At 44.7% G+C, this 143,887-nt stretch overlaps 3 protein-coding genes across 12 annotated transcripts; 1 reads left to right on the plus strand and 2 right to left on the minus strand.

The window, feature by feature from the left end:
• Positions 1-5,127: 5,127 nt before the first annotated feature.
• Positions 5,128-23,999, plus strand: RBCK1 (RANBP2-type and C3HC4-type zinc finger containing 1). 3 transcript variants are annotated; one of them, XM_082645424.1, is made up of 12 exons: positions 5,128-5,919; positions 6,981-7,125; positions 13,573-13,666; positions 13,777-13,975; positions 15,159-15,280; positions 15,377-15,550; positions 16,746-16,906; positions 17,977-18,088; positions 20,794-20,973; positions 21,702-21,800; positions 22,182-22,286; positions 23,292-23,999. In XM_082645424.1, exons 1-12 carry the CDS (start codon positions 5,898-5,900, stop codon positions 23,370-23,372), a joined length of 1,494 nt encoding a protein of 497 aa, XP_082501550.1. In that variant the 5' UTR covers positions 5,128-5,897; the 3' UTR covers positions 23,373-23,999. The 3 variants fall into 3 exon arrangements, with proteins under 3 accessions (XP_082501550.1, XP_082501549.1, XP_082501548.1); XM_082645423.1 differs by having other exon boundaries at positions 16,782-16,906; positions 22,143-22,286; XM_082645422.1 differs by having other exon boundaries at positions 5,132-5,919; positions 22,143-22,286.
• A 3,903-nt stretch (positions 24,000-27,902) lies between these two features.
• Positions 27,903-45,948, minus strand: TBC1D20 (TBC1 domain family member 20). Of its 2 annotated transcripts, XM_082645426.1 has the most exons (9): positions 45,756-45,948; positions 39,022-39,207; positions 35,577-35,657; positions 33,058-33,244; positions 32,776-32,877; positions 31,472-31,613; positions 30,455-30,642; positions 29,902-30,194; positions 27,903-28,869 (listed from the first exon to the last, which is right to left on the minus strand). In XM_082645426.1, the coding sequence occupies exons 1-8, from the start codon at positions 45,823-45,825 to the stop codon at positions 29,939-29,941; spliced, it is 1,212 nt and encodes a 403-aa protein (XP_082501552.1). In that variant the 5' UTR covers positions 45,826-45,948; the 3' UTR covers positions 27,903-28,869; positions 29,902-29,938. The 2 variants fall into 2 exon arrangements, with proteins under 2 accessions (XP_082501552.1, XP_082501551.1); XM_082645425.1 differs by having other exon boundaries at positions 27,903-30,194.
• Positions 45,949-54,786: 8,838 nt separating this feature from the next.
• CSNK2A1 (casein kinase 2 alpha 1) lies at positions 54,787-110,521 on the minus strand. 7 transcript variants are annotated; one of them, XM_082645075.1, is made up of 14 exons: positions 110,369-110,521; positions 107,872-108,127; positions 80,515-80,724; positions 78,380-78,491; positions 73,918-74,019; positions 73,353-73,403; positions 71,259-71,318; positions 69,700-69,783; positions 64,831-64,941; positions 63,834-63,935; positions 62,227-62,327; positions 61,247-61,395; positions 60,138-60,224; positions 54,787-57,712 (listed from the first exon to the last, which is right to left on the minus strand). In XM_082645075.1, the coding sequence occupies exons 3-14, from the start codon at positions 80,613-80,615 to the stop codon at positions 57,597-57,599; spliced, it is 1,176 nt and encodes a 391-aa protein (XP_082501201.1). In that variant the 5' UTR covers positions 80,616-80,724; positions 107,872-108,127; positions 110,369-110,521; the 3' UTR covers positions 54,787-57,596. The 7 variants fall into 7 exon arrangements, with proteins under 7 accessions (XP_082501201.1, XP_082501198.1, XP_082501199.1 ...); XM_082645072.1 differs by lacking the exon at positions 107,872-108,127 and adding an exon at positions 92,866-92,982 and having other exon boundaries at positions 110,369-110,512; XM_082645073.1 differs by lacking the exon at positions 107,872-108,127 and adding an exon at positions 92,850-92,982 and having other exon boundaries at positions 110,369-110,512.
• Positions 110,522-143,887: the final 33,366 nt, after the last annotated feature.

Raw genomic sequence — 143,887 nt, forward strand, 5'->3', positions numbered from 1 at the left:
CATGCGTTCCCTTAGCTACAAGATAGAGGAGGACCACCAGATCCACACTGGATTTTACTGAGCAAGAAATGAAGCTTCCTATGTTAAGTCTTTGCAATTTGGAGTTTGTCTGTTGGGGAGTTAGTGTTAATTACCATGACTAAGAAAAACTTGCCACAAGGGAAGGAAGGGAAATTCTCTTCCCCAGTAACTAGGCTGTATCAGTCTTTGCTGCATTACAAACCCCCAAACATAGTGGTTCGTGATTGTCTGTGTCAGCAGTTTGGGCTGGGCTCAGCTGGTCATTCATGCAGCTGCAGGCAAAGGGCGGCTCACCAGGACAGCTCAGCTTCACTCACTTGTCTGCCGATTGGCAGGCTCCAGGGAGCCTTGGCTAGGATGACTCATCTCCGCTCTACGTGGTCTCAGCCTCCAACAGACTCTGCACTGGCTCCTTCATGTGGTAGTCTTGGGGTTTCAAAAAGCAACAAGGGGCTTCCCTGGTGGTGCAGTGGCTGGGAGTCCGCCTGCCGAGGCAGGGGACACGGGTTCGTGCCCCGGTCTGGGAAGATCCCACATGCCGCGGAGCGGCTGGGCCCGTGAGCCATGGCAGCTGAGCCTGCGCGTCCGGAGCCTGTGCTCCGCAACGGGAGGGGCCCCAACAGTGAGAGGCCCGCGTACAGCAAAAAAAAAAAAAAAAAAAAAAAGGCAACAAGGAAGAACAAATCCCAGTGCCCAAGCTGTGCTTCTGTCACATCAGCATGTCCCACAGACAGATCCAGGAGGTGGGGAATTAATTCTCCCTCTCAGTGGGGGGACCTGAATATAATATGTGGCCTTTTTTTTTTTCTTCAATATACAACATGAGGTGTACTTGATCAAGTAAGTTGACTACAGTGTACCTAAAACTGAACCTGCAGGTAGTAGATCCCTGGGCCAATTGCTTGGTGTCTCTGGGCCTCAGACTGTTCCCCTCCTTTTGTGTGGTTAAGCCCTGCCCTTCTCTCGAGGCTGGACCTGGAGACTCTTCAGAGCGGGCATGCCCTCCCCTACACGCTGAAGCCCGAAGAACAGGGTTCTCAGAGGTGGTCAGTCAGTCCCCTAGGGTGCTTGTTTAAAATGCAGATCCCTGGACACTGCCCAGACCTAGCGAGTTAGAACACTTGGGGTTCTGCATCTTAACAATCACCCTGGGTGATGCTGCTGAGCATCCGAGTTGGAGAACCTCTGTGTTTGGAGAAATCCTGCCTCCTTGGGGACTCAGAGAGCTCATGTTAGCTCCTCTCTGGGTTGTTTGCAAATGGGTGTAAAGTGGGCATAAATTCTACCTGCCTGTGATGCTAGGATGGGCTCACAGATGTGGGGGGCTTTATCAGGTCAAAATCTCAGCCACCACCTTAGTTGTACCAGCATCCTGGGGAGAGACATGTAGCCCTCTTTCCCTCCTTGTTCTCTCTCCCCTCACCTGGCTTTGTGGCTCTGCACAGCACTTAGCACCACCTGGCAGGACCTTCTCTATCATTTGTTTGCGTGAGTTTCATAAGTCCAAGGATATGCTTTGTTTACAGCTGTCTCCCTGGCTCCAAGAACAGTGCCTGGCACACAGAGCTGCTCAATAAATGTTTGTAAATGAAAGTGGTTGCTGTGTAGATCCTACATGCCTAGAGCAGAGCCAGGACACTTATTAGGGATGGTTAATGTTTACGGGCACATACTACATGCCAGGCATGGTTCTAAGTGCTTTATATGCACTATCTCATTTGATACGTGATAGCCAGATGGCCCTCGATGATCTGCAACACCTGGTATCCATGCCCTTGTATAGTTCCCTCCTACCCTGAGCTGGGCTGACAGTGTAACTAATAGGAAACTGTGAAAATAAACGAGTATGACTTTAAGTATAGGCCATAAAATATATTATGGCTTCTGCCTTGTTCTTCTGGATCATCTGTTCTGGGAAAAGCCAGCTGCCATGTTGCTAGGACACTCAGGTACCCTATGGAGAGATATATGTGGTAAGGAACTTACATATTCTGCAAATAACCAGCACCAACCAGGCCTATGAGTGGGCTTTCTTGAACGTCAATCCTCCAGCCTCAGTCAGGCCTTCAGATAACTGAAGCCCCAGCCAACATCTCAACTATAACCTCTGAGAGACCTTGAGCCAAAAACTACCTAAGAAACTGTTCCTGAATTCCTAACCCATAGAAACTCTGTGAGATCTACATGTTTATTATTGTTTTAAGATGCTAAGTTTGGGGGTAATTTGCTATGTATCAATAACCACTAACTGATACAGATCCTAAAAACAGCCCTATGAGGGAGGGACAATGATGATCACCGTTGTACAGAGGGAGAAACTGAGGCCCAGAGAGGGGAAATCTTTTGTCCAGGGCCACACAGATAGTGTAACTATGGGACTGAACCCAGGTTTGAATGACTACAGAGTCTACCCACTGGGATGAAAAATGTCCGAAGTGAATGCCAGCTCTGCCCTTGAAGGACGAAGGCTAAGACCAGAACGCCTGAAAGAACGTATCTGCCTTCAGTACAAATTTGTGCTGGTGACTTCAGGGCTCAGGCGAACGTGATCATTATAAACCGGCAGGCTCAGAAGAAGAAAACAAGGCAATAGGAGTGAAAACCAGCAGAAACAGACACTCAGAGTTCAGACAGCAATACTATCAGATAGACATTATAAAACAGAAACGTTTAATGTGCCTAAATAAATATATAGCAAGTCTGAAACTATGGCCAAAGTATAGGAAACTATATCAAGTAACAAAGTGGATTTGAAAACCTAAAAGAACTTCTAAAATGAAAAATACAATAACCAAAATAAAAAATTCAACAGATGGGTTAAACCACAGATTAGATGCGGCTAAAGAGGGAACTAGTGAGATAGAAAGCTGACATTAATCACAGAGGCAAGAGACTCCATAAATTTTTACACACAGACACATCATAGTGAAAATGTGAAAACACCAAAGACAAGAAAAAAATCTTAAAAGCAGTCAGAGGGAAAAAAACCAGAGAGATTACTTTCAAGAGAACAACAGTACAACATGGATGAACCTCAAAAACATTATGCTAAATGGAAGAAATCAATCACAAAGAACCACATATTGTAAGACTAAATTTATATAAAGTGTCCAGAATAGGAAAATCTATAGAGACCAAAAGTAGACTAGTGCAGAGGGGGTTAGAGAGTAGGAGATAGAAAGTATCTGCTATGGGTACAGGGTTTCTTTGGGGGTGGTAAAAATGTTCTAAAATTAGGGACTTCCCTGGTGGTCCTATGGTTAAGAATCTGCTTTCCAATGCAGGCGATGTGGGTTCAATCCCTATTTGGGGAATTAAGATCCCACATGCCACAGGGCAGCTAAGCCCACACCCTCTAGAGCCCGTGCGCCACAACTAGAGAGCCCATGTGCCGAAACTACTGAGCCTGCATGCCACAACTAGAGAGCCCATGTGCCGCAACAAAGAGCCCGCGCGCCACAACGAAAGATCCCGCATGCTGCAACAAAGATCCTGCATGCCACAACTAAGACTCGACGCAGCCAAATAAATAAAAATAAATATTTTTTAAAAATGTTCTAAAATTAGATCATGGTGATAGTTGCACAACTCTGTACTAAAAACTATTAAATTGTACACTTTAAATGGGTAGATCTTATAGTATATAAATTATTTCTCAATAAAGCTATTTAAAGAAAGAACAGCAGTTAGATTGACAGGTGAAGATGTTTTAACAGCAACAATGGAAGCTGGAAGACAATGGAATGTTGTCTTCAAGGTGCTGAAATGCCAGCTAGAATTCTATACCCAGCAAAAACGTCTCTCAAGAGTGACGTCTAAATAAAGATTTTTCAAACAAAAACCAAGAAAGTTTGTCACGAGAAGACTCACCCTACAGGGACTTCTAAAACAACAGTTCTCAAACTTGGCTTCTCATTACACTCATCAAAGAGCTTAAAAACTCCTGATGCCTGGACCCACCCCCAGATATTCTGAATCAATTGATCTGAGATGTGACCTGGGCATAGGATTTTTAAAAGTTCCCCAGGTGATTCAAACATACAGCTCAGGCTGAGAACCTCTGTCTTATGGGATATATTTCAGGCAAAAAGAAATTGATCCCAGATGAAAGTTTGAGATTCCTTCATTCATTTAACGTAATCCATGGGCAACTATTATGTGTTGGAAACTGTTCTAGACACCAGGAACACAGCAATGAGCAAAACACACAAAAGTCCTCACCTCTAGAAGAGGGAAACAGTCAAAAGATAATGAAGATAAAGAAGTAAAATATGTTGTTAGATAGTAATACATGCTTTGGGAAAAAATGAAGCCAGGAAGGAGAATATAAAATGCTAGATTTAGGGGGGTGTGTGTGTGTGTGTGTGAAATTTCAGATAGAGTGGACAGGGAAGACTTTTGGGAAAGCCCAAAATAAAGGGCAAGAGCAATGCATGAAGATATTTGGGCTATGGCAAGTGCAAAGGCCCTGAGGTGGGAGTGTGTCTGCCTTGTTCCAGGATCTGGAGGCCAATGGGTCTTGAGTGGAGTGAGCCAAGAGGATAGTAGTCAGAGAAGGAGCGGCGGCAGTTGCAGGCCTTGGGGGGACCTCGGCTTTTACTTTGAGTGAGATGGGAGCTATTGGGAGTGTTTTGAGGAGTGGCACGGCTTGATTCTAACAGGGCCCTCTGGCAGCTGGGTGGAAAATGGATTGTAGTGACCAAAAGAGGAAGCAAGGAGCCCAATGAGGAGGCTGGTGCAGTACACCGGAGGAGAAAGGATGGAGGTGGATTGGGATGGGGGGTGGAGGAGGTGAGAGGTGACAGATTCTGGAACTATCGTGCAGGCCAAGCCCATAGGATCTGTTGATCTATGGGATGAGGGGTGGGAGAAAAGTTCAGGGGTGGGAAGACTGGAGGATGCAAAGAGCTTCCAGCCTGTGCCCGGTGAAAACAAACTTCATTAGTGGCCCAATCAAAAGGTGGAGAGTGACCGCCGAGAGGCAGCGTCCGGCTGGCTAAGGGTGGGTTTCTGAGGCCGTCCGGCCTGGATTTAAAACCGGCTGCGTGGCCTCAGGCAGATCAGAAACAAACAGAGCCTCTATTTCTTCTGCAAAAGGAGCAAGGACCGCCCGCCGCAGTGCTGGCAGCTGGACTGAGCAGGGGCGGTCTCCTCGTCGCTCCCCGCCCCTCCCGGCCCCGCCCACTCCCCCACCCCTCCCGCGGCGCTGCCGGTTAGGCTGCTCCGGTGAGTGAGGGTCTAAGAGTCCGGGTCCGGCCCGGGGCGGGGTGGGAACGCCTCGGGCTGCCGGACAGAGCGCCCCGGACCGCCGAGATCCGGAGCAGAGGCCGCCGCCGGAACGGCGGGGACACCCGGATCCCGCGAGACTCTTCCGCCCCACTTCCGGGGCCGCCACTTTCACTTTCTTTTCCGTGGAGGCTGCTCCCCTCCCTCTCCTGACTGACAGGGGCCGCTCCGCGGGGGAGAGAGTTGGGCTGAAATCCAGCGCCCCGGAGGGCGCTTTTCCCCAGCAGGGAAAAGGGGAGGCCCTCCTCGGGGACTCGCAGCGCCCCGGCTGTGCGTCGTCCCTCCCCGCAGCCAGGCCTGTCCCGTTTCCTCTGTTGCCCTTTGCGGGCTTGGCTTGGTGCCCCCTTTCACCTCCCACGCGGGGTCCCGGCCCGTTCCCTATCCCAGGCCCCATCCCCGGTCCTCGGGTAGTGTGATGCTACCCGACTGCCACCGGGGACACCGAGGCACAAAGAAGGCTTGGGCTGCGCCAGAGGTCACCGGCCTGGACTGAGTTGCTCGTGGTCGCCCGTCCTCTAGCAAGTGACCGGGAGGTGGCATTTCCCTGGAGCTGCAGCCCCCGCCTGGGGGGATGGGCACAACCACGCCAGATGGACGAGAAGATCAAGAAAGGTGGGCACAGCCTGGAGGCGACTGAGAAACTTCGGGGGGGGGAGGGGGAGGGGCATTAACCCTGTCGTCCCTCTACCCACCTGCCCCTCAGTTTCCTCCCTTGGGGCCTGGTTCCTTGCAGGGGCCTCTTGTCATTCATTTATTTGATGCCCCTGAGGCCTCAGTGGGCCAGCTCTGTTAGGAAGGGTGTAGGGAGCTCCCAGAGGACACAGGAGACCGCCCAGGCTGGTGAGGGAGCAGACCTCAGGGGTCGTTGCCTTCCCCCTGGCCCCTTCCACCCAGCGTGGGAGAACTTAAGTTAGGTCATGTCACCAACCTGCTCACATACCCTCCTGTGCTCCTTGTTCTTAGAACAAAGCCCAGAGCAGTTGGGTGGCCCACAGGCCTGCTGGCTTCGCTGACCTCTGCCTTCCCCCATTGGGCCCCTTGGTCATAATGCTTGGAGCCCCACCGGTTTCTGTTCTAATCCAGCCATTTCTTGCCCAAAGCCTTTCCCTTTCTCTGTACCTGGAACACTTTTGCCCAACCGGGTCTTGACATACCCAACTTCTCCTCCTTCAGGTCTCAGCTTCAATGTCACCTCCTCCTAGAGGCTTTCCCTGATTTCCTTACCCTGTTCATTTCCTTGCCAGCATGGATCACAATCTGAATCTTTTTCTTTTGTTAACTTTGTTAATTGTCTTCTTACTGGGCTGGGAGGTCCATGAGAAGAGGGACCCTGTTTATCTTATTCACTGTTGAAGACCAGTTTCTGAGACAGTGATTGGCACACAGTAAGAATTCAGTAAATGTTTGTTGTATAAATGAGTGGAAGTATGGGGGGACCTGGGAGTATGAAGGGAAAACAGAACCAAATGAGCAGGGAGGGGGAGTGGGGAGTGACAGAGAAGGCCTCCCAGAGAAAAGGGACTTTTAAGCTGGGTGCTGAAGGATATGTAGGAGTTCACCAGGAAGACAGAGAGGAAGCAGCATGTACAAAGGATCACCTCCTTCCTCACCCCCTTAACCCCAGCTCCTGAAAAATAAACCCTGTGCTAACCTGCTTCCACTGTGGATTTCAGCTGAGGAGGTGGCCCAGAGCCTCACCCGAGCAGTGGCTGGCGGGGATGAACAGGTGGCTATGCAGTGTGCCATATGGCTGGCAGAGCAACGGGTGCCCCTGAAGGTGCAACTGAAGCCTGAGGTCTCCCCGACACAGGATATCAGGTGAGGAGTATGTAGCTGACCAGGGACTTAGGGCTTCCTGAACCCCAGTGGGCCGCGATATAGTCTTGCCTATAGAACAGTTAAGTTATTCTTAATGGCAGGTTCTGGTGTCAGGAGACCTAGCTTCAAACCCCAGCTCTGTTACAAATCAACTCTGAGATCTAGGGCAGGTCACTTCACCTCTCAGAGTTTGTTTCTTTCATTTAAAAAATGAGGCAATATTAGTAGCTGTTCTTAGAATTGTTAGGAGGTGTATTAGGGTGTTAGGTCTCATACAACAGAAAGAAACATATTAACAGTGGTATCAACAGGTTTGATGGTACAGAGTCCAGATGTGGAGGCTCTGCTCCCTGCAGTCCTCAGAGACTCATGCTTTTGTCTTGTTATTATGCCATTCATGGCCTCCATTCTGAGGTTCACCTTATGGTCCAAAATGGCTGTTCCAGTTCTAGCCATTGCACCAGCATTCTTGTCAGCAGGAAGGAAGAAGGGAATAAGGGCACCCCCTCCCACTCTCATCTTAAGAACAGAGCTCAGAAAGTTGCACGCACTTCTTCCACTTAACTCCCAAGGCCAGAACCTATTCTCACAGCCACACTCAGCTTGAAGGGAGGCTGTGAAATACAGCCAGGTATTCCACTAGAATTCAAGGCAAGGGTTAATGGATACTGTTAGTCTGCGCCAGGAGGCTTAAACTTGATGCTGAAATGCTTAGCACAGTGCCTGGCACATGTTAATCACTCAATAAATGTTGTTTTTGCCTGCTTTTTTCCTGCTGTGTAGTAAGACAATAGTTTTACAGTTATTAATTTTCAATGGTGGATCCCATTTGATTTTGTTTTATTGAGCTATAATTGACAGACCATATTCAACAATTTAAACAATTCACCAATTTAAAGTTTATAGTTCAAGTTTTAGTATATTTAGTATATTTTAGTATATTCACAGTTGTGCAACCATCACTGTACCCAATTCTAGAACATTTTTTAAGAAACCCTGTATCCATACCTTTTTTTTTTTTTTAATTTTTTTTTTTGCTGCTCTGTGCCCCTTGAACCCATGCCCCTTGCAGTGGAAGCTTGGAGTCTTAACCACTGGACCACCAGGGAAGTCCCAAAACCCCATACCTGCTAATAGTCACTCCTTATCTCCCTACCTTTTTTCCCCAATCCCCCCAACCTTAGGCAACCACTAATTTACTTTCTATCTCTAGCAATTTGCCTATTCTGGAAATTTCATATAAGTGGAGTCATACACTATATAACCTTTTGTGTCTGGCTTCTTTCACTTAGCATCATGTTTTCTAGATTCATCCATGTTGTAGCACGTATCAAAACTTCATTCCTCTTTATGACTGAATAATAATCCATTGTATGGATATACCATATTTTCTTTATTAATCAGTTGATGGACATCTGGGTTGTTTCTACTTTTTCGGCTAACATGTACAATGCTGCTATGAACATTTGTGTCCAGGTTTTTATATGGACATATTTTTTCCCCAGTTTTTTATGGCTGTGTTGGGTCTTCGTTGCTGTACGCGGGCTTCTCATTGCGGTGGCTTCTTGTGTTGCGGAGCATGGGCTCTAGGTGCACGGACTTCAGTAGTTGTGGCTCGAAGGCTCTAGAGCTCAGGCTCAGTAGTTGTGGCGCACGGGCTTAGTTGCTCCGTGGCATGTGGGATCTTCCCGGACCAGGGCTCGAACCTGTGTCCCTTGCATTGGCAGGCGGATTCTTAACCACTGCGTCACCAGGGAAGCCCTCCCCAGTTTTATTGAGATATAATTGACATATATAGTTAGTTTAAGGTATTGTGACTTATAATAAGAAATATATATTTGTCTTCTTCCAGTTCTTGGCACAGAACTCCTAAAACACTTGGAATTTCTTAAGTGATGAGAATGATAAAGGTGCCTTTTGTTATGTTAGTGAGGTGACTCTTGGACTGCCCCTAGATCACCTACGGATGGGGGCTGGTCATCAGAGGAACCAATCCTGTGATTAGAGGATTGGAAACTTCAGTCCCATCACCCTGATCTCCGGGGAGAGGAAAAGGGCTGGAGGTTGAATCGATCATCAGTGGCCAGTGGATTAATCAATCATGCCCATGTAATGAAGCCTCCATAAACACTCAAAAAGACAGGGTTTGGGGAGCTTCCAGGTTGGAGATTTGGAGAGAATTGCACCCCTTCTCACATACCTTGCCTATGCATCTCTTCTATCTGGCTGTTATAGCCTTTTATAATAAACCAGTAATATAGAAAGTAAATATTTCTCTGAGTTCTGTGAGCTGCTCTAGCAAAATAATCAAACCCAAGGAGGAGGTCGTTGGAATCCCTAACCTGTAGCCAGTCAGTCAGAGAACAGGTGACAACTTGGGCTTTCAACTGGTGTGTGAAGTGGTGGGGCAGTCTTGTAGGACTGAGCCCTCAACCTGTGGAAGCTGACGTTGTCTCTGGGTAGAGAGTGCCAGAATCGAGCCCTGCTGGTGTCTGAAAATTTCTTGGTGGTGTGTGGGAAGCCTTCCCCCTCCTCCCCCTTCCACAGGTTGGAAATTGAGCCTCAGAATCATTTTAGGTGTATGACATAATGATTTAATATATGTATGTATTGTGGAATGATTACCACAGTAAGTTTAGTTAACATCCATTGCCTCACATAGTGATAAATTATTTTTTCTTGTGACGACAACTTTTAAGATTTACTCTCTTAGCAATTTTCAAATATATGATAAAATATATGTTAACTATGTTAACATGCTTTACATCACTTCCCCAGAACTTATTTATCTTAAAACAGGAAGTTGTACCTTTTGACCACCTTCACCCCCCACCCTGCCAACCAGTCTATCCTTTTCCTCTGACATCGGTTTTTTTTAATTCCACATATAAGTGAGATCATACAGTATTTGTCTTTCTCTGTCTGACTTATTTCACTTAGCATAATGACCTCAATGCCCATGTTGTTGCAAAGGGAAGGATTTCCTTCTTTTTATGGCTGAATAATATTCCATTGTGTATATATACTGTACATGGAAACAACCTAAGTGACCATGAATGAATAAAGAAAATGTGGTGTATATGTATACAATGGACACATATTTTCATTTCCCATTCTGTGGGTTGTCTTTTCACTGTATTGATAGTGTCCTTTGAAGCACAAGTTTTTAATTTTGACGAAGGACTGTTTATCTGTTTTCTTTTGTTGTTTGCGCTTTTGACGTCATCTAAGAAACCACTGCCTCATACATGGTCATAAAGGTGTATCCCTCTTTATTTTTTTAAGAGGTTATAGTTATAGCTGTTACATTTAAGTCTTTGATCCCTTTTGAGTTAATTTTAGTATATGGTGTGAGGTCCAACTTCATTCTTTTGCTTGTGAATATCTAGTTATCACAACATTATTTTTTTTAATTAATTAATTTATTTATTTATTTTTGGTTGCATTGGGTCTTTGTTGCTGCACACAGGCTTTCTCTAGTTGCGGTGAGTGGGGGCTGCTCTTCGTTGCGGTGCATGGGCTTAATTGCGGTGCGCGGGCTTCTCTTTGTGGTACGCAGGCTTCTCATTGCAGTGGCTTCTCTTGTTGGTGGAGCACGGGCTCTAGGCACTTGGGCTTCAGTAGTTTCGGCGGGAGGGCTCAGTAGTTGTGGCTTGTGGGCTCTAGAGCGCAGGCTTAGTAGCTGTGGCGCATGGGCTTAGCTGCTCAGCAGCATGTGGGATCTTCCCGGACCAGGGATTGAACCCGTGTCCCCTGCATTAGCAGGCGGATTCTTAACCACTGTGCCACCAGGGAAGTACCTGCATTATTTGTTAAAAAAACTATTTTGTCCCTGTTTAATATCTTGGCACCTTTGTTGAAAATTAATTGACCATAAATCTGAGGTTTATTTCTGGAATCTAATTTCTATTCCATTGCTCTATATGTCTGTCCTTATGCCACTAACACACAGTTTTGATTATTATAGCTTTGTAGTAAATTTTTAAAATAGAAGCATGAGTCCTCCAACTTTGTTTTTCTCTTTCAAGATTTTTTTGGCTATTCTGGGTCCTTTGAATCTCCATATGAATTTTAGGATCAGCATGTCAATTTCTGCAAAAAATGTCAGCTGGAGGATTTTGACAGGGATTGCATTGCATCTGTCGATCAATTGGCCATTTGATTTAAATAAAATACTTGAATATTAAATGTCACTGTAGTTTCTGCTATAAAACATACCACTACACACAGCTTGTTTATATCAGTTGTACTTGTTACTGCCACAGCATAATTTAATTAGCTGTTACATCAATCAATAAAACATGAGTGCTAAAAGAGAATTGTGTCTATGAAAACTGAGTTGATTGCTTTAGAAAGACAAGATAGAGATGAGGCACCAAAAATACCTGTTATCATTTTAGGGTGGGACAGTTGTAAAAAATGGTAAAAATCCAGAAGGGCTCTGTACTCAGATGCTTTGAGAGTGTAAGTTTTTGCTCCACTTTAAAGAAGCTGATACTGGAAGTCATAGACCATGTATAATGCGTGTGGTTCATACAAAAAGAAAAAATCATGGGGAACTCCAGTAGCAGATTTGTACTCAAAAAAAGCCATTGGCCTTTTACCTAGAGATTGGCCACTGAATGTGCATTTGTATCCTGTAAGGTAAAATTAAGTGTTAAAGTCTGCAGCTGTTTTTGCAGTTCTCTGCTTTAACGATTTTTCTGACTAACTGATCACGACTGATCCTGATGACATTAGATATAAGGGTTCCAACTGTATATTTCTGTTATTTGTGTTAAGGTTATAGCTTTTAGATTTTGTTTCCTAAGTAAAATTCAGACTTCTATGCTTTGCCTCTAGGTTGATTCTAAAAATGTAAACCCACTAAAATAGCATTTATAGTATTTTGATTATGGAAATATTACTCAGTGTAGAATAAGTAGTGCAGTTGAAACTTTATGCACTTTCATGTTTCAAAACCCCTGTTGCTTGAAGAAGAACGTCTTGAAGGTTAAGATCTCGTCCTTCTTTAAATTTCCTTTACTTTTCTTCCATTCTCCTGCATCAGACTCAGCTATTCTTTTTTTTTTTTTTCTTGTATTTCAAAAACTTTTCATGTGGAGAGGTGGATGGTAAACTTTTGGCATCTATACATGTCTAAAAATTTCTTATTTCCCTTATAGTTGGCTAGGTGTTGAAAATCATTATCCTGAGGAATTTTGAGGTATTTTCTGGAGTATTTTTAAAGCAAGTCTCAGATTTTAGTTCATTCATAAGTAATTTGATATGTCTTTAAAAAATGACTTAAAAAATAACCTCAATACCATTATTACACCTAAAAAATTAACAGTAATTACTTAAAATTCCCTAATACGGTATTTATATTCAACTTTCCTTGATTATCTCGTTAGTGTTTTTTTTTTTTTTTTCTTTTGGCCACACCACATGGCTTGCAGGATCTTAGTTCCCCAACCAGGGATTAAACCTGGGTCCCCAGAGTCCTGACCACTTGTAACTCCCTCGTTAGTGTTTGTTATAGTTGGTTTGTTCCAGTCAGGAGCCAAAGGAGATCAAATAGCATTTCTTAATGTTGTCTGAGTCTCTTTTATTCACTTTCTCTATTTTTAGTGCCATTAATTTTTTTTAAGAAACCTGGTCTTTGACCTCCAGAATTCTCCCACATTCTGAGTTTATGAATTGCCTCCTCATGGTGTAATTTAATATCTCTCATTTTCCTTGTGAACTTGTAGTTTGACCTGAAGGTTAGGTTAGTAAGGAGTCACTGTTACCTTCACAGGAATTCTTCCTCATTTTCTGATTGTTTCTTGCTGTTCTTGCTTTAAGGATGCGGCATTTTCCCAAATCACTCTGGAGGTTCTAAGTGGGCTTTCCTGTTATTGTTCTACACCCTAATTTTTCTGTGTCCTGGGATCAGTTCTGTTTTTTTGTCTTAGCCCTCCCTTTTCATGCTTTTGGTCTTCCAAAAACGTTTGAGCATCTTTGAGAAGGTTGGTGTTTAAAACCGCTTTCTGTGGAATAATACTGTTTGGGTTGAAATCCTGCCTCTAACAGTTATTAATTGTTTACTTGGCAGAGCCACTGTAACCTATCTGTGCCTCCTGTTTTTATCTCTAAAATAGGGGTGACAACAGTACCTGAGAGGATTACATGAGTTAATACATGTTAAGTGCTTTGAAGAGTCTTGGCCTACAGTTAATAACTTGTGGTTTGGCTAAGGAGCCAATAATAGCCAATAATAGAAGAGGTTGGAGAGCTTGGGAGGGGCCAGAGCACGGAGGCCCTTGCCATGCCACAGTGAGTTTGGATTTTATTCTGAGAGCCATGTGGAGCCATTGCAGGGGCCTAAGCAGCGAGTTCTGATCCAGGAGGAAGCACAGGGGAGTGGGAATCCAGGAGCTGGCTGGTGGCTGAGTTTGGACCTGCGGCCCCTTGCCCTCCCCGCAGGCTGTGGGTGAGCGTGGAGGATGCGCAGATGCACACGGTCACTATCTGGCTCACGGTGCGGCCTGACATGACGGTGGCCTCCCTCAAGGACATGGTGAGTGAGGGGCAAAAGGAAGACGCGTCAGGGCGGAGGTCCCCCTTTCGCCCTGCCTCTCTCTACTCCGCTCCTCCCTCCCCACACTCCCTCTGCCTCGTCCCTGCCAGGTGTTCCTGGACTATGGCTTTCCGCCAACCCTGCAGCAGTGGGTGATTGGGCAGCGCTTGGCCCGGGACCAGGAGACCCTGCACTCCCACGGGGTGCGGCGGAACGGGGCCGGCGCCTACCTCTATCTGCTGTCAGCCTGCAACACCTCACTCAACCCTCAGGAGCTGCAGCGGGAGCGGCAGCTGCGGATGCTGGAGGGTGAGGCTCTGCGCCGGAGCGGTGTGCACTCCTGAGGTTGTAGGGGAGAGGGAGCAGGCAGCAGAGCCCAGGGGCTTTCGTCAGGAACGTGCCTGGAGGACCTTATCCATAGTGGGGAAGAGAGGACAAAGGACACCCCAGGAAGGAGCCATTTGGGGAACCATTTAGAGAACAGCTGGTCTAGGGGAGAGGGGCTGAGTTCAGTCCCCGCCCTGGCATTTATCAGCTGTGTGACCTCAGGCAAGTCTCTTCTCATCTCTGCTCTTCAGTTTTCTAAATCTGTAAATTGGACATGATAATAGCTAGTTTTTATTCTAAATTTTTTACTTCTTATTCTGAGATATTTCAGACCTACAGAAAAGTTGCAAAATTGTATAAAGAATTGTATAACGAATTCCCATGTGCTTTTCATGTGGATTCCCCAAATATTAACATTTGACTACATTTGTTTTGCTTTATCATTCTCGCAGTATTTATTTATGCATAAGTAATTTTTTGGAACTGTTATGAGAGTAAGTTGCAGACACGTTGTCCCTTTCCCCTAAATACTTGTGTGTATTTCCTTTAAAAAAAAAAGGGTCATTTTCGTACTACATATACCTATCAAATTTAGGAAATTAACATTGATACCGTCCATTGATCTAATGGACAGATCTTGCTCAAATTTTACCAGTTGTCTCACTAATGTCCTTTATAGTAAAAGACCTGGCCCTTGGCCTCGGTGTCTCTCAGTCTTTTTCAATCTTGGTCTCCTGTCTTCCCTTGGCTCTCCTGTTGTTTGAAGAGTCCAGGCCAGTTTTGTTTTTTGTTTTTCTGTCCCATGTGCCCTCATGAATGGATTCAGATTCAGTATTTTGGCAGGACTACCTCAGAAGTGTTGTCCGTCCCTCTAGGTGCTACACTTAGGAGCACAGGAGATCAGTTTTCAAGCAGGGTTTTTAAGCTGGGAGGCCCCAGGAGCAGTCGTGGGTGGAGGAGGGACTCTGACCCCTGGGAGCCAGGGCACTCGGCCAGGTCTGGACCCACCCGGCAGGACCACCGAGCTGGAGACTCTTCCGGAAGGAGGGAGATAGAAGGGGGTGGGGTGGGGGGGCGGTCAGTGCAGGGCCCGGGGTTCCTGGCTGGCCCAGGGTGTGGACGAAATGGGCTGCAGGGATCCGCACCCCTGAACCCTCCTCCCCAGATCTGGGCTTCAAGGACCTCACGCTGCAGCCACGGGGCCCCCTGGAGCCAGTCCCCCCGAAGCCCGGGGGCCCCCAGGAGCCGGGGCGGGGGCGGAACGACGCGGCGCCAGAGCCCCCGCCGGTAAGCTACCCAGCGCGCGCCCCGGCGCCCCGACCCGCCCCTGCGCCCCGACCCGCCCGTCTCGTCTTCCTGCGCTCACCGCCCCTCTGCCCCCAGGTGGGCTGGCAGTGCCCTGGCTGCACCTTCATCAACAAGCCCACGCGGCCCGGCTGCGAGATGTGTTGCCGGGCACGGCCCGAGGCCTACCAGGTCCCCGCCTCGTACCAGCCGGACGAGGAGGAGCGAGCGCGTCTGGCCGGCGAGGAGGAGGCGCTGCGCCAGTACCAGCAGGTGGGCGTGAACCCTGGACAGACACCTGCAGACTGGACGGGGGAGGCGTAGGCCAGGAAGGGAGGCACCTCCACATTGCCGCTCCTCCCCCTGTTGCTGCCCCCTCCTGATCACACCACTGGTGGTGACCCTGCACTTGACTGTGACCGGCCTCTCCCTGTGCTCATCCTGTCGCTAGGACCCTGCTCCCCGGCTGTGATGCACATCCAGGCTTATCTGCCCCGCTCCCCCCACCAGTGGGCTGTGGCGCTGCCCCTGGCTTTGACTTACACTCTCACTGTGCACACGAGAGTACTGGGCTCTGACCCCAACATCCTAGCTGAGACCCTGACCACTGCCCCGTCCACCGCCCCTTTGTCCGCCTGTGACCTCGCTCTTGCTCCACTCAGCCCTGACCTCATCCTGAATCCTACTCTTCCTGACCTCCCCTTCCTCCCTGGCTGTGGCCCACCCAGACTTCGTAGGATCTTGGACCGAGCCCTTCACCGCTCCCTGGGAGGTTGACCCAGCCCTCTGTCCTGCTCCTCCCACAGTCCCACCCCCATCATATTACGCACGCATTGAGTACACAGATACCTAACCCTGAGCGTTCCCCCATTCTGATCGGATGCTCCCATCCCCCACTTGGACCCAGTCTGCCCTCGTCCCACCCCGGCCATGACCTCACTGCTGGCCCCATCTACAGCCTTGGCCCGGACCCTGTCCTCTCTCCGCCTTGCTCTGCTCCCTCGCGTTATCACCACCTCCCATACCCCTGACCTATTCTGTGACCTTGACCCGGCTCTGCCTTCACCTCCCTGGCCCTAGCCCTGCCCTGCTTCTTGGCAGAGATGGGAGCCCTGCTACTCCTGGTTCCCCGCTCAGACCCTGGCCCCTTCCTTTCCAAACGCCATCGCTCCCTGGCTTGACACTAGGTTGCAGCCTTAACCTGCCAGTGCCTGGCCCGCCTCCTGCCCCACCCCCACCCCACCTGCCTGTTTCCTCGCCTCCCGCCCCGCCCCGCTCCCGGCCCCTCCCTTCCCAGCATCTCCTGCACCTAACCTCAGCCTGCCCAGTCGTACCCCCACCGCAGGATCCTGCTCCCCCCCCCCAACCCTCCCCAGCCGGCAGTTTTGACCCATCCCCTGGTCCTGCGCCTTTCTGGCCCGCCCCTGAGACCCTGACCCGCCCCGCGGCCCCACCCCCGTGTGCCCAGCGGAAGCAGCAGCAGCAGGAGGGGAACTACCTACAGCTCGTGCAACTGGATCAGCGGAGCCTGGTGCTGAACAGCGAGCCTACCGAGTGCCCCGTATGCTACTCGGTGCTGGCGCCCGGCGAGGCCGTGGTGCTGCGTGAGTGTCTGCACACCTTCTGCAGGTGCGGCCCTGACCCCACCCCCAGCGATGTAGTTCCTCACGGCTGCGCAGTACCCATGGCTGAAAGGGGGTGGGGCGCAGTGCTCTTAACATCTCCTTGGACGCCCACAGAAACCTGCGAGGTAGGCACTCTCTCCCCTTTTTGCAGAGGAGGAATGTGAGGTACAGAGAGGCCAGCAACTTGCTCGAGGCCGCACAGCTCAGGCATTCTGTCGCCAGAGCATGCGACCTTCCACACAACCGCCAGGCCCATGTAAGGCCTGGGTTCTGGCCTGGCAGCCCGTGCCAGCCCCACCCTGACCCTCGCTGGTGGACAGTCTGCCGTCTGAGACTCCACACCTGGCCCTGGGCTGTGGAGAACGTGTCGTCCTTCACAGCACACATTTGATGAGCTGCCCTGGGTGCCAGGGACTGGGCTAGGCCTGGGGATCCAGGAGTGAACAAAAAGCTCATTTTCCGCCTCCTGAAGCTTACATTCCTGTGCACAGGCCGGTGTTAATCAAATAATCACTGATATAATTGTAAATTGTACCAAATGCTAAGTACCGGTGGATTATGATAAAAGTAACAGAGGCCCTGCCCTACAAGAGGTCTGGGAAGCCCCTAGGGAGGCTGCACTTGAGCAGACCAGGGGGTCCAAAGTGGGTATGTGCCTGGCCTGCCTGTGGCAGCAAGGGGTCAGTGTAGCTGGAGCAGAGGGATGGAGGGAGTTAGGGGATGGGGACAGAGAGGTATTAGGGAGGGTGAGTTACCGGGGCTCTCAGGTTTGCTCTGGGCGGGATGGGATGGGAGGCTTCGGGGAGGGACATGGTAGACCCAGGGAGCCCAGGGAGGAGGCTCCTGCAGTCCTGCAGGTGAGGTGATGGGACCTGGGCCGGAGTGATAAGGGTGGCAGTGGGAGGGACAGAAGTGATGGGTTGGTGGGAGGGATCGGGAGGAAGGGAGGTATTGAGGAGAAGCCCGCCTGGGGTCAGGCCTCACCATGTGAGGGCTGTAGTCCTGGGGGATGGAGTCCTGGGGGATGGGGTTCAGATGACCCCTAACCTCCCTGCCCCTTCATACCTCCCCCAGGGAGTGTCTACAGGGCACGATCCTCAACAGCCAGGAGGCCGAGGTTGCCTGCCCCTTCATTGACGACACCTACTCCTGCTCGGGCAAGCTGCTGGAGAGGGAGATCCGGGCGGTAAGGCCTGTGGGAGGAAGGGGCGCACCCCCTGTCCCAGGGAACTGGGCCCTGAGCTGGCAGGTGGGAACCAGTTTGAGAGTCCCAGTCTCAGGCACCGGTCATTTATCAAGAGCCTTTTCTGTGTGGGATGCTGGAGGCCCAAGGGGTGGGCAGGACAGGAACTAGGGGAAATACCTAGTAAAGAAAACACCCTTATGAAGAAAAGACAGCAGAGCAGTTAGTAGGGGGGAATTCTGTGGCCAGATGGCCTGATGACCTCAGGTCAGATACGCAGCCTCTCTGTGCCTCGGTTTTCTCATCTTGGTTGGGGTCAGAGAGTTTCTGTTTCAAGGGTTGTGAAGATTATAGTGGAAGACGTGTAAAGAATTTGGAGTAGTGCTTGATACATGGTATCAGTTAGCCCTTGTATCAGTTAGCTTCTGCTGTGTAACATTACTCCAGACTCAAAACAACCACCATTTATTTAGCTTATGAATCTGCAAGTTAGCAATTGGGGTTGGGCTTAGCTGGATGATTCATCTGGTCCAGGTTGGGCCTGGCAGAGCTCAACTGGGCTTAGCTGGCAGGTCCACTGTCATGGACTGGTGTGATGGTCTTGTCTGTGACGGCTGGGATGACAGGGCCTCTTTCCACTTTGGTCTCATCCACCCCAGGCTGGCCATGTGCTGATGTCTCAAGGATCCAAGAGCAGCCAGTGCAGGAGCGCTTTCCAAGGCTGCTCACTTGCTCCTGTCCCTTTGGCCAAAGCAGGTCACATGCTTAAGCCCAGAGTTTGTGTGGGAGGGAACCACCCAAGGGTGTGGAGTTGGGGAGACATGAACAAATAGGGGCCACTCCTCCAGCAACATTTCACAGGGCTGTATGTGTCTGCATGTGTGTGTTTTCTATTATTATTAATGTTATTATTATCGAGTTATGCCCCTGACTGCTGGTCATCTTGAGCAAGTGCTCTCCCTTCTCTGCGCCTCCATTTACCCATCTGTAAAGTGGACTGTTGGACTTGATCATTGCTTTTTAAACTGCTGGGGAATGGCCTTCCCAGAATTGGGCATCTTGGAATTCCCAGGCCAACATGGAGGCAGGGCCAAAGGTGGCTGAGGTCCAAATGAGAGACCCCCACCACCGCATATACAAGACCCCGTCTCCACATCACTTCTGCCTATTTCCTACGATGCTGCTTCTCAGAACCCCCTAAACTTTACCAAGTATTTCCTGGCGCCTAAGGGGTTCTGCCTCAGGGGAAAAAGGGCAGACAGAAGGGGTGGGCCTTTGGGAACTCCCAGCCGTTACACTAAGAGAAGCCCCATTTTTAACTGTTGTTTGTGGGGCACCTGAGCAGGGCAGCTCTGGCTTCCTTGCTCTTGCCTGCAGAGGCCCCAAGACATAGATCATTCCATATGTCCTGGCACCCACAGTCGCTGCCCAGAGGCTTTCCCTGTAAAATCCACCTCTGCCAAGGGGCATTGTGATGGGGCCAGAGTTCCTGCCAAGGAGCTGCAGGGCTCATGCTTCCCTGGAGCCCCTGGAGGTTGACCGAAGCCTCAGAGAATAGTCAAGTGTGGCAGAGAAAGAGGACGGGGCAGGGATCAGCATAGTAATGCAGTGGAGGTTGTTTTACAAAAAACATGCCTAAACCACAAGAACCAGAACCGAAATCAAAGAGAAAAATCACCCACCAACTCTGCCATCCCAGAAAATCTCTGATTGCATTTTCTTTTCTTTCCTTTGGTGTCTCTGGGTAGACATGTTTTTTTTTTCTTTTTAAATTAACTATTAAGGTATACCTTGCACACAATAAAATTCGTCCATTGTAAGCATGCAGTTAGATGAGTTTTGACAGATGTACTCTTAAGACTACCACTCAGTCAAGATATAGAACATAGGCATGATTTTTACCTCATTGTAACCAATGTAGGGACAACAGCTTTTGCTATTTTGCTACAAAACCTTTCTAAAGATTATTGTAAACCTCTGTGGCATACATCCTGTTTAGTTCTCCTCTCTGAATAATTCCAGTTTCTGGAATTATTATTAATAATTAATATCAATAATGATTAATATTAATAATTATTAATAATTCCTTCCAGTTTGTAAGGAATGCTTCAGGGAACATTTTGCATGGTGTCTCTTCCTTCTTGTATATTATTTTCTTAGGATAAACTTGTAGAAGTAGAATAAGTCTCAAAGGGTCAGAAAAGTTTGGGATGGTTGAAACATTATTGCCACATGGCTTTCTCAGAGTGCTATGTACCAGGATGCTAGTTTAACCACATCTTCCTGGCATTGCTTGTTATTGTCCACTTTTTCTCCTTTTTAAAAGATTGTGGTAAAATATATATAACATTTACCATTTAACCATTTTTAAAGTATACAGTTCTGTGGCATTAGGTGTAGCCACATTGCTGTGCAATCATCCATCTCCAGAACTTTTAACCTACTTTTTTTTTCCTTTTTTTTTTTTTTTTTTTTTTGGCTGAGCCATTCAGCTTGTAGGATCGAACCCACGCCCCTGCAGTGGAAGCACAGAGTCCTAACCACTGGACTGCCAGGGAATTCCCTTAACCCACTTTTTGAATGGAGTTTTTAACACTGCTATGTTGGACTTTATGGGTTGGGGGCTTCCTGAGGGATATTTGGTGGCCAGGAGGGCACATTGTCAGGTGTTCTGAATGCAGAGCACCAAGGTTGTGGTCTGCTGGCAGCTCCTGAGCCCCGAGGATTACCAGCGATTTCTGGACCTGGGCATCTCCATTGCGGAAAACCGCAGTGCCTTCAGCTACCACTGCAAGACCCTGGACTGCAAAGGATGGTGCTTCTTTGAGGATGATGTCAACGAGTTCACCTGCCCTGTGTGTTTCCACGTCAACTGCCTGCTTTGCAAGGTGGGGACAGGGACCCACACTGCCCAGTCGCTCTGGTCCTGCCAGGAGCCCACTGCCATTCCGAGTTTGTTCTCCTGGGAAGGGAGCTGGGATACTGACCTGGTTGCCATGACTTAGAGCTGTGTGTCAGTGGCCAGGCTTGGCTTGGGCCCTGATCTGAGCCTAAGCCTTAGACTGAGCCCTGAGCCCGGACTGAGCCTCTGAATAATCCTGGCCCCAGACTGAGCCCTGATCCTGGCCTCTGGTGAACCCCGATCCGTCACAGACCAACCCCAGCCCTAGCCCCAGACGGAGTGTCAACTCCTGTCCTGAACTGAGCCCTGCCTGACCCTCACCTCAGGCCATCCCTGCCCTCATCCTCTCAACAGGTGACCACAACAGAGACTGGTCTTGGGCGAGTAGGCAGGGCTGAGCCTGCTCGCAGCCCTGCAAGCTCACTCTTAGAGCATTAGGCCTACAACCAGGGCAGAACACAGCTGGCGACGAGGGGCTGCGGTTTAGGGATTTCTGTGCCTGTCAGGAATTAAAATAAATAGGTATATATGATTATTACCATATGTGATGACCCTGGCTTCACCTCCCTGGCCTCAGGGTGTACGTGGTTTACAAAGGAAGGCTCTGTCACACCATGTAGAAGCATTAGGCGCTTATGTGGATGCCTGCTCTGGTCCTCAGCTCTCTAACTCCCTGGGGAACTTTCTCACCTCGAGCCCTTCATCCTGCTGCAGGCCATCCACGAGCAGATGAACTGCAAGGAGTACCAAGACGACCTGGCCCTGCGGGCTCAGAACGACGTGGCTGCCCGGCAGACGACGGAGATGCTGAGGGTGAGGCTGGGTCAAGGCTGAGGGCTCGGGATTTGAGTTTTGGGGAGGGATGGGGACTTCTCTGGAAGGGCTGTGGTTCATCCAGCCCTGGAGGCTTGAGCACCTGCTGGCATCACTCCCATCCAGAGATGGGACTCAGGACAAGTGGCGAGCAGCAGGAGTGTCCGGGTGGAGAGAGGAGACTGCAGACGCATGGGAGAGGAGGCTGCATGCAGCCGGGCCTGGGTGGAGCAGCATGGGAGAGTGATTCTGCGACTCAGGGGGGTGGCCGGTTTCTCTCTGCAGTGGGGCAGGGGCCAGGGAGTGGGGCTGGGCCTAAGGTCAGCACCTGCTCTGCTGCAGACCATGCTGCAGCAGGGCGAGGCCATGCATTGCCCACAGTGCCAGATCGTGGTGCAGAAGAAGGATGGCTGTGACTGGATCCGTTGCACTGTCTGCCACACCGAGATCTGCTGGGTCACCAAGGGTCCTCGCTGGGGCCCCGGGGTGAGTCCCCAGGGAGCAGAGGGTTCAGGGGTGCTGTGGGAGGGTGCCTGAGAGTAGAGATTGGACAGGTCAGCCCACGGGCCAGTTCTAACCCCACTGCCTGCATTTGTGTAGCTGGTGAACTAAGAACGTTTTTTACATCTTTTAAAATGGTTGAACATATCAAAAGAATATTTCATGACATGTAAAAATTATATGAAAGCCGAATTCTAGTGTCCATAAGTAAAGTTTTATGGGAGCCCCGCTCATTCGTTTGCATACTGTCTGTGGCTGCTTTTGCGCTACAAAGGCAGAGACCAACTGGCCGGCAAAGACTCAGGGAACTGGCCCTTTACAGAAATGTTTGCCCAGCCCTGCCCTATAGGACAGCGGCCAAGGGTGCGGGTGGGAGTCAGAGGTAGAGGGGTGGGTCCCTGGCTCTGGCACACATTGACCATGTGGTTAGGCTGTTACTCCCTTCTCTGAGTCACAGTTTCTTCATCTGTGAAGTGGAGATGATAGCTGGGCCTCAGGCTTGTTGTCAGAATCAAATGAAAAAATGCAAGAGCAGCGCTTAGCGCGGTGCATCTGTCACCTGGTGAGCACGCGCATGGTGGCTCATGGTGGCTGTCGTTGGGAGGAGTGTTCCTGGAATTGGGGCTCGGCGTTATCCGTACAGGCAGACAGTGAGACAGGTGGAGGCGGAAGGAACACACTCTCATGCCGCCAGTGTGCTGACCCACCCCGAATATGCAAAAATCCATCAAGTCCTCTCTGGCTCCAGGTCTAGGGGTGGGTAGCCAGACCACATAATTGAGGCTGCTATGGGAGCCCCGAAAGGCCTTAACGGCTGCCTCCATCTGGTAGCTGGGGCTGAGAGGGTCATCTTAGCAGGAGGATGTGCCCGAGCCAAGGCCCAGGGTGGGAGTCTGTGCTTTGGGGGTGTGATGGAGTGCATGGCGGAGGGGAAGGAGCCCGCTGTCTTCACTGTCCTGACCTTTTCTCCTCTCCCCGCTCATCCTCTAGGGCCCGGGAGACACCAGCGGGGGCTGCCGCTGCCGGGTGAAGGGGACTCCTTGCCACCCCAGCTGTCAGAACTGCCACTGAGCTGAGGATGGCCTGGTCCCCATGCTGACCCAGCCCCACATCTGCAAGCTGCTGTGGGACAGGGCTGGTGCTTTGGCTCTGATTTCTGGCCTGGGAGATGCCTTTGTGCTTGGCTGAGACAGGGGCCCTGAAGAGGCCAAGGCCCCTGAGCTGTGTGGATGGACTTGTTTGCTGTGGGCATTGCAGAGGCCCTGCCTGAGCTGGCCATTGTCCGTGGCTGCATCTGCCCCAGTGCCTTTGCCCTTCCCCTGGGGCTTGCCAGCCAGACCTTTCATCTCCTCTCTGTGGCTCCCATCTCTGCCTAACCCAGCCTTAAACACAGCCCTGGCCGGAGGCCTTGCTGAATGGAGCCTCTGAGAGCCCCGTGTGAGTCCACACTTCCCTCATCCACCTCCCTTGTCTGCAGGACGCTGAACACTCACAGCCTACCACCTCCCCCGTCGGCTTTCTGGGGGTGACTTTTCTCTGGCTTTGCTGTTGGAGGCCTGGGGCCTCTTAGAATTGCTGCTAATTCTGCTCAGAGCCAAGAGGGAGACCTGGCAGTTTGTAAAGACAGCCCAGCCAGCCCAGCTTCCGTATCTCCCTCTTTGCCGCATGTGTAAACTAATTAAAATGGTTTTCCAGGAAGGGATGAGCGTGATGTCGTGAGAGGGAGCAAAAGGGTCATAGGCCGCGACTCGACACGGAGACAGGCAGGATCCCAAGCTCTCTGGGAATTGCAGCCAAAAGTTGATGGATTGGCCCCTGTCAGTGTAGAACAAAGGTGCGGCTGAGCACTGGGATACTTGCACTGGACTGAGCACCTCTGCGCCCACTCGAGGGGCAGGATGCTGTGGGTCAACGTTGGCCTGGACAGGCAGCTTGCAGTGTGTTGAGAGTCCACAAGGTGGGGTCTGCAGGTCAGCGTGGGCTTCAGGGGGAGGCAGGGAGGGGCCGAGGCAGCAGCTACAGGCTGGCAGGAAATTCTTGCTGCAAACTTCTGACCTCTCAGTGGGCATCCAGTGTTGGAGAACAGAGATACTTCAGGAAGAGGTGAACCTGCTGCAGTTGCGGGTGAAATTGTGATCCTACTTTTTAACATCTCAGACAAGATGTCACAGTATTGGTCCAGTGCTGTTTACTATGCCCACTCTGTGCTGGTCAGAGATTAATAAAACACGGTTCTGGGCATCCATTCTGTTTTTACCTCATTCTCTGACCCCTGCAACACCCCTCCCGCCCCCCACTTTGAAGGCCAGCACACTGTCTGAGCCGGGATGTGGATCATCATTACAACAGGCGGAGGGCGTCTCTGTGACTCAAGGTGTGGACTCCAGGTTCCAGGAGTTGGGGCATGTCATTGGGGCGGGGCGGAAGGGCTTATTCTAGACCCTGGAAAGGCACTGCCACCCTGTCGTTGGGTGCCAAGGCTCAAGAGTTGACCCCAGGCTCTGTGAGCAGAGAGGTGAGAGAACGTGAGTGCCTTCCTGCTCTGCATTGGCTGATGAGGGGCACTCCCGCCCCGGGAGCAAGAAAGTCAGGCAGAGCCATTGACTGGAGGAAACGGCAAGCTGAGCAGAGCTGCCAGAGCTGCGCTGCAGGAGAGCGCGGGGCCCAGGTCAGGGCTAACCACTTGCTCTCACCGGCTCCTCCCTCCTCCCTCTCCTGCCAGGGCCTGTCTTGGCGAACCTTAGGGGCCTGTAGGGGAGGAAAGCAGACCATTCTTTTGGTGCACAGGTACAAACCAGCAAGCCACAGGCGGTAAACAGTCTACCCAGTATTGTTTTAGAAATTTGAATTGGTTGCCGGTATTTTTTAATTGGAGATGCTACATTAAAATCTAGATGCCCAAGTTCTCTTGCAAAAGTCGAAGCTTGGTAATCCTGGCTTCTCATTTCCACATGGCAGGCCAGAGTCACGTGATGTTCCTGATCCAGTTCACCACAGTTCTCGTCACCCCCAGCTCTCCTCACACAGCCCTTCCTGTGCCCTTGCACCATTCTTTCTCCAATGAGTACTAGGAAGTGTTAATGAAACATTTCTTTACCCGTGGCTGTATCAACAGGCTGGCAGAGGGGGGGACCACATGGGCTGTGTGCGTCTTTCACTTGGCCCACTCCATCTACACCAAGGCAGGCATCGAGTTTATGTCTGCTGCAGCCAAATGGGGGGTCAGGAGGGCAAATGGAGGGGCGCAGGGCTGTCCCGGGGTTCTAACCTTCAGCGCCATACTTCACATGCCAGTGGGTGAAGGATCTAAGACGGGCAGGCTCACAGGTGCTCCCTACTGCAGGGTCAAGTGGAGGTGCCTCCCCCCTCCCAAGGGGTCACCCCAAACTGGGCCCCAGCACCAACTCTCCAGGGCAGACTTGAAACCAAACCCCACAGGCTCTGGACTCAGACCATCTACCTGAGGAAGCAGCTGGAGGTCCCAAATGTTCTTGTGTGACACGATCTTTCTCTCCAGGGATGGGGAAGGCAAGGGGAAGCACATTGCTCAGATAAAGAGCAGCTGTTAATGTGGGCAGGAAGTGGTGGATGGGCCCCACAGCCCGTGCCAGAGTAACATGTGTCTTCTAGTGTCTGGGGCTGCCGTGAAAGCCACTCACTTAAAAAGCAGGAAGCTGGAGGCAAGCCCACAGCCTTGCCAGCTCACAAAAGCTGCTTGGCAAATTCCAACCAAATGTAAGTCTGCAGAAAAGACAACTAGCAAGTAAAGGGCCTTTGTGAGGACAGGAGAAAAGGCAGCAGGGAGTCGCCAGCAGCACAAGGAAGAAAGCAAGCCAGGCTGAGCCTCAGGCCCCATCATCTTTTAGGTGGATTTGGCAAAAGCCTCTGGCCTATTCTTCCTTTCAGTCACCACTTCATCCAGGGGTGAGCTCCCCGGGCCCAAGTGCAAGGCTGGCTTAAGGCATTTATTGATCCATTAATGTTCACTGAAATGGAATCACAACACTTGCGCAACTTCAGTTTGTTAAAGCATTTTCACAAACACCAGTTCATTAAACCGTCCATGTGGGATGGGACTATCCCTATTTTACTGTCATTGACAGTGAGTTCTAGAGATGCAGTGACTTGAAGAAGCTCACATAGCCAGGAAGGAACACACTTGCCATCATGTCACCAGGAACTCTCTCCAAACCCAGTTTTGGTCATGGCCCATTCTCATCCCCCAAATTGCCTACAGAGAGTCCCAACTCCCTTCCACAGAGCTCAAAGCTCTCCCTGGCCTGAGCCCCAAGTACCCTTCCATTGCCATTGCCCATTCCATCTTTCTACAAAACACCCATACTTGTTATTCAGCTATTATTTTTACACTAATTTCCCCTCAGCCTTGCGTGTTGTGCAGTATTTTCTGACACCACTTCTCTGATTTCCAACACCAACTGAGTGTCCAACAATTCAATTCAGTTCTGACACTAACTACCTGGAATTAGCATCTGATGCCACAAGTTAAAGGGCTCAGTCCCACAGGACTGTCCCACTTCAGATCCAGCTGCAAATGGGGTGCCCAGACTACTCACACTTCTGCCTGGCCAACTACAAGTTCAGTGGTTTCTACAAAACCCTCTCAGTTTCAATAATTTGCTAGAAGTACCACAGAACTCAAGAAAACACTTTACTTACATGTACTGATTTATTATGAAGGACACAACTCAGGAGCAGCCAGATGAAAGAGATGAATAGGGCAAGGAACAGGGGGAAGAGGGTGCAGTGTTCCCAAGCCCTCTCAGGCCATGCCACCTTCCCAGCACTTTGATGTGTGCATCAACACAGCAGCTCTCCCAATCTCTGAATCAAGAGTTTTTGCAGTGCTCAATGTCCAGCCTCCCCTCCCCTCCCAGGAGGTCAGTGGTGGGGCTCAAAGTTCTCACTCTCTAATCACTTGGTCCTTCCGGTGACCTGTGCCATCCTGAGGCTATCCAGGGGTCCCACCTTAACTCACTTCATTAGCATAAACTCAGGTGGGATCCAAAGGAAATCATTATGAACACCAAAAGACACTCCGATCACTCAGAAAATTCCAAGGGTTTCAGGGGAAGTGGGGACAAAACCCAAATATTTATTTCACCACACATACCCTTCCTTCAGTTTTCCATTTATCAAAATTCTCTTTACATTCAATCAACTATGAAACTGCCACTGAAAACAAATTGCTCCTTCAGTGCAGTTCTCTGGTGAGTTCCCAGAGGCAGGGCGGTGTCCTGGCCAGCCCTGTGTCCTCCACAAGTCAAATCAAAGGACAGCATGGGCAGCTGGCCTATGGTGGTCGGACACGGTCGGGGAGCCGAGTGATGCCTGCTCAGCCTTCAGCCCCCTTACGTCTCCCCTTTGGGCCAAGGAAACAGTGAACCGAGGCAACGTGGGTTCTTGCCTCAGGAAAAACAGAAACAGGACTGCAGGTACTGTCCAAACTCTCCGGGCAAGTCAAGGCCAACCAGGAGTCCACAGATACAGCATATCTCCAGGTCAGGGGTGGAAGGGAGGGAGCATCAAGGCCAGATGTCTAAAGCTAAAGCCACTCCAACAAGGAAAGAATGACAGAAGAGATTAGTAACCACATATGGCTGTTTATTTCATACAGGGCTCTGTACAAAATATTTACACATATTCCTTACAGAATAGTAAACCACTTGAAGGTAAAAAGATAACGCTTTCTTCTCATTGGCAGGGGATAATCCTGATGTCAGAAAAGCTATAAAGCAAATGAACTTTCTCCTTCCTAGGCCACAACAAAAGTCAATGCCACCTGCTTCCTGGGATCCAAAAAGCCATGGTCTTGGGACCCTGATCACATGCACCTCCCTTCCTCTTCCCCATCAATTCCTTCAGTATTTACAGACAGGCCCAAGGGCCTGTGGCAGGAGGGGCCGATGCTGCCCATTTGGAAAGATGACAAGAGGACAAACTTGTTGCGGGAGAAGACTGGGAACTTGTCAGATCATCTGGATCCTGGAAGAATTTCCTTTGTCTTGATAAATCTACCACTTTCTAGACTAATCCATCCACATCATGCTAACCCCAGGTGGGACTCCTGCTATGGAGAATGACCTGCCACTTTGAGCTTTTTTTGGTTGTAAAGTGCTTAGTGTTAACTCAGTGTAGACAGATGCCTCTCCTAACCACTCTGCACACCATGGGCATATGGGGAGGATGTGGAAGTCTGGGTGTGGTGTGGTGGAGTGCTTCTGGCATGTTTACTTTAAGAAAACACCTGCCAAGAGAGAACAGTGCCTGCAACAGACCAGGAAAATAAAAGTACACGGCTGCTTCATACTATACACCCCAGTTCTTCAGAGCAGGAAAAGGCACTTTTTTTTCAAGCCACAGTTAATCTAAAACAAACCTAGCTTCGCTTATAGGAAAAGCTGTACCAGAGGAAGTGAATATCCATCTTGTTCTCTAAGACCTGGAGAGTCCTTAGGAAGCCTCAAGCTGGCTGTCCCAGGCTCCCACCACACGCTTCAGGATGCAGTTTGTCCCCTTCTGGGTGCTGACGAGTTCCCAGTGACATTTCCTACCAGGAAGGAGAAACCAGCAGTTGAGGTAAGTTAAACCCAAAAAACCAAGCCAAGGTTGTGAGTGGATGCCTATTTGGGAGTAGAAGGGTGACTGGAGGAAAACAGGAGGGGAGGAAGGGAAGCTGGAGAAGTGGGCGCTATGGAAGTGTGGGGCTGTTTACAAACAGCAACTCTGACTAAAGTGAAATGTTAAATAATTGAGTAGAAAGGAAACTTCAGGGTTTTAGAAGCTCATCTTTCTGATGAGAACAATTATTTTTTTTTCCATGAAGGAACTATTACCTTAAAAGTGCGGGTACTTTATATGTTGGGTGTATGTAATTCTAAAAATAGTAGTAAAAGTGTCTTTTATATGCATCGTCATGTGGCTTGTGGAAAAGAATAAGGAGAAAAAAAAAAAAGGCAGGCAAAAACCAGCCTATGTCTGCGCCCTAAAACGTAACATTCCTTCCTGTTTGACTGGAAATGCCCAAGTGATTTCTAGGCTGAAAATAGGTAGGATTTACCTAGTAACCTAGTTCACACGTGTCTCTTAGATTTCTGACCAGCTAATGGAGCTGTTCTTAAAAGGGGGCCAATCTTGCTCCCAGGCTGGCCTTCTCTGCCCCTTCGCCTTCATTCCAAGGTCTGACTTCTTTAGCGGCAGCTCCGTCCTTCTTTGTCTGGCTGAAGCAGTCAGAATGGGAGGAGCTGCCAGGAGGGCATTCAGTGGTCCAGCTTACTATGAGCAGCCAAGATGCTCCCCAGTGACCAGGCCCAGCGGGTTCCAAAGGCAGCCGGGAGCTGCAGAAACCCACTTCCCTCAACACAAGAGAAGGCAGCAGACAACTCAGAAGCCCACTGTGAGGCAGAAAGAGTTCTGTGCTCAGGACCCGAGTGCCCAGCGTCACGCAGGCCCTGCTACTGGCCTCTGAAGCAAAGGCATCCACGGACGGGGGGAAGGGTGCATGAATAGAAAACCCTTGACAGAAACCCTTTTAATAAAGGAAATTCCACCCCCTCCCAATCTGTCCATGGAAGGGTGAGACCTTGATGTCATGTAAGAGGAAGTGTCTTCTCAGGCATTTAGGGAAACAGCTGCAGCTGAAACTTTGGGGCCCACTCCAGGGCACTTTTCACCACAGCCAGAGCGGCTGCTCCAAGTGCCACCGTCAGTCCCATCACTGCCAGCTTCACAAAGCGGTTGGTCCTTGGTTTGGTCAGGACATCTTTTGTTCGCTCCTCAGGCCGCAGAAGTCCCCGAAACCGCTGCCGCAGTACCATGTCAGGCCTCTGCTGGGCTGATGCCAGCTCAAAGTCTTTGAAGGTAGAGGCTGCCGTTCTGCAGAGGAGGAGGAGACAGAAGGGAATGGGATGAGAGAAGAAGGGAAAAAACTAGATTAAACAGGCTGAGGGCAGAGACATCCATTGCTCAGAAAACTCTTCTTATAAAGACCCATGAAGTCTCAAGTGGGGATTCCAGTAGCATAAGCACAGGTCTCTGGAAACACCACTCCCAGCCCCGTCCCCACCAGACAGTCTTCCATCATTTCTGCTCACTAACGAACACCCCTGTTCAACTGGTGCCGTGGCCCCACTCACTTCTCAGCTTGCTGTTGGGCAGCTGCCTCCCGAGCAAGTTCGGACGGGGGAAACTGAACAAAGAGGTCTCCTGCTCTACTGATCAATGTCTCATAGGGCAGGTCCTGAGGGATCTGGGACAACAGGTGGTGGACAGAGGCCATGTCGCAGTCACAATCCAGGACTTCCTGCTCTCGATACAACACGATCTGTGGAGAGCAAGGCTTTGCATCAGAGACCAGAACATACAGGACCTTGGCCACTTCATTTCATTCTCCTTAGAGGTGAATTTAAATTGGTACCAAACAGGGCTCACCCCAGAAGTTCAGCAAATTCTTGTATTCATCTAAGAAGTAATGATGTACATATCTGAGCACTTTTCCCGCTGGGCAAACCCTTCCTGCTGAGGCAAACTTCCACCCCATGACGTGAAAGGCTGACCAATTAAATGAAGGAGGTTCTTTTAGGAGGAAGGAAAGAAGGAGGATTACTGGAGATTCCTAGCTCCAGCACAGAAGAAATGGTTCAAAACAGCAGAAAGAATGGTCTTGCTCCCTTTAAAGGACAATGAAGAGTGCTGTGAGTGCCCACCTCCACCCTCACGCCTGATGGCTCAGGCCCCTCTAATAACTGGGGCCCCTCAACCCCGACTAAAAGCCATCTCAACTTTCTATCATAATGCCACACTTCTTCTTTTCTTAAACCCGGAGTTGGGGTTGTACGAGCTCCAGGAGTTGTCAACAGAAATCCTGATAATTCACAGTGCACATGAGCATTTTAAAGGTTCAGAAGAATCAAGCAGTAAACAAATCTAACAATTCTGTTTAACTAGCAGTTCCCAAACTTACTGTTAAACAGAACATTTTTTTCTCCCATGACTCTCCCATTAACATTCCACAGAACAGTGTCCAGAGACGCCAGCCTGGGGAAGTGCTGTCTTTTGCATCTTTCCAAAATCACCAGGTTTCCCTTTAGGGAACATGATCGAGCTGGATTTGAGGATGCACACCAAGCTGCTGGCTCATGGTCTGTACCTACCACAGCTGCAAAGTAAATGGGCATCAGCGGGTGGCAGGCCAGGAAGAAGTCGTATAACCGCACGACGTGCCTGAAGTCAGACAGGACGTGCCCAAACCAGGTGATGAGCCAGCTGAGCGCAAAGATGGTCCCCACCTCGGCACTAGGAGCAAGAAGCCCAGATGTTAGGTTCCCTGCTGAGTCAGCCCTTCCCCCTCCCTGGGTCTTCTTTGTCCTTGGTGCTGTGTGAAGAAAGCATTTGAGAAACGTGCTTTCTCGAAAATTCAGCCACCTACAAATTCAGCATCTTCTCCTCACAACACAGAAAGTCTTTACAATATACCCAGCATCATGACACTAATACCACAATAGGGTCCTGGTGGCCTTATCTCCCTGGGTGCTCTTCTAATGGCCAAGAAACGTCAACTACAGCAACAAGAATTAGCTGTTGGGCTTCCCTGGTGGCGCAGTGGTTGAGAGTCCGCCTGCCGATGCAGGGGACGTGGGTTCGTGCCCCGGTCCGGGAAGATCCCACATGCCGCAGAGCAGCTGGGCCCCTGAGCCATGGCCGCTGAGCCTGCGCATCTGGAGCCTGTGCTCCGCAACGGGAGAGGCCACAACAGTGAGAGGCCCGCGTACAGCGAAAAAAAAAAAAAAAAAAAGAATTAGCTGTTTTCAGAGAACTACACCACCATTTTCCTTCTGAGAAAGTCCATCCTTTGGGGGGGGGGCACAGCACATATTCTCAGGCTTGAAAACACAACTGTATTAATTTTACAGTTAACGTGAGGTGACTGAAACACCTTAAGACACAGCCTTTTTTTTTCATTTTTAAAGAGAGGCAGGCATTGGCCAAGGACACATTCTCAACTAAACAGAAGAGAAAAATCATACGAGAACTGCAAAGAAGTATTTCTTCTCCTTGGTATGTGGTGAATACAACAACCCACAGATGGCCTTGTCTTTCTCGCCTCTGGATCCTATAGAACTCTGTACTTCTGTTGCAGCAGTAACCTCGAAGTCTACCTTGGCGTACTTACCTTGTCCACCTCCCTCCACTAGATGTAAACTCCTCAAGGGCATGGGCTGTGACATCTCTTCTATCCCCCAAAAAGCACAGCACCCAAAAAGTGTTCCAAGACTGTACGGAACTGAATTATCCAGATTGCTGATAACTGGAAAGGACAACTCGGAAGAACTTAACACTAATCAACATAAGATGATGATGCAACTGAGCTACACTTGTGAAGAATAAACAAAGGCTAGGAGAAAGCTGAAGAGGGGTGTGTGTGTATGTACACACAGAAATGTAGACACATATATACCTCTGCATGAAGTCATGGAGTTCTGGATTCACCTGGTCAATGATGGGCATCAGATAGTTTAATATATGCTTGGTGTTGTCCATTGTTGGATCCATGAAATCCCTAGAAGGAGACAATTCAATGAGCTTGGTCAGACCAAATACTGGGATCAGGGTCTGGGGGCAGTAGGGTGGAGTGGGGTTCAAACCACTGAAAACACTGACTAGGAAATGGGCTGAGGAGTTATCCCCAGGGGGACTTGAGGAGCGATACCCATCCTCTTATGCTGTTTTGTGCTGGTACCTGAGGTGATGGGTAGACAATTTTTCTACCAGGGATGTTGCCAGCTTCTCGCCTACCACCAGCAAAAATGTGACCACGATGTCGTGGTAGCCCTGGTAGTAGTGCAGCTGAGGGTTGCGCTCCAAGATGAGGAGGATGATGTCGATCAGTTCTTCCTGGAGCCCTTCTCTCTGTTCTTCTGGCATGCCTGGGGAGGGGAGGGCGGGGGAGATGCACTTGAACATGGCAAGCAGCCTAGTAACACAGAGGTTAGGAAGGTCGTCAGCAGTGGATCAGCAGAGAAAGTGTTTAGTAAAAGAAAATTAATTACAACTATTTGGCAACACATTCAAGACCCACACGCTGTTGATACTGCCTGACATGTAGGAAAGAGCCACAGACTGGCTACCTTACAGTGGGGGAACCCAACCAACACCATCTTAAGACCCAAGCCACCACAGGTCACGCTGCCAGTAGGGTGACTAGTGGACAGCACGTGCCTCCTGACGTGCTGCAGGGAAAACTCAGCACCACTTTGGTGGAATGCCTATCGAGAGTTCATCACCTGAATCTTAAAAGGAGGAAACACCAGATAAACCGAAACTGAGGGAGATTTTATAAAATAACTGGCCTGTCATAAAATACAAAGGAACTATTCCAGAATAAAGGAAGCTAAAGAGATATGAAGACTGAATGGAAAATGCATGAATTTGTATCTCCTTTTCCTATAAAGAACATTATTGGAATAAATGGTGAAATCTGAATAAAATCTGTATTAGCAGTAAATACTGTCAATGTGTTACTGTTTTAAAAAAATATACCCTGAAATATTTAGGGATAAAGGGGCACCAGGTGTGTAATTTATTCTTAATAGTTCAGAAAAAAATTTGCGTGTGTGTACCACAAAGGAGAGAGAGAAGGCAATACTAAGGTAAATATAGTAAAAGGTTGACATATAAGAAAATCTGTGTAAAAGCCACCTGGGGAATTCCTTGTCCTATTTTTGCAACTTTTCTGTAGGTATGAAATTATATAAAAACAAAAAATGTAAGAGATGCATGTTCCCCTCAGAAACAAACTAAACATCACAGGAAGTACTGATCTCCTTGATCCAAAGACGCAGCTGGAAACGGAAGAGACTGTCCCGGGAGACCTTTCGGCGCACACACCTAGCTCTGGCAGCGGTCAGTGTGGCTCCTCGGCTCATCTGGCTTTTAGTATAAAAATGCCAACCCTTGGCCTCATGACCTGTTTTAGAAGAACGGCACACAGCACAGCTTTCCTACACCATTAGGTTTTCCAGTCAAAGACAGATCTTATGAGAGAAAACAGCTAATACAAGAGCCCAGACTAAACTGAACAAAGGTTTTTAGGTGAGAGTGAAGCTCATCTCTTGCCCGTTTTTACCCACCCCTTCTCAAAAAGGCATAATCTAAAAGATTAAAAAAGAACATGGAGTAAACCAACTACTATGGATAGGTAAAGTAATGAAAGTAGTGAGAGAAAAAAAGTAAACCTTATTTGAATTTTCAGTATAAAAGAGGTCAGCTAAGCTCAGAAGAACGTGAATGTAAAAAAATATGAAACCACATGGAAAGTTCAGCCTACAAGAATAGTATCATAGACTGATGTCACATACGTGGAAGAGGAATAAAGGGCCCAGAGGAAAGACAGGTTACCTAGGGGAAAATGTGGAATGCATCTGTCCTATGTGGTCTCCTCAAGAGCAGCAGGATACGAAAAGGGGAATGGACCACAGGCATATGTGTTTATCAAAACCAAGACGGCAGGCTACTGGCTACAAAGGAATCACAAGAGCCTTTCCAGGAACCAAGGGTGCAAGCAGGAAAGAGGCCCTTTAACAGACAAAATCCAATGCCAGAGCATGGGTTCAGAAGAGTGAGAAAATGGGTTTAGAGGCTCTTGTTCCCTCTAGCAATTCTCCTCTCTTCATGGACCTAAGGTGGAGTTGCCAAAGGAAGAGAAATAGATGAGGTTTGCTCGCCAGTTTCCTTCATTGTGAAAGTGGAGACAATGGTCATTCTTCTCATTATTCCTGGGAATGGGGAGGCAATTTTAGGAACAGACTCTTTAAACATGTAGTGATTGGCCTTCCTTCCAGTCCAAGGGCCCCAATATATGTATATGCAAGATACCGCTATGTATAAATGAAGATATTAATAGTTCTTGTTATAGTGACGACTTCCAAACCAATCTGCTCTTTAAAGCCAGACTGATGGCTCTAGCAATCCCTATAAAGTCTCCTCTAAGGCTCTGAAGGGGGAAAAACCCTCTTCTCTCATTTACCACCTCTAGGCCAAAAGACATTATCTTAGGCTCAGGCCTTCACAGTGGGGTTCTGAAGTGACTGAGACAGTGAAAGAATGACGTGGCAGATGGGGAGCAGAATGGGTCCCTGAGGAGGCAGGGTCCTGCATGTGGTCACGCTCTGTGCTGGGATGGAAGCTTCCTGGGACAAGCAACTGGGACAGAAGCCACCCCGCCACCCCCCACCCAGGAAGACCGAGAGCACATCTCACCAGGAGGGAACCTCCGTAAAGACCGCCTGACATCCAGGAGCACTTGTTGGTAGTCCTTGCTCATCTCTCGTAGGTCGTTCCCTATTGAAGGAAAAAGGACATGTTATTGCAAGAATGTCTGGGAAGCCACATCAGGAGCAAAACATCCTGGCATGACATAAAAGGCCTGAAAGACATACTCGGGCTTTTCTTGAAGGGGACATGACTCAAGATACAACATTTGGAGAGGAACTCCTGGTTTAGTTCCAAACACGCTGATTCATGCAAGTCATGATGACCGTAAGAGGAGGGAACACAGATTATCCAGGAGGCTACAGAGTGCAAAGAGCAGCAGAGGAGAAGTCAGGAGGCCAGGAGCTGCATGCAGGCTGCTACCGTGTGCCACCGGGAATTGCTCTGAATTTCCAAGTCCACATCTATACAATGGGGATTACTCCCTTCCATGTGTACCTCTCAGATTACTGTAAGGATCAAATAAGATCATGAATGTGGAAACCACAGACCACTGGAAAAACTCTTAACATCTCTAAAGTCTAGGGAACACTGAGCTGTTCAGAAAGGAGTATTAAGATAACCTCACATAAAAAAGAAGCTAACCTCTCTTGACCCTGCAATTCTAAAACTAAGACACTGCAAACAGGAGACAGTACTTGTGTTCAGTTGTTAAGCCCAACTGAAAGTAAGGAGGCAGTCTCTAGCTGTTATATATATAAAAGTGTACATTTCCTTCATAACCGAAATCAAAACTTACTAGAGGAGCCTGTACAATACTTCCGCATACACAGACTTCATCTTATAAAGATATGGGAAATTTGGAATCTGACGGAACACCATCTCAGGGTTTAGAGTGTGAATACAGCAATGCCTTTTCCTTCCAACAAAAAGATCACTGCTCTGAGGCAGCCCGGTTCCAATGATAATAACAAGGGGCAACTTAAAACATCTACTCAGGGACTTCCCTGGTGGTCCAGTGTTAAAGAATCCGCCTTCCAGTGCAGGGGATGTAGGTTTGCTCCCTGGTCGGGGAACTAAGATCCCACATGCTGTGGGGCAACTAAGCCCACGCACCACAACTACTGAGCCCGCGCACCTCAACTAGGGAGCCTGAGTGCCGCAAACTACAGAGCCCTCACCCTCTGGAGCCCACGTGCCACAACTAGAATGAGAAAACCTGCACGCCACAACTAGAGAGAAGGCTGCATGCTGAAACAGAGCCTGTGTGATGCAATGAAGAAGAAACCAGCGCTGCAACAAAAGATCCTGCGTGCCGAAACTGAGACCCGACAGAGCCATAAATAAATAAATAAATTAAAAAACCCATAAATTAAATCGGTATACTAACAAATAAAACGAACAAAGACACCATCTACTCGGCTGTGCCGCAACACTGTGAACTTCTTAGCAGTAGAGGCTGTTGTAATCATCTCTGGGGCCTGGCACACAGTAGGAGTACAACTAGTACTTGCCAAATGAATGAAAGAATCCCCAGCACCCGGACTGTTGCCGAACATAGCAGGAAAGCAGTACATTTTCGTGGAGTGAATAAATGACAAAGTGGATTCACTGTTTTGCTGTACTTTCTTTTTTTTTTTTTTTTTTTTTTTTTCGGTACGCAGGCCTCTCACTGGTGTGGCCTCTCCCGTTGCGGAGCACGGGCTCCGGACGCACAGGCCCAGCGGCCATGGCTCACAGGCCCAGTCGCTCCGCGGCATGTGGGATCCTCCCAGACCGGGGCACGAACCCGTGTCCCCTGCACCAGCAGGCGGACTCTCAACCACTGCGCCACCAGGGAAACCCAGCTGTACTTTCTTTTGTACTTTGCACTGTATTCTAAGGAACTTTTTTTTTTTTCACTACACGGGCCTTGCAAGTAAGTACAGTTGCCCCTCGGTATTTGAGGCGGATTGGTTCCAGGATCCCCAAGGATACCAAAATCCACAGATGCTCAAGTCCCATGTATTAAGTGGTGTAACATTTGCATATAACCCATGCACATCCTCCCATATACTTATTTATTTATTTGTTTTATTGGGGGGTATAGTTGTTGTAATTACAACTCCCGTATATTTTAAATCACCTCTAGATTACTTATAAAACCTAACACAGGACTTCCCTGGTGGCACAGTGGTTAAGAATCCTCCTGCCAATGCAGGGGACATGGGTTTGATCCCTGGTCCAGGAAGATCCCGTATGCCATGGAGCAACAAAGCCCGTGTGCCACAGCTACTGAGCCTGCGCTCTAGAGCCCGCGAGCCACAACTACTGAGCCCATGCACCACAACTACTGAAGCCCACGTGCCTAGAGCCCATTCTCCGCAACAAGAGAAGCCACTGCAATGAGAAGCACGCACACCGCAGCAAAGAGTAGTCCCTGCTCGCAGCAACTAGAGAAAGTCCGTGTGTAGCAATGAAGACCCACGTGGCCAAAAATAAATAAATAAAATATAAATAAATTAAAAAAAAACCCTAATACAATGTAAATGCTATGTAAATAGTTGGAGAGCACAGCAAATTCAAGTTTTGCTTTTGGAAATTTCTGGAGGTTTTTTTTTTCCCAGAATATATTTGATCCATGGTTGGTTGAATCCTTGGACTTGGAGGGGCCAACTGTAACAGTTTTTCATAGAATTACAGAATTTTAGAATTCAAAATGGTCTTAGCATTTCCTCATAAAAGGTTTTTTTGTTTTTATAAGGACCGTAGAGGTATTATCTCTTCCTATAGTCCCACGTTTCTCAAAATGCAGTCCATGTGCATCAGAATTAGGTGGGATTCTTGTTAAAATACATATTCCTACAACCCACTTCTAAGTGAATATAAACTGGAATATACATTTTTGTTTGTTTGTTTCTTGGCCATGCTGTGCAGCTTGTGGGATCTTAGTAATCTGACCAGGGATCGAACCTGGGCCCTTAGCAGTGAAAGCATGGAGTCCTAACCACTGGACCATCAGGGAATTCCCAGAATATACTTTTTTTTTTTTTTTTTTTCTGTACGCAGGCCTCTCACTGTTGTGGCCTCTCCCATTGTGGAGCACAGGCTCTTGATGCGCAGGCTCAGTGGCCACGGCTCATGGGCCCAGCCGCTCCGCAGCATGTGGCATCTTCCCAGACTGGGGCACGAACCTGTGTCCCGTGCATCGGCAGGCGGACTCTCAACCACGGCGCCACCAGGGAAGCCCCAGAATATACATTTTTAATAAACTCCCCTAACTAGCCAGTTAGAGCTAGCTACCTACCTAATAAAAACTCATTCCATTTTTTATTAAGATTCTACTTACCAGTTTGGTCTTATTTTCAGACTAGGCTCAAGCATATCCTAAAATGCTTTAGGTGTTTACTCATCTACTCTTGGTTTGAAATGAGCATAAAAATCAAAGACCCTGGCATTCTTTTTCCCCACCTCCTAGACAAGCTCCCCTTCACAGCACCTCACCCCTAACTACCTGATACAGGAGGTGGATCATTGGTGTTGACATTGAGGAGCTTGGGCCACACTTTCCGCCTGATCTCATCAGTCAGGAGCCCTCCTTCACTGATAGCCATACGTCTAAGGGCAGCCACATCAGTGGGATCACTGTTCAGAGCCTGGTAGATCTCTGCCACTTTCTTTTTCCTTTTGGCGTTAAAGTCTGCAAAACAGAAGGGAAAAGGGCATTAGGCACATATTCAGCATTTGTACATTTTCTCTTCAGGGCTCAATCTCCTTACTTGGTTTGAGGTAAGGTAGGTATATCCGAAGTCAATCTACCGATATTTCACTAGCACATAGTGTGCAAAACACTAAGGAGATATGCCATATAAGTAACAAAAAAGGACTTACAATTATAATAAATGCTCAGTACATTCAGATAAATCTAACAGTTTTTCCTAATAGAATGATTGTGATTGTGTTTTCTTAATGCTAAACTTTACAGAGCATACATCTCTCTCTCTCTTTTTAAAATAAATTTATTTATTTATTTTTGGCTGCGTTGGATCTTCGTTGCTGCCCACAGGCTTTCTCTAGTTGTGGAGAACGCGGGCTACTCTTCGTTGCGGTGTGTGGGCTTCTCACAGCAGTGGCGTCTCTTGTTGCAGAGAATGGGCTCTGGTGCATGGGCTTCAGTAGTTGTGGCACATGGGCTCAGTAGTTGTGGCACACGGGCTTAGTTGCTCCACAGCATGTGGGATCTTCCCAGACCAGGGCTTGAACCCGTGTCCCCTGCGTTGGCAGGCGGATTCTTAACCACTGCGCCACCAGGGAAGTCCTCAATATTACTTTTTTAAACAAAACCACACGTGGAAAAAGTCTCCAGTTATACACTAATACAACTGGTAAAACATCAGAATCACATGGAGATATTTTCAAAAGTAGAATGTCAAAGGGTATACTTGGGTCTCCAGTGTGGTTAGTGGTAAGAGAGGCATGATACTGCATACAAAGCAACGGTTTCTCAAGAACCATATTAATTACTGATGATCAGGAAGTACTGTTTTAAGCATCTTATATCCTTATGTGGTAGTCTCTTATTTATACACAGGCATTTTGCTGTGTTTAAATTACTTTTTTAGGAGACTGGTTGAGAGTTTGTGGTTAATGTGCATCATATTATAATTTTTCTATTTAAAATAATGGGGTAATAATAGGCTGTCAGAGTTTTCATGCAGAATGGCTGATTTTAGGAACAGCAAACACAAGAAAAGTTAAACTAGACAACACCAAAGAGATGTCACAAAGCAGCGCACTATAATTGCCCAAAAAAGGTATGTGCAGACACCAAGAGTTCAGACAGCTGTGGGTCAGGCTAATCTGAGAATGCACTACTAAAGAGTGCAATTTAAAAAGAAAGGGGAGGATTCTGAGAGGCTGGGAGGAGAGCAGAAGAAAGGCGTGGAGACAGAAACACAGGCCCTTTCATTTAACAGTAAATGAACTCATTAAAAAATATTTATGGGGACTTCCCTGGTGGTCCAGTGGGTAAGGCTCCATGCTCCCAATGCAGGGGGGTGGGGTTCAATCCCTGGTCGGGGAACTAGATCCTGCATGCATGTTGCAACTAAGAGTCCTCATGCCACAACTAAGAAGCCCGCATGCTACAACTAAAAGAGCTCGCATGCCTCAACTAAAGATCCTGCATGCTGCAATGAAGATCCCATGTGCTGCAACTAAGACCCGGAGCAGCCAAAATAAATAAATAAATAATTTAAAAGAATATTTATGTAGCATATACTAGGTGCAGGACACTGGAGTTAATGTAAAGTGGAAGATAACACTGGAAGGTAGGTTAGGCTTTAGAGAGGAATAACAGTGGAAGTAGGTTAGGCTTTAGAAGGGACTAACATCAGAAGGTAGATGTCTGTTTTAGAACAGACACTAAGCAGCTTTCCTCAGTACTGTTCTATTCTGAGGCAACAGTCTACAAATTGTTTCCATGATAAAGCTGCACATTATTAACGCAAATGAAAGTTGGTACTAATGGCCCTGGTTACCTATCTATGAGAACTGTGACATAAACCATATAAACAGAGGCACCAACTGGTTTGGATTTAACATGCAATTGGAGGTGCAGACAGGACCAGGTGCTTTTTCACCCCGGTAAACCTGTTCTGCTGGCTAGACTGTTATTTTCCTTGGTGACCTAGTAGGGGACCATCTGTTCCAGTTTGTCTGAGAGATTTCTGGTTTACAACTATAGTCCTGGCATAACTGTTCATAGCAAACCCCTCCTTCCATCCGCACTCTCAAAAATGTCCCAGGTTGGATGCTAAATTAAATGGTTACTCTACCTAGAAATCATGAAAAATCAAGTCCCAATTTCCTGTCAGCACAGCACCTAACTAGTCAAATGTTTATTTACAAAGTGCTTCAAGTTCTTGGCTTGGGCGTGTCTTACCATCCATCCATCTGTCCATTGATCTATCCATTCATTTATCAGTCGATCATTTAATGAGCAACTACTTGTAGTAAGCACCATACTGGGATAAAAACATGAATATGACTCTCTCCCAAGCCCTGGAGAGGCTCACAGTAGGGAGCGACGTAATTATCATACATGATATAACAGAACCATGAAGAATCATGAAAACCCAGAGGAAAGAATAACTACTTCTGAGGCGATCAGGAAAGGCTTCACCAGGAATATATGGTGGTACCTCCTTAAAGAAGAGTTTGCACATGGAAGAGTGCGCTGAAGGGAGAGCATTCCAGAGAGTATGTGCGAAGACCTTGTCACGTGAAAGAAACATCATGCCCTGAAAACAAAAATTCCAAGAGGCTAAAGTGTTAGGTAAAGGAAGAGAGGCTGGAAGGACGGCAGTAAATGCAGCTAATAGAAGAGTCTGGACTGGATTTATCCTCCACTGAAGGGGAAGACAGGGAGGGATTTTACTTTGGGTCAAAGGGCCATCCTTTGGAAGAGAAGGCTGTATATTTCCAAAGAGGGATCACTGAGACACAGAAAACAGAAAGGACTTTATATAACAACATAGGCTGAGACAAAATATGAGCAGGAATTGAATTAATTTCCAACAAAGAAAAAAATCAGATATTAAAAAATTTTTTTAACTTAGAGTGTTCTTGTACTTTCTACACATCATAAATTAAGAACACTTAAATGGTAATACTAAATATTTACTGAGGCAGCTGACATTTAGAAACCTTGTTAACCTATTTTCTAAGAGTATGGAAAATTTTCCTCAATTTTTAAAGACGTATATCCACCCTACCCCTCTTTCCACTTAAGCTATTCAGCAATCTGGGGGAAAAGGAAAACCACTGTTTATATCTTGGAGGAAATAAAACTGTTTGCAATCAGCTGGATTTCCAGTAGGTTTTGGTAAATAATATGCCAAAATTTTAACTAATTCTGAACCCAAACCACAGCTCCGATACTTATTTCTCTAAAAACTCTGTTTGGATTCTACTTAAATCCTGCATTTCAAAATTTACTGCTATCATCTTGTTTCTGATGCTCTGTGGGAACTCAACACACACGAGCGGAATAGAACAAATAATTTAGCTTAGCTATTGTTCCTCTGGAAAAATTGGCCTATAGTAAATGGCATTATTTTCCCCATATTACTGTTAAGAATATCCACACCAGAAAACTCTACATAGATTTGCAGGCACTTAGACCTTTTTCTAAAGCTATTGGTGATTCCCAGAGTAGAATGCTGCTCAATTGTGGATTTTAGTGGCGGTCTGTTCAGACCCCAATATCGCCTTTCTCAATCCCATATTCTAGCAATTAAATGTTAGAGGCACACCCACAGACAAATATTTCATTGCACCTAACGTACATACAGGCTTTGACTGTGACATAAAAAGGGAGGAGAAAACAGCAAACTCAAGTGAGCTAGAGACGTATAAATTACACAGTGATGAGTTCAACTGCTAGACTACACAATGAGGGAGAAGAGGTTCTGCAGAGTCTCAAATGAACAACTAATTTACATGTCATATCCTCTTCACCTCAGAAAGAGGAAAGTCAGAGCTATTCTTGGGATGCTTGGAAAAAGGTTAAAATTAATGTCTAACTATTTTAAGATAAATTTTACATATGGATTTTGGGGTAGGACACATTGCTGGACTTGAGAATGCGATATTTGGGCGTGGGATAAAAGCCCACATTTTCAAATCCCCTTGAATCCTTTCTTCTCCAATTTTTTAATTGCTCCACTTATAAGGGAGATGTATTATATATTCCAAAGCTGATATCTTCCAAATTTCTTTATAATAAAGGTCTTGGCTTTCATAACCACGACAGAATGAAATGACTATTCTAGAGCTGGCTGCAAAACATAAGACACTGCTATAAATAAATCCCTGCTGCCTGAAAAGTAATTCATTCAACAAAGGAAAAAGGAATGACATTGGTAATACTTGGCCTGCTCTCCATTAAACCGATCATTTAAATAAGGAGCACTGAAACAGTAGTTCTTAACAACTCAGATAAAGATGGCTGAGGGCTTCCCTGGTGGCGCAGTGGTTGAGAGTCCGCCTGCCGATGCAGGGGACACGGGTTCTTGCCCCGGTCCGGGAAGATCCCACATGCCGCGGAGCGGCTGGGCCCGTGAGCCATGGCCACTGAGCCTGCGCGTCCGGAGCCTGTGCTCCGCAACGGGAGAGGCCACAGCAGTGAGAGGCCCGCGTACCACAAAAAAAAAAAAAAAAAAAAAAAGATGGCTGAGTCTGTTATTGTCTCAAACCTCTCCCTACTCTGGCTACGGAACTCAGGTAGAGATTTCTGCTTCCTTAGAGCAACAGGTATCTCCCAAAGCATCTGGCTTGGGGAACTTAATACCCAGGAAAGGACAATGGCTAAAAATGAGCTCCTCTAAAAGTTTTTCCATATCAGCAAAACACACATCAGTGACTTAGATCAGGTAAATGATCTACACGCTTAATAAATGAATCTTATGTGCGAGAATAAAATTCCATAATGATTATTTGGTTTAAGTTTGCATGTCAAGAAAGCTTTACAGACTTTAAACAGAAGTTAAACTTAAATAGGCAGTGCTAGCCTTAATCAAAACAAGGAAAGAGCAAGTCAGAAAGATCCTCCCAGACAGACACCCCCTGCTCCACCCCTTGAACTCCTGATGTTGACATTGGAAGTTAACTTAAAAATTTATGCTTGAAAAAAAAATTTACGCCTGAACTTCATATCTGTACCAGAGAAATACAGTGGGAGAGGAAAACCTTACCTTATTCTGAGTAAGTTTCCTATTAAAAACAAAATAAAAGAAACTCTGTTTTTGGAGGTACTAATTAGTTTCAACAAACAGTACCCAAATTAGCAGAGATTCATTAACTACCTGAAAAATAAAGACAAGCACATATGAAGAAAGATTACCCCCAAAATGGAGAAAAATATTCTAGACAGTAAACCAATCTAATCATAACCTCTACAAAAGAGAGTTAATAGTATTAGTAACTTTGTCAATTCTCCTATATGATTAAAAACAAAACAAAAACAAACAAGAAAAACAGAAAAACAAACAAACCCCTCTCATCTCTAAATTCCTCCCACTTATCCAAAGAAGCAAAATCAAGGAAACAAGCGTAAGTCTCGCAACCTAGGCACAGCTGCACTACATCATGTCACAAGACCCATAGCACTTGAGGCAATGACTATTATGCCACGAGGACAGATGTTATACAAACATCAGCAAAGGGTTACAAGGCCAAAGGGCCTAAGGAGTAATATGAGGAATGAGCTCCATTTCCATGCAGCATTAGAATAGGAGAAAAGGGCAATAACAAAATGAACCCAGAGAAACAAAATGTGAATAACCGGGTGCTTCATCAAAACGTGGGTTGAATACGTGGTTGGTTCTATTATGGGCACCACCCACCAGAAGATGGAAAAGTGGGAAAGTTACCTTAGTCTTCTCCATTTATTAACTGTATGTAAAACATATTTGAAAACAAAGCGCACAACGAAACCATGATTTCATGGAAATTAGTACAAGACAGTATAAAAAAATAGAGAGACTCGCTTTTTACACAATTAAACATTAAAATAGGTGGCACAGGATGAGACGGAGTAAATTGGTGGTTGCCAGGAGCTGTGGAGAATGGGGCCTGGGGAATGATGGCCTTTCTTTTTGGCATTAGAAATGCTCTGGAATTAAGACAGTGCGATGGTTGCCCCACCTTGTAAAAATGTACTAAGAACCACTGAACTGCACACTTTAAAGGGTGAATTTCGTGGTAATTAAAAGAAATATGTGGTCCACGGACACCGCGTCACTCCAGACTGCGACCGATGAATGAAGTTTGGGAAACCGGCCTGACCACTACTAGGGAGGCGGCCCCCGGAGCCTGCGGACGTGGCCGGACAGTCTCGGTCGGGGGCGAGGCTTGGCCTCGGTTCTCAGGGAGACCCAATTCTCCTCTCCAGATGCGACGAGGTGGGACGCGGGGCCCCCGCCCGCCCCGTCCTTCCCACTGGGGGCGCGGGTCTGCAGCCACGGTTCCTCCGGTCCCCTCAGCATCCGCTGACCCCCAATTCCAGGATCTCTTCCACTTCAGACGTGACCGGGGTCTTCAGCCTTTTCCTCTCTCGCACCCCGCGCGGTCGCCCCGGGTCCCCCGGCCCCCTCCTCCGGCAGCTGTCCCCTGACCCTCGGGCCGCCCCTGTCCCTCAGGCCGTCCTCCCAGGCCGCTCCTCGGCGCCCCGGCCGGCTTCCGTACCTGCCTTCCCCGCGCCGCCGTCCCACCGGCTGGAGGTGGGGCCGTCATCCTGTGCACTCCGGACGGCCATGTCCCGGGGGCCCGGGCCCGGGCCCGAGCCCCGGCTGGCGGCGGAGCCAACAGAAGACGAGGCAGCGGCCGCGGGATCCAGCGCCGACTCCGCAGGGTAAGCTCGGCTTGGTCAGCCCGCGGCGCGCAGGCGTCCCCGCGCGAGTCCCGCCCCGTGCCAGCACGTGACCCCGCTACGCCGGGCGGGCGGCGGCGGCGGCGGGGGCAGCCGGCGGTCACCCGGACCCGCGCGCAGGCGCCCTAAGCGGTGAGAGGAAGAGCGCGGGGAGCGCGCCCCGGAGAGTTAAGTGCAACTGAATTTGCAGAGCGTGGCACTCTTGAAGAAATGTGTTCAGGAGCAGATTTTATCATTTCTTTTGTTTCTCTTATCTGTAAAATGATACTGATGATAATAAAAGTACTGAACTCACAAGAGTTCTTGGGAAAGTGCTCAGAACACTGCCAAGCATATAGTAACTACTCCACAATTGTTCACTCTGTTTTTGCTTACCAAGAATTTTACCCGCTGTCTCGCCTCCCCACAGGTACTCCTGTCATCGTACTTGGTGACTTCAGGGTTTAGCAGAACCATCGCATACGGTTATGCAGATTGTGCACTGCACAATGCCAAAGGCGCTGTTCACATAGACGGTTATGTGAGCAGTATTCCCTTTGAGTTGTACAAAACTGGCCATTCATCCAAAATGAGCATCTGTCTTATCAGGTCGTTGACCGCCTCGTCTCCAATGACAGTCCTTTCTCTTCAATAGGCCACTCATTCCCTTGGTCACATCCCTATCGTTGTGGCCAGAAACTGCCCCACCTCTTAAATCTCCAATGATAGGCCCCCCTCACTGAAACTCCCATGATTCTGGTTGCTGGATGACCCCTACCATGACAATTCTTTATTCTGAGGCGTCTAGCACATGGAACCCATTACTACTGGCCCGTCTTGGTTTCATTCAGGTTCCATGGTCCACCATCACATTTTAAGTCCTCTTTTATGTCCTCCGGGTAGCATTCATGAGCAGAAATGACTCTGAAGTTCATTTGATTTTTAAAACTAATACTCAATGTATTAAATTTAGAAATCCCCAAACCTTGTTTTTCCTTCAACTGACAAATTTTACAATTCCATTCATAAATCTAGTAAATTTTAACAATCATTTTGCTACCGTAACTGAGCAGGACCCTATGGGGCCTTCCCAGGACAGACTCCCCCGCCATCCCCAACCTGCCAACCATGTCCTCTGCCTGCCCCTTGTCTGTAGAAAAACTTTAGCCTCCTAGGCCTTCCTCAAGTTCCAAAAAATAAATTTAATCTGAGAAGTGAGAAAAATACAGAAAGGAAAACAGTCAAATGAGACAAAATAATAATAGTTTACCATTGAACAAAGTCAAGGCCCTTTAGTTCCTCCTCAAGGGCTGTAGATAATATTCTGAGCCATATCCTTTGAGTTGTTTTGCAGATACTGAAACCCCCATCAGGTGGAAGAAGTTAACTGTATGCTGTCCATAGACCAGCTGGAACTAAAAGGTTGATGATGTTGACTCCCGATCATCTCACCAACCAATCAGAATGTCCACGAGCTGATCAAGCACTGCACACCCCCCCTCCCTCACCCTGTCTTTAAAATCCTTTCCCTGAAACCCATCAGGGAATTTGTCTTTTAAGCACCAGCTGCCTGGATTCCTTGCTTGGCGCCCTGCAATAAATGCTGCACTTTCTTTCACCACAACTTGGTGTCGGTAGATTGGCTTTACTGTGCACGGGCAACCAGACCCAAGTTTGGGTTGGTAACAGTACCATTCATAAACTGAGTCAATTAAGTTCCGTTGAACATTTGTAGTCAATTGATGTAGGTCAGTTGATGTAGGGAAGAGCATTCTAGTCTGAGAAAATAGCACAGGCACCATCTTGAAGCTAACAGAAAGCAAATCATAGTCTAGAAACTACAAGTGGTTTAGTGTTCTTAGAGCACAGCATGAAAGACAACGTGAACTTTGACACTAGTGAGGGCAGAGAAGTGTGCAGGGACAAGTTAGACAGAACCTCTTAAACCATATTCAAAGAGTTTGGACTGGATGGAGTCAGCAGGGTGAATTAACGAATTTTTTAGCATTGAATGTGGTCTTTGATGTCATCTAGATTAATCCTTATCTCCAATAAGAATCACCTCCGCTGATCCATACAAATGTTTATGGCCCAAACCAGTGCTAGGCTATGAGGTGAGCCGTAGTGACAAATGTTGAGTTGCTCAACTTCTAAAGGGGAAGACAAGTAACAGGCAATTGCAAAGCCAAGTGAAAAGAGGTCAGACAGAGGGCAACCTAGAAATCTGAGAGAACATGGAAAATCCCAGAAACCAAGAGATTCATGATTGAGTGCAGGGCACAGGGGCATCTTAGGTCACTCTGGCAGGCAGGATTCTAAGTCAGTCCCTAAGACTCCCACCCCATGGTATACATGCCTAATTAATTCCCTCTCCTTGAGTGTGGGCAGGTCTTGTGACTATCACGGGATCTCAGTCTCATGATTCCAGTGATGTTACACGGCAAAGATGAAAGGATTCTGCAGAGGTAATGAAGGTCTCAAATCAGTTGACCCTGTAGTCAAAAGAAAGATTGGCCTGGGTGGACCTAATCGATCAAGTCCTTTGAAACAGGGGTCCCCAACCCTTGGGCCATGGACCGGTACTGGTCCATGGCCTGTTAGGAAGCGGGCCGCACAGCAGGAGGTGAGCAGTGGGTGAGCGAGCAAAGCTTCATCTGCATTTACAGCTGCTCCCCATCGCTCACATTTCCGCCTAAGCTCCGCCTCCTGTCCGCATTATGGTGAGTTGTATAATTATTTCATTATTTCTATTATTACACTGTAATATATAAAGTGCACAATAAATAAATTTAATGTGCTAGAATCATCCCAAAACCATCCCTCCCCACTGGTCCGTGGAAAAATTGTCTTCCATGAAACCGGTCCCTGGTGCCCAAAAGGTTGGGGACCACTGCTTTAAAAGAAGATGCAGGCCTTACCTGGAGACATTCAAAGCAGCAGATATTCTCCTGTAGGCCTTTAATCAATTTGTGGTATTTTGTTAAACAGCAAGCGACGGAAAATTTTACCCCCCGACCCCCCAAAAAAAGCACAGGCAAAAAGATTTACTGGCTCACGTAACTGAAAAGCTCTTGCCCTTCTGCGTCCCCTCTATCTCTCAGCTGCCCATTTCTTCATGTTGACTGCATTCTCCCACAGGCCCTGGGTTCATAATATGACTCTGGCAGCCCCAGCTCTCACATACTTTCTGCATCTGACCCTGTGAAATATAGCTGAATCGCCCTTGTCTCAGAATTTCCAAGAAAAGTCCCCAAACCTGGGACTGAGAGTGGGCAAGAGGTGGAGATTAGTTTGTGATTGCCCTAGGGTTTACAATACGCATTTTAAATTAACCAATTTTCCTTCAAATATCCTGCTTTCATGGAGAGTATAAAGACCTCACAACTGTAGATTCCCATTTCCTCCCTTCTGTTCTCCATGCTGTTGTCACGTGCTTTGCTTTGCTTCTGAAATCCTTCCTTCTCTTCCCCTTCTACCCGGAACCCTGCCTCACCTCACACTTGCAGACAACCGCTTAACTACATTCTGTCACTAGTTTGCATTTTCTAGAATATTATATGGTTGGAATGTATGTAGTCTTTTTTGTCTGGCATTCACTCAGCATAATTATTTTAAGATTGACCCATGTTGTTGCACGTATCAAGTTTATTACTTTTTATTGTTTAGTATTTCATCATATGGATATATCAATTCATTTATTCATATTTAAAAAATTTAACATATGCTATAAATACACAATTCATTGCTAGTATTTTTGCTTTAGACCTGGGGCCAGCAAAGGATGACCCATATGCATGCTAAGACCAGCTCACTGACTGCTTTTGTATGGCCCATGAGCTAATAAGAATGGCTTTTACAATTTTAAATTATTGGCAAAAAAATCAAAGTAGAATAATTTGCGGCACCTAAAAATTATATGAAATCCAAATCTGAGTCCATAAAGTTTTACTGAAACACAACCATGCTCATTTACCTATTGTCTAAGACTTTCATGCCACAACAGTAGATTGCTTTCAAGAGATCATATAACCTGCAAAACCTAAACTATTTATCTGCTCCTTTACAGAAAGTTTGAAGACCTCCTACTTTAGACTTCAATTATTTTTTTAAGGCAATTAAATCATATTTCCTCAGTTTTTGAGAAGAAGCTTTATTTCTTCTTCATTTTGAAAGATATTTTCAGTGGGTATAGGATTATAAATTGACTGTTTTATTTTTCCTTCAGCGCTAAAGTCACTCCATTGTCTTCTAGCTTGCATGGTCTCTGATAATTCTTAGCTTCCTCTGTATGCAATGTGTCATTTTTTTCTCTGAGCTGCCTTTAAGATTTTTGTCTTCTGTTTTAGCATTTTGAATATGATATGCCTAGTTGTGTATAAATTTGCTTGGTGTTCTTAGAGCTTCTTGGATCTCTCTCTGGCTTGGTGTCTGTCCTTTGGCCTCTTGTGCCCCAGCAATCCACCAGAACATGCCCCGGGTAGCTGCCGCAACTTCGGCATGGGACCCAGAAGGAACTACATGGAGCAAACCTGAAACCAATCAACACAGGAGCCTAGTCCAGCCCAGTCAATCCTCAACCTGAAGCAGAGCTGCTTGGTTGAACCAGTTTAGATCAGTTGAACTATAGCTGACCTAGAGATCTGTGTGAGGATAAATGTTTTTTGTTGAAAGGACCAGAGAGCAAAAAGCAAGAGAAAGAAAGTTTATCTATAATGATTGATTAGAAACCTGGACAGGGATTCCTGGAAGCACAGCTATGAAAAGGCAGTCCAGGAAGCAGAACTAAGCAAGAGACATGGGTTCTGATGGCAAGTGTGGGCTCTGGCAGCTCGAACCTGCTAAGGCTGGACCTCTCTCAAGCCAGCTCCAGCAGTCCCTCCTCTGGGAAGGCTTTCCTGACCATTCTTCCTCCCCCAAGAGTTCAGGACTTCTTCCTAAGGAGTTTTTGTACAACATCACAAACTCCCTTCCCAGAAGCAACTACAGCTAATATTTTGTTTTCCTCTAACCTTTTTACCTGGAAGCAGCCTTTTCTTTCAAGTGCCAGGGGATTCTTTGTTTTTACCTTCAAAGGCACTGAGGCTGTCTCCTATCTCCCTGGGGGCATTCAAACCTTAGCCCCTATGCTCTGAGGCCCATCTGTATCCAAGCCTGGTGTCGGGGGCCCACTGTGACTTCAATACCCACTTACCTTCAGGATGAATGCTGTCTTCCTTTCTGCCACCTGGGAATTTCCACTTTTTTCTTTGAAATTGGCTATTTATTTGAAAGTAAATTATGTCAGTCAACATCCTCACATATTTGGAGCAGGAGGTGGGTACTTATCTGAGTTAGCTCAATCCACCATGCTGACTAGCAATATGATTTTTCCTGGGGAACAATTTGTTTCCTGCCTTTCTGCTTGACAATAACACATTTCCCCATGGTCTTGCGTCTCATCTCTCCCAATCTCCAGTGTTTAGCATAGGACCAGGCTCACAGACATCAACACTGTTGAGGGGCATATTGTATAAACAAATGAATTCTGGAAAGACCAGTCAAGAAGATGAGTCCATAAGAAACTCTGATTCTGGGCTGAGGGAACAGAGCTGAGTGGGTGAGCAGGGAACAGAATGAGGTGTGGAGAGCTGTGGGTATTCAGGCTTCTTCATAGGAAGTTCACCGTGGAGTTCCCAGAACTGTTCAACACAGAGAAGCAAAGTCCTCCCTTTCTAGATAAGTCTACAAATGTTTAAGCTATAGCCGAGACTCTCACTCACAGGGTGAAATCAGGAAACCAACTGCCAGCTGCTGCTGCTTTTCACTATTAGAGGAGCCAAGAAAATTCTGTCAAAGCAGATGATGCAAGAGTAAAGCTGACTCAGAAATACCCAATCCCCTCGGGAACTTCTCTAAGAAAGGGATTGTCCATCCCATAAACTCCCATCTGGAGGTGCCTGGGGAAGAGCTTCTTACACTGAGACCACTAAGAATCTCTGGTGATTATGACCACAGGGAGGCAAATCCAGACTGTAATTTGCCATAGTGCAAAAATACTTGGCTTTCAGTAGAGAAATTAAAAATTCAGAGGAGATAAGAGTGATAGAATCTTAGAGGAGAAGAGTGAGAGGGGGTGAGAACAGGGCAATGCTGGCCTTCATGGAAATTAGAAACAACTTGCATCTGTTGAAAACCTGTCATATCTAATGCATGGATTTTTTTCTTCTAGAACCAGATATTTTACTGCCATCTACTGTAAAACTGTAGAAATAAATGCACAAGTCTATGGCATTCCTATAGACATGGCACCTTTTTCTGCACGTAACCTGCACAACTATACAATTCAGAGTGGAAGTGAATATTTAGCCCAACTCTACTGTGTGCCAGGCACTTTCCAAACATTTATCATCTAATCTTATAACCACCTTGTAAAATAGGTATTAACACCCCAATTTTACATATGAAGAAGATATTAGAACCTCTGGGGCAGGGAGGAAGAGAAGAGGGGCAAAAGGGGCTTCATCTGTACTGGTAATATAGACTTAACTTGGGCAGTGGGTTCATGGCTGTGTTACAGCCTCTTTACAACTTGGTACATCTAAAATGTTTTACAATAATAAGTTAAGTCAGTTGTGAAGATTCAGAGAGGTTAAATTACTGAGCCAAAACTACACAGCCAGACATAACTCTTTTCAGAACCAGGGCATTTAGAGTTCTACTAGGTTGCTTCTCTGAAGTGGTTAAATTTAGCACAGAACCATAGGAGAGTTATGAAATCTAGAAAGCACTTGTCCACATTGACTCCAGAACCAGACTGCCTTGTGACACCCTCTATGTATCTGTTCTACTTGGAGAACAGCCTGAATTCCACATTGTTATATACCAATGGTGGAAAGCAGGGATACTGTAGCGCCTAATTCTACTGAATTGGTCAGGACCGTTGCTCAGCCTTCAGCCACTCAAGATTTCACCAAGGGCTCATTAAATTATTAAATAATTTAAATAAATAAGTAAACATTAATAAACATTTTGTCATGTTAATCCAGTCTGGCCTGTGGCTTATAATTATAGCTGCACATCTATGAACAAGGCTCTTCTCATCTTGAGATGTTCTTTATTCAACAATACTCCCATTAACTTATTGTGTGTGGAGGAGGGGGAAGGTGGAACTGGGAGTGGAGGATGGAATTACTATTTATTGAGCATCTGTTATGAGCCTGGTATGGTGCTAAGCATTTTCCTTGTGCTACTCCATTTGATCCTCTTCAATTCTAAAGGATATTAACACACTTAAAAAAAAAAGGGTTTTATGAGGATGCACAGATTAGTAAGACATCCAAGGTCATCAGGGACTTTACATGCAGGTGGGGAGAGAGACAAAAGTAACATAAGGTCAGGTGTTATAAGGAAAAAGGGCGCAGGGGTAGTGACGGCAGTGGGGGAAGCAGAGAGAGGTGACTTTTACATAGGATGGAGCATCAATCAGCACAAGGGAGGAGGAAATTACCAGCAGGGAAGTACAGGCAAGGACTGTTAAGATTAAACAACTACTCAAACCCAATTCTAATCTCAGGAGAAATCTGCTGGTGGGAGTGGTGACAGAACTAGATTTTTTCAAGAGATACTCAAAAGGTCAGTTCTAATTGTAACCACACTTGACAACAGGTGAAACGATGAAATTTAAAGATTGAGAGGAAATAAAAAATTCAAAATCTGTCAACCAACCCACAATTTTCTCTACTACTTTAGGACTACAGTAATTAGCCATACCCTGAAGATCTAATTTTACAAAATATATTCCTCTGTCTCTAATAGGCCCACTCTAACAAGTTAATCTTCCTATCTGTCTCATGGATAAAATAAGAGTAAATGTGAGAAATTAATGTTCATGTAAGTTAGGCATTTCAGGTATAAGATATTACACAATGGTTCCTTTTATCTAAACCACACTTCTCAACTCCCAATATCATTAACATGTGGATGCACTGAACATTTAAAGGAAACTAAGAATTCGGGATAACAGCATTTCCTGCTTTCAACTTTTCAACTGTTGTTAAATGAGAAAGAATAAATGAAAATTCAAGTATATACTGTTGTAGAATTTACTCATTTGACATTAATAAACAAGTAAACTCTGTTTCACCTCTTTTACCAGCCCTTTTGGTAGTTTCTATTAAAGCTGCCAAATATGTTCCCATTTGCTCACCAGCATACTTTCATTCCAGGCACCAAGACTGCACGTTGCCTCCTGCCCTGGAGGTCTCTCCAAGGCTGACCTTCCACAGGGCTTACTGCCATTCACTGAGCACTGGTCTTTTCTGCTAACAAACCAACTGTCTCCATGGACCTCTGTATTTACGCACCAACTCAAACTTTCTAAAATCAGTGTCAGAGCTGAAAAGGAACTCAGAAGACATCTCATCCAGACTCCCCTGACTGAACACACACTGGTCCCAAGAGAGCCAGAGGAGAGATCATACTGTGAATTACTTGCAAAGTCAGGGCCAAGGACTAATCCCCCATACCAGGGGCCAGGGGTATTAGGTTGAACAAGGGCATAACAGGTGCCAGACACTTGACATTTACTCTCATTTAATCCCAAAGAAGCAGTGGCTCCATTTTATAGATGATGAAACAGATTCAGAAGTAACTTGCCAAGTAGCCAAGTATGTGACGAGGGCAGGATGAAACCAGTCCTGTTTAGCAACAACATCATGCTCTCTTCACTGTATCTCAATGTCCTACACTTCAGTGGTCCTCAACCAACCTTAATTCATCCCACTTCACAACTCCATCAGCCCAGTATTAAATTCAAAGCACTTGAGAACTAAGCCATCTATCACACACACGGTGTCGGTTGGAGAAGCATATTGCTCAGGCTGCAGGGACTTTTCATTTGTTTAAATGTTTTTATTAAAAAAAAACTAAAGACCTTCATGGCACAACTTCTTCCCAGCACAGTTATGTTTTAGTTATACCAAATGCAATACAATTACAACCAATAAATCATCAAGGTGGGGAGGGGGAACTTATGACTTCAAACTTAAAAGGGGGGAGGGAGCACTTCAAACAAAGTTAAGAAAAGACTTAAAGAACCTTTCAGAGTAATTGCCAACACAACTGTCTTAGATCGGCTTTCCATTTCCTGCCATCTAATCACTGCAGACGCAGGTAGTGCTGAGAAATGAAGTGTCCCAATACAAGGTACAGATGAGGTAATTTACAACAACACAGAAGTTGTTACTCTGTAAACCCTTGCCCCCCACCCACCCACCCAATTGGGTCTTTTTGTTTTTTTCATGCTTCTGCAGTGACTCCTTAAGTAGCATTTTAAATACTTCTATTTCTTTTAAAAGGCTCTTGGGTGGCATCTCAGAGTCCTCTGCATTCACCTTACGTTTCTTGCAAGGTCTGATGCATGTCAGGAGGTCCAGCTGTTTGCAGCTCCCCACATCAGCCTCAGCTACACCTAGGTTCTCTGAGCTACAAGGGTGGGATGTGAAGTCTTGATTTACAGCCCTCCTCCCCACCTCAAAAGAAATAATTCATCAGTCATAAGTGTCCTGTTCAAATCACAATCCAGTGCAAACATAATCTCAAACTGCATCTCTGGCACATCTGGTGCTTTGAGGTTCTGCACAAATTCAACATGGTAACCCCCACAGCATTCTAGGGCATAACAGGGTCGAGAACAATAAATATCCACTGTAAGTGGCCACGAAGGAGATCACCCTGCCACAGAGTCAGAATGTTTTCCCTATGGTTGAGAAGCATTATAAAAGGAGGCTTTAGCTTCCTCTAAAGTTTACCATTATATTCACTAAAGCCACCACCTTTGATAAAGTTACTAGAGCTAAGATGGGTTACAAAGTTAGATAAGTTCATTAAATTCAACTCCTCAAACAATTATGTTTATCTATGACGCCCAGGTGAGAAAGACTTGTGAATCTATAAAGGTAGGAGAATGGGGAACTAAGACTTCAGGCCTTAAAATATGTTGGAAGAATTTTCCCTAGTCCCCACAAGCAGCTATGGTAATGAAGCAACAGGAGAAAATACAGAGCTGATGGTTTTGCTATTGTGCTTAAAAAACTAGGCTTCCTCAGTGAAGCACCTGATAAACTTAGGTGGCTGGATTACAGTGGAAAATCCACTTTACACACACAAACACACAAAAACTGGCGACTTTTCCCATCCCCAATCCCTGCACTGCTGAGACACAAAATGAATTTATGGCAAAGGATCCTTAATCCCCAGAGACGCTTTGGCTTGTGGAGCTTTTTTAAGGCCTCTCTGCCTGCCCGGTACCATGGGTTGAACGAGGGTTGTATAAAAATGGGGGCCTTGGGAAGCCTCCACGGTACAGGGCTGCAGGCCCCTCAGATGTGAACGTGAGCCACCCACCCAGCGAGACCTTTACACAGGGAACTTAAATCTAACCTTGATAAATAAAACCAAACGTTTATTTACACCAAAGAATTCCAACACTGGATCTTTCACATATGAAGGACAAAGTATTATATATATACACACAGCAAGGGGTGGCAGGGCTGTAACAAGAGAGTTTAGTTTTCCCACAATTCCAGGTCTACCATTTCAGTTTCACTGGAGATAGTGGCCCTGCTCCTACCTCTCAGGTCCATTTACAAGACTGAGGGGCAGGTCTGCTCAATGGATGGCATGTGAGGGAAGGGGAAGGTAGGAGGAAAAGAAGGTAGAAAGCTTAAAATAAAATGCAGTGGCCGCATCTCTCATGAGCTCTTCAAGAGTTGCTAGCATGAAACCAACATAGACAATGTTTTTTTCTTTTGTAAAAAATAATTATACCCAGTAACTAACTGAATTCAAAAGGGCCAAGTCAAAGAAACCCGAAAAAGATGTTGCCTTCCCCCTCCTACCAGCAAGTTGGGAGATGAAAGGGGAAGAGGACCAAGGGAAGGAGCCTGGGAGGGACGGTATTGAAGTGTGAAACTGAACTGAAACTAAATTATAAGTGAGTTGGATTTAGGTTAGGTCAAGACATGATTCATACTGAACAGACGTTTTCAGGACCTGTCTGCACTTTGGGTAGATTTTCAGCATCTCAGTGTAACTAAGACACATTTCCACTAGATTCACCAGTATAACCCCACTGAAGCACTTTTGGAGTAAAGTGATATAAGTGACTAGCAGTACACTGCTCTTATAGGTTGGGTCCTTCCTTCCTCCTTCCTTCCCACCTCCCTTCAAGAGACTACATTTTTGTAATCTCCGGAGGAGAGCGTGAAATACAAACCCCTCAAAGTATGGGATGGTAGGGGAGCAATGGTGGGCATGGGAAGAAATCTCCACCCAAACGCAGCAGCCAGAATTGAGGCTGGTTTTTCTTTGTTCTTTAGTGATGAGGAACTGAATTTGGAAGGGGAGAAAAAAATTTGTCCGTGAAATATTCCACCTGCAGATAATTTTTCAGGGAATCCCCTGAGTTATGAAAAGTTCGAGTTAAAAAAAAAAGAAAGAAAAAAAAGAAAAAAAAGAGTATCAGCCTATTGTAATTTTTTTTTTTTTTTTTTATGACTGAACTACTATAAATCCACAAGCAACGGTTCAGACACGGTGCTTCTGAAGTATTTCACCCCTCCCCGCCAGGCGTAAGCTGCATCAAGGGAGTAAGTGGACTCCCCAACCTCTGCTCAGGCATCAGGAGACAGAAGGAGCCATTACTGCTGAGCGCCAGCGGCAGCTGGAACAGGCATCCCGAGGGGGTTGGCAGCAGCAATCACTGGTGAGCCTGCCAGAGGTCCAAGGGGTGAAGGGGTTGGCACTGAAGAAATCCCTGAAAGACAACAGCTGACAGTGAGCTAGAGACACTAAGCACGGAAATCTTAGTCACCAGTTTTTCAGAGCACCTATCGCAAAAGTGACACAAATTCTCATTTTATTAAAGGCCTCTCCTTAGATTTTTACAAAGTAAATCTAATTTCAAATTAAATCTTCACAAATTAAAATGACAAGCTCCAATAAATTTAGTAGACAGGTAAATAAATCTAAGTTTGGAGAGTTTAAGCAGTTTGTCCAAGGTGCATGGCTAGTAAGTGGCATCTATGCTTGGATTCCAACCCAAGCCTGTCTAGGGCAGCATGTCCAACCAAACTTTATGCTCTGTAATCTGTACTAACGTGATGGCCACTAGCCATATGTGACTACTGAGCACTTGCAATGTGGCTAGTGTAGCTAAGCAACTGATTTTAAAATTTTATTTGATTTCAGTTAATATAAATAGCCACATGTGGCTAGTCACTATGAACTGAACAGTAGAAGGCTGGAGTCAAAGCTCATGCTCATGACCACCTTCCCTTGTTAGCCAGCATTTTCAGTGCAGAAAGGATCATTTTTCATCTGTAAACTAAAATAGTGTTTTAGGATTTACTTCCATTTAGTTTCTTCCACCCATGATCAGATTACCTGTTAGACTGCCCTCAATCAGCTGGTTCTTTACATTTTCAAAATGTTATATATTTTCTGAATAGCTAATATAGTTATATGACTCAAAAATAGCTGAGAAGAGTATACAGTGAGAATTCTCCCTTGTCCTGTCACTTGGCCAACTTATGGCACCACTTTTTTTTTTTTTTTTTTTTGCGGTACGCGGGCCTCTCACTGTTGTGGCCTCTCCCGTCGCGGAGCACAGGCTCCGGATGCACAGGCTCAGCGGCCATGGCTCACGGGCCCAGCCACTCCGCGGCATATGGGATCCTCCCAGACGGGGGCACGAACCCGTATCCCCTGCATCGGCAGGCGGACCCTCAACCACTGCGCCACCAGGGAGGCCCTATGGCACCACTTTTGGGGTGTATCCTTCCAGAAATATTTTATGTATATACTTAAATATAATTTTATAAAAATATGCATATAAGAATCACACATAAGAATGTGATTATATATTCTTGCCCAATCCCGGTCTTGGACATGGTCCTGCATCTTGCTTTCTTCATTTCACATTACTACTTTGGAGTTGAAACTAGACAAGAACACGAAACACTCATTCTTTTCTCTAGCCACATAGCATTCCACTGAATGGATGCCCTGTAATTCATTTTATCAATTCCCTACTCTACACGGAGCTGTTTTTAATGTTCTTTGATTACAGATAAGGCTAGAATGAGTAACCTTGGACATATATAATTTTGCACGTTGGCATGATACCCAGAGGATATACTCTAGATGGCAGCTAGTTCTTTAAAAAAAGAATTCAGACAACAGCAATTCTTTGAGGGTGTCTGAGTTAAGTGCCCTCACAATCACGAGTATATCCATGTGGATGCTGCCCACATATATAATTCTTAGGGGACAGGCCTATGGTTTCTTTTGGGTAACTGTGGTTCCTTCTGGGTAAAAACTCGCTCTAAATCATAATGACTCAACAACATTAAAGATAATTTCATATAAACCATTATAATTTACTAGGCACACTGTAGTTGCTCTGGAAAAACTCAGAGAACCATTCTTTTTTAAATTAATTTATTTAATTTATTTTATTTTTGGCTGTGTTGGGTCTTTGTTGCTGCGCGCGGGCTTTTCTCTAGTTGCAGCAAGCAGAGGCTACTGTTCGTTGCGGTGCGCAGGCTTCTCATTGCAATGGCTTCTCTTGTTGCGGAGCACGGGCTCTAGGCGCACAGGCTTCAGCAGTTGTGGCTTGCGGGCTCTAGAGTGCAGGCTCAGTAGTTGTGGCACACAGGCTTAGTTGCTCTGCAGCATGTGGGATCTTCCTGGACCAGGGCTTGAACCCGTGTCCTCTGCATTGGCAAGCAGATTCTTAGCCACTGCGCCACCAGGGAAGCCCAAGAACCATTCTTATATGCATATATACCCATGTACAAACCCCATCTCTACTCTCCCTCATTTTCTTCATCTTGTTTCTGAGGACAGCATCACCTACTGTCAGTCTAACCTGTGAGATGAAAGGATCTCTTTACTCTTCATGGCTTGTTGAGACTTTCAAGTCCCAAATAATTTTTGTGATTCTGGCCTAGAAGAGACTGTTGATACTCTTACTCAAGGCAGGGCCATTAAGGTATACCAGGTTTCAAAAGCACCCTGAAACCTGGTGGGGAGAGCCATACAGGTCAGTATGTCAATAAGGTAATCATTATAGAGAAGAGGGAGGGCCACTGAAATCAGGTCACAAAGAGGGAGCAAAATTAAGAATGGTAACTGACTTCTATCTTTTTTTTAAAAAATAAATTTACCAATGAACTGACCTGACATCATATTGGCGCTGCTGACAGGCGTACTGCCCCCTGGCATGCTAGATGAGCCCATTCGAGCCTGGTCCTTCACAACAGTGTCTAGAAAAGAGACAAAAAGGTTAGATTCTGTTATGCTTGAAGGATTAAACTAATGGGCTGGGGCCTTAAAGCAGTCATCCTCATTCTTTACATTTTATTTGTATTCCATATTATTCCCTTAGTAATAGAATTAAGGCGTCAACTGCCCACTATGAATTGAACAAGTAATACAAAATAGAACTATCTTTCCTGTCAAACTGTGGTAAAGGCCAACTACTAAACTAAATAGTAGGAAAAGGAGGTAATTATCCATAGTAGAGCTAATTTAAAACAAAACCAATCCTGTTAGAGTTTAATGACATAATACAATCTACCGTTACCCAGACAGAAATATATTATCAGAGTGAATTGGTTTTACTGCAGTTCACAGCTTGGTGCCAAATAGGCCAAAACTACAGGCTTGTGCAAATTAGTGCTATGACCACAGACTTCACTCTACATCTCCATCAGCCTTTCAGTCCGCTTCAGGTACAGGAGACTGAGCAAGAGTGTAATTGATTCACTAAAATACCATCCCACCACTCCCCAAGGAACAACCCAACACAGTGAGGATGCGTGCAGCTAAGTGGCATTTTCACTCATGACAGTAGTTAGCTATACTCACAACCTAGGTCAAGGTGTTCATACAATAAGGTTTTCAAGCCTTTCTGGCTCTCTCCAACAAATGATTAACAAGAGACAGGACAGATATAGGGCTGTATGTTCTAATCCAACCACTCCAGACTAGCCACTGAGAAGTGTCACCCACACAGTAAGAAAAGCAATTTATTTAGCAGTGATCATGAGTCAGGTACTCTGTTAGCTAAGAATCCTCTCAACAATCATGGTCCCCACTGAAGAAACCAAGGCTCATTGTGGGTGAAGTAACTTTGCAGCAAGCTAAGTACAGGAGGCTGGAATTCCAATTCTGTTCTGTAGGGCTCTGGGCCCAGAGCTTCCTTCACAGCATATATTCTCCCCTGCCTGGTACAATCTACTGGGCAGGCCTGCACAGGCTCTGTGGACTGAACAGCTGGACTCACAGAAATAGGGGTGCTCCATGGCCTCTCTTGCGGTGAGCCGTGACTGGTGGTCGTACCGCAGCAGCTTGTCCAGGAAATCCAAGGCCTCAGGGCTGACAAGGTGCTGGTTTTCACTGTGGACAAAGCGTTCCCATCGCTTACGGGAATGTCTGCAAAGCCAAAAGGGGGAATGAGAAATGGACCAAGGGGCAGAGAAGCGCCCAACATTTCACTCCTACATTTTCCTTAGTGGCTAGGATTCCAGCCAATCACAAGAGAAATAAAAACTCCAGAGACTAGTCTTATACCGCTCTGCCACTGCAGAGACAACAAAACTAATTGGAGAGACTGGAAATAGCAGTGTTGCAGAAAAGAGAAATCTGGGTCCCCACAATTTTATGAAACATAATTCAGGTTACTTTACAGGACTGAATGCTCCTGCACAGCAAGGAGGGCCAGGTGGCTGGGCTAACCAGGCCTCCCTCCCCATCCCCCACACCCCCTTTCCTGGCATCTCTGCCACTTGGCCAGCAAAAGCCTTTGTATCAAGAAAGTTCACCTCTTCCTGTTAAGTGGTGAATGAGCTAGTATTGTGTCTAGTCACTATTTTTAGAGTCTGTTGTCTGCACATCAGTCTTGAAGCATGTACTTATTCTATGACTATTTCTTTCTCTTACAGACAATTCTGTCATTTAGAGAAGCAAGCTGAATCAGGAGGTTTTGATTTCTGACTCAACTGTAACCCTTCTACTAGACTCTGCATAGTCAGGAATCTTCTGACTACAACCTCCACACTCAGAATCCTGTAAGTGAATCTGGGGAAATGGCCATTCAATCCAATGCTTTATCACAGGCCTGCCTATGCAGCATTCTGTAGCAGTGGACCAGAGATACCTCAGCAGTGTTGGCAAAGAGAACATAACTATTCTGGGGATCCAAAGTACCAGTTTACACCCAAACTGCTTAAGGCACAGATGCAAAGATTTTATTTTGTGACTTACCTGCCCAAGATATCGTTAAAACGTGGATCTAATTCAATGTTGTATTTGTCAATATAGTCATATAAATCTTCTGTCCCCAGAACCTTGGCTATCCTCACCAACTAGGATTGAAGAAGACAAAACCCACACCAAAAGCATATTACATGATTAAATCAACAATTAACCATGACTGAATTAACAGAATGGGATCATCATGGCTACAGGTATGAATGTTACACCCAATTTACTTCAAATTTTTTTGCACAACATGAATGGATTTCCACATAACGTTCCCTAAATTATTACTGATGTGAATGTATCAAACAGAAAAAGCAAACCACTTTATAACCTGCTTCCTTCCTTCTGGTGAAGTCTTATTTTTTCCCCCTTACAAACCCAGCTGAAGATGTCACTTCCTTTGGGAAGCTCCCCCCCAACCCCATATACTCAGACCACTCATTCCCATTACAACTGTCTTTTGTATCTTGTCTACACTTCTACTCTGACATTTACTACTGTAACTTACTTTCTTATATGTTTGGTTCCCTTGCTAGATAGACTATGAAGAACTTTTGAGATGAGGGGTTATTTTTTCTTTTTGTCTATATTCCTCAATTCTACATGGCACCTGATAAAGAGTTGCTGATTTTAACTGAATTCACATGGTATTCTTCGACTCATGTGAAAAATGGTCATCATATGTATATAACATTCTCGAAATGATAAAATTGTAGAAATGGAGATTACAACAGAGAAGCATGAAAGAGGGGGAGGGGAAGTTGGTGCGACTACAAAAGGGCAAATGAAGGATCCTTGAGGTGACAGAGATGTTCTGTACCTTGGTTATATTGATATCAACATCCTGGTTGTGATACTGTACATAGTTTTGCAAAAAGTTATATTAGGGGGAAACTGGATAAAAGGCACACCATATTTCTCTGTATTAATTCTTACAACTTCACATGAATTTACATTACCTCAAAATAAAATTTAATTTAAAAAGTCATTGTGCTCAAACAAGGCAACAGTACCTTCCACAAGGCCCTAGAATCATTCCAGGTTCCCTTGAATGAAATGGCCCCTTGATCTACAAGGGGAAGTGCAGCTAGTATAAAAAATACCATCTATATTTCTACTGACATACATCAACTCAATCCGTATGACGAGACAAAAGGATCACAGAAATACCACATATAAACCAACATGCTGGAGAAAACATGCCTAACCCTAATGAAAGCTCACATTAGGAGATTCTAAGGTAATATCCTATATTTTAAACTATTATTCTTTGAATTGTAAAATATTTCCTAAAACATGTATATACAAGTATATCTCACAATTAAACAAGCAATGCAAAGGAAAAACTCTAATTTCAATAAGCTAAACCAATAGTTCCCAAGACATCAATCTGAGGATCAATGTCAGGTTGGCCGACAAGTCATTAATTGAAAATTACTCTAGGGTCCCACTCTCAGATTCTAACTTATTAATTTAATAGCTCTCAGGTGTGGGGGGGGGACCAGGCCTCTGTATCTTAGCAAGATCCACTGCAGTTTCTAGTGGGTAAGCAGATCTGGCCGTCACTAGGTAAGACCAGTAAATGTCCTAATAGGAACAACATATATCACCTGATCATAATTGTCATGTCCATGGAAAAATGGCTCCTTCCGGAAGATCATACTTGCCAGCATACAACCCAAGCTCCACATATCCAAACTATAATCATACATCTGCATTAAAGAAAATGTCGTCATCACACATGAAATGACAAGAATGAATCCTGTCACTTCAAATTTTTTTAGAGAAGCTTTTTATTAAAAACAAACCACTCCACTGACTTAAAGTCCAAATACCAAAAACATGTTTTTCTTCTGTGCATTCCCACCCATGCTCCCCCACCCTCTCATTTTAAATCTGTACATACTATTTTGAATGACTTTCTTAACTTATGTAAGAACAACCCAATTGTCAGCCTATGGAAACCTTCTAACGTGTATCTTTTTTTTATTGCATGAATGCTTCAGAATTTAATCTTTAACTTCCCCTACAACAGGATAGTGTTCTGTTTTTCACCATTATAAATAATGTTGTAAAGAATATTTTTATGTATAAAATGTTTTTTGAACTCAGGGTTATATCCTCAAGACCCCAGAAAAGGAATTTCTAGGACAGAGTCTGAACTTTTTAAGGTATCTGATAATAACACCTGGGAGGACTGGGACAGGAAAGGTATTCCCAAGGATTTTGTTTCCGTGAGAAGAGTGCTTTCTTTTCTTTTTTGGTAGAGGGAAGGTCTTTATATCTAGGTATAATTTAAGAAGAGAACACTTTTTTCAGTTTACTTTTAAGGTTGGTTAAATCTAGCTTACAATTCTCAAACTAGCTGTGTGTCTTTCTCTTCAGTTAGGATCAAATGCAGATCTATTCATATTCTACTGACATTATGACAATACAAACGTAAGTTGTGGCAGATGAACTGAAGTGATTCATATTTTACATTCATATAAAAGGGATAGCCATGGATGTGCATAAATGGCCTACTCAAAAGTGCAAAATGACATTTTTTGCAAATTATGTGCAAAATAAACACAAGGGCCAAAATTTTATCTGCCCTCCTCTTCTCACCTGATAGTCTACAAGTAGCTCAGGACCTTTGAAATATCGGGAAGCAACTCGGACGTTATATTCTTGGCCAGGATGGTAAAACTCAGCCAAACCCCAGTCTATTAGCCGTAGCTGAAAGAAAAAGATAATAAATAATGAGTGACTTTATCTTTTAAGTTACCCCTCACACTGCCATTAGAGTACTCTTTTTTTTTTTGGCTGCACTGTGCAGCTTGTGGGATTTTAGTTCCCTGACCAGGGATTAAACCCGGGCCCTCGGCAGCAAGAGCACAGAGTCCTAACCACTGGACCCCCAGGGAATTCCCTAGACTAATCTTTTTAAAAATAACAGCCATGTCACTCTCTATTGAAACCCCTTCAGTGACCACCTATTGCACTTAGGATGAAAATAAAACTTCTTAGCTTGACATACAGGGTTCTCTCCAGGATCTAATTCCTTTGCTCTAGTGAGACTTACAGTTCCTGAAAAATACAATCTCATTCTGTGCTTCTGCAAATTTTTTTTTAGTGATTTTTTTTTAAACATCTTTATTGGAGTATAATTGCTTTACAATGGTGTGTTAGTTTCTGCTTTATAACAAAGTGAATCAGTTATACATATACATATGTCCCCATATCTCTTCCCTCTTGAGTCTCCCTCCCTCCCACCCTCCCTATCCCACCCCTCTAGGTGGTCACAAAGCACTGAGCTGATCTCCCTGTGCTATGCGGTTGCTTGCAAATTTCTTAAACTGCTCATCTGACTAGAATGTCTCCACTATTCAATATAGACTCCTACTGTGGTGAACACCTCATCTTTTGAGTTATTTAAGTTAGCTCCTTTAATGAAGTCTTTTCTAATTATGCAAATAGAAGCAACTATTGTCTTTGATATGCCCCCCCACCCAACCAACCTCAGATAAATTTCTTTAATAGAACCTACAGCTCTTTACTGAATATTTGTTTGCTACCTTTTAAAAAAAGATGGACTGGGGACTTCCCTGGTGGTGCAGTGGTTAAGAATCTACCGCCAATGCAGGGGACATGGGTTCGATCCCTGGTCTGGGAAGATCCCACATGCTGCGGAGCAACTAAGCCCGTGTGCCACAACTACTGAGCCTGCACTCTAGAGCCCTCAAGCCACAACTACTGAGCCTGCATGCCACAACTACTGAAGCCCGTGTGCCTAGAGCCCGTGCTCTGCAACAAGAGAGGTCACCGCAATGTGAAGCCTGCACACCACAATGAAGAGTAACCCGCTTGCCACAACTAGAGGAAGCCTGCGCGTAACGACAAAGACCCAACGCAGACAAAAATAAATAAATAAAATTAATTTATTAAAAAAAAACTGAGTAAAGAAGAAAACGTTTAAAAAAATATGGACGGTAAGATCCTTGAGGGTAGGGACTGTTTTATTCACCTTTGCTAATTTTTAGAATTCAATGTAATGCCCAGTACACAGGAGAAAACCTAAAAATATTTACTGAGTGAATGCAGTAAGAGAAAAGCCACACAAAACAGCTCTTACCAAAATGTATCCTGAAAGTGGAAACAGTAGTAGCAAGGACAAGAGGTAACCTTAGCAACTATACCCCAATTAAAAAAAAAAAAAAAAGGCAACCTATTTGCCCTTTGTGTGCAAACCATGACCAGGATTTGAAGTGTGAGCAGTAGGGTCTGAGTAATGCCTGACTGCTCCAGCACTGTCTCCAAAAGTTCACTGTTAATTAGGTTCAGTGTCTTCTTTTAGTAAACAAAGGGAAATATAACAAAAGGTATGAAAGGAAATATCACTTTTTTTATCATCTTTCTCTTCAACCTCTTAATATCAGTGCTCTAGAGCTGTCCCTGAGCTTCCTGTCTTATCAATAAGTATTCCCAGATGACTATTTCTGGTCTGTGGCTTCACACACAGTATCTCTGCTTCTCCCACTTATACTCTCTAGCCCACACATATCACCAGCCATCTCTCTGTGATCACCTAACAGATATCTCAAAACTAAACCTCTGATAATTCCCTGCAAAACCTGTTTCTCCCACAGATTCCTCCTCCTCTGTTACCTTCCATTTATCCTGTCATTCAGGTCAAAAACTTTTTTTTTTTTTTTTTTTTTGCGGTACACGGGCCTCTCACTGTTGTGGCCTCTCCCATTGCGGAGCACAGGCTCTGGACATGCAGGCTCAGTGGCCATGGCTCACGGGCCCAGCCGCTCCGCAGCATGTGGGATCCTCCCGGACCGGGGCACGAACCCATGTCCCCTGCATCGGCAGGCGGACTCTCAACCACTGCGCCACCACAGAAGCCCCAGGTCAAAAACTTTTCACCCTGGACTCTTGTCTCCCTTCCACCCCAAGTCTAATCTGTCAACAAATCCTGTTGGCTCTACCATATTCTGACCATATCATCACATCCACTGCCCTTGCTCCGGTCCATGCCATCACCAATCTCTGATTTACTGCAATAGCTACTTTTCTTAACTGGTCTACCTTTCACTTTACCCTCAATTCTCCACACAGGAACCAGAATGATCCTTTTAAAAAGTATTTTTATTTAAAAATTATTATAAATTCATAGGAATTTGGAGATGTTCTGTGTACCCTTCACCAGTTCCCTTGATGGTAATATCTTACGTAACTATAGTACAGTATCAAAACCAGGAAACTGACAATTCAGAGACCTTTCTTTTTCAGCAGTTTTACATGCATAAGTGTGTGTATAGTACTACACAATTTTATCACATGTGCAGCTTCATATAGTTTACACCACAAGATAAAGGACATCACCACAGACGTCCTTTGTGCTATACCTTCCTCTCACTTTCTAACCCCTGGTAACCTGTTTTCTAACTCTATCATTTTGAGAGTATTATAGAAATGGAACCATCAGTTTAACTTTTTGAGACTGCTTTTTTTCACTCAGCATGAGACCCATCCAAGCTGTTGCATTATCAATAGTTCTTACTAATTAGTAACAATACTACATGGTATAGGTACACCAGAGTTTGATGAATCATTTATGCACTGAAGGTTTTTGTGTGGACCTAAGTCTTTGTTTCTCTGGGATAAATGTCACTGCTGGATTGTTTATAGCTTTTAAAGAAACTGACAAACTACAAAACAATAGTTTGACATTTTCCAAAATGAGTATGCCACTTGACATTCCCATCAGCAATGTATGAGAGATTGAGTTACCCTGCATCCTTGTCTGTATTTGGAACTGTCACTATTTTTTACTTTAGCTGTTCTAATAGATGCGTAGTGAACTTTTAAATACGCAAGTGAGAACTTACCAACCCTCTGCTCAAATCCTGCAAAACCCGTGTCTTCGGAGAAAAGGCCTGACAGTGATCTTCCAGGTTTTGTATGATCTGGTTCTGTTTATCTCTCTGATCTCCTTTCCTTCCCCTCTTCCCCGTGTTCATTCTATCCCAGCTCTATCCTTGTGCTGTTCCAACACGCCAAGCACATTCTTGTCTCAGGGGTTTGCATCTGCTATATCCTCTTCCCAAGACTGCATGGTTGATTCCCTTCAAGTGTTCTCCAAAACGTCACCTTCCTAATGAAACCTTCTCCTTACCACCTTGTTTAAAACTGCAACACCCTCTGCCACTGCCTATTCCTGTTTTATTTTTTCTTCCACATCACTTTTGGTTTTTTTTGCGGTATGCGGGCCTCTCACTGTTGTGGCCTCTCCCGTTGCGGAGCACAGGCTCTGGACGCGCACGCTCAGCGGCCATGGCTCACGGGCCCAGCCACTCCGCGGCATGTGGGATCTTCCCAGACCGGGGCACGAACCCGTGTCCCCTGCATCGGCAGGCGGACTCTCAACCACTGCGCCACCAGGGAAGCCCCTTCCACATCACTTTTAACTTTCTATCCTACCAGTCTCCCCCAGATGTGAACTCCTATGGACAAGAATTTTTTATCTATTTTTGTCTTACACATATATCCCCAGCCTCCAGAACAATACCTATTACACAGTATGTGCTTAAAAGAATACTAACTGAATGAACAAATCATCTATATCCCCAAAGCCTACAACAGAGAGCCATCACTGCATAAAAGGTGGGCTTGGGTCACCTTAAAAAACAGAAATGTAACACTGCAGCTTTCATTAGAAGTACTTGTAGAGCTCAGGGGCCTCATGATACTTGCTAATAAGCAGCAGCATTTTCTGAATATTTCATCCATTTCACAACTGTACACACTTAATTCTCACAATAACCTAGTGGCATGCAAGACAAATATTACTTGTATACCCACTGTATAGGTTAAAAAAAAAAAAAAAAAAAAAGAGTCAGATGAGGAGAAGGCATTTCCCAAGAGAGTAGTTTTTCAATAAATAAGACTAGAAACCAGGTTCCCTGCCAAAACTAATGTTTTACCCACTACACTAATCTGTTTTCTTTTTGATAGGAATATGAATGAATGATGTTTTAATCATCGTGATTTTTTTAAAAAATTTATTTTATTCTAGTTGATTGACAATGTCATGTTAATTTCTGCTGTAAAGAAAAGTGATTCAGTCATACACATATATACATTCTTTTCCATTAGGGTTTATCACAGGATATTGAATATAGTTCCCTGTGCTATACAGTAGGACCCTGTTATTTATCTATTCTAGAAACTCCCAGTCCATTCTTCCCCCACCACCCCTCCCCCTTGGCATCCAGTTTGTTCACTGTGTCTGTGAGTCTGTTTCATAGATAAGTTCATTAATGTCATATTGTAGATTCCACACTGATTTGTTCATTCATTCATTCATCAGATATTTATTAAGTGCCTAACAGTACCACGGACTATGACAGATGCTAGGAATAAAATGTTAAAGATGGGCTGTTAACTCTATCATGTTGATAAATAAGACTTGTCCATCTATCACTTTACCTTTCTGTGCTCATGATCAATCATGACATTATGCGGCTTTACATCTCTGTGCATAATCCCCATGCTGTGACAATAATCCAGGGCCTGTGGGAGGAACAGGTAAGAAAGGAAAGCGTTAGCTTGTATAAGAGTGATTTTTTAGTTAAAGTCCCTTACGTTTTCCTCCACAGTTTTCCTTCTAGCCTCACAACACTCCTGAGAGTCAAAGTAAGGACAATCACTTCCGCAGGTATTTTTTAGAGACTTGTGCAAACCCATGCGTGGCCTCTAAACTTCAAATCCTGTTCTTGCACAGTTGTTTCAACATCCTTTTTGTTAAAAAGACTCAAAGTGTACACCCATTACATGACTTCCATTTTCTGCCCCTTACCCAAAGCCTGGATTATTTTTACAAACACGAGTCCCTCAAAAGAAGAAAACTGATCTGTACTACAAACCTCGTATTCAAAGAACAGTAATTCTTTAGCAGCTAAGACTATGCAGTAGAAGTCGGCAAACCGCGGCCCATGGGCCACATATGGCCTGCTGCTTGTTTTTGTGAATGCTTAACTGGAACACAGCCACATCTGTTTGTTTGCATGTTGCCTGTGGCTGCTTTCATGCTGCAACATCAGAGGTGAGTAGTGTGAGAAAAGACCTTATGGCCCACAAAGCCAAGTATTTTACCATTTGTCCTTGTAAAGGAGTTTGCCAACTCCTGATTTATGACATCAAACCCAATTTGAAAACCATGTCCAATCTCAAACTAGTGAGTGGCATAACCTCTGGGGCTTGCTAATCCAGGCCTTCAAGTCAGCTGATGTCATTAGCCAAGTTCTTGTCCTTTCTGAAGGGCAACTTGGGTTCCTATGGTTCCCAGGGTTAGGCAAGCATATCCTTAACTTTCGGAAGTCCTGCTTGCCACAAGAATGCACGAGCCAATGGAAAGATCAAATATTTCTGCGGGCCTAGTCTCTTCAGGATACTTCTCAGGTTCAAATGCAGGCTTTATGTCAATCCTCATTTAGTAAGACACTAGGCAACTCTTAGCAATCTTCTTATCTATAAAGCTGATCTTCTGACTACTGGAAGCAATATATTTGGTGATCCCACTTCAGGAATCAAAGTTCATTCTAAATCACCAATCTCTAAGCACAGATTTACATAATCTTTAGGACAATGGCCCTTTGAGGGCTGAGTTAAAGTTTACTGTTTTACTTGTTCAATTTTAAGTAAAATAAAGTACACCAGGAGTTTTTTTTTTTTTTTTTACAAGTTTTGACAATTTAACTGTAACTTTCATAAGAGCAAGATAGAGATTACAAATATTTGTTAAGGAGTCCCACCTCTCTTCTAAATACCCCTTCCAAAGCATTGTAAATTATATTCTTACTAGACCCTTATTCCATAACCTTTATATCAGCATAAGAATTCTGATGCTACTAATTTATTTAAAATTTATATAAACAGACCCCCAAACCCCATATTTTACAAAGTTAACCCACTGGCTTTTCTACAGTCATTTGGATTATTTAACAAAGGGGAGATCTAAAGATATTTAGTATTCAAGGTTCTCTTACCTTCAGAATCTCATACATGTAAAATCGAATATCATAGTCTGTTAACGTCTGGTACAATTGCTGTTAAAGACAAATGCAACATTTGAGCCATGAAACAGTACTGAAAGGAAGGAAATTTCTCATCCTCATTTGTAGTAATTCAAATCAAGACTGGGCTCATTTACCACTGTTCTAAAATCTGTCTGTTCACCAGTCTCTACTTCTCCAATATAACACGAAAGAGATACTTTGGGTCTTTAACTCTATATATAAAAGTGAAGAATTACTTAAGTTCATATTGCTGAAGCTATAATCTACTTTTGGGAACATACCAATTTACATATGCAACATGCACTGATATACATTTGTAGTTTTTCATCTACCTCCAGATCTTCTCATAAAACACATGTGGGCAAACACATAGCCTCCTTAGTAGGGAATTAATTCACCTTTGGCCTAGTTACAGGCACTGCAGATCACCAGTTGGTATGCAGATGGATTGCTGTCAAATCTGCTAAGCCAATTTAACAGAACTGTCCCAATTTGAAAGTAAACTCTGAACATGTCATGAAAGTAAACTCTGAACATGTCATGTATCTTTCCCAGTTTCTAAAGAGTTTCAGACTTAAAAAAAAAAAAAGTACATATCATTAAATGGTCAGTGGTGTCCTCTGACAACATTTTCCTTGAAGTTATCATTCTGATTCTAAAACAATTCTTCTTCCTTTTTTCCTCCACTCAGCAAAAGAATTCACTCATTTATTGATACCTAACATTTCTTTTTTAAAAATTTATGTATTTATTTATTTTTGGCTGCATTGGGTCTTCGTTGCTGTGTGCGGGCTTCCTCTAGCTGCAGCAAGCGGGGGCTACTCTTTGCTGCAGTGCGCGGGCTTCTCACTGCAGTGGCTTCTCTCGTTGCAGAGCACAGGCTCTAAGCACGCGGGCTTCAGTAGTTGTGGCACATGGGCTCAGTAGTTGTGGCTTGCCGGCTCTAGAGCACAAGCTCAGTAGTTGTGGCGTACGGGCTTAATTGCTCTGTGGCATGTGGGATCTTCCTGGACCAGGGCTCAAACCCGTGTCCCCTGCATTGGCAGGCGGATTCTTAACCACTGCACCACCAGGGAAGACCCATATACCTAATGATACTGGCCTGGTGCAAAGGCAAGTCAAATACCTTTACAAGTTAAAACCCAAGAGAGTGCCTACATTCTTCTGTTGTGCTGGAGTTGAGAATTGCTGAAATTCTCCAGAATTTCCAGAAGTCAGAGATATCTGTTGCAGAGGTTTGCGCTTTACCAGAATTTACACTACCCTTCCCCACCCATCTCTTTTTAAGATCTAGAATCCAAAGCTTCTGAGGAATCCTAAGGTATAAGCAAGCAGTCCTTGCTTTTATATATACACAATACATTTCTTCTTGAACTTTGTCATTTTAAAGAGAAATGTCCTAAGGCCAGATCCTGACTAAACATGAGCTGTTGCTTTCATTAAGTATGACATCACTGGAAACTGTCAAACGAATGGTAAACTGTCAAATGGTGAGAAATAAAAGTACTGGTCATTAGAAAGAGCACTAAACAAATAAAAAGGCAAAATACCAAGATATGGAAAGTGAGCATTGTTTATACAAGAGTATGTCTATATTTAAATTTAGCACTGTAAGAGGACTTCCCTGGCAGTCCAGTGGTAAAGAATCGCCTTCCAATGCAGGGGAAGTGGGGTCGATTCCTGGTCGGGGAACTAAGATCCCACATGCCTCAGGGCAACTAAGCCCACATGCCGCAACTACTGAGCTCGGGTGCCTCAACGAGAGAGCCCACGTGCCCTGGAACCCGTGCGCCACAACTAGAGAGAAAACATACACGCCACCAACTAGAGAAGCCCGTGTGCCTCAACGAAGATCCCGCATGCCACAACTAAGACCCGATGCAGCCGAAAGGAAGGGAGGGAGGGAGGAAGGGAGGAAGGAAAGGAAAAAAAATTAGCACTGTAAGGATGAAAAGCTCTTTTTAAGTAAGTTAGAAGGAAGCTCTTCTAACAGTAACATCCCTGAAAGACTTTCTATGTGGTCTAAAAACCCAACAGCTTGAAATGGTTGGTTATATATTATACCTTGAAGTCTGTGTTGTTTACATGTTCAAAAACCAAGGCGGGAGTTCGTGACTAGGGGAAAGAAAAAGAAAACACACATTAGTAACAGCCCTGGCAGCTTTAGTGGGCACAATGTTTGCGGACACTACGTGGTTAATTTGGCAGTCCTTGCCTCAGTAGTAGGAAACCCTCTATTGCTATAAGCCCTCCCCACTCTGATCATCACCACACTTAGGTCATATTGGGGATGGATTTCAAACAGAACACATGGAGCTGAAGTCTCACCAGGCTCTAGGCAGCCCAACAATGCGCCCATCGCCCATCGGCATCGGACCTGAGTTTGCAAAATGGATTAACACATTTCAGTTTCCAGTGCTATCAGTCTCTTAGCCTAGAAGAATAAGAAATAGTCTGTGGGTGGAGATCTCTTTGAAAGAAAGACCCAAGCTAGTTAAGTGGTATAACTGATTAAGCACTTTTAAAGCAGGACTTAATGGTAGAGGGAGGAACAAACAGAGGCCAGTTGTGCTCAGGGTCAAACACCACCTCAGCCCTGGTGGGCCTTACTAGCACCTATTATACTCACCACAGGGTCTTTTACAATGTCTGCCAGTGTGATGATGTTGGGACCACCTCGTAAATTCTCCAAAATCTTTATTTCACGCTTGATTTTCTTCTTCTTTACTGGCTGAAAGGGTAAAAGTACATCATTAAAAAAAATTATTTCAGGATATTTCAACAGGTAATGTAATACATGAATGGCTTACTTATGAGCTCCTTGAAGGAAGGAAATGTGTCAGATTTATCTCTGAATCCCCCTTCTCCTAGCCCTGTACCAGGTACTTTGCAGGTACTTAGCAAATACTGAATTGAAAGAAAAAAAGATTTCCACTCCAAAGACCAAAATTCTGCAGAATTACCATTTAATTCCGACCATCAGTCCTAATGTGTTAACTTTTAAAAACTATACAAACTAGGAATGTAAATGGTAATACTAAGATATATCTAGAAAAATCTTTTTATTAATTAGCATGAAACATGGGGCTCTTTCCATTCCTTTCTCTAAGTCTTATAAACACCCTACAGAAATGAAGGAGATCAGGACCAACAGCAAAGATGGCCACACCATCTTTGTGCAGTATAACCTTTTGGGTTAAATGTGTGCCTAATGTGAATCCTTCTTTCACTGCCTGCTAGCTGTGTGTCTATGGGCAAGTTATATAACCTCTCTAAACCTTTCATTATGGGTAAAACAATCAACAGGAGTACTTATCTCATAATATTATTGCAAGAATCAAATGAGGTACCTGAAAAGACCTCAGAATATGGCTGAGACATAACACATAATATCTATCTAGCCTTATAACCAATATATCCTCCACATTCTTTTATCTTCACCCATCATTTCCCCATCTGCTCTGGTACAGAAATCTCTTTCTTGTTTTTTTTGAGAAGGGCTTCGGTCCAAATGCACCTCCTCTACAAAACCTTCTTTCTAAACAGTCTAAAACAGTGCTGGTCCAAAAGAAATATAATGCAAGCCACATGTGTGTTTTATTTTTTATTGTTTTATTTTTTTGGCCGCGCCTCACGGCTTGTGGGATCTTAGTTCCCACACCAGGGACTGAACCTAGGCTGTGGCAGTTAAAGTGCCGAGTCCTAACCACTGGACCGCCAGGGAATTCCCCACAGGTGTATTTTAAATGTTCTAGTACCCTCATTTAAAAAAATATAAAGAAACAGACAAAATTAATTTTAATAATACATTTTAGTTAACAAAAATATAACCAAAATGTTATCATTTCAACATGTAAATCAATATAAAAAATTACTAATGAGCAATTTCATATTCTTTTTTTTTTGTACTAGGCCTTTGAAATCTGCTGTATTTTATGCTTACAGAATATCTCAGTTTGGACCAGCCATATTTCAAATGCTCAATAACCACGTGTGACCTGTGTCTGCCACACTGGACCAGGCAATCTTTCCTATTGGTGTTGGTCACCTCAGACTACTGACGCACTGCATACGCTTCTTAGAAACTGTTGTTAAGTATATATCATCTCTTCATTAACAAGACTACTGGTTACTAAACTTTGATTATCAACCTGGGTTTTTAAATATACAAACTGTATAGATCTGCTGAATCAGAATCTTGAGAACAGAGCTGGAGATCTATTTTTAGACACTTCTCGGGTTGATATTCCAGATCTAGGAACTATCAAACAATACTGTATAGACTCTTTTAACCTTTTCTTGAGTCCTAAGCACATGGTACAGCAGGAAGCAAGCACATTATGGAAACAGACTGTGCTCAAAACCTGGCTTTGTAGCTGTGTAGCTTTGGGAAAAGCACTTAAGTGTTTCTGAACTTTACACTTGCCTTGCAGAATTGTGATGTAAATACTACAGCTACAAAAGGGCCCAATGCAAAGTAGACAGTCAATAAATGGAAACTGGGAATTCCCTGGCTGTCCAGTGGTTAGGACTCCGAGCTTTCACTGCCGAGGGCCCGGGTTCGATCCCTGGTCAGGGAATTAAGATCCCGCAAGCCATGAGGCGTGGCCCCCCCCAAAATAAAAAAACATATTAAAAGTAAATAAATAAATGGAAGCTGTTTTACTAATAGCGAATTCCACATTTAATTCAATCCATGGCCTCAGCCTTGCTTCTATCAGAACTCACTACACTGGCTAGGAAACAAGCTGATCACAAGTTTTCTATTTGCTTCGACTACCAGTTCTTTCTGATCTGCTGGAGTATCTAGGAGATGTTTCTACTCTCCAGGAACTAATCCATCAATCTCTCTCCTGTTTTCTACTAAATCACTATATCCCAACTGCTGGTTGATGGCAGAAAGCTACTGGTTTACAAAACCTTTATTCTACAGAACCCTTAAAATCTATAAACTTACAAAAGCTAGACAGAGCACGCAGGTCACTTAAATCCTAATTTAATGTGATCAATGCACATTTTGTCTAATAAATGGGGGAAAATTAAAAAATTTAAATATAGTTATGAGTGAACTTAATCTATAATTATACCACGTAGCTACACAGTTACAGTAACATATACAGTACAGTTAGGAAAAGACTGAGCTAGAAAAAAAAATCTTTCCAAACCACCCATCACTCAAGACCATCAATGGCTCCCAACAACCTAGATGAGATAAAAATCATATTTTTCAAGGCTGGAAGGAAATGGAGATGTTATCTTTTCCCAGGCCATCACTAATTTAATCTCCCTTTCCAAGTTTACTTCCTATGTATGATCACATGACAGCTTCCACATGTAACATTTCTCTCACTTATTTCTTCCTCTTTTCTTAATCTTGTGCATTCTAGATTATGCTTCCCTTCCATGCTCCCATGCACACCAATCCAAATCCTTCTCCCACTCAGGGCCTGAAAACAGTTCCAGGGAGCTTTGCCTAACCATCACTATTCTCTTCTGAACTGTAAGACTCACTATTTATGCCTTCAGATGACTCTAAATAATATATCATCTCAGTCTATCATATACTTTTCCATAGGAATATCATTTTACAATTACACAGAACTTCCGTTTCCAAAGTATATATCTATATACAATTTTGTATTTGATCCTGGTAACTCTCATTTTCACAGATGAACCAATATGTCTTAAATAATTAAAAGGACTACCATGGCTAATTACTTTTAGAGTTTGGATTAGAATCCAAATGTCCCTATTTCCAGCCTAGTTCTCTTTCTACACAACATATAAATACTTAAACTTTGGTTCCCGAAAGGTATGCCAAAACAACCCCAGCAAATTCACATGTATTCTGTGGGATTTTTAATTTTTGAGGGAAAACGCCAATTAATACTTGCTGTCTGTCAGTTACTGAGTACACCACCAGCCTGAGGTAGTTCAGTTTCAATATTAGATTGCAATACATTCTCTTTTTAATGGCATATTTTTGTGAAACTGGGTTTTCAGCAGTTGCTGTGACAAAAAGCAAGTATTGTGCAAAAATCAATGTGGAACAGGAAATGAGGCTGCTGGTGTCCAATCTGATTCCAACATTTGAGAAGTTGTGCAGTGACTAACAGGTATACATATCCCAATAGTAATTAATTATGGTTATATAAGAATAAAATAAAATTACTTTTCTCTTTCAACTTATGTGTATAATTTTTTAAATGGCTACCAGTTGAAACATAAATACCTTTTTTAGTTATTTGGACTTAACTACTTAATAAACAAAACTGTATTTCTTTTGGCTTAGGGGTACTGTGAGAGTCACTGAGGCAATATGGGTGCTATAAATTGAGAAAGTCTGGGTCCCTCTGCTTCTCGTGTCAAATATGGAAAAGTTCCTGTGGCAAGGAACTGTATGCTAAGTTCCTGATATATGGCAGTGTACAGTACAGTTATAACTAAATCACAATTTGCATACAGATAGCTCATTGGCCAAATCTGGCCTGCATGGTGTTTTAAAAAACTCGAGCCAACATTTAAAAACCAGGGGAATTAGTATACAAATATAAATGTCTAGCTTCTTTTTGCAAAACAGTACCAAACAACATTAGACTTGCATTGCTGCTGGGCAATCATCAGCTGGAGCTGGAGCACATGCCATAGTACCCATCACTCACATCTTCTAATCATGGGCACTTAAATCAGATTAGCTGCATTAATTAATGTCATCCACCTGTCCTCTAAAAGTCTGCATTTGTGGCTCCTCATCTTTACACAGTAGAGCTAAAAACTCATTGAAAACAGAAGCATGGAATAGAACTAAAAATGTAAGAAATAGGAAATCAGTGTTAGGCAAGATCTAGGACAGAGAAGACTGCATCTTTACTCCCTCCCTCTGCCACAATCTAGCTGTACGATTTGAGTCAAACATTTCTCTTGCTTCAGTTTCCTGATCTGTCAAATGAAGATAATCTCTTCTACCGACTTCAAAGGAGCAATAAAATCAAGGTGTTAAAGCACTCCAAAAACCCTTTCAAGTGCTACTTTAAAAAAAATGTCTAAACTCCAAAAACCTGTGAAGTTATAATCTCTCTTCTTGTACTTACCTTGAGAATTTTAACAACAACTTTTTCATTATTTGTGATGTTGATGGCTTCAAATACTTCACTGTATTTACCTCGGCCTAATTTTCTAACCAACTGGTAGTCATCTTGATTTCTGGGAACAAAAAGAGTCAGTCACAATGATTTAAAAAGTTCAAATTATCAAGCACTAATTCAACTTACAAAACTATAGCCAGTAGAGTAAAAGAAATAAAATGTATTTCAAATAATTCCCAAATTGGTTTCTTTGTATTTTTAAAAAATTTGGCCAATTTAAAATGTGTGTTCCAAATCCTAGAATTAAAAAATTTAAGACTTTCAGTTATTCTTTCAAATCCCAAGTTGTCCACATCTCTATTGACATACCACACGTAGATAGCTTGTATTGGGGTTTGTTATGTATGTTTGTCTCCAACAACAGACAGCTTTCCCTTGGAAAATAATTTTTATATATTCCTGTCCCTCAGTGCCTGGCTCAGTGTTGGCATCTTACAGGAAGTCAATACAAGAATATTTCATTTCAGCCACACTTTGGGAGCAGCCGATTTTTAATGGGTCTCTTTGCAGATAAGTGGCTTTCAAACATATAGGTTTGACCTCCAACTTGCCCTCCAAAGCTCCGAGGACAGTCCACGTAATGAAGTTTGCAAACCACGCCACAGATCATGAACCACAGTTAGGTGTCCCTTCTCCTACTTTTACCCATATTCCAAGACTACTAAGCAACATCAGAGGTGAAAAAGAATAAGGGAAATGCTAACGTTTTTCTCCCTGCCTCTGCTTACAACTTAGAGGAATTTGCTCTAAAGAATGAGAGTCTTTTCAATAAGGCCTAAATGCTATTTACTCCTGCTGGAGACACTGAAAATTCAGTGTAAAAAATGTAAAAAATCAGTCATTCATTTTTCTCAAGCAAAAAAAAAAAGAAAAGTGAATGAACAGAGAAGGTAAAAGGTACTAAGGACAATGGACAATGTAATAATCACGGCAGGTCTAGGGAAGGAAGCTCTTAGCTCTGGTCGAGTTCTTTTCCTGTGGGAGGGCACAGAAAACAAATACAAGCAAGCAAACAGCACCACGCCAAAAACTCAAAAGGGTTGTTTAGTGCCATTTAAGCAGAACTAAGCTCAAAGCACTTAAGTTGAAGAGAGTTGAAATGTCTGCAGTAAAATTCAGGTATTCCTAGAGTCCGAAACATGTGATGTAAGAGGAAAATTGTTAGATTATCAATAATGATAACACTTATTGGCACTGTACCATGGTTCTTGATGGTATCTTTGAAGCACACTGTACCTCCTTGTGCAGAGATAATGTACTTACCGTTAAGAATCATGGCCCAATCAGCATTAAAACACACCCTATGACAAATTTTGAAGACCATTTACATGCTATGAAAATCACAAGTGGACAGATATAAAATGTAGTGTATGGGAGCTGCAGCTTTACCAAGCTTTCAAATTGCTATCTTTTGCATTTGAATATCAAAATAATTTTATCACAAAAGGTACGAGCTGATCAATTAAATACATACTATGTTGGGACAAGAAATGCAAACATCCAAATGAGACTGCACAGAAAATTAGGAGGGCAAACACAGCTGTTCAGGCAGACTGCAACTGTTCAGGATGGAATTTGGGCTGAATTCCACGTTACACATGGCTAGCCTCATGATAAGGGCAAATGTTTTAAGGGTTTAATTTTGCTTCTCATCAGAAAGAGGACACCTTTCTGGAGAACTGTTTTATCCTTCAGTATCATCATGGGACAACATTCTCTGACCTCAAAAATACTTTATGTAAGAGCCTGGTGTTTTCAAAGTCTCTCAAGTATTAATTCTCACCAAACTGCAAAGCCCTTAGCTGAGCAAGCTAATAGATAACTCTTTGTTACCATACAGAATATATACATCGGAGAAAAGAATAAGAGACCGAAATGTTTTTAAAATGGTAAACCCATCAGAACTGTTAACTGACCAAAGCCAATACCCTGTTTCTTTACTGTAGAAGAAAACAAAAATTGCGTTCAATCTTGAGGTTTATAACTGTACAGTCAGGGAAGCTTCCTGTTGTAAATTACGCAACAAATAAACAAGAGTCAGCCCTTTGGGTGAGTACAGTGAAGTAAACGGAAATTATTACCCCCATTCCACCACATGTGACTCGTAATCCCAGTATTCTCGGGGTCTGTGCGTATTAACATCTGTGTAAACTCTGGCCCTGCTTGGCACGGGTCCCGACATGTCAGACAGGTTGGCGGACAAAGCTGGACTTGACGTTTGGAGAGATGGCAATCACTGTGTTGAGAGGCAGCTGGGGGTAAGACCTCGTTTCAGAACTGTTTTCTTCAAACTGCAGAAACAAAACACACAAAGGCCAAGGAACCATTTTTAAAAAGCATATAGGAAGAAAAAAAATCATCCTGAGTAATGGCCTCAAACATACCTTTGGCTCTCCTACATGTTAACCGATGAATATATCCCAACTGTGCCAATCACAGTGTTTCCTGAAACATGGGGAAAAATTAAAACAAAACACCAAAATCCCAAGAAACATACTTAAACCTATACTGGCCCTAATCCTATTCTACAAAGTAGCCTGTTACCTCTTCATCTAAAGTTTGGATGCTCTTTAAAAGATAGCCTGAAAGGGAAGAATGGCATTGTGGATAAGCCCATCAGCACTACTACTATTTATACATTCTACAAAAAGTATTAGCAAGGGATTCCCTAGTGGCGCAGTGGTTAAGAATATGCCTGCCAATGCAGGGGACACGGGTTCGAGGCCTGGTCCGGGAAGATCCCACATGCCTCGGAGCAACTAAGCCCGTGCGCCACAACTACTGAGCCTGCGCTCTAGAGCCCGCGAGCCACAACTACTGAAGCCCGCACGCCTAGAGCCCGTGCTCTGCAACAAGAGAAGCCGCCGCAATGAGAAGCCTGTGGACCGCAAAGAGTAGCCCCCGCTCTCTGCAACTACAGAAAGCCCGAGCGCAGCAATGAAGACCCAACGCAGCCAAAAATAAATAAAATTAATTAATTAATTAATTAATTAAAAAATAAGTAAATAAAAAAACTGGTGGAAGACAGTAATATATATTGGCTGAACTAATGCAGAATTTGATACCGAGGAAAAGCTGGTAAAATTTTACAAATGTGCCTTCTACCAAATCAGTAAACTAAGTCTCCTTCATGTCTTCCCCCCCCCCACCACTCCAATCTCGTTATCTCCATTCTCTGAGATTCCTATAGCATTTGTAGACTCCCTTTACTCTGCATTTAGTTACAAATGTATTGAGGGAACACCTTTCTTCTGTTTGTTTGATGGGACGCTGTCCGATGATGCATAAATCACAGAATAAAGCCAATCATATTTAAAAAAAAGATACTGAGTCTCCAGATGTTATAACCTGAGGAAGACACATCACCCATGCATTTTCTGGCCAAGACTGTGTAACCTCAATCTAATTACAAGGCAAAAGACAAACAGAAAATGAGGAAGCTTCTATTAAAAAATTCAGGGGTAGGGAGTAATACACTGTGCTCTTTAAACATGTCAATATTATAAAAGATAAAGGAAGGCTAAAGGGACATGACAACTAAATACAATGTCCTACTCTAGACTGTATCCTGTACTAGAGGGGAAAAAATGCTATTACAAATACTATCAGATCAAATGACAAAACTGGATTTAGATTAGGTGTATACAAGAATGCACTCACACATGATAAAGCAAATGGGGTAAAATATAACAGTAAGTAAATCTGGGTAAATGGGGATACAGATGTTTCTTTGTACTATTTTAATTTTGTTGAAACATATATTTTTTAAAATTGTGGTAAAATATACATAACATAAAATTTACCAAAATTAACAATGTTTAAGCATACAGTTCAGAGGCATTAAGTACATTCACATTCTAGTACAACCATCACCGCATCCTCCATCTCTAGAAAATTTTCACCATCCCAAACTGAAACTCTGTACCCATTAAACACCAACTCCCTCCTCCCCCAGCTCCTTATACAACCACCATTCTATTTTTCGTCTCTGAGCTTGACTACTCTAGGTACCTCATGTAAGTGTAATTGTAGAATATTTGCCCTTTTACACTTGGCTCATTTCATTTAGCGTGTCTTCAAGGTTCATCCATGTTGTAGTATATGCCAGAATTTCCTTCCTCTTTAAGGCTGAGTATCTCCATTGCATGTATATACCACATTTTGTCTACCCATTCATTCATCAATAGACACCTGGGTTGTTTCCACCTTTAGGCTATTGTGAATAACGCTGCTATGAACACTGCTGTACAAATATCTTCTGGAGTTCCTCCTTTCAATTCTTTTGGGTGGAACTGTGGATCATATAGTAATTCTATCTTTAATTTTTTGAGGAACCAGCACACTCTTTTCCACAGTGGCTGCATCATTTTATATTCCCACCAGCAATGCACAAAGGTTCCAATTTCTCCACATCCTCTCCAGCATTTATGTAATTTTTTTTAATAGCAGCCATCTTAATGGATATAAAGTGGTATCTCACTGTGGTTTTGACTGGTACTTCTGTAATGATTAGTGATGCTAAGCACTTTTTCAGGTGTTTACTGGCCATTTATTTATCTTCTTTGGAGAGATGACTATTCAAGTCCTTTATTTTTAATTTTTTTTTCTTTTGCTTGTTGAGTTGTAGAAGTTCCTTATATATTCTGGATACTAATCCCTTATCAGATATGTTATTTGCAAATACTTTCTCCCATTCTGTGGGCTGCCTTTTTATTCTGTTGGTGGTGTCCGCTGATGCACTAAACTTTTAAATTTTGATGAACTCTAATTTGTCTATTTTGTCTTGTTGTCTGTGCTTTTGGTGTCATATCTGTACTATTTTTATTTCTGTCTCTTATAAACTTGAAGTTACTTCCAAGTAAAAAGTTTTTTAAAAATGGGTATAAGAAAACTGAGGCCCAGAAAGAGGAAATTTTACCTATAATCACATAGCTACTTAACACGAGAGTTAAGGACTGGAAACCAAACTTCTGATTCTTGTGACGATAATCTTTTTTGCCATGTAATCATAAACTAGTTAGATAACAACAGCTAACACCTACAAGCATTCACTACGTGCTTTATGTGAATTATTTCATAACCCTTACCACACAAGGAACTGGTAAGGACAGTTACCATTACCCCCATTTTAAAGATGAGGAAAATGAAGCAAAGAAAGGTTAAGTAACTTGCCAAAGGACACACAGCTAGAAGGAGCTGACGACACTTAACCAGACTACAAAACAGAGATAACTGTATTCACCTCTCAGGTTTGTGGTGAGGATTCAATGAGCTAATAAGTGTCAAGGGTTTAGAACTGTGCCTATTTGAGACCTCTATGACTCACAACAATCTACATGTTCTTTCCAATGTTGTATTTAAGCTGGAGCTTAGCTACTACACCAAAAAGTAAGCCAGAAGAGATGTCTCCTTATGCCCACAATTTCAGCGGCTTAAAGCTTTTAGAGGAAAAGCAAGAAAGACTAGGATGGGGGTTAATGCTATCCTCCAAAAGTATGACAAACAATGATACTCCGCCCCCCCAGCAATATATGAGATCAAAAGATCCATATGTCTACCTACGAATTCTCCAATTCATAAAAGCCCCTATAACTTGCCTCTGTTCAACTCTGGGGTCCCATATGTATACAACTTAAATGGCCAGAACACGATAAAATCATTCAGATACTTACTAAAAAGTGGACCAAAGCCGTCTTTAAAATTATTTCCAAATATTTATTTCTTTGGTTTTATAAAACCACCTGGGTGATAATAACCTAATGTATCTTTACCTAATATCGATTAAGTATAAACACACACACACACCCAAACAAGCAAAAAACCAGAAAGCAGACACTTTTATTGTAATTTTCCTTCTTCCCAAAGAAACAAGGTCATTTGTGCTTTAGGACTGCTGGCTTTTTTGGTGATGATTATCACTGCACTGACAACAGCAAGACACTAGGGAGGTGGGTAAAGGTGTGTGTAAGTGCGCAAGTAGCCCAAGCGGTATAGACAACAGCATTAAACCAGCAGAAATAGTCCCAGGAATTTATGAATCTTAACACTACTAAACTCTTAGATTCTTACCTTCTTCTCCGAAACGGTATCTTTCTCTTCAGTCTCTATATTCCTTTATAGGTATTTTATTCTTTCTGTTGATATTCTGTAAGACACCCTGGATCTCAAAGCTCTTCCCCGATGAACTTAAGAAGTTTGTAAAATCAGCACAAATTTAATAAATGGGATTAGATGCAATATGCAATGTGGTGAAGCAAGCAGTGGAGTCCTGGGTTCAAATCCCTGTTTGGCTACAGGACCTCTACTGGGGTTCTTCCAGCTTTGATTCATCACTTATAAAACCTGCCTAACTGCACTTGCAGACTGAAGGGAAGCTCAAGTGAGATGATCTTCCAGAAAGGGCTCAAAAACACTGAACACATGTAAATTATTATTAAATGATTACTATGCCATTGCTCCTTAGTGAAAACTAATAAGCAGAAGCCTAACCTTAAAAGCCTGTGGTCTTCACTCCTAGTTTTCTGCAAAGTACAGAAATTATAGGAGCTGTGGTTAACTCCCAGCCTCTGAGGGCCAACTCATGGGTGGACATGCCATTACAAAATGAGACCTCATTTCTCCGCGGAAATCATCTGACTCACATGGAAAATATTCTCCAACTCCCATTAATTAGCCCATGTATCAATCACACTCTTACCACCCAGTCTTCTGCTCTCATAAGGCCTTGGCATTCTCTGAGAAGCGCAGAGCAAGGCTATTCACTAATGAAACTCCTGAGATTCTCAAGTACTTGTTTGACTGGCCCTTGCAGCTTTGTGCCTCATCAACTGGGACCTAATTTATGAACTGGTGAATTTGATTCTCCACTGGGAGGACAACGAGCTATTTTGCAGTAACCCAAAGAGGTGCTTCACTTTACTGTCATGCATACCAAATAATCTGCTTAGAGTAAGAGAGTCATTCACATGAATTCCAAATAGTTGGCCTTCATTAATTATGCGGGGAGAAGAAAATAGGGGTGGGGGACGGAGGGGTGTGTGTTCTTAAACTATAGCTTAGCAACTTCAGATAAATAAAATGGTGCAGGGAGGGATGAGGGAGGGTGATGGAATGGGGTAAAGAGGGGATGTGAAAAGATAGAAAAAAGAAGATAAACATTCTATTCAGAAATACTATTTCACTTGTACTGCTGTAAATGTGTATGTATATTCACATGCAGCCTAAAAGGAAGGAAATACAGGGACAGCCTAAATCTCTCAACTACAGATTTGGTTCTTTCAGACATTCCCTCCTTTGTTCATCCCTTAAATATATGAGCATCTACTATGAAAAAGTATTATGCTAGGCTTTGGGAATACAATAATGAGCAAGGCAGAACAGTGAGATGAATGTGCCTTTAAGATTTTATCTGCAGATTAAGGATAATGAAAATTCATTGAAGAATTTTAAGCAGAAAAGTGACCCATATGTACATTTTGAACAAGTTTACTCTGGCTGGGTGTGAGACAGGCAAGAGAGAATAGTTTCAGGGAAACAGAAAGCTATCAACAGTAGCCTGTGTAAGACAGATGATGAAGGCCTGACCTATGGTGGTAGCAAAGGAGATAAGTGAACTAATATGACGAACAAAATTTATGGTGTAAAATCAATAGCTCTGGGTGGACTGGATAATGGGGTAAGGAGTGGAAGTGACTTTTAGATTTCTGGCTAGAGAGACTGTTGATGCCATTCATGGAGACAGAAAACATTCTGGAAGAGCTCACAAGTCAGGTTTTGAACATAAGGTTAAAATGGCTCTTCGACATATTAAAAAGGGTACTGAAAAGGCAATCAGGTATTATAAGTCTGGAGCTAAAAGAGTTTTTCAGCTTTAAATACCTGTCCCCCACACCTCTCCCCCAGAATTGTATGTGGCAGGCATTTCTTTTCCTAATCTACAGATAAGAAAACAGCCTAAGTAAATTCAGTAGCTTTGGCAAGAATATCCAGTAGAGATGGAGCTGGGATTCAAAGCCAAAATGGCTGGCCCCCAAGGTTCATGTCTTTTCATTCCTATCGAACTGAACTTATCACTTTCTACATCATACCTTAATTTCCTTATTAGACCCTTAGCTCCTTGAAGTCAAGATCCATTATCTAATTCATCTTTTGATTTTACAGTACCCAGCTCAAGTCTCTGCATTTTGTATGAGGTCCAGTAAATATTATTCGTCAATCAAATCAATGTTGGTTTATTTTCAAAAAAATGAAAAAAAAATGAAGTTGCCTCCAAAAGGTAGAGTACCCCTAAACACTTCAGGTCATCTGGTACATAGCTAGGAAAATTAAAAGACTAACTCAAAGAGTTCTTGAGTAATTTTCTCTTCACTCCCCGCCCTACCATTATAGCTTCTTCTATTAAATAACAGGGCCACAGTTAAGATTTGTACTTTTCTCCCACAACAATTAGAATTAAGAGAATACTGAAGAAACTCTAGTTCAGCAATTTTTACAATGGCTTATCTGAAAGTTGGGAAAAGTGCTTGAGTCCTGAGTATCCTGAAGGTCAATTCTCCTACCTACCATTCACAATAGAAGTATACCTTAAAAAAATATAACTTACAGAAAAAGTATTACCTTTCCTTTTAATTTCCATTTTATTTTTATTTATTTATTTATTTTTGCATTACGCGGGCCTCTCACTGTTGTGGCCTCTCCCATTGCGGAGTACAGGCTCCGGACGTGCAGGCTCAGCGGCCATGGCTCACGGGCCCAGCCGCTGCGTGGCATGTGGGATCTTCCTGGACCGGGGCACGAACCCGTGCATCGGCAGGTGGACTCTCAACCACTGCGCCACCAGGGAAGCCCTAATTCCATTTTAAATGACCTTACTTAGTTCTTACTGTCCTCATGTATTGCATAAAAGGAGATGTAACTTTCATGGCTAATAATTTCAAATTTCAGATCACTAATTCTATTTTAAAAGCCCTCAGACTGACTCTGAAGACATGGCTAAGTTTTGTTTGCTCAATGCTTAGCCTAATAAAAGCCAATTAATCAACTATGACAAATTATCTTGTCAACACAATTTTCCCTACTAAAGTCAGACCACACCTGTAACCAAAGCCAATTATTAATACATGGCTCTGCTTGACCTATATTTTAATAAAATGCAAGGAAAAGAAAACTTCACTAAATCATCAGGCTAAAATATGTACTGTGAAACTAGTAAGTTTATTGACATAAATGTAACAGAACTAATTAATTTCAATAAAAACTCCTTTTGCCCTCTTCAGTCAGTCTCTCCCTCTAATCTCTTCTACTCCATGTGATTTCTGTTTTTCAATCTGGCAACTAAAAAAGAAAATCAGAGGCTTAGTGAATGGACCAATATCAGAAAATGCACAAGTCTAATCAGTCATTTGTACTAATGTAGTTTTATAGATCAATTTTCTAGTATTAGAACTAGAAAAGGTTATTCTGGAACTCTAAATTTAAAAATTTTTCAAACTGTGACACAGTTTTATTATGTCTTTTAACTCTAATATTTATTAGGGTCTCCATCTTAAGAAAAAAAAAAAGGTTCCCCTGCCCATCCCTAGATCAACCATAGTTAATGAACAAGAGCTCATACTCGTCCAGGCAGGACAAAGAGTTCTATAGTAAAGAATGCGGAATGTGCTTATATTGCACTGACTGCATGATTTAGGACCACTTGTTTAGAGGAAAAGCAGTTGTATGAGGAAAAAACACCTTTGAAGCACTGCAGCAGAGAATGAATTCTTCTTAGCAATCAGGCAGCAAAAACTGGTAAGAGGATTTGTGGAACAAACTACGTATATGTTTTTGCCTTGTTGTAGAAGCAAAGACAAACATTTAGTCATACAAACTTGTCCTTTCCCCTTTCAAAGTGGCACTGTTTAGAAGGTCAAATGAACACAAAAAAAGCATAAGTAGTTAATACTATCTGAATTACTTGTTTCAAATGTCCATAGTTGCCCTTAATTTCCAATTATCTCCTCCTTTCAAAATCAAGAGCAGAATGTTCATTCATTAAGCATTTATCTAATACTTATTATGTACCAGGAAACATGCTTGATTGCCAGGAAGGGATCCTTTCTCTAGGCCCTGGAGAATAAAGAGAAAGTAATTCTGCCCTCCAACAAAGAAAACAGACCATTAAAATCTCTGATCAGTGCTTGAAAGAATCAAGTCAGGGTGCTCTGCAGGAACTGAAGGGAACTGAAGTCACCCACCAACCCATTATCATCCATTCAATACATATTTATGGAGTACCTCAATGTTTGGGGAAAGGCAGTCAGGGAAGAAATAACATCTAAGCTCAGTTTTGAAGGATGCACAGGAATTATTCAGATGAGAAACACCAATACAACAAATTGTAAAGCACAATTCTTTAAGTTAGGAATTTTAAAGACCTATAACTTTGTATCCCAAAATGACCAAAAGCTGGCACACCCTGTTATCCTCTGTAAGAAGCACATCAGATCAACAACCTGTTAACACCTACGGTGGAAAACACTAGTGCACTCTGCTCAACTGTTACTATGTGCGGCCCTCTCCCCCGAAACAATGATTAATTCACAACCACTGCACTTTAGATCTCATTCTCTTCCTTTCTCCACTCCTCTAACAAATCAGTTCTATTGCAGAGGTCACAAAGCAAAATGCCTAGAAAGGACAAGTAGCTAGAGCTTGTAGACAATCCCTGAAAGTGTGACCGCTTCTCAGTTTTCAAAGTGAAGATTTTTGCAGGTAACTTTCCTGTCTTCAGTAATGGCAGGCTAGGTTATTCAGGTCAACTCTCCTACTGAGAACCAAAGCGAATGGATTACACACACACACACACACACACACACCACACACACACACACACACACACACACACACCCTCACATTCTTAAATAACACCGACAAGCATATAGCCAAAAGTGAAGAGAAAATGAGAACCCAGAGCAGTAAGCAAGCAAGGAAGCCCAAAGCGTCTTTGTTGATCCCTGAGAATTAGAATTTTGCTCTGACAGAAACCAAAGCCCAGGGCTCTCACAAGGTGAGGAGTCCCTCCTCATAATAAATAAATAGATAAATAAATAAACTGAAGGTAGGAAAGAAGGGAGGGAGGGAGGATAAAGACGAGGCCCTCAACATAATAAGCTGAGACTTGAGAGTTACAATCTTAGGGTGGGAGTGAACAGCGAGTAGAAGATCCAGGGAAGAACTATAGCCCTTTGGAGGGAATGTCTGATCTAAAGCTTGTTTTAAGGTGGTCCCTGGACCAGTAATGTCCACAGATACCCCTGACATGAACAAGCTTGCTGTGGGCTTCAAATGAATCCTACAAATAATTTTTCATATACAATATCCAACTTGTAATCAAAGATAACTAGGTGTTGAAGACGCCAATAGTTAGACTGGCAGAAAAGAACAGACAACAGAAAAAACCCACAGAGACTTAACAACTATGTGGACTATGCTTACAGCAATAAATTTCAGAATATCTGCAGGGAACAGGATACTTAAAAAGTAACAGCAGATTTCAAAACATGGAAGAACAAAACAGAACTTTCAGAAATAAGAAGTGACTGAAATGGGCTGATTTAACAGTAGATTCAGGGAACTCTCTGGTGGTCCAGTGGTTAGGACTCCACACTCTTGATATGGAGGGTGCTGGTTCAATCCCTGGTCAGGGAACTAAGATCCCACAAGCTGCGTGGCGGGGCCAAAAAAAAAAAAAAAAAAGGTAGATTCAAAAGGATGAAGAGAAAACTAAGGAACTAGAAAACAGGCTAGAAATTATCCCCAGTGTAGCAGAAAGGTCAAAACTATGAAAAAATAAGAGAAGAATAACACTGTGAAGTAGTTTGATATACTTTTAATTGGAACTAGAAGAAAAGGAGAAAATGGGACAGGGCAGAGGCAATAGCTGAAGAGGTTAACAGTTGAGAAAGTCCCAGAAGCAATTAGACACAATCACATTCCAGTAGCCAACAAATACCACACAAGATCAATAAAAAGAAATCACAACTAATCATGCAATAAAACAGAAGAAAAACCGAAGATAAAGAGAAATTTGAAAAGCAAGCAGAGAAGACAGACTGCATTCAAAGAAGCAACATTAGCACAGTTTTCTCCAAAAGCAACAATGAAGCCAAGACAGTTTAATACCTATAGTGTGCTGAGGGGAAAAAAACCCGCTGCCACATTAAAATTCTAGATCCATGGGCTTCCTTGGTGGCACAGTGGTTGAGAGTCCGCCTGCCGATGCAGGGTATGCGGGTTCGTGCCCCGGTCCGGGAAGATCCCACATGCCACGCAGCGGCTGGGCCCGTGAGCCATGGCTGCTGAGCCTGCGCGTCCGGAGCCTGTGCTCCACAATGGGAGAGGCCACAACAGTGAGAGGCCCGCGTACTGGAAAAAAAAAAAAAAATCTACATCCAGTAAATATCTCTAAAGAAAGAAAATAAGGAACAATAATCCCATTTGGAAGGTTTGAATTGAAAGAGAAAATGAAGAGCAAAATTTATGGAAAAGTTCAAAAAAAATCTTTGGTAAGTTATGGCTCCAAGTTACAATATTTACGATGGTATCTTACTGATAGAACAAAAATACCATGTATTTCCAAACTAGAAAGATTGGCGGTGGGGGGGGAATTGAATAAGAAGAATCCAAAAAAAGGTAAGAAAAAAAGAAGAAAAAACCCCAGAACATAAGAAACAGAGAAAAAAGTTACACAAATATGACTAATTATATTAAATATAAATGAAATAAATCATTCTGGTAAAAGACAAAAGACTGTCAGACTGGATTAAAAAAGAAATCCAAGTGAACCAGAATAACCAAACCAGTCTTGAAAAAGAAAAATAAAGCTAAAGGAATCATACGATCTAATTTTAAGTTATTTATTGCAAAGCTTACAGTTTTTAAACCTGTGTCATTAGCAAAGGGATAAAACATAAATCAATAGAACAGAATGAGGTATAGAAATAGACCCACACAAATATGGCCAAATGATTTTTGACAAAGGTGGAAAAGCAGTTCAATGAAGAAAGGATAATCTTTTCTGTAAATAGTCTTGGGAAACTTGGTGACCCATATACAAAATCACAACCTTCAATCTAAACCTCACACCTTATAAAAAAAAACAACTCATAATGGATTGTGGATCTAAATGTAAAATGATCAAACCTTTATAAGGAAATCTTGTGACTTGAGATTAGGCAGAGTTCTTTACATGACACCAAAAGCACAATCCATAAAAGTAAAACCTGAAAAACTGGACCTCATCAACACTAAAACATTTCTGCTCTGTAAAAGACCCTGTGAACAGAATGAAAAAAATGCCACAGATAGAATATATTTGCAAATCACATACCTGATAAAGGACTTGCATGTATGAAATACAAAGAACTCAACAATAAGAAAACACTCCAATTAAAAAACAAGCAAAAGGGGGCTTCCCTGGTGGTGCAGTGGTTGAGAGTCCGCCTGCCGATGCAGGGGACACAGGTTCGTGCCCCAGTCCGGGAAGATCCCACATGCCGCAGAGTGGCTGGGCCCATGAGCCATGGCTGCTGAGCCTGTGCTCCGCAACGGGAGAGGCCACAACAGTGAAAGGCCCGCATACCGCAAAAAAACCCAAAAAACCAAAAAAAAACAAAAAAAACAAAAAAAAAAAACAAGCAAAAGATGTGAACAGACACTTCACAAAAGATCAAATTAAAATGAGATCCACTACAGAGTTATTAAAATACCTTAAAAATAAAAATTTGACGACACCAAAAGCTGGTGAGGATGTAACAGAAACTAATTAGGAGCAACAAAAACTAATTCATTCTTGATGAAAACGCAACACGGTATAGCAATCTTGGAAAAATTTGGCCACTGATTATAAAGTTAAATAAACACCATATAACTCAGCATTCCCACTCCTAGGTATTTACTCAAGTGAACTGAAAATCTATGTTCACACAAAAACCTGTATGCAAATGTTGACAGCAGCTTTATTCATAATTGCAAAAAAATGGAAACAACCAAGATGTCCAACAAGTGAATGGATAAATAAATGGTGGTATAATCATACAATGGGAAACAAACTATTGATTTGTACAACAACATGGATGAATCTTAAATATATTTTGTTAAGGAGCCAGAACCAAAAAGCTAGGTATTGTATGTTTCCATTTATATGACATACTGAAAAAGGCAAAACTATGAAGACAGAACATGAGTGACTGACACATGGAAATGCAACTGTTCTGTTTAATACTGCAGAGGTGGATTTATTACTCTAAGTATTGTTAGAACCCACAGAACTGTGCACCACGAACAGCGGACATTTCTGGATGCAAATTCCTAGCTCTGTCCACTAAGAGCACCTAGAAGTAGTGTCAATGAGTAGCAACAAGAATAGTGTCCAAACCTTGGTTTCTCAATACCTTTCTCCAATAAAAGGAAGGCGGGCTCTTTAGAGAAACGGCTGATTCTAGGATCGAGGCAGGGAAAACATAGGATAGCCTGGCAAATCTTGTAGTCAAAGGGACATGGGAGCCAACCTGAAAGAGTTCCAAGTGCAAAAGCTTGAACAATTTGAATAAAATATAATGACAGTATTAGATAGTAACCCCAAAGAATAAAATAAACATCCACGAGTCCACACTATATAAATAAATGATTTAATAAATTAAAAAAATCTTCCTTATACAAGAATTCAACTTACACATGTAGAAAGCAAAAAAGAAATAGAAAATTACCATTAGATCAGCACAGTAATCGCCACAGGCAAGATCCACTGACTGATGCTAAAATTGGTTAGTAAAATTTTTAAGAGAATAGGATATTTGCATAGCCTCTAAGTATCTCCTCCAGTATACTCACTAACTACTATGATGGTTTTAACATATGTCCACAAATTATTTGATATGCCTCCCTCGAGGAGGTGTAGCTTAATGTTCCTTCTCTTGAAGGTGCGTTGGACTTAGGAAAGCCCTTCTAATGAATAAGTATGGAAAGGGAGAAATAGCAACTCTACAGTGCAGAAACCTGGTAGACACTATCTAAACATCACTAAAGATCAGTTATGTTAATATCATATACCCTAAATATGTAATGAGAAGAGCACATCACCTCTGTGGCATTCTCAAAAAGCCATAACCATAATCTAATCATGATTAGAGATTAGAAAAAGATTAGAACCTAAATTGAAGGACATTCTACAAATCTCAGCAGTCTTCTCCAAAACTGTCAAAGCTTTGAAAATCAAGGAAAGACTGAGAAACTGTCACAGACTAGAGGAGACAAAACAACTAAACGTAATTTGGTATCTTGGACTGGATCCTGGAACAGAAAAACGACATAACTGGTAAAATCCAAATAAAGTCCACAGTTTAGTTAATAGTACTGTATCAGTGTTAATTTCTTAGTTTTAATAAAGTGTCATGGTTATGTGATACGTTAACATTAGGGGAAGCTGGGTGAAGGGTATATGAGGATTCTATCTTTGCAACTCTTCTGTAAATCTGAAATTACTTCAAATTAAAAGTTAAATGTGGACAATACTAGGTGCTAGAGAGATCTTACATTGCTAGTAGGAATGCAAAATAGTATAACAAAGCCCTTCTGGAAACAGTTTGGCAATTTCTTAGGAAGTTAAAAATTTTCACGTAACCCAGAAGCCCCACTCACTATGTTCAAAAAAGCCTATACATGTAGATTTACAGCAGCTCTGTTCATAATCACCAAAGAATCTTAAATGGATAAGCAAACTGTGGTCCATCCATACAATGGAATTCTACTCAACAATAAAAAGGAACTAACTACTGATACACACAGCTTTGATGAATCTCAAAAGAAATACTGAGTGAAAGAATCCAGTTTCAAAATATTATATATTGCTTGATTCCATTTATATAACATTCGTGAAAAGATAAAACTATAGTAACTGAGAGCAGAACAGTGGTTGCCAGAGAATAGGGGTGGGAGGCTGGGTAATATGAGGGAGGTGATATAATTGTCCTGTCCCCTTGTTGTGATGGTGGTTACTTGACTCTCTGTGTGTCAAAATTTACAGAACTGTACACACAAAAAGGAATCAATTTTACTGTATACTGATTTAAAAAATAAAATTAGGGCCTCCCTGGTGGCGCAGTGGTTGAGAGTCCGCCTGCCGATGCAGGGGATACGGGTTCGTGCCCCGGTCTGGGAGGATCCCATAAGCCGCGGAGCGGCTAGGCCCGTGAGCCATGGCCGCTGGGCCTGCGCATCCGGAGCCTGTGCTCCGCAACGGGAGAGGCCACAACAGTGAGAGGCCCGCATACCGCAAAAAGAAAAAATAAATAAATAAATAAAATAAAAAATTAAATTAAATTAAAAAAAGGGAGAAATCCTATCATATGCTGTATCCTAAAACACAGGATAACATGAAGAACATATCTGAAATACTTAGGGGAAAAAGACTTAGGAAAACTGATACAAGAAGAAATGAAAATCCTGAATATCCAGCCATTTCCATTTCAATCAGTATTGTAACTGGCTATCAGTTTTCAACCTCCATTCTATCCTAATGTCTTCCTACTGCACAGCTTAGTATTTCCATAACACTTTGTAAAAAGTTTAAAACTTTTCAAAATGTTAAGCAAATGAGTACTGAACATGCTTCCCCCGCCTTTTCTGTGCCGTTATACTTTATGCCCTCCACAATACAGCTTGCTAGGGGAAATCCTACTCACCCTTCAAGAATCAGCAACTTTTACGTCCACAATGAAGCCTTCCACAACTCTCCAAAATGAACCAAAATACTTCCTCTGTGGTGCCAAAGCACCCCTATATACTTATGACATTATCACATGTGTTTTGTTTACATACTTCCCACTCATTAAACTATCAATTCAAGGACCTGAACCATGGTTTATTTCTCTTGGTATATACCCTGTGTTTATCACAGTGCCTAAGCATGTTGATATGTTCCATAAATGTCTGATGAACTGATATTAAGACAGTAATAGACAATATTTTGGCAAAAATCAAATTTCCTTGCATATGGACCTGCTCCTGTTCAGAACTGAGAAAAGCAGTTTGGCTGTACAAGTATAATGGATATTTGATGTGCAGCCAATTTTAAAGATGCTCTTTGGTCTTGCATGTAAATTTTATCACATAACAGTCATACTATCACTTCCCAATGAGATGTGAAGCCAGTCAGTATGTGTGAGAGATGTTTCTTTGGAACCACAAGTTTTATGAGGCCATGCATTTTACCCAGGTGATGAGCACAGTGCCGTACAATCCTTGATAGAGCTACAGAAACAGTTCAGTACTCTATTACTGAAAAATGCGAACCTTGGATTTAAAAGAACAGGAACACTGGAGCCACTAGGACCAAATATGACCTTGGATCTGTCATTTAACCTATCTGATTACAGTGAGGAAACTGCAGAATATAAGGCGTAATATCCTCTCCCTCTCCCTCCTTTACTATCATGGAGATAGGTTACCCAGGAGATACTCCCTGCAGGTGATCAATAAGCAATAATTAATAGGGTGGGTTGTCCTAGACTTGCCAACAACAGATAATAGGCTGGAACAGAGGGCAGCAAACATTTTCCAGCTTCCAATTCTAAAGAAATGTGAACGCCTATGCCTATACTACTCCTTGGGATTTATATTTATCACTTTTAAACCTAACAAGTCTAAGACCTACGTAATACCGTTCCCATTTTACAGAAGGTGAATCTGAGCAATTTTTACAGTGTCACAATGAGGTGGTGATTTTAAAATATTCTGTCTAGATTCACGGCCTATTCGTTCTGCTTTATAGCAAACATATATGTCCTATTTGGCTCACACAGTATTTTTTCTTCCAATTTTTAAAACAGATAAAATCCACACAACATCACATCCATCATTTTAAAGTGTACAATTCAGTGGTTTTTAGTATGTTTGTAGCATGCAACCATCACTACCATATGATTCCAGAACATTACCTTCACCTCCAGAGAAAATGAATTTCCCATAGCAGTCACTCCTAATACCCCCTCACCTCTTAAGAATCACTAATCTGCTTTCTGTCTCTATAGATTTGTCTATCCTGGACACTTCATAAAAACAGAATCACATAATATGTATCCTTGTGTATCTGGCTTCTTTCATTTAGCATGTTTTCAAGGTTCATCCATGACGCAGCTTTACAGTAGTTCATTCCTTTTTATGGCTGAATCCACTGTAAGGATATACCACATTTTGTTCATCCATTCATCAGTTGATGGACATTTGTTTCCACTTTATGGCCATTATGAGTAATGCTGCTATGAACATTCTTGTGCAAGTTTTCCACAGTGTTTTTAAAAAGTGAATCAGGGGCTTCCCTGGTGGCGCAGTGGTTGAGAGTTGGCCTGCCGATGCAGGGGACACGGGTTCGTGCCCCAGTGCGGGAAGATCCCACATGCCGCGGAGCGGCTAGGCCTGTGAGCCATGGCCGCTGAGCCTGCGCGTCCGGAGCCTGTGCTCCGCAACGGGAGAGGCCACAACAGTGAGAGGCCTGCGTACCGCAAAAAAAAAAAAAAAAGTGAATCAGATATTAAGTTCAATTATTTGTTAAAGATTTTCATAATAAATATTTCTAAGTGTGACTTGGTTGCCAACAGTAAAAAACAAATCAACCTTCAGTTTCTCTTAAGAAGGAAGGAGAAAAGATCTGTCTTTCTGGTAACAATGATTCTGCATTCCTGCACTGACAAAATCACTTGGATCTGCTAACGGTGATTATCCAACAAAGGGCTCTAAAACCAACCCACTGGAAGATGCCACAGGTAAACCTGGACAACTCTATACATTTATCTTACTGGCTCGACTCCTGCAAGTATTTCGGTTAGCAATCCCTGCTCTATACTAAATATATAAATTTATAAATATATAAGTAAATTAAAAATGATATATTTTAAAAAGGTAACTGGGGAAAAATATGGGCAAAGAAGACATTCAGCATTATCAGATGCAACAGCAAGCCGGTTTAAGCTCTCAACTTAACACCATTTGCTCCTTGATTTAGTTTCCATTACTAGTCCGGTTAGAACTTAACAAAAAACACCTTGGAGTACTTTGCAGTATGCTTTTTGCCAATTAAGAAATACAGACCTAACCACAGATTTACAGAAAATTTCTAATGATCAAGACCCCTCCTCTGTACTCCAACAGCACACTTTGCTTACCTTTTCCATCTAGCAATGTCACTGTACTGTTTACACATCTGTTGCCCTAGCTAAACAAAGCTCCAAAAGTAGTGAAGAGTGCCTTTGTATCCTGAGGAATCTACCACAGAAGCTGACATAGAATACCTTTCAGAAATATTTGTTGAAAGAATACTGTGACACCTGAGGAACAAAAACAAAGCAGGAGGTATGACTCTCCCAGACCTCAGACAATACTACAAAGCTACAGTAATCAAAACAGTGTCCTATCGGTATAAAAACAGACACACAGATCAGTGGAAGAGAACAGAGAGCCCAGAAATAAATCCACACACCTACAGTCAATTAATCTTTGACAAAGGAGGCAAGAATATAAAATGGAAAAAAGACAGTCTCTTCAGCAAGTGGTGCTGGGAAAGTTGGACAGCTGCAATGTAAACCACTGAAGTTAGAACACATCATACACAAAAATAAACTCAAAATGGCATAAAGACTAAGACATGACACCATAAAACTCCTAGAAGAGAGCATAGGCAAAACCCTCTGACGTAAGTCGTACCAATGTTTTCTTAGGTCAGTCTCCTAAGGCAATAGAAATAAAAACAAAAATAAACAAATGGGATCTAATCAAACTTACAAGCTTTTACACAGCAAAGGAAACCATAAACAAACAAACAAAAAACAATGAAAAGACACCTTACAGTCTAGGAGAAAATATGTGCAAATGATGCAACCGACAAGGGCTTAATTTCTAAAATATACAAACAGCTCATACAACTCAATAACAAAAAACAACCAAAAAATGGACAGAAGACCTTAACAGACATTTCTCCAAAGACGACATACAGATGGCCAGGAGGCACATGAAAAGATGCTCAACATCACTGATTATTAGAGAAATGCAAATCAAAACTACAATGAGGTACCATCTCACATCAATCAGAATGGCCATCGTTAAAAAGTCTACAAATAAATGCTAGAGAGGGTGTGGAGAAAAGGGAACCCTCCTACACTGTTGGGAGGAATGTAAGGTGGTACACCCACTATGGAGAACAGTATGGAGGTTCCTCAGAAAACTAAAAATAGAATGATCTAGCAGTCCCACTCTTGGGCATATACCGGGACAAAATTATAATTCAAAAAGATACATGCACCCCTATGTTCACAGCAGCACGATTCACAATAGCCAAAACACGGAAACAACCTAAATGTCCATTGACAGATGAATGGATAAAGAAGATGTAGTACATATATACAATGAAATACTACTCAGCCATAAAAAATGACAAAATAATGCCATTTGCAGCAACATCAATGCAACTAGAGTGCAGTTATCATAGTAAGTGCAGTAAGTCAGAAAGAGGAAAGACAAATACCATATGATATCACTTATATGTGGCATCTAAAATATGGTGCAAATGAACCTACCTACAAAACAGAAACAGACTCACAGACATAGAGATCAGATTTGTGGTTGCCGGGGGGGGGGGGGGAGGGGGAGAGGAATGGACTGGGAATTTGGGGTTGGTAGACACAACCTATTCATTCAGAATGGATAAACAAGGTCCTACTGTATAGCACAGGCAACTATATCCAATCTCCTGGGATAAACCATAATGGAAAAGAATATTTAAAAAAGAATGTACATATGTGTATAACTGAGTCACTTTGCTGTACAGCAAAGATTGGCACAGCGTTGTAAATCAACTACACTTCAATTAAAAAAAAGAATACTGTGACAAATAAGTCATGCAAGTGTTACTGTATTAAAAATAATAAAAAGGGGAAACTGCTATTTGGACCATACAAATTATTTCAAAATGGAGTTTATCAATGAGATCAGAGGTCCATTAACTCCCTAAAGTATATACAAAGTAGCATTGTACAGGTACATTTTTTTGAAGAAAAGATCAGGAGCTTTCATTACAGGCTCAGAGAAATCTGTAAACCCCAGGAAAACTAAGAATCGCTGAATTAGACAAAAGGAAAGGTACACTTTTCACATTGCAAAATGTAAATTTTAAAAGGTTAACTTGATGGGAATTCCCTGGCAGTCCAGTGGTTAGGACTCCGTGCTTCCACTGCAGAGGGCACGGGTTCGATCCCTGGTCAGGGAACTAAGATCACTCAAGGCGAGCAGCAAAAAAAAAAAAAAAAAAAAAAAAGGTTAACTTGATAATTTACATAAATACTAAACAATTAAATTTCTCAAGTTACGCATATCCCATTTTTTCCTGAAGGAAGAGGGGAAGACAATGTATCCTAGGCTTCAATTTATTTATGTTCCAGCATGAGACCCATGCTTGATGAATGATTAACAAAATGTCAGCTTCAGAAAAGATACAGTGGCATTCAGAGTCAGGGGAGGACACCAGTTTTACACAAGGGAACTTCAGTTTTGCCTTCCATTACTGCTTAAAAAAATAAGAAATTGAATTTCTTTACAAGTGTCCAAACTTTAATTGTTTAATCTTACACTTTGAAGTATATCCCGAGGCTTCTCTGGTGGCGCAGTGGTTAAGAGTCCACCTGCCAATGCAGGGGACACGGGTTCGAGCCCTGGTCCAGGAAGATCCCACATGCCGCGAAGCAACCAAGCCCTTGCGCCACAACTACTGAGCCTGCGTTCTAGAGCCTGCGAGCCACAGCTACTGAAGCCCACATGCTGCAACTACTGAAGCCTGTGTGCCTAGAGCCTGTGCTCCACAACAAGGGAAGCCACCACAGTGAGAAGACTGCACCGCAACGAAGAGTAGCCCTCGCGCACCGCAACTAGGGAAAGCCCGCGCACAGCAGTGAAGACCCAACACAGCCAAAAATAAATAAATAAAATAAATAAACTTAATAAATAAATAAATAAATAAATAAAGTATATCCCCTGAAATATACATGGAAAGAGAATTGCTTCAGGGTCAGAGATTTTAAAATGGTTTTTTCTAAACTTAAAGCCAAGACTACTTTAAGACTGGAATCCCCTAGAGTCTTAAAACTGTTAAGATACTCAATTACTGAACTTTCTGAATTAGGGCTTACAGCTTTTAAAAAGTCAAAACACAAAGAGAAAATATTTATATGGCAGACTTGGATAAAGGATCAAGACCTTTGGACCTAAGATCACTGGCTTGGAGGCCCTGTACCCTGCACAAATGGCCAGAAGGCTGAGGGGACCAGAATCTCAGCACTTCTGTAACTCTCCCTGATATAGTCCATTGGCTGAAAAATTCTGATTTAATTAACCTAAAGAGATCGTAAGCTCAATAGTCAAAATCCATGCAAGTAGGCTGAGAAAACTATTACTATTATTTCATAGCTCCCCTTTATTTCATAGCTCCCCTTTATTTCAAGAGATAAGCAATCACCTTTTGCGGTTTTCAAGTACAGTTCACTAATATACTACCATTCCTTCTGGGAGATCATCTATTTGGAGGTCATTGGCACAAGAAAACAAAAACAACCTAAACCTCCTAACCCTATAGCTTGAAATAAATCAAAAGGAAATAGATTAGTCGGGAAAATGAATGTAAGATTAAATGAAGCTATCTCTTTTTTCTCTACTTTATCAAACTAACGCCATATAATGTTTTTTTTTTTAATCGGGGAAAAATAAACAGGCCAAAAAGGTTAACAAATAGCTCCTTGACAGTTCCCCATACCCACTCCAACCCTCAAATCCCAAGACTCCAAGTGCACATTGAATAAGCAAGAAAACTACCTGTTCAAAGCCAAGAGTATCAGTTTATTCGGGCCCTGTTAAGGGTCTGAATTCAGAATATAAATATTCACAATAACACCCGATAACTTCATGAAGTTATCAAGTTACTGCTTGCATAACCCTGCAGGATTTCAAGACATTATAATCTTAATATATCACTGGGCCTTATTTTTATTCCCATCTGCAAAACTCACAGGATTCTTGCTTTAAAGGCAATACACTCAGGCATTTCCATAAAACAAACCAGCAAGTATGGAATCACAAAAAAAATTAGCATTTGGGCCTTCTGTGTGAATTTCATTTCTCCACCTTTAAGCCAGAAAAGGAATCAAAGTGTCAGTGTTACATAAATAACATAGCAACAGTGGGAGGTCTTCCAGCGAAGGGAAGAATTATAAGAAAACCTAAGCATGGTAAAGAATATGAAAAAAAATTATATATATATAAATAATATATATTATATATATATCTCTGAATCACTTTACTGTACACCTGAAACACTGTAAATCAACTACACTTCAATAAAACAAAAAACAAAAAAACCCAAGCAGTTTGGTTTGATTTGAATTAACAGTTGTATCTCAAACACTTGACATAAGTTTGAAGTACAGTAGCCTCCAATAATACAAAATATAATAAATGATGGGCAAAGAAGCTATCATCTGTGTATCTTTTTACCAGGCAACACGAGCGAAATAAAGTCACAATCTGAAGCTTTATTCCACTGGCCACAACCCTCTGGAAAAAAAAAAGATTCATTTGCGACCTACAGTAATCTAAAGTAGAGTCCATCTATGTATGTAATAACTATCATTTGAATGCCTCTTATAAACTAGATGTGGTATGAGATGTAGATTCTCTTTTTAGAAATAAACATAGATTAAGAGGTTAAATAACCTGCCAAAAGTCACAAGGATACTAAGTGGCAGAGGCCAGATTTGAACCCAAGTCAAATGTTAGGTTTCAAAGCCTAAATAGGTTATTTTCACTAATTCAACACTAATTCCCCAATTCTGCACACTGATTCAACAACGGCTTACATTTGTAATATGACAATGAAATGGATTGCTTTAAATTTGGAGGCAAGGTGAGGGGTGAGGGATATGAGTTTCAACAATCTGGAGTCTTCATTATTCTCCTATCTGAATGGGCTGGCCACCAGGTCACAGTGGTATACAAAATCACGTTTGAAAAGATGGAAGAACAACTCCCAAGGCAGATGGCTATTTGTATTCATTCTATAGAGTCATAAATACAGAGTACTGTAAAGTACTGATAAAGACAGGTTCCTGCTCTGCCTAAGGAGTGTATGTATGATTTAAGAATACAGAGCAAAGAAAGCACGTTAGTGGATTACCTGAGAGAGCAAGACACAGAACATGTTAATGCAGGAAAAAGTTCTCCTCCAAACACACAAAAGCTAATTCCCAAACTGTGATCAAAGAACCACTGGGAATAAGGCCTCTGATCCCAGGTTCACAAGTCTACAGGTGAGCAAAGCTTGAACTTTCCCCAAGTCTGCGATGGGAAGATTCACTTCTCTATCTAGAAGCAAGAGAACCCTAGATTCACCAAGACCAGATAACCACTTTGGCAATGCACACTGAAGGTGAGTAACTGAGGCAATCTACACTGGGCATGAGTTACATACTGACCCACCCCTAAGCAGCAGCAATTCAGTACCTCACCCACCCAGCAGGCCACACCAGAAACAGAAGTACAGCAGCACTGGCAATGAACACACTGTCTTCACTGACAGGGAAAGGAAAGGCACCTGGCATTTTATAAATTATCTCCTTTAATACTCAGAGTTACCCTGAGATAACATTAGCTGGCACTTTAGCTATTAATCCTCACAAGAATATTCTGAGGTAAGTACTGACCCCCATTTTACAGATGAAGAAACAGAAGGCTAATAAATAAGTTGTGCTGGGCTTCCCTGGTGGCGCAGTGGTTGAGAGTCCGCCTGCTGATGCAGGGGACACGGGTTCATGCCCTGGTCTGGGAAGATCCCACATGCCACGGAGCGGCTGGGCCCGTGAGCCATGGCCACTGAGCCTGCACATCCGGAGCCTACGGGAGAGGCCACAACAGTGAGAGGCCCGCGTACCTCACAAAAAAAAAAAAAAAAAAAAAAAAAGTTGTGCCCAAGGTAGTTGTTATCCTAACTGCAGAGATGACAAAATCCAGGCTTAAGAGTAAGTTAAGTAACCTTGGTTACTTAACCCAAACTTGGTCTGTCTCACTCCAAAGCTGGAGCTCTTTCCAACTATCCTGCTGCCTCCTTCCCCCAGTCCTCCCAGTAATCTGTTAAAGGATTCCATTCAGAATGAGGAATTCTCAACCCACTGCCCACCAAATTTCTGCAGCTGTTTCAGAAACTATACCTAAGATACAAAGCCAAAGGAGTTTTCATAAGAAAACACTCCAGAAAGCTACTAAGTTATGGAATGATGCATTATTACAAAATGTCACTGGACAAATTTACAATGTCAGGGATAATTTAGCCTCAGGGCTAAATTTGATGTCAGGGATAATTTAGCTTCAGCACAGCACCTACCTGAAATGTAGCAAGAACTCAGGGCTTGTTGAAAGAGTAACATTGTTTAAAACTGGTTATAAATTCAATAAAGCCAAATGGCTAGTTTGTACTTTCTGATATGACATGATTAAATTTTTAGGAAAATAAGTTACACATTCATTTTTAACAAGGTTGCTTTCTTAAAAATTATATAATATTAATGAGCTAGCTAAATTGAGAAATGCCCATTAGTGCATTAGTCATAACTTCAGAAAAATTTCAAGTGTTCACTTTTCCAAGCAGATTAAAATGTTTCAGCTAATAAAAACCTGTCAGAAAATCCACAAGACCAGAAAGTATGAAAAGAAAAAAGTGGCCAATATAAAGGCATTTAAGATGTGACACATAAAATTATAAAACATTATTCTAAGTGTACCCTGGTATTTAACCCTAAAACCAAGAAACCTATGCAAGAAAACACTATCACCATTAATGTAAAAAAAGCTTGCCCACCACAGTAACCATTGCTAAGTACACTTATGTCCAAGGCTGAGAGACACAGAATTTGTAGAAACCAGTGAAATCTCACTCCTAGTATGATACTGTTAATTCTTTCACCTTAAACTTTTAAAAAAACTCAGTCTGATTTCTATAATGTAAAGGAAAAAAAGTTTGCTCAACAAATTGGTCAGCTGCAATCTACCCTGGATCATACCAAATATTTAAGAAAAACTACCAGTTGTCTATAACCCAATGTAAATATTTGTTACAGTGACAAATGACAGCAGTTCCTTTTCTTAATAATCCTAGAGGAATTTCTTCATTTGAAAAGCTAGCTGGCCTAGATTTCTCCCTCATAAGAAACAACTAAATGATATAGTACTACCTTTGAAATTATCCATCTTAAGAGTTCAAAGAAATTTAGGTGTATGAACACACTAACACCCTTGTGAAACAAACTTGGCCCAAGTCACCCAATGAATTGTGATAGACCGACGATCAAATCCGGTTTCTCATTTTAAACCAAGTATCACAAGCATTACCTTAAAATGCTAATTCCTTACCTAATCCAATGCCAAATCATATCATTCTCAGTTTCTGAACTTGTACAAATTGTACTGTAATATTTACGTAAAAGCTGTCATACAGTTGTCAAAACAATTATCATAAATGTTATAACAGTGAACATCTTTTGGGCATTTAACTGTGTTAGGTACTATGCTAAATGTGTTACGTGCATTATCTCAACTAATCTTCACAATGACCCTCATGAGGAAACTGAGGCAGAGAGAGATAACCTAAGGTAAAATCTAAAAAAAGGACAAGGCAGGGGTACACAGGGAATATAGTTTAAAAGCCATGAATCCCCATTGCCTGGACCAGGATTCTAGGCCAGCTGTAGGGCTGAGATACTTGGTTTAGTCACTTAACCTTCATGTGGCCCAATTTCTTTTACTCTAAACCTAAAAGTCAAACAGATAATCACAAAAGTCCTTCGTACCCTGAAATGCTCTAATTCTGTAATCATCCTTCTATTCAGGTAACTAACTCAAAGAGAAACTGCCTTATTTCCTCCATCCTCTGAAGTTCCCTTCACTAAAGTTGAGAGTCCACGTTTTATGAATCTAATCAATAGCATACAGATAAACAACAAAAAAGCCTTTCTTAAAAGCTAGAACTCTATTCTGCAATTATGATCACCAAACTTTATTCTTTTTTTTAAACTGTATTGGCTTTTTTAGAAATTGTAGTATAGTTGATTTACAATATTGTAATAGTTTCAGGTGTACAGCAAAGTGATTTAGTTATACACCCAAATCTTACTAACCTCAAATGACAACGACAGGGAGAAAAGACCTTACGACAACTTTGGGTTGGGGTGGGAGGTATGAAAGACCAGACAGACTACTGTATATAGTAGTGGTTATCCATTCATAAAAAATAATCACTCATTTCCATCTCTTCTAAAAAATAGGAATTAAGTCTACAAAGGGTTGTCAAATAAACTCAATGCCTTATTCAGCCGATAAAGATGAATGAAGGAATTATCCAAGACGTTTATTATAGGCATGGAAGAATTATCAATTTATAGAAGTTCTACCAGAATGGCCTAGAGCTCTAGAATCTACGTTTTACTGAGCTGGTCATTTAGCCCCTTCAAATTGCATCTAATGACAGTAACAGGATGCTTAAACATCTAGGGAAGAGGCCTAGGTTCCTCTCAACACCATTATTCTGTGAAGTCTTCCAGAACCAAATCACTACAGAATAATCTTTGCTGCCTTTGTTCTCTAGAAAATAATCCCCCAAAGATTCTTAAATAAAATCAGCAAAACCCCTCGAATTAGTTTTCTTTTTCTTAGAATTTTTAAATTTTCTAATTGGTTTTCTATTGTTGCTGTAACAAACTACCGCAAACATAAAACAACACAATTTATTATGTTACAGTTTCTAAAGGCTAGAAGTGAGGTAGGCTTGGCTGGATCCTCTACTTATGGTCCTGCAAGGCCAAAAATCAAGGTGTCCATAGGGCTGTGTTCCTTGGTGGAAGTTCTGGGGTGGGGAATCTGCTTTCAAGCTCATTCGGATTGTTGGCTGAATGTGGTTCCTTGCGGATGTAGGGCTGAGGTCCCCATTTCCTTGCTGGCTGTCAGCTGGGGCTGCCAGCATTCCTTCTTGTGCTTTCCACGTGGTCCCCTCCAGTAATGGCAGGGTGAGTCCCTCTCCTGCTTCAAATCTAACTCCAGCTGGATAAAGTTCTCTGCTTTCATGTGCATAGACTGGACCTACCCAGAAAATCCAGGATAAGGATAAGATAAGGATCCTATCTTAGGATCCTTAAACCACAGTTACATCTGCAAAGTCCCTTTTGCCACAAAACAGTAACAAATTCAGATTCCAGAGGTTAGGGCACATCTTTGGGGGGTCATTCTACCTAACACAGTCCACCCTATGGGCTCCAAAGACTCATATCTCTCCCAAATGCAAATATATCCATTCTATCCTAAGGTCTCATTCCGTTAAAGCATCAACTCAAAGTCCAAAAATCTCATCTAAAGCTCATCAATTCAAAACTCCCAAATCTCACCATCTAAATCAAATGTGGATGAAGCTCTGGTTGTAATACATTAAGTGCAACCTCTGGAGCACAATTCCTAGGAAAAAAAAAAAAAGTTATCTGTTCCCAACATACAATGGTGAGACCAGCATAAGGCAACTTATAGACATTCTAGTTCAAACAGGGAAAATATAAAAGAAAGTACGTAAAATATAAGAAAAAGCAGATCCATTGGTCCAAAGCAGTTTCAAAATGTGGGCAAACTCCATTCCATTTCAAAGCCAGGGAAAACTCTTCTGCGGCCTTCAGACTCCACCTCTTTGGGCTCTTGGTTCCACCCTCTGAGTCATTCTTCTTTTTTAATGAAAAGGAGCACATTCACATCTAAGTAGTTTTTTTTACCAGCCTGCTTCCTACCAGTAAAACTGGGGTTGGGGGTTGGGGGGGGGGGTTGAGAGCTCTCTTTAATTTACTACTTCGTGTTTTCCAATCCAAGCTGGCACTGTTTTTGCTAGTATAAAACGCTCAAGAACCTAGTGGGCTTCACATGAATTTCACATGAGCTCACTGAGACTCATACCCCACAAATAAACCAGGCTGTACCTTCAATACTTCGCTTGGAAATCTCAGCTAAATATCCAAGTTCATCACTTATAAGTTTTCTTTTCCACCTGACCACAGGACACAATTCTAAGCTTATTTGCCACTATGTAACAAAGATCCTCTTTCCTCCAGTTTCCAATGCACACCTCACTTCCACCTCAGCCCTCACTACTTCTACTAATGATCTGTTCTAGGTCTTTTCTATTATGCTCCTCAAAAATTTGCTGGCCTCTTCTACTGCCGCTTTCACATTTTTAGGTAATAGTACCCCACTCTTGGTACCAAAATCTACACTAGTGTTCTACTGCTGCCGTAACAAAACCACAAACGTAGTGGCTTTAAAACAATAGAAATTTATTGTCTCACAGTTTCTGTAGGTCAGAAGTTGGGTGGGCTTGGCTAGGTCTTCTGCTTAGGGTCTCACAAGGCCAAAATCAAGGTGTTATCCTTGCTGGAAACTGGGGAAGAATCCACTTTCAAGCTCATTCAGGTTGTTGGCCAAATTCAGTTCCTCGTGGTTGTAGGACTGAGGTCTCCATTTCCTTGCTGGCTGTCAGCTGGGGCTGGTCTTTGCTACTAGAGGCTCCCCGCATTCCTTCTCATGCTTTCCACGTGGCCCCCTCTAGCAACAGCAAATGGAGTCCCTCTCATGATTCGATTCTGATTTCCCCTTCTGCCCCATCTCTCTCGACTCCCAGCTGGAGAAAGTTCTCTGCTTTTAAGGGCTCACGTGATTAGATTGGGCCTACCCACTAAATCCAGGATGATCTTCCTATTTTAAGATATTTAACTACATCTGCAAAGTCCCTTTTACCAAGTAACATATTTACAGATTCTGGGAATTAGAGTTTAGACATCTTGCGGGGGGGGTGGTGGTCACTGTGCCTACTACAAACCCAAATCCTATGTAAAGTTTTAAACTTAGTTACCAAAGAAAACTTCTCCTTTCTCCAAAAGAGTATGTGAAGTAAAGCTATATGTTCAGAGACAGAGACAATGGTAAAATCAAGGACTCTCACCCTGGAAGACTGTGGCTAAGCAAAAGAACCAAAAATACACTGTAAAAAAGAAGCAACTTGTTTCATCCCCAAACAGCTAGGCAATTAACCCATTAGGTAGAAACTAACCTATTGCTCCCCCTTAAATGTGTGCGCCTCTTCTCTACTGTATTCCATATAACAGGATATAACTAGGCATGTTTGGTTTTTGCATTTAAACAAAAGTTACCCAAAACTTGGTCTTCAAACAAAAGTTACCCAAACTTGGTCAAAATTAGGGTGACCTAATTTTGTAATCAGCTGATAAACCAATCTAAGCAAACTTCAAATATTTTCATTCTTTCTTCAAGTCATACACCGTCCCCCAATAGCAAATGAAAGGCAAGTATTTCAAAGTCACAGAAGGATACAACTGCCCAGGTAAAGCTGCTGATGAACTTTTAAAAACGACACGAGGCAGAACTAGTATTGGTCCTGGTCTTTCAGCTCAAGGTCCACCAAGCCAGTTAAGCCAACTGACTTACAACAAAAGAAAAACACCTCAACAACTACAAATATAATTTTCTGAAGCCTTGCCTATTGTCAGATTATTGACCATAAACTTTACCTAGATTGAAGGAACCCCATATATACCACCTAGTCCCTTTAATAAAAGTGACAGGTAAGGTCTATGGAGCACTTACTACCTACCAGGCACTGTGGTAAGCACTTGACACAAATTATCTTATTTACTCCTCACCATAAACTTACCATCTAGGAAATATTATCACCCCCATTTTACAGATAGGAAAACTGAGGTTTACAGAAGTTAGGTCACACAGCTAAATAACAGTGGCACTTATATTTGATAATCCAGATATTTACTGCCACTCCTTAGATGGAATGGGGTCTTCCAACTCTTAGAAAAATCTTCCCTTTCTAGCTTTCTTTTCATTTCCTCTCCTCACACCCACTTCTCAATAGAAGTTAGCAGCTGAAAGGTAATCAGGTCTTCCTCAATTAATTTGCTACCTCCTTTCCAGAACTCTTTCCTTCCCACAATAGCAACAGCCGAGAAGCAACTTCTCCTGACCCTTCCTTCCCAAAAACAAACTACATAAGCTCCACCCATCACCTGCCAAGGCTAGAAATGTTCCAACGCTGCAAAAATATAAACAAAAACCGAAAAACAAAAACAAAAGTCCTACTCTTCAAAGGTCACAAACTAACATGCACACTCTTAGCCAACCTTTCATTCTACATACCTCTCCTCTTCCATCCAGGCTCCCAACTAACCCTTAACTCCAACTCCACCCGTTCTGCCCCACTTCATGGTCCCTTCCCCTTTATCCTCAGCGACCTCGCCCCGGGTCCCCTTCACCTTGCACCCCAGTGTGCAGGTGGGAAGCCCAATTTCGCCTAGAGGGACCTTAGAAGGCCCCCACTACAGCTGCTCTGCTCCGCGGGAGGGTCCACCCCAGCCTACACTGCGGGCACCACTCCCCTAGGCACCCTCCCCCAGCATCCCCCCCCGGCGGCCCCACCCCTCCAGCTCGCTTCCCCCTCTGGCGACCCCCTCCTCCAACTTGCCCCCTAGTCCCCGCCCCAGCCCAGCCCTCTCCCCCGCAACAAGCTGGACTCTGGAGAGCCAGTTCCCACCCTCCTATCAGCCTCTGCCCCCAAGCCTCACTCCTCGCCCTGGGGGGTGGCCCAGGGCCTCCCCGATGGGCTGCAGGAGCCTCGGCTAGTGTGTGTTGGGGGGGGCAGGGGAAGGCGAAGGGCCGCTCGGGAGTCTGCTGGAAGCGTTAGAGGCGGCCGCGCCCCACTGCCCCATCCTGGGCCCACCCGCACCCCCCAACGACCTCGCCTGGCGGCTCCCACGGTACCTGTGGTGGAAGCTGCAGCGGCGGCGGCCGCTCTCCCCTCTCTTCACACAGACAATATGGCGGCGGCGGAGCAGGAGACACACGGCTCGGCCGCCAGCCGCAGGGACCAGAGCGAGGCTGCAGCCGCCGTTGCCGGAAGCGGAACCCCCCTCCGACCGGGAGGCGGGGCGGGACCGCTTCCGACTCCTCCCCCAGCGGAATCTCGCAGAGTGCGGTGCCATGCTGGGATGTGTCATTGTTCCTCGGAGTTCAGTTCCGGACTGGGGCGCAAAATGGAACAAGTTCTCAACGTAAAGCATAATAAGGAGACTTGCAGTAACTAAGCGCATTTTATTTCAGTACCTGTACGAACTGACGAGAGAGAGAACACGAACCTCCCACTAAGTGTATAATTGGTTTGACCCAAGGTAAGATGGCGGTCCCTAGGTTTCCCGCACTTCACCCGGCTGGCGAGTTCTACCAGTCGGCAAGCCGGCCCGCCTTTCTTGGAAAGAAGCATGCGCGACGTTCAGAGCTGGAGAGCGAAGCGTTTTGGGAGTTGAAGTCTGCTGCTCAGGCCTCTCGTCTAGGGTTGGGGTTCCAGCAGCACGTTTTTTTCTGCTCAAACTTCGAGTTCCGGAACAAGTGAACGAAAGTTGGACCCCGGGAGTGGTGTGGCGCAGCAGTCGAAGAAGTGACGGTACTAGCCCTCTAGAGACTGAGACCCAATTCATGCCTCTTACAGGGGCCCTTTGCAGAGCTGCCCGTCCAGAATAAACTGTTTTCTCCCTTCGATCTGCCTCCCTCCACCCCGCTTGCCTGGGCAACGGCTCCAGGGCAGGTATAGGGCAGTTTCTATCTTGCAAGACTGATCATGACGTCCTCTTGGTTAAAACCTCCCAAGTCTTGCCTTTGTGCACCAAAGATAGCCCGAGCTCTTCTCTTGATATCCAAGTTCCTGCATAATTCGGACACTCCCTTCGCCCCCATGCCGCCTCTTCTGCCCCTCTCATTTCAATTTCATGATGCTCCCACCCACTAAAACTGCAGACTATTCTTGGAACTTGTCAGCCTCCCTCTCTTTGCACTGGCAGTTACTTCTGTTCCTGTCACCTCCTGGACTGGCTAACTTCTGTATGTCCATCGGGTTAATCCTTTCCTCTCGGGATCTTCCCTACCTTTAGTTCCCTCAGACCTAGGCACCATCACTCAGCAACCTGACTGGTCCCTAGCCTGCCTTTTCCATCAGACTGTGAGCCCCCGGTGGACAGGGCTGAGTCTGATGATCACCCTGTTCCCTGCAGGCCCTGCTAAAAGCTTGTGTGTGTGTTACTGAGAGGAATTCAAGTGTTAGCCTCACCTCTGGTAGGGCAGAGGTGTGAGGTCTGGAACAAGTGTTAGAAGGTTGAATTATTTTGGTACCTGCTTTTATCCCTGAGCTGCCTCAGAATAGCTGCTACCCAGGATGGGCCTCCCCACCCTCCCCAGCCCTCCTTGCACAGTTCATCAGCTGACTGGCACCTCTGCCCCCAAAGAGACAATCTCCTCCCCTGTGGGATGGGGTGGTGGCAGCTGCAGACATATAGTGATGGGCTCAGGGAGGTGGCCATGACCTTTTCTGAGCCTCATCTGTCAGACAGGTCTGTGGCATTTGACCCCAATGGGCTGGGAGTCCACAGAAATGGCTCTCTGGGTGCCGACAGCCTGGTTCTTTCTCCATTATGGGTCTTGGTTTCCCCACTTGTGGACTGAGAAGGTTAGACAAGATGATTCCAAGGTTTCTGTGAGGCCGTCTTCCAGGAAATGAGGCCTTCACTTAGCTTTTGGATAATGTCTTTTCAGCTCTTGTGGCTCCTTTTCCCCTATCTTTATTCACATTTATTCAGTTCACAGCTGTTGATCACTTGCCATGAGCCAGACAGTGTGCTAGACGCTGGGGATGTGGCATGAGCAAGACAGATACCAGTTTCTCATGAAATTCACCTTCTAAAGTGATAAACAAATAATGCACAGATAAAAAAATGAATTAAGTACTGTGAAGGAAAAATATAAGTAGCTGTGAAAAAGAATGAAAGAGGGGAGAACTTTAGCTTGAGTGGTTCAGAAGTTCCCTCTGAGAAAAAAAAGTAAGAACAAAGGTCCTGAGGCAGGAAAGAGCTTGATAAGTTTGAGGAAGGAGGCCAGGGGGGCTTCACTGTGAGTGAAGGGAAGAAGGGTAGGAAATATGGTGGGAGAGGTGGCCAAGGCATTCAGGCCATGATTAGGAGTCTGGAATTTCATTTGAAAAGAGTGGGGGTAAGTCCCAAGACTTAGCCCTCACACCTTTCCTATGATCTCGGCCCCTCCTACAGCCTCAGTTCTTCATTCTTCTACCCAATTCCATCCTCCATCCCTGACATCATTCAGAGGGCTCACCCAGGCACAGACATACAACCCTTTGCACTTTGTAGGACACAGTGGAGACCCAGCCCCTGCCATCTCAGGCTAGCCTGGTATAGGTCTCTAGTTCCAAAAAGCTATCAGTCTCCAGTGTTCACTAGTTATGGAGCCTCCAAAGACCAGCTCAGTTATCTTTAATACTCACTTCCTGACCCCCATGGCACAAGTCTCAGGCTAGACTTCCTTCAAACAACAATAACAACAGCCACAACCACAGTTAAGATGTTCACAGTACTTGTCCTGTGCCACACATTGAATGTTCATCATCTCACTTAATCCTCACGTCAGCCTGATGAGGTAGGAACTAAAAGTATCCCACTGTACAGACCAGGAAACTGAGGTTCAGTCAGATTACAGGACTTGCCCAAGGTCACATACAGATGGAGCTTACATTCCAACCAGGGCCATAGGCACTGCGTAAGAAGAGCCTCAGCATATCAGCTTTCTATTGTTGCTCAACAAATCACCCCAAAACAGAGTGGTTTAAAACAATAAATTTTTGGTTATGTTTGCATGGATTGGCAACTTGGACATGTCTCAGCTGAGACAGCTCTTTTCTGCCGTACGTGGTCTTGGCCAGGCTTGCTTCTGTATTTGCAGTCAGTTAGCAAGTCGGCAAGCTCACTGGTCCTATATGGCCTCGTTCACAGGTCTGGCAGGTGGCTGGGCCTACTGGCTTGAGTGCCTAGGTTCTTCTCCATGTGGCTTCTTCAGCAAGCTAGCTCAGGCTTCTTCATGATGGCGTCTGAAAGGAAAAGAACGAAAGCAGCAAGGCCTCTTGAGGCCTAGGCTCGGCAGAGCTGTAGCATCACTTTTACTGCATTTTATTGATCAAATCCTGTCACATGGTCAGCTCAGGTTCCAGGAGACTAGAAATAGACTCCATCTCTTGATGGAAAAAACATCAAAGTCATATTGCAAAGAGTCGTGTGGGGGTGGGGGGATCATTGTGGCCATCTTTGTAAACAGCATAGCACACTAAGTGACCATGGGTACAGAACTGGTTAAGTAAGTTATGGTACAGCTAAACATGGTGCTCAGGGAGAGCACTTAGTATGTGTCAGACACTATACAAGGTGCTTTACGTGGGTTAACTCATTTAATCCTCACAATAGCCCTATGTGACAGTTACATGTTTATCCCCATCTACAGATTAAGCACACCAAGTCTCAGGTTAAACCATGTGTGCAAGGTCACACAGCTAGTAAGTGGCAAAGCTGTTAAAAGTGATGAGGATCATTTAATTTCTGGACATGGAAAGCTGGCCTTGCCATACTATTATGTGAGGAAAAGCAAGAGACAAAACAAGAGTTTGGTGAGAACACATTTTAAAAACACACTTAAAAATGGGTATATGGGGCTTCCCTGGTGGCGCAGTGGTTGAGAGTCCGCCTGCCGATGCAGGGGACACGGGTTCATGCCCCGGTCCGGGAAGATCCCACGTGCCGCGGAGCGGCTGTGCCCATGAACCATGGCCGCTGGGCCTGCGCGACTGGAGCCTGTGCTCCGCAGCGGGAGAGGCCACAACAGTGAGAGGCCCGCGTACCGCAAAAAAAAAAAAAAAAGGGTATATGTATATGTATTATATAGTTTTAGACAAAGTTCAGAAAGGATTTACCACAAACTTTTTTTTTTTAATATTTATTTATTTGGCTGCATCAAGTCTTAGTTGCGGCACGTGGGATCTTTAGTTGTGACACGTGAACTCTTAGTTGTGGCATGTGGGAATCTAGTTCCCTGACCAGGGATCGAACCTGGGAGTATGGAGTCTTAGCTACTGGACCACCAGTGAAGGCCCCACAAACTCTTAATGGAGCTTATCTCAGGAGACAGGAAGAGGAGAGAAATTTAAACACTTGTGCCTGCCCTGTGTGAATTTTTTGTTTGATTTTTTCTTTTTGCAACACACATGAATTTTTATTTCAACACTGAACAAAGGAAAAAGCATTTTAAAAATGTTCTTCAACTTGTCTCTCACTTCTGTCTATTTGGGTTTTACATTTACCGTTTTTTTTGTTGTTGTTTTTTTCTTTTTGACACTACCCCAGCCCATCCCCTTTTCAATTCTGGCCTGAAGTTTTGTGACTACCGTAGGGGCCCCCTCCTTTCTCCCCCTCCCATGTGCTCTGCACACTGCTACTGGAGGAAAGTTTATTAACCACCATGTATCTTTCTTGCTCAAGAGTTTTCAGTGGCATTACGTCACCTTCAGAGAAAGTCCAAACCTCTTGGCCTTGTGTATATGGCATGTGTAAAGTTGACTCCAACTTGGTTGGATTCCAGCTCTGTCATTTACTAGCAGTATAATCTTGGAGAAGTTATTGTATTTGACCTCTCTGAGCCTTAGTTTCCTTACCTGCTAAGAAAAACAGAGGGAGAGAGAGAAGAAGAAAGAGAAGGAAGAAAGAAAGGGGAGAGGATATGATACTGAATATAGTTCCCTGTGCTATGCAGTAAATCCCTGTTGTTTATCTATTTTATATATGGTAGTGTGCATCTGTTAATCCCATATTCCTAATTTATCCCTCTCCACTTCTCCTTTGATAACCATAAGTTTATTTTCTATGTCTGTGGATCTGTTTCTGTTTTGTAAATAAGTTCATTTGTTTTATTTTTTAGTTTCCACATATAAGTGGTATCATATAATATTTATCTTTCTCTAACTTACTTCAGTTAGTATGATAATCTCTAGGTCCATTCATGTTGCTTCAAATGGCAATATTTTATTCTTCTTTTATGGCGGAGTAATATTCCATTTTGTGTACACACACACACACACACACACACACACACTATTTACAATAGCCAAGAAATGGAAGCAGCCTAAGTGTTAGGCTGCTTCCATTTCTTGGCTGTTGTAAATAGTGCCACTGTGAACATTGGGGTGCAGCATGACCTATCTTGCAGCAAATTAGATTACTATTCAATGACTCAGTCTCTCCTGCAGTCAGGACTGATTGATACTCCCTAGTCCGTTGGTATTAGATACGGCCATGTGATTTGCTTTGGCCAGTGGAATGTGGATGAAAGTGACAATGTGCAAGTTCAGCCGAGGCCTTAAGAGATCTCTCATGTTTTCAATTGCCCCCTTGGAATTTCCACCTCTGCCTTAAGGATGGGGCTGTCATTAGTGCATTCCATCTTTTGAAACAGAGTTCACATCAAAGTTGCCATAGCAAAGTCTGGGATAAAAATAGTTTTGTAGTTTAGTGTTTAGTTTGTATTATTATTATTATTATTATTATTTTGGCCAGCTGCACCGCATGGCTTGCAGGATCTTAGTTCCCCAACCAGGGATTGAACCTGGGCCCCTGGCAGTGAGAGCGCAGAGTCCAAACCACTGGACTGCCAGGGAATTCCCTGTATTAAATTTTAAATTGTATTTTTTTTATGAACTCTATCTCTTTTGAATGTCAGGAAGCTAAAGAGGTAGGAAGAGAGTGTTCTGTGTCAATTTAGGGAAGCAATAGCTTCCATCCAAATCCCCAACCTCAAACAGGCTGGTCCAGAAGAATGAGAAGACACGTAGAGCAGCCAAACCCAGCAGAACCCAGGCAAGATCAGCCAAACCCCAAATGGGAGAGGGAGAAGGAGAAATCAATATTTGCTGCTGTAAGGCACAGACATTTGGGGTGGTTTGTTATGTAACATTATTATTATGATATACCCATCTCATAGGGTCCTTGTTAGGATTAAATAAGTGATACGGTAAAGCCCTTAAAAATATGCTGACATATAGCAAGGGTACCATCAATGTGAGTGATTATTATTGGGGGTGCAACTGTGAACAAAACAGTCCCTGTTCTCACGGACCTCATGTTTTGTGGAGAGATGTGTCAGATGGTGTCACATCTGACATGTGGAGAGATGTATACTCTGTCAGATGGTGATGAGCGCTATGGAGGAAAATGAAACAGGGAAGGGAGAAGGGGTGCTGTGGTGTAAATTCAAATAAGTGGTCAATGAAAGCCTTGCTGGGAAGGTGATTCTTGAAGAAACACCTGGAAGAGGTGAGGCAGGGAGTCATGAGGGTATATGGGAGAAGACTGTTCCAAGTAGAGGGTGGGCAAAGACCATAAAGTGGACTCATGCCTGGTGGGTTTAAGGAACAGTCAGTAGATAGGGTAGCTGAGCTGAATATGACATCAGGGAGATTCCCCTGGGACTAGTTCATGTACAGTTTGTGGGTCATTGTAAGGACTTTGGCTTCTGCTATGAGTGAGGTGGGCCGTATTGGAGGGTTTTGACCAGAAGGAGGACAGGACCTGCTTTGCATTTTTACAGGATCTCTGTAACTGCTGGGTGTAGAATAAATGGAATATAAATGAGGGCTGAAGCAGGGAGACCAGGTAAGAGGCTACCGCCACAATCCAGACAAAAGACCGTGATGGTTTGAACCAAGGTTAGACTTTGGGGTTATTTTGAAAGTAAAGCCAAAGGGACAGATTGAGTATGGAGTGTTTGAGAAAGAAAGGAATTGAGGATGACTCCAAGGTTGTTGCCCAGAAGAATGAAAGAAGGAAGTTGCCATTCACTGAGATGAGGAAGGCTATAGGAGGAGAACTTTGTTTCAGGGGAAAGGAGGGGAGAATTAACGGTTCCATTTGGAACTTGTTAAATTTGAGGCACCGATCAGACTTCCAAGTGGAGATGCCTAGTTAGAAGTTGCGTGTATGAATCTGAGCCCAAGCTGGAGTTGTAATTTTGGGAGTTGTTATGGACTGAATTATGTCTCCCCAAAATTTATATGTTGAAACTCTAACCCCCCAATATGACTGTGTTTGGAGATAGGGCCTATAAGGAGGTAATTAAGATTAAATGAAGGTCACAAGGGTGGGGCCTTAATCCGATAATCCTTATAAGAAGAGGAAGAGACATCTGAGTGCCCCCCATCTCTTTCTTTTTCCCTGTGTGTATGTGTGTGTGTGTGTGTGTGTGTGTGTGTACAGAAGAAAGGTCATGTGAGGACACATGAAGAGGGTGGCAAACCAGGAAGAGAATTCGCAACAGAAACCAACCCTGCTGGCACCTTTATCTTGGACTTTCAACCTCCAGAACTGTGAGAAATAAAAAATACATTTCTGTTTTTAAGCCACCCAGTCTGTGGTATCTTGTTATGGCAGAGTAGATTAATACAGGAGTCATCATTGTGGAAATGGTTTCTAAAGCCATGAGTCTGGGTGAGATCTCCAACAGAGTGAGCATAGACAAAGAAGAGGGCAGGACAAAGGACTGAGACCCCGGGCCCCCAACCTTAAGAGACAAGGAAGTGTCCTGGGAACCAAGTAAGGAAAACATTTCAAGGGGGGAGAATTGCTGATCTATGTCAAGTGCTGCTGAGAGGTCAGGGAAGGTGAGGACCAAGAACTGATTCAGCCAAGTGGAGGGCATTGTTACTTTGACAGGAAAGAGTTTAGGTAGAATGGTGGGAGCAAAAGCCTGTTGGAGTGGGATTAAGAGAGAGTCTATAAAGATCAAGATATAAATACATACATACACACATAAGGGGAAAGGAAAGCTCTTAACAGTAAAAGGACAACTAATAAATACAGAAAAAGAGGAATTAGAAATTTACCATTTGGCAACCACCCTAGTAATCATTGTTTTAGGAGAGAATCATTAATGGATGCTGCAATAGTGGATTAAAGTTTCACAAGAAACAGGATATCTGCATAGTCTTAGAGTATCTCCTCACAAGATACTTATTAATTACAAAGAGTAAAATAGTAACTTTACAGTGGAGAAACCCAGCAGACACCACATCAACCAAGTGATGAAGTGAGCATCACCAGTAATGGGGCACATTGACCTCATGTCCCGCCTCCTGTGATGCACTGAGGGGATCACAGCATCCTTTCAGTGGTATTTCTGCCAAAAATGCATAACTGATTCATGAGGAAACATTAGACAAACCCAAATTGAGGGATGTTTCTGCGGAATGACTGGCTTGTACTCTTCAGAAATGCTGAGCTCATGAAAGAAAGACAGACTAAGGAGCAGTTCTAGGTTAAGGAGACTAAAGAGACACAGGAACTAGAATGTGATGTGAGATCCTGGACCAGGAAAAAATTTTCACTTACTGTAGAAGATATTAGTGGGACAACTGGTGAAATTTGAATAAGGTCTGTAGATCAGATAATTGTATCAATGTAAAAATTTCTGATCTTGATTATTGTAAGAGAATGTCCTTGCTTTTAGGAAATACACACTTGTTTTTAGGGGTAAAGGGAATCATGTCTGCAACTTACTGTATAAGAGTTCAGGAAAAGGAGGAAGAGAGAGAGAGAATGATACAGCAAAGGTAAAATCTGGGTGACTGGTATTTGGTTATTCTTTGTACTATTTTTGTACCTTTTCTGTAACGGAGAGACATGGAGGCAGTGGTATGGACAATTTTTGAGGAGTTTTGCTGTGGGACTGAGGATGGGGTGGTAGGTGGAGAGCAAACTGGGGTCAAGAGAAGTTACTCAAATGCAGAAATACTAGCATGTTTTTATGTTGATGAGAATGATTCAGTAGATTGGAAACGATGATGATGCAAGAGGGAGAAGAGAGTGGCTAGAAGGGAGAAAGATGGTGGGATCTGTACACAGTGGAGGGTTGACCGTGGCTTGGAGCACAGGTAGTTGGTCCCTGGTCACAGAAGAGAAGGCAGAGTATTTATAAGTGGGTCCCAATGAGGGTAGGCAGGTAGCTGTGTAGTGGAAGTTTGTGGAAGTATTTTCTAATTGCTACAATTTTCCCTGTGGAATAGGAAGCAGGGTCCTCAGCTAAGAGTGAGAACGGAGGAGAAGGTGATAGAGGTTTGAGGAGAAAAGAGGAAGGAAGTGCCTGAGGAGAATTAATGGACAAGAGAACTCTAGCGTAATTGTCAGGCAGAGCTAAAGACCTCATTGAGACTAGCCATCATGTAAAGTCAGACCAGCCCACGTGGTGGTGTGTTGATCCCTAGCCACATTCTGCTGCAGGAGAACAAGCACAAAGGGACAGAGGGTGTCAACTGGTGGGTGTTTAGTCAGAGAGGGGCAGGGCCATCTCGGGTGTGCAGTGCATGGGAATAATGCTGCCCTGTGGCTTTACTCAGCAAGAAGACAAATGAGGACACAAGGGAAAAGGTGATAGGCTCAACGGATCAGAGCTCCCAGTAGGGCTGAAGGGTCGTTGGCATTGGGGTACTGGATAGAGTGAGCTAGAAAGATAGGAGGCAACTGTCATTGAGCTGGCTGCTAGAAATTGAGATAAAGGAAGGGGTGCAGGTAACGAATGTGACACGTTGCCTTCCCTGGGCCACCATGGTAGAAAAGCCACCTGTTGGTGCTTCCAGCCAACAGCCAGCCATTGAGCCTTCAGATAAGCATGGCCCCTGCCAAAATCTGACTGCAACCAAGCAAGAGCTGTCCCCTGATCCTTTCAAACTCCTGATTCACACGATAGTGAGGAAAAAATGGTTGTTTTAAGCCATTAAAGATTGGAGTGGTTGTGATTCAGCAATAGTAATCAAATAGGACTGCTGGGTCCACTGGAGTGTCAAGGGCATATTAAGTTCTAATGCCCTAAGGCATGGGTTTTCTGTAATCAAGTAACTTCTCCTCTTTGGTAGTTGGGGACACCAAGGTTCAGAGAGGTTTAGTGACTTGCCCAAACTTGCACAGCTAGTGAGCAGTGAGTTGGGCTCTGAGCCCAGGCAGTGCGGCTCAGAGCTTGTTCTCTCACTAACCCAGAGTACATACTGTCCCCAGCGCACAGCATGGCATCTGGCACATGTAGGCTCATGCTGAACAGCAGACTGAGCTGCACCTGGGATTTCCTCTGCCTTCCATCCCCAGCTTCTCTCTCCTCCCCCACATTGTTCTTCAAGTTGTCCTGGGTGTCTTGGTCCACATGGCGGAGGAGATGGGCAACCCTATCCTTTGGGTGGCCACTCACTCCTGCACTCTACCATTCAGCAGGTTTTCCTGAGTGCCAACTCTGGGCAGACACTTCTAGGTTCTCAGTACACAAAGGAAACAAGTCAGTGTCCTTGGCCTGGTGGACCTAAGTCAAGCGGGGAGAAGATAACCAGATAAATCTACCATCACCAACTGGGCTTATTGCTAGGCTATGAGTGAGTGGTGTGAGAGCATGCATAGCAGGAAAAGCTGTCTTAGGGTAGGGAGGGAGGAAGAGTTTGCCCAGTAAAGGCAAGGAGGGGGCCGTGACTGGGCTGACCAAGGAGGAGGAACAGCTTGGCCACAGGTCCTAAGAGAGGAGCATGCTGTTGCCCTAAAGGCATGTGGAGGAGACCAGTGGGACCTGAGCATACATGAGGTGGGTGGGAGAGTGGAGGGGACATTGGGAGAAATGAGATGAGGGAGGTGGGCAGAGGCATTTGGCTTAAGAGCAATAGGGAGCCATGGAAGGTTTAAGCAAGGGGGTGACTTTATATGATTTTTCACTCATAAAAGATTTCCTTGGCTCCTAGGTGGGGCGCAAGGAGGAGGGGAGCAGGGGGTGGGCTGTGTGAGAAGTGATGGTGTCATAGACTTGAGTAGAAGCAGTAGGGGAGATGGAGAGGAATGGATTGATTCGGGCTGTGTTTTGGAGCTGGAGTCCAGCACAGGGAAACTGAGGTCCGGTGCTTCCACAGACAGCCCCCCAGATCTCCCAGCCCACTGGGGGCTTTCAGATACTTCTACCTTGTGGGAATCACATGTGGGTGGTTGGGTTGGGGAATGGGTGCCTAGGGCAGGTGACCCTGACCTTTGCCTGATGACCTGTGAGTCTTGAATTGGGCTTTGAAGGAGCCATGGGGACCTTATGGGGCAATGGAGTGTGTCCTTAGAGGACAACCCCATCATCCCTCATTTCACACTGGGTAGGTCACTTCCCCTCTATGAGCCATAGTTTCAACATTGGTAATGTGGAAAGGGACAGTACCTACCACACTTTGGTGACATTACCCCCATTTTACAGGTGAGACCACTAATCCTCAGAGAGGGGGAGCGACTGTCCAGGGTCACACATGAGTAAGTGACAACCCAGGTCATAACCTGTTCTCTTGACCTCTCTGCTGCCCCATGTGCCTCCACCCTTTCCTGGGGCCTTAAGGCCTGAGGATGATTAGCTCGCACAACATGGTCTTTCCAGGAGGCCAAGGAAATCCACTGCTGGATGCTGGGGGGTTAGAAGCATGGGTTTGGATTCAATTTCCAGTCCCACTCAGGGACCGTATTCTGCTTGAACCTCAGTTTCTCCCTCTGTAAAATGGGGTAAAACTACACACTGTGTAGCACCTGGTAAGGGAACTGCAGATGTAATGATTCATACGTGCAAGTCGCTTTCCTAGCACAGTACCTTATGAGGGGTGGGCACTCCTCAGTGCTTGCTGCTGCCATGATTGTCATGCAGTATAACAGTGGGTCGAAATCGGGACCCAGTGTTCCTTTTAACCATAATTATAACGCTTCTTTTCCAAAATGAAATTCACAAATAACATAACCTATTGACACATATTTTTAAACATAAATAATACCTTAATTGTAATATAAAAGAAAGTAAAATGAAAGTAATTTAGAATAAATCAACACATAAATATTTGGGCACAGTATTGTCACAAAGTACAGTCAGTCCTCCATATCCGAGGATTCAACCAACCTCGGACTGAAAATATTAGAAAAAAATATTTTTTTTTTCAGAAAGTCCTAAAAAGCAAAACATGAATTTGCCACATACTGGCAACTACTTACGTGGCATTTACATTGTATTAGGTATTGTAAGTAATCTAGAGATGATTTAAAGTATATGGGAGGATGTGTGTATGTTATATGCAAATACTACATTGTTTTATATAAGGGACTTGAGCATCCGCGGATTTTGGTATCTGCAGGAAGTCCTGGAACCAATCCCCCTCGGATACCAAGGGACGACTGTAGTCGGGAAGGCATGGATGTGGGTAGAACCACTGTGAAACTGGGGGCTGAATCAGGAGTTCTGACAACTCAAACACCACATGCATGGCCATGGTGGTCCAGAATGTGAGTGGTTCTAGGTAAAGTTTTGAACCAAGCACAGCCTGGTCTGCTCCCAACTAATGTGGTGGTTGCTTTCCTGGCAGATTCACTGTATATTAAAACCAAGCAAATACTATGCTGGAAAAGGCAAAATTATAGACAATAAAAAGATAAGTGGTTGCCAAGGATTTGGGGGAGGAGGATGAATAGACGGCGCACAGGGCATTTTTAGGGCAATGAAACCCTTCTGTGTGATACTGTCATGGTGGATACAAGACATTGTGCATTTGTCAAAATCCACAGAACCTTGCAACACAAAGAGTGAATCTTAATGTAAACTATGGACTTTGGTTAAAAATGATGTATCAGCATCAGCTCATCAGTTGTAACAAATGTATCACACTAATGCAAGGTGTTAATAGAAGAAACTGGGTGTGTTGTGGGGAGGAAGTATAAAGGTACTTAGTATAATTTCTGCACAAATTTTCTGTAAACCTAAAACTAAAACAAAGCCCATTAAAAATTAACAAAACAAAACAAGCCCCCCCAAATTCCCTGGCAGTCCAGTGGTTAGGACTCCGCATGCTCTCTCTGCTGAGGGCCCAGGTTCAGTCCCTGGTTGGGGAACTAAGGTCCCACAAGCTGCGCATTGCAGCCAAAACCACCCCCCCCCAAAACAAAAAAACAATACACACACACAAGCCCCTGCGCATTGTGTTTGCTGTGAAATAGAATTTGGTCCCAGGCTCAGATCATTAAAAACAAGGTTTTCACCTATGCTAATTAACAAAGGGACGTTTGAATACCACATACAACTTGGAATCTGTTGTAGGATGCCTGCACTCCTGCTCCCCTCCTGCTCTATGCTTGGGGCACCCCCCAATCACTGGGGGCTGCCCAGTGCTCCTGGAAGTGCTGCCCTACTTGGGATTTCGGCACTGGACCCTTGCCCTCTGTCCCTTGACCTTGAAGAACATTCTTTAGGACTCACAACCCCCTGCTTGCCGACTTTGGGTGATGGAGGCATGGTGGCCAGATTGAAAAGTCTCCCTAGCCTCAGGAAGGCCAAGGCGTCACCATGAACACAGATCACACCTCAGCTTCCAGAACTCCTACTTCGAATGTGGATCCCAACCCCTTAACTCATTGTGTGAGCTTGAATGAGTCATATCACTTTACTGAGCCTCAATCTCCCCATTGGTCGGAAAGAGGGTGATAACACCTGCCTCACAGAGTATATTCATTTGTTCAGTAAATATCTACAGAGCACCTACTGTTTGTATTGGGGCTATAACAGTGAACAGAACAAACATCCCTTCCTTATTGGAACTCATGGTCTCATAAGAAGGATAGACAAAAAGCAAATAAATGTATAAGATAATGTCCAGGAGGAAGAAAAAGCAGACAGGGTCATAGACAGAAAGAGAGAAGGGCCAGAGCTCCTTGGTGAGTATAGTCACAGAAGGCTTCCTGAAGGAGGTGGCATTTGAACAGATCTGACTGAAGTGAAGGAGTGAGCCTTGCAAGTCTGAGGGGAGAGCTTTCCAGGCAGAGGGAACAGCAAATACCAAAGCCCTGAGGTGAGAATATGCTTGGTGTGTTTGAGAAGCAGCAAGAAAGCAAGCTGGCAGGGATGCATGAGTGAGGGGAGAGGAAATGAGGACAGGAAGATAGGGAGAGAGCAGACGGCAAGGAATCTGGGTTTTATCCCAAGTGTAGCAGGGAGAAAACTTGAAGTTATTCACTGAGGAAGCCCTCCTACGTTGTGTGTCCTTGCATATGAGAAAAGTGGGCAGGAACACACTAAAGCCACCCTCCTGTCCATGACCCTGTCTGTGTCCCTTTGGTGGAAAGTGTCCCTCCTCCCGTGCACTGATGCTGGAAGTGGCAGCCAGGTTGTAGTTCCCATAAAATAACACTGGGTGGCGACTCTGGGTCATGTTTCTAAATGGTAGGTTATTGATTCCAGAGCGGTGCTTCCCAAACTTGAACATCATCAGAATCACCTGGAGGGCTTGTTGAAACCCAGATTGCTGGGTCCCACTCTCAGAGTGTTTGATCTGTAGGTTTGGGGTGGGTCCCAAGAGTCTCTGTTTCTAACAAGTTCCAAGTGGTGCTGATGCTGCTGGTTCAGGGACCTCACTGTCAAAGCCCCTGGTTGGAGGCCTGAGGTGGTAACTAGGACTGCTTCCTTCATTTGAGGTGGGGTGGGAGTTCCCTGGCGGTCCAGTTGTTAGGACTCCGTGCTTTAACCGCGAGGGCGCAGGTTCAATCCCTGATTGGGGAACTAAGATCCTACAAGCCATGGGGCACGGCCAAAAAAAAAAGAAAAAAGAGGTGGAGTATCAGAGGTGTCTGACCAAAACACTCCATTGCCTTCTCATCATATTTAGAATTAAATCTAGTTCTCTGACCAGGTCCCTCTCCACCCCCATCATGATTCAGGTCCTGGTTTCTTTCCTCACCTCATCTCCTGCCTCTCTCTCTCTCTCCCTTCCTTCCTCTCTTTCTTTCTTTCTTTCTTTCTTCCTCCCTCCCTCCCTCTCTTCCTTCCTTCCTTCCTTCCTTCCTTTCTTTCTTTCTTTCTTTCTTCCTCCCTCCCTCCCTCCCTCTCTTCCTTCCTTCCTTTCTTTCTTTCTTTCAACAAGCTGTTTATTCTTCCTATTATAAAACTGCTTTCAGGGCCACATTACAGTAACATGCACTTGGACAAGAGAAAGAAGCCATCACTTGGTACAGGCAGAATAGGAGCTTTCAGACAACCAGGAGAGCAATGGAGAGCTGTCCCCTTTCGAGGTGGTAACAGAAAGTAGAAATTCTGTTTCAAAGGTCAGCACTGCAAATACAAAGCACAAAATTGGTCTGTCATCTCCTGCTGCTTCTTAAACAGTGACCACACTGTTTCGCTCAGTTCCTTGAAGCTAGTTCCTGCATCAGAGCCTTTGCACGTGCTGTACCTCCCACCTGGGATGCCTTTCCCACAGCCTGTTCTTTGGTTGGCATCCTTTCATTCCTCATGCCTCAACTTGAATGTCACCATTCAGAGAGCTTTTCTTCTGCTGGCAAGGAAGCTGTTGGCCCTGCTCCTGTTCATCCCTGTTCTTTTCCTTTTGAGTGCTTGTGGTGATTTGTAATTGTTTAGTCCAGTGGTCCCCAACCTTTTTGGCACCAGGGACCGGTTTTGTGGAAGGCAATTTTTCCATGGATGGGGTGGGGAGGGATGGTTCAGGCGGTAATGCGAGCAATGGGGAGTGATGGGGAGCAGCAGATGAAGCTTCACTGACCTCCTGCTGTGCAGCCCCGTTCCTAACAGGCCGCAGACCAGTAATGGTCTGCAGCCCGGGGGTTGGGGACCCCTGGTTTAGCCTCTATCTTGGTTAATTTTCTCCTGTCTAGATTCTAGGCCCTTGAAGGCAGGGACTGGATCTGTCTTGCTTTCTGCTTCATCCCAAGTACCCAGGACAGTAGGCCCCCAGGAAATAGTTGTTGAATAAATAAAACCAAAGACTTTTCCAGACTCAACCAGAGAGCCAGTGGGTGAGTGGGGACTCCATGTAAAGGATACTTATGCATTGTGTGATGTTCAGCATCGCCTCACCCTAGTCCCAACCCTGACATTCAGAGTGTTCTGGAAGGAAATAAAGATGAGTAAGACGATGTTTGTAAATAGTTTACAGCCTTGTGAGTGTTCCTAGCTCACTATCTACCTCATTTGGTTAGCATAGGGGCTGCTGGGAGGGACTCCCTCGGAGTTCTGGGTTTGGTGGGCAGAGACACTGCACAAATAATACATTTATAAATCCTTTCTACCTCTATTACTGCATTGCACCCTCAGGTTAAAAAAAAGTATCCCAAACTTGGCAATGATGCAAAAAGAGAACTGCATGTCCTTTCAGAAATATGCTGGAGCATTGTCCAACAGGCCCACCCAAGGGTTATCCAACTCTCTAGGGAAATAGATCTTTATTTGACTTGTCATTTACTTACTTGTTAGGGCCCAAACGCAGGAAAGTTATGTAATCACTTGTAGATTTATCTTGCAAATGATTTTTGTCCAGTAGAAAAGATCACCCGGAAGGTTACAGTTCTTTTGCCAGTTTCACTCTGCAGTCATATTTCAGCATTTTGTCTTTCATTGATTATAAACATTTCAGACTCTCTTATCCTCTTTGAACCAGCTTCTCTGTCCTGCTGCTAAGTTGAATGCTAATGAATTACATATAATTTTGGCACATGCTTACTTTTTATTTCTATGAGAGCTATGTTTTAACTTTTAAAAAATTAAGCTTTTGGGACCGGCACCATCTTTATGAGAGACACTGATCATCCCTGTTTTCCAGATGGGTCTAGTGAGGCTCAGAGAGGTAGAGTATTTGTCTCCACGAGCAAAAGTGGTGAAGCTGGGACTTGACCTTAGGTCAGCCTGACCTCAGAGTGCCCGGTCCTTCAGCGGTGCCACACTCATGTGCCCAGTGCTGTTCTGGGCACTTTATAAACTCTTCAAATTTAATTCTCACAACTCAGCAAATGACATGTTACTATCTCCATTTAAGAGATGAGGAAACTGAGGACTAGGGTTGGGAAAGAAGTCACCCAATGTCACTGAACTCTTTGAAGGCCAACATCAAGCCTTTTGGAGTCAGACAGACCTGAGTTTCAACTCTGGCTCATGCCCTCTCTAGACATGTGACCTCAGGCAAGTTGCTCACCTAACTTCTCTGAGCCACAGTGCAAGATGGGAAGAAGAACCCCTTCCATGTGGTGGCTGTTGGTAATGTTTGCAAACAAATCTAGGCCCAGGGCCCCCAGGCTCTCAGTGACACCAACTTCTCTTGTTCTGGAATCAGGAGGGAAAGAGCAGTTGATCTGGTGTTGGCCGTTCCCAGGCTGACTGGCCTCAGAAAGATCCTGGAAGGACAGGCCAGTGCCTGGGGAAAACTGGAGGGAGGAGTTGCTGAGCAGGAGTGTTGGGGGAGCTCAAAGGAGTCCTCAAGGAGCTCAGGTGGGCACAGGTGTGGACCACTGGGCAGGACTCCAGTCAGTCTGCTGGGGACAGCACTGGAGCCTGGGCTTTAGAGTCAAGCAGCCCAAAGCTCTCTGGGCTCTAGCTTCCAGATCTGTAAAATGGAATAATAATAACTCTTCCCTGTTTTGGATTATTGTGAGGCCTCTGGGGACAGTGGGCTTAGCTGGAGGGGTGGTATTCTAGAATGTTCCCTAGAACCTTAACCCTGTATAAAGGAGACAGACCCTTGACTGTGGCCTTTCTGAAACCTGAGGAGGTTATTGATCATGTACTGATAAGGATAATGACAGTAGGGAACATCTGAGATAGATTAGGGGCCACTGGGAGGTTCTTCCTCAGAATTTTGGGCCCGTTTCGTCAGAAACATGGCACAAATACACAGCCAAGGGTCGTTTAGGGCTTTGCAGTTTACAAAGCCCTTCCACGCTGTGGCGTTGCACCCTTGTGTTAAGACAAACTCTCTGTGTCGAGCACTCCAAGTGCTTGACATGCTTTATTTTACTCTTCCCAAACACTTGAAGTAGGTGGTGTCTTGACCCCCACTTTTCAGCTGAGGAAACTGAGGCACAGAGAGGTTAAATGACTTGCCTAAAACTACACAGCTAACAAGTGACAGAGTGGGGACTGGAGCACAGACAGCCTAGTTCCTGAGCTGGCCTTTGAGTGGAGAGACCACACAACAAGTTGGAGGCTCAGAGGCCTTTGGAGGGACCTGAGGCTCCTCTGGCCACTCCTGCCTGGCCTTGTTCCCTGCTATGCCCCCCTGGAGGTGGCTGGAGGTGAGGAGGGAGGCTGGGTGGGGCGCTGAGCCTGAGGGGGAGGCTTTAGGGCCCAGGCCAGGGAGGCGGGGAAGGAAAGGATGGAGGGAGGGCCTCTGTTCCTCCAGAGCAGCTGAGGGGAAGATAAAGGCCTGAGGAGACGTAGCTAGGGCCCAGATGAGGAGGAAAGGAAGAGGCTGGGAGGCGGAAGATACAGCTGCAAGGGAGGAAGCAGAGTCTGGAGTCTCAGGGGAGAGAGCTGGGGGTGGGCTGGGGATAGGCCAGGCCCTTGGCCCGGGGTTCTGGACCCCTGTCACTCCAAGTCTGGAGTCCCACAAGCGGCAGGACCCAGGACTGGGCAGAGGCGTTCTCTCAACAGATGCCCCTTCACTCTTGTGCTAGGCTATGCTGGGGCTGCTGAGGTGAACTCAGGGTCCCTGCCCTTGGTGGCTCACACACTCTGAGCTCAGCTGAGTGACCAGATGGGCACTGTCTAGGGCATTCATTCATTCATTCAACAAATATCTATGGAGGGCTCACCATGTGCCAGGCTGGGCTCCTAGCAAGAAACGAAGTCCCTCTGAAGAGACACTGAGGTCCTCTTCAAGGAACCTCCAATCTCATGGGGAGATGGAACTAAACACAGAAAACAAATCCAGGTACAGAATCAGGTCGGACTGTAGAGCCTGTGAGGGGCGCAGAGCTGTTTGATGAGGGTCGTCAGGGGGAGCCTCTGAGGAAGTGGCATTGGAGCAAAGACCTGAAGGAGGTGAGGCTGCAGCTATGTGAATGGGGGGGAAGAGCAGTCCAGGCAGAGGGAGTAGCCAGTGCAAAGCCCTGGGGCAGGAGCATGCCTGGCATGGCGGGGGATGGTGAAAGACAAGGAGGCCAGCGTGGCTAGAGGCAGGTGAATAAGGGGGTGACAGAAGATGAGGGTAGACGGGTGGCATCAGGGGCAGGTCATGTAGGGCCTCGAAGTCTCCTGTAGGTACTTCAGCTATTTCTCATGTGACATGGGGAGATTTTGGAGAGTTTTGAGCAGAGGAGTGCATGACCTGACTTGGGTTTTAACAGGATTCCCCCATCCCTGTGGCTGCCACTGGAGAAAAGATGGGGAGGTGGGGCAGCAAGGGCTGAAGTAGGGAGCCCAGGAGGAGGCTGGTGCAGCTGGCTGTTCAGCAAGGATGGCAGCCTGGCAACAATCGGGGCTCTAACTTTCAGTGGAACTAAAGACGCATTGTAATATGGGCCAGGTACTATCCTAGGTGCTTGGTATTTACTGCTCTTTTATTCCTCACTACAACTTTTAGACAGGTAGGGGTTTTTTTTTGTTTTTTTTTTTTGCGGTATGCGGGCCTCTCACTGCTGTGGCCTCTCCCGTTGCGGAGCACAGGCTCCGGACGCGCAGGCTCAGCGGCCATGGCTCACGGGCCCAGCCACTCCGTGGCATGTGGGATCTTCCCGGACCGGGGCACGAACCCATGTCCCCTGCATCGGCAGGCAGACTCTCAACCACTGCGCCACCAGGGAAGCCTGACAGGTTTTTTCTTACTGTGTATGTCCATTTATATCTGCACAGATTATCTCTTTTTTCCCTTTTTTCTTTTTTATTGAGGTGAAATTCACATAACATAAAACTAATCATTGAAAGTGTACAATTCAGTGGCATTTAGTACATTCACAATGTTGCACAACCACCTCTCTCTGGTTCCAAAGCATTTTCATCACCAAAAGAAAACTCTGTGACCATTAAGGAGAAATCATATTTTGATCCTCATTTTACACATGAACACACAGAGGCCTGGCAGGTAGAGGCACTTGCCCCAGGTCACCAGCCAGGAAATGGAGCAAGCTGGCTGCAGGTGTGGGAGAGACACGTCGACAAGCTCCCTCGGATGGACTCGAGCCCCTTCGGTCCCCTTCAGTCACCCCTAGTTGACAGCACCAACCTGCCTTCTGAGGAGGGTGCGCCTGTGCCCCTCCTAGGCTTCTGTGGAAGGGGCGGGGGACATCTGAGGCCAGAAAAGAGGGAACCACTGAATAGTGGCCTGAGCACCCTCTCCCACGTGGCACAGGGTAGGGAATGCCGGCTCTGGAGCCAGGCTAAGTTCAAGTCCTGCTTCCCCCGCCCACCAGCTGTGTGATGTTGAGCAAGACCCCTCTCCCTCCACTTTTTTCCTTTTCTGTAAAGTGGGGACAATAAGAGCACTTACTTTATTGGGTATTGGGGGAAGTGAGTTACCAAGGACTAGAGCTCAGTGCTGCCCATAGTATGTGCTCAGTAAACAGCAGCCCACCTTCCCATCTCAGCACCCTGCATTCCTAGAAATAAGTTGAGCAAATCCCTAAATGAACCTCAGTGTTGGGCCTTGTGAGCCATCTGGGAGGAGGCACCCTCTATTACCAGAAAGAACGCAGTCCATCTTGTAAGCAATCATTAATTCTCAAGGTTGAGAGAATGGTGCAGACTTTTTATATCAACTGTATCAGGATATAATTAATATAAAATCGAGGGTACCCGTGTTATCCATTTAAAATGTATCTTTCCATGACTTTTGACAATGTGCACCCTGTGTAACCACCACCGAATCAGGATGCAGAACATCTCTATCACCCTAAAACTCCCCTGTGCCCCTCACCTGTCACTCCCACCTCCTGGCCCCAGGCCACCACTAATCTGATTTGTCACTGTTGTTTGGTTTTGCCTTTTCTAGAATTTCATAGAAGTGAAATCAGACAGCATGTACTGTTTTGTGCCTGGCTTCTTTCCTCATTTTATGTCTCTGAGATTCTTCCATGTTGTTGCATGTATCAGCAGTCTGTTTCTTTTTATTGCTGAGTAGTATTCCACCAAATATTCCATAAACATTTCCAGCGGGTCATTTTTCATTCTGTGCAGAGTCTTCCCCCAGTGCATGTCCAGAAATCCTCTGCTTTCCCTTCCTGATCCTTGGGTGAAACTCCATCCCACTGAAGGAGAGCCCAGCTCTGCGCAGGTCCTGGGAGGGCTGGAGAAGCCCTCAGTCTTGGGGCAAACAAACCTCACTGTTGCCATCGTTGATTACTCTCTTAGTAAACCTCTGCCATCTTCTCTCCTCTGTGGACTCACTCCCAGGTGATGTCACCCTGCCCTGTGACTTTAGTCCACTCGTGCCCCGATGACTCTTAAATGTAGATCTAAGATGTAGGGAATTCCCTGTCGGTCCAGTGGTTAGGACTACACGCTTTCACTGCCGAGGACACAGGTTCAGTCCCTGGTCAGGGAACTAAGATCCTGCAAGCCGCACAGCATGGCCAAAAAAAAAAAAAAAAAAAAAGATCTAAGATATAGATCCAGGCTCTCCCCTGAGCTCTAGACACTGATACTTGGCTGCCCATCAATGGCCCCACACCTGTTCCTCCTGCAATTCTCTTGGACTCAGTAAGGGCCGCCCTTCAAGCCACTGCTCAGGCCCAGTACCAAGGAGGGACCTCCTTGCCTCCTCCCATCTCACCCCTGCTTCTTGTCCATCAACTGGTGCTGTTGGTCCCACCTCTGACATACCTCTGGAATCCCATCCCATCTCCCCAACCCCACCGTCACTTTCATCTGTCAGCTGGACTTTTTTTTTTTTTTTTTTTTTTTTTTTTTTTGCGGTACGTGGGCCTCTCACTGTTGTGGCCTCTCCCGTTGCGGAGTACAGGCTCCGGATGCACAGACTCAGCGACCATGGCTCACGGGCCTAGACGCTCCGCGGCATGTGGGATCTTCCCGGACCGGGGCACGAACCCGTGTCCCCTGCATCGGCAAGCAGACTCTCAACCACTGCACCACCAGGGAAGCCCCTGTCAGCTGGACTTTGATGTTAGGAACCCCATGCAGCTGTGTAGACAACATCAGTTTCACACTGAGAGCTGATGGCCAGGGGCGGATGTGGGCTTGTGAGGACACAGCTGGGGACTCCAAGGTCTAGATGTGAGTCCTGCTTATGTCGCTATCCGTTGTATGATCTTCAGTAAGCTGCATCCCCTCCTGGTCTCAGTTTTCTCCTCCCTGAAGTGGGTATGAATGTGTCTGCCTCACTGGGCAGTGGAGAAGGTCCAATGAGATAACTTTGTCCGTGGTGAGGGGAAGGGAGGCCTCCAGCAGGAGGCAAGGATTTTATTCCACAGGTATTTATTGCACACCTACTTTGTGCCAGGCACTGTGCTTGGTTCTGGGGATGTGATGGCAGATAAGAATGTCACTGTCTTTGCTCTCAGAGCTTTACTGGTGGTAGGAGAATGGGGAGACAGAGGAGGGCACCCCTGGCAGGGGGCATGGCATAAGCAAGGGTGTGGAGGTGGGATGGATGGCAGTGCAGGGGTGGGGGATGGGAGACACAATCTCCTGCCCTAAGCCGTGGGAGAACCCGTGAGAACCTGAGACATCAAATTCAGTTCAGGGCCCCCATGCAGCAACACTGGAGCCCCCTTTGTAGAGGCCAAGGAAGGAGCCCTCACTGCCAGGCTGTGGGGAGCCACCTTCTTGCTCCTGTTGCACAGTGCCCCCTTGACTGGGAGCCCCAGGCTAGGGCCTTCCCCAGCAGGGACACGCCTCCCCAAGAAGCCATGACCTGGCAGAGTCTCTGGGATGCTCGTGATGACATTTCCCACCTGGGCCCCCAATCAACTCCTGGTTGGCCACTGTGGGAATCTCACCTTTTGAGTCCCCAGGGCCCAGTTCTCTGCCTCCGAGGCTGGAAGTGAGACCATGCCCTGGCTTAGGAGTTAGCAAAAGACCCGTGTGTGTGTGTGTGTGTGTGTGTATGTATGTGTATGGGTGAGTACATGTGAGAGAAACAGGCGGAGACAGGGAATGAGTCTGACTGTGAGAGAGAGATTAAGGTGAGTGTGTGTATGTGTGAGAGAGAATAAATTGTGTGTGTGTGAGTGTGTAGAGCATGAAAGGTCACCCCTGCCCAGGCCAGGCAGCTGGACTAATGGTCCATTTCCCCCTGGTCTGGAGGCCTCCTCCAGGCCCCCAGCTGCCCTGATGGGCCAGGTCAGCCCCCCCACGGGAGCCCCCAGCCGCTCCCCACTCGGCTTTCCTTGTATTGTGCGCAGCCTGGTTCCTCGAGGAAATGGGGCGGCTGCTGGGTGCGGGGGCGGCCGCCAGCAGCCCCACCCCCTTCCCCCCATTGTCACTCCTGGCTTTGGCCCCTAGCCCCTGCTGCTGACACTAAAAATAGTCTTGTTCACAGGGAGACAGCCGCACCCCTGAGCGGGCTTCCAGGCTGGGCGTGAGGTTGGGGTTGCCAGGACAGAGCTGTCCCCGGGGGAGTGATGTGCCCCCATCAAGTGACCTGGGTCAAAGCACAGTAGGGCTGTGTGACCTCAGGTCACCTTCTTCCCCTCTCTGAGCCTCAGTTTTCTCATCTGTCAAATGGGGATAAGGACCCCTACCTGCTGGGGTTGCTCTTGAGAGTGAACAGAAGTGTGGCTGGGTCCCGAGGGCTCTGTTCTTGTCTGGTCAGGGGTTGGTGCTACCTGAGTATCTGGAGAGCCTGAGGCGAGAGGGCATAACATGCCTTTAACCTTGTTCCATTTTCAGTGGCTGGCAAGGGCCTCCAATTTCCCCCCAAACAGAGGAGCTGAGGTGCTGAAGAGCCCTCCTGGGAGTCTAGAGGCATCTGCAGGTGTGCCGTGTGAGACCTGGCAGGTGCCTTCTGTCTGAACCTCTGAGATCTGTGTGAGCTTACACTGAATTTTGTGGCCGGGCTGGGACTTGAACCCATGTCTCCAGCTTCTGAGGGTAGTGTTTTTTCCGCTTTGAGGGGCTGCCTCCATGCTGATGACTCTACAGACTTCCTGGCTGCATCACCTTGTTCTTAGTCCACAAACCATGATTCATCGCAAAGGAATATGTTGGGCAGTGGGTGTTGAGCCCTGAGCTGGGGGCTGGGCAGCTCCCCTGGAGCCCGCATGGGTGGACAGCTGCCCTCACTGTCCTGTGGCCACTGAGATGGGCCTGCACAGGAAGGGTTATCTGTGTGTCTGTATACCAGGCTCTTTCTTTCTTTCTTTCTTCCTTTGTTCTTTTTTTTTTCAACCATGATATATTTCAGACATGGGTTCTGTTATATACTTTCAGGATCTGGAACTCTTAGAATTACTCTTGTCACAGTTGCAATTTTATATGTGTTTCTGTGATTATCTGTGTCTCCCACTAAGCCTGGACCTTAGGGCAGAGACTGAGACTTTATTACTAATCCGTGTATCCCTCGAGACAAATACAGAGTGAATGTTCTCCTATGCAGACCCTGATTCTGTGCAGGTTTGTCTCCATCCACTTGTATTTGGGGATTCATGAGGACGCCTTGTCACCTGGTTTTGATGTAAATCTTGTCCATGGGGTTTTGGTTTGCCAACTAGTTGCTTTGCCTGTTTTGATGTGGGGATTTGGGAAGATTCAAAAACTGTGTTTCCACCAAAGTCACAGCCGTCTTCCCAGAATCCTGACTCTTTCTGATATTTATGCATATGGAAAAAAAATCAGTACTCAAGGTGTTGAGTGATGGGTCTCCCTGAGACCCTGGAGATGACCACTGTTCCCAGTTCGGGGCTCCTTGCACATCAAGCAAATGTAGGTACTCAGCCTGGTTCTTACACAGACACCGGTGTATCCTGCTTTTTGCATTGCACTTAGCACTGTGTTTTGACATCATTCCAAGTCAGTATACAGAGTACTTCCCCATTTAAAACTAAAAATGGCTGCATATAAAGCAGGGACTTTTTGTACCATGGACCCCTTTGGCATCTGGTGATAGGATGGACCCCTTATCATAATCATGTATTTTAAGCTCATAACATAAAGTGCATAGGATACAAGGGAAGCCAATCATACTGAGATGCCATTACCGCAATAGCAACAAGGGTTTGTGCTGCAGTAATAGACAAGCTTCTTTATTAACACGTTAAGTAAAAGGTGTGCAGGCAGGTATGGGGTCTCAGTGAGCTTAAACGATACATGGAGGGGTCTGCAAGTGCTGTGATGTCAGACTTAAGTGTCTCCAACTTCTACTGTCACAAGGTCACTGCTGACCCTGCCAGGGCTCGTGGTCCACATTTGTACTGGAAGGAAATGCTGCGTTTCAGTTAGAGGTTAGTGAATATAAAGTTGTTATTTTGTTCCTATCCAAGTTCACAGAGCCCCTGAGTTCTGAACCCCAGGTCCAGAAGCCCTGCTAAAAATTGTGGCTGCCCTCACTTTATTCAACCAGTGTCTTATTGAAAAGTCACCGTCTCAGCATTTCTCCAAGTCCCGTTGTTGCACAGATGGGGAAACCGAGGCCCAGACTGGTGAGTGGACTGGGGTGGCAGAGCCCCGGGTCCTGACTCTGGGCCCAGGCGCTTGCCCAGCTCCTCTCCCACCAGGCTGGTGGCAGGGAATCCACCAGGAGCAGGTTGGCAGCTGGCGTCCTGTCCTGAGAGTGACCTGGCCCCGCCTGCGCCCTGCACCCGCCCTGGCCGGCACAGCTGTGGATGTGACAGGAGGCTTGGCTCCAATTCACCCAGGCACATTCCTGGCCCAGCCACTATTTTTTTTTTTTTTTGGTGACTCTTTCTCCCACACCCCCAACCCTCACCCCCCTTTTCCTCAAAAATGCTCTGTCTCTCCCCAGAGGGTCCCTTTGGGCGGTGGCTCCTGGAGGGAAATGCGGCCTGGATTTCCTGGAACATGCGGAGCTGGAGTCCCAGGGCTGGGAGGAGGGAAGCTGCTGGCAGCAGAGCAACACCCGCCCCCAAACATAACTGGGTTCTCTGGAGAAAGGGGGTGAGCTGGAGCCTCAGGATTCCCATTTCATTGGGCCCTCCTAAAAGAGGTGCCTCCTGCTGCAGTGATGGGCTGCTGTGAGATGCACCCCCCCGCCGCCCCCCACCCTCCCCGGGAATCCTGGCTCTGTGACCTTTGGGGCTCTGTGACCTTGGACAAGCCACACATTCCTGCTGAGCTTTGGTCTCCTCACTCCTTAGTGTGGGGCCTGTGATCAGGACCTGCCAAGGCCTGCGGATGGTCCAGTGAGGGGATGGCTGTGCACCAGCCCTTCCCAAACCCAAAAGCCCAGCACCAGCAAGCTAGGTGTTTGGGGGATGTCAGGGATGCAGGTTTGGGGGATACACTGGGGCAGGGGTGGGACTGGAGACCCTCTGTCCTCCTTCATTTATTCATGTGACAAATACTTGCTGAGCACTTACCAATGTGGGGCTCAGCAGTGAACACAGGAGACAGAGGCTCAGACAATCAACAGACATATAAAAACCCCCATACAGTCAGGAAGAGATGAGTACTGTGGGGAAAAGTAAAGCAGGGAGCAAGGGTTGGGGGAGGGCCTCTGCTGGGGGACAGGAGAGCCGAGGCATGAATGGAGGAGACCGGGCTGCAGAGGGAGCAGTGGGTGCAGAAGGCTGTGAGGTGGGGGCAGGTGAGGGAGGGAGGAGGAGGCCTGTGCGGGGTGACGAGATGGACAGAGAGAGGCTGGGGGCTTGTAGCCCAACAAGGGCTTTGGCTCCATCCCTGGGAAGCCAACAAGGGCTCTGACACATGCAGTGACATGTCTATAAACTATCCCACAGGGGTTGGGGGGCGTGGGGTGGGGCTGCAGGAGATGCTTTGAGACCAGGCACGGCTTCTTCCCAGCTCTGCGAGTATGGGCAGGGAGCTGTCCCCCTCCAGCCTCAGTTTCCTCCTCAGTAAAGGGGGGCTCATAGCACTCAGATGGCTAAGAAGGACCATGAAGGGCGTAGCTACAGCTTTCCATGGTGGGAACTGCTCTTTCTGTGAGTCTGAAGCCACTCGCTTGGGCAGGGCTGAAGGCTGGCTTTGAACATGAGTGTAGGTGTGGCTTTGAATGAGACTGCTCAGCTTCTGGAGATGTGTGGGGTCATGACCTGGGATGAGGATACCCCTGAGTTGTCTGCAGCCCCTCTCCCTTTCTGGGTACAGAGCTGGATTTAGGGGAGCGAGGGTCAAGGAGCTGCCTTGAGATGTGTAGGCAGAGGAGGCTAGGGGTCCTCCTGGGTGTCTCTGCAGTCTCAGGACGCTCTTCCAACTCTTCCCCCTCCCTAGAGGGGGCTGGACCCACTGGTGTGCTCAGTCAGCCTCCCTCTCTCCCCTGTCCTCAGCCTCAGTTTCCTCATCTGTGAGGGGAGCACAGCAAATCCCAGCCCTGGTGGTGATGGGGAGGGTTGGAAAGCAGTGGTTTGTCATGCCTGATGTGCTTGGACAGGACCCCCTGTCGAGGAGGAGGGAACCCACCTACCTGGGCACAGTGCTAAGTGCTGCCATGCATTAGCTGAAAGCCAGTGGGACCGTTTCACTCCACTGAAATCTTCAGTGACCTCCTTTTGCTCTCCAGATGAAGAACAAACTCCTGTCACAGGTGCCCAGGCCTCCTGGCTCTTCCTCATTGATGCCAACTTTGTTCCAGCATCCAGGCCTTTGCATTGATTCCTATACCCTTCCCCCTTGGCCTAGTAAACTTCCACGTCCTGTTCAGCTGAGTTTAACTGCCTCTTCCTAGAGGAAGCCCACCCTGACCTGCAAACTAGGTTGGGTCTCATGTTCAATGGTCCTAACGGTGCCGCCTCTTCTCCTGGTAACACCCATCACTGTTGTAATTTCATGGTGGGATTGTTACTTGGTTATTGACTGTCTCCATATTAAGGCTGTAATCCATGAGGGCAGGGACGCTGTCTCATTCAGAACTGTAGCCCCAGCATCCAACACAGTGCCTGCACATAGTAGATGCCCAATAAATGCCTGTGGGGTGATGGAGGAATCCTCTTGACAACCAGGGGAAGGAGGTGGTATTATTCCCTTTTTACAGATACGGAACCAACGGCACAGAGAGGTTAAGTAACACGCCCCAAGGTCACAGCGCCAGAACAAAGCCAGAATCAGATGGTGTCTGTCTGGGGATGTCTCCCGGCCAGCAGGGCTCAGAATGTGGGCAGATGGGGTTATGCAGGGAGGAACTAGGACCATCTGGATAGGGAAGGGGTGTGGGGGTGAGCCCCACCCATCCGTGTTTTCTCCTCACTATGGTGGTTCGTGGCTGTTTTCCTCAAGGGCGACTCAGGTGACCTTCAGGTTGGTCCCAGGGGCCGGCTGGGTGGAGGGCCCGGTCTGGCCCAGGCTGCTTTTCTCGCCGTTTGCCTGCTCCTGGCTTCACGCACAGATTACAACTTCCCCTCCACGGCTGTCTTACGCAGGCCACCTCCGGCTCGCCATTGTCTCATTGTTTGCCGAGGGAAGCTCCAGGAGGAAATTAACCTGCTGCTCACCCCAAGCAGGGAGTTTCACCCCCAGTCCCCACTGGGAATGCCTGGGGCCTGGGCAAGAGGGAGTGGGGGCAGGTAGTAGACAATACAACGGGCAGCCTTGAAAGGAGTGAGCTTCCAGGCAGGGAAAAATGCAAGCGGAGGCTCCATTCCCTGGCAGATTTATTAGGCCCTATCACGGGCCAGACTGTGTGTCAGGGAACTGGAGATACAGATGCGAGACAAAGATCTTCTTAAGGACCCTGTAGCTAATGAGAGGCCCTGTGCAGGGGCCTCAGGGTCAAACGCCTCTGAGGGCTGAGCAGCTAACAGAAATCTGAAGGCACGTGGGCAATGGGGAGTGGTGGGGCATATAACAAAATTAAGACTGCGGGCATCTCCTAACGGGCTTTAGATTCTGATTTCATTTTAACAAGGTGCTAAAGAAACAAAATGGATCCCCCAGACTGGTGTAGCCTGCAGACTCCCTCTAGACCTTTAGAAGGGAATTCTTGCGTTGGGGTGAAATTAGGGTATAGTTGTTCTTGGTGTCCCACACCTCGTCCCCTCAGCTCACCACTGATTTTAGCTGGAGCTGTGGTGAGCCCTTCCCAGCATACTGACGTTATACCATTTCAAGCACCTCTCAGTCATTTGGCTTCTCTGAGGCCTTGGGAACTCTCGGCCAGGACTTGGGAGGAATTGACCCGCCCAGGGGCAACCCTCCATCACAGGGTGAGGGCTGCGGGGTATGAGAGTTGGTAGATAATTGTCTCAGACTCTTATCCACTGGAGGTGATTCTCCTTGGCTGCTCAGAAGGTTAGCGGTAAGATAGGGCACCTGTCACCCATGTTAGAAACTGACTCAGTCACTCCCTTTTTTTTTTTTTTTTTAATTTAATACATTTATTTATTTATTTTTGGCTGCATTGGTCTTCACTGCTGGGCGTGGGCTTTCTCTAGTTGTGGCGAGCGGGGGCTACTCTTCGTTGCGGTGTGCGGGCTTCTCACTGCAGTGGCTTCTCTTTGTTGTGGAGCACAGGCTCTAGGCGCACGGGCTTCAGTAGTTGGGGCATGCGGGCTCAGTAGTTGTGGTGCACGGGCTTAGTTGCTCTGCGGCATGTGGGATCTTCCCAGACCAGGACTCGAACCCGTGTCCCCTGCACTGGCAGGTGGAGTCTTATCCACTGCACCAACAGGGAAGTCCCACTCCCTTTTTTTATTGCTTTTCCTCCCTTCCTTGTTTCACTCTCCCAGATCCCCCTTGCTTCCTGGGCTACTTGGCACCCAAATCCTTGTCTCAGGTTCTGCTTTCGGGGGAATCCAAACTAAGACAATCTCTAACCTTCTTTCTGAATACATAATATAAGGTTATGATTCTAACCTTATGTGATTCTAAGATTGGGTGACTTTAACTCTGTGATTACAAGTTTTCATAAGTTGACCCATCAGTGATTCCAGAATGGCATCATTCTAATGTGGCCAAAACACACCTCTCAGCCATGTACTCAGACATGCAAAAAACATTAAAACTCCATTTTCTATAAGGATTTTGCTTCTCCTGAACTCCTATTTTTCCTGATGTCAAAAAATGCAAACTTCAATCAAATCTAGACAAAAAAATAGTCACTTCAGGTTTGAATGAAATTGAGTGAGTCAAGATTTCCCCTTCCTCCCTTTTTTCCTGGGTTGATTTAAGTCCTGGATGGGTGGGAACATCTTGATATTGGTTGGGGTTCAAGGAGAAGGTCTGTGACTGGTATTTCTCAAGATGTAGCTGCCCTCATGGCCCTCCGGCCTGCCTCCCCAACTGCCACTGGGAAAAACCCCACCCATGTTAATACTTTGACTTCTAGGGTCACAGAAACATGGTTCTTCCTGGGCCACTAAGTGTAAATACAGTTACAGCCACTCCATTCTTAGTCACCTGGGTAACGATTTGAACATTTTTTGCACCTCACAGGGCCCTGATACGCAAATTCATCATTCAATCTAATACATTTGCTGAGCATCTACTGTGAGTTGGGCATTGTGCCAGGCGCTGAAGATACACAGATGAAAAGACAGGCATGGTGTCATTCACAAACCAAATAAAGTGTATATATTTATAACTTACATATCGTGGTCTCTGTTAGGAAGGAAACAAATAGGATGGGCAGAGAACGCCTCTTTGAGGAGTTATCCTTTAAGCCAAGACTAAGAGTCTAAGGTCAGGAGAAGCCACCAAAAGACCTATCAGGAAAAGGAGATGTCTGAGTTGTATCTGTAGCTGTAAACATTTTGTAATGTTGAAGGCATCTCCTGTATTTTACACCTTACCTTTCCCCTGTTTGTTAGTGGCCTCCATCACCTTAGAGAGGGGATAATGAGGCAGAAATGGAAGACATTTTTTTCTGAGTCTCAAAGCCTAAGCTTTTGGTTTGGAAAAATGATGGAATTTAGTCAAAGCCCTGAGGAATTTGAGGGTATGCAATTTATACCCTCAAGAGAAGAATAGATGAGTCAGAATTGGTTTTCCTCTTTGGGAAATGAGATAAAGATTATCTGGGAGGTGGGGAGAAAGGTAGTGTAGCAGAGATACTTAGTCGTCATGCAATTATCGGATTTCCCCTTCTTCTATAGCTGCAGATGGCCACATACCTGAAGACGACATTTCCCAGTGTCCTTCATGATTAGATGCGGCTGCATGACCAGGTTCTGACAAGGGATGTGTGAACCCAATGGTGTGTGCAACTTCTGGGTCATGTATTTAAAGAGAAAAGGGACATTCTCTCACCACTCCTCTTCTTCTCCTGCCAGCTGGAGTTTGACATGGTGGTAGAATCTGGAGAGGCCGTCTTAGACCACATGATGGAAGCCACATGTGAAGGACGTCAGGGCAACAAAGTGGAAGGAGCCAGAGTCTCTGACACCATGGGACTCCATATCAGCTGCACTTCTTACTCTCTACTGGTTAGTGAGAGAGAAATCAACTTCTGTCTTTTTTAGGACATAGTTTGGGCTGTGTTACACTAACTGAACTAGCATCCCAAGTAATACAGAGGGTCGGATATAGGAAGCTAGGGAGTGATTAGATACTGGTGTGTGACCCTGAAGAAAGAATACAGAAATCCAGGGTAATCTTAAGGGATCAGAGAACAGGACTTAACGGTCCCACTCCTGGGTTGAACCTAAGGAAGCCATGAACCTAGGTGTCTGAGTAGGTGTGCAGGCCCCTGGACCAGGAGCCTTTCTACACACACAGGGAGGTGGGGGAGTAGGTGACCTGAGAGGAGAAAGTGAAAGAAGGCACCCAGAATTGACCAAGGTTAAGTTTCTACCACTCAGTGGAATGGAGGCTATTTATTTTGGATGTGGCCGGAGAGTTACACCTGCTGTACTTCTCCTCCCTCCTCCTTTCCCTTCTTCTTCCTCTTTTTCTTCTGCTCCTCCTCTTTTTTTAAAAAAAAATAAATTTATTTATTTTATTTATTTATTTTTGGCTGCGTTGGGTCTTCATTGCTGCTCGCGGGCTTTCTCTAGTTGCAGTGAGCGGGGGCTACTCTTCCTTGTGGTGTGCGGGCTTCTCATTGTGGTGGCTTCTCTTGTTGCAAAGCATGGGCTCTAGGTGCGTGGGTTTTAGTAGTTGTGGCGCACGGGCTCTAGAGCGCACGGGCTCAGTAGTTGTGGCTCACGGGCTTAGTTGCTCTGTGGCATGTGGGATCTTCCCAGACCAGGGATTGAACCCGTGTCCCACTGCATTGGCAGGCAGATTCTTTTTTTTTTTTTTTTTTTTTTTGCTGTACGCAGGCCTCTCACTGCTGTGGCCTCTCCAGTTGTGGAGCACAGGCTCCAGACGCGCAGGCTCAGCAGCCATGGCTCACGGGCCCAGCCGCTCCGCAGCATGTGGGATCCTCCCGGACCGGGGCATGAACCCGTGTCCCCTGCATCGGCAGGCGGACTCTCAACCACTGCGCCACCAGGGAAGCCCGGCAGGCGGATTCTTAACCATTGTTCCACCAGGGAAGTCCCCTCCTCCTCCTTCTCCTTCTCCTTCTCCTTCTTCCTCTTCCTCTTCCTCTTCCTCTTCTTCTCCTCCTCCCAGTACATTTTTGGCTGAGCACCAAGGCTCAGGTTCAGGTCCTAGCTCAGCCATCAGCCTGCTGTGTGGCCTTGAGCATGTTGCATCATTTCTCTGACCAGGGTGTTCTCACTGGGAACATAAAGGAGTTGAACTCCAGGATGTCTAAGGTGGTTCTTTCTTCATTAATGTTCTGTGGATCTACTCTGTATCTGATACTGAAGTGCGTTCAGGAAAAGTGTGAGAAAGTGTCTCTCTTCCAGTTCATGGAAGAATTGGACACAAACACGTGGGCATACAGGTATATACACACTTAAACAAATACATGTGGATAACCAAACATCACAGTAGCCAAGAGGAAATATAGCATCAAGGTTTAAGATGCAGGCTTTGGAACTGAACAGACCAGAGTTTCACCCCCATCTTCATCACTAACTAGCTGGTGACCTTGGGCAGTCACTGTACTTCTCTGAGTCTTGACTTCCTCACATTTAAACTGAGGGTAATAATAGCTACCTTTAGGGCTCTCATGGACAGAAAATGAGGTAACATATGTAGAGCACCAAGCTCAATGCCGAGCATATGGTAGGCACTCAACACATGGTTGTATTGAAGAAAACTATGAATCATGGTAGGAACCAGTGAAATGTAGAAAAGGGCAGGCGAGGAGGTCTCAAATGTAGAATAGAAGGCTCCCTGGGGGCAGGGTTGAGGGGCTCCTGGAGGAGGCAAAACATGAATGGTGCAGGGATGTGTAAAATTGTTAGCAGAGGGGATGAGGTACTACTAGAGGGAGAAGGAGAAAAGAGACACAGAAGCAAGGTGGAGCCAGGCTTGAGAAAATCTCTTCCTCCCACCGGGCCTTATTTTCCTCGTTTGTAAAGTGAGCATAACAATATCTGCCTTGCAGTGTTGTTGCAACGATTACTAGAGATGATGTAAGTCAAGCGCCCATGAAGAGGCCTGGCTCATGGAAGCTTATCAAAC

Source organism: Mesoplodon mirus, assembly GCF_964341445.2.
Source record: "Mesoplodon mirus genome assembly, chromosome: 15".
In the NCBI taxonomy this organism is placed as follows: domain Eukaryota; kingdom Metazoa; phylum Chordata; class Mammalia; order Artiodactyla; family Ziphiidae; genus Mesoplodon; species Mesoplodon mirus.

Coding starts and splice junctions, on each gene's coding strand:
- CSNK2A1 (XM_082645075.1), bottom strand. CDS start 80,615: ATGTCGGGACCCGTGCCAAGCAGGGCCAGAGTTTACACAGATGTTAAT. Junction 74,020..78,379: donor TTGTTGTTAAAATTCTCAAG/GTAAGTACAAGA, acceptor TTACCCTTTCAG/CCAGTAAAGAAGAAGAAAAT. Junction 61,396..62,226: donor TTTAACGATATCTTGGGCAG/GTAAGTCACAAA, acceptor TTGGCTTTGCAG/ACATTCCCGTAAGCGATGGG.
- TBC1D20 (XM_082645426.1), bottom strand. CDS start 45,825: ATGGCCGTCCGGAGTGCACAGGATGACGGCCCCACCTCCAGCCGGTGG. Junction 33,245..35,576: donor TTTACGGAGGTTCCCTCCTG/GTGAGATGTGCT, acceptor TCCCCTCCCCAG/GCATGCCAGAAGAACAGAGA. Junction 30,195..30,454: donor GCCCAACAGCAAGCTGAGAA/GTGAGTGGGGCC, acceptor CCTCCTCTGCAG/AACGGCAGCCTCTACCTTCA.
- RBCK1 (XM_082645422.1), top strand. CDS start 5,898: ATGGACGAGAAGATCAAGAAAG. Junction 20,974..21,701: donor TCAACTGCCTGCTTTGCAAG/GTGGGGACAGGG, acceptor ATCCTGCTGCAG/GCCATCCACGAGCAGATGAA. Junction 21,801..22,142: donor AGACGACGGAGATGCTGAGG/GTGAGGCTGGGT, acceptor GCTCTGCTGCAG/ACCATGCTGCAGCAGGGCGA.